At 40.6% G+C, this 121,682-nt stretch overlaps 10 protein-coding genes and 2 pseudogenes across 13 annotated transcripts; 4 read left to right on the top strand and 8 right to left on the bottom strand.

Annotated features, from left to right (window-relative positions):
• Nucleotides 1-3,508: 3,508 nt before the first annotated feature.
• Nucleotides 3,509-29,006, bottom strand: grid2ipa (glutamate receptor, ionotropic, delta 2 (Grid2) interacting protein, a; the record flags this gene model as incomplete). Its single annotated transcript, XM_083930650.1, has 23 exons — nt 3,509-3,589; nt 5,220-5,384; nt 5,461-5,579; nt 5,675-5,804; nt 5,913-5,999; nt 6,278-6,433; nt 6,553-6,749; nt 6,863-6,952; nt 7,420-7,507; nt 7,602-10,022; nt 11,044-11,375; nt 12,263-12,410; nt 12,539-12,645; nt 13,034-13,195; nt 13,398-13,549; nt 14,569-14,865; nt 15,291-15,356; nt 15,577-15,666; nt 16,418-16,693; nt 26,153-26,307; nt 26,398-26,730; nt 27,226-27,479; nt 28,925-29,006. 23 exons carry the CDS (start codon nt 29,004-29,006, stop codon nt 3,509-3,511), a joined length of 5,988 nt encoding a protein of 1,995 aa, XP_083786776.1.
• Nucleotides 29,007-30,500: 1,494 nt separating this feature from the next.
• Nucleotides 30,501-38,062, bottom strand: e4f1 (E4F transcription factor 1). The gene is made up of 14 exons (XM_083930526.1): nt 37,938-38,062; nt 37,535-37,668; nt 37,364-37,445; nt 36,216-36,397; nt 35,909-36,029; nt 35,667-35,819; nt 35,271-35,461; nt 34,816-35,052; nt 34,236-34,347; nt 33,813-34,030; nt 33,509-33,707; nt 33,257-33,420; nt 32,030-32,092; nt 30,501-31,892 (listed from the first exon to the last, which is right to left on the bottom strand). The coding sequence occupies exons 1-14, from the start codon at nt 38,032-38,034 to the stop codon at nt 31,518-31,520; spliced, it is 2,328 nt and encodes a 775-aa protein (XP_083786652.1). The 5' UTR covers nt 38,035-38,062; the 3' UTR covers nt 30,501-31,517.
• A 1,638-nt stretch (nt 38,063-39,700) lies between these two features.
• On the top strand, nt 39,701-44,675 carry narfl (nuclear prelamin A recognition factor-like; the record flags this gene model as incomplete). Of its 2 annotated transcripts, XM_083931081.1 has the most annotated exons (11): nt 39,701-39,766; nt 40,886-40,981; nt 41,085-41,228; nt 41,364-41,493; nt 41,613-41,747; nt 41,983-42,101; nt 42,219-42,348; nt 42,433-42,505; nt 42,588-42,725; nt 43,635-43,792; nt 44,116-44,675. In XM_083931081.1, the coding sequence occupies 11 exons, from the start codon at nt 39,701-39,703 to the stop codon at nt 44,355-44,357; spliced, it is 1,431 nt and encodes a 476-aa protein (XP_083787207.1). In that variant the 3' UTR covers nt 44,358-44,675. The 2 variants fall into 2 exon arrangements, with proteins under 2 accessions (XP_083787207.1, XP_083787206.1); XM_083931080.1 differs by having other exon boundaries at nt 42,219-42,505.
• Nucleotides 44,676-45,029: 354 nt separating this feature from the next.
• LOC310959788 (hydroxyacylglutathione hydrolase-like protein) lies at nt 45,030-48,060 on the bottom strand (annotated as a pseudogene). The gene is made up of 6 exons (XR_014593856.1): nt 47,765-48,060; nt 46,452-46,516; nt 46,243-46,360; nt 46,022-46,131; nt 45,675-45,778; nt 45,030-45,559 (listed from the first exon to the last, which is right to left on the bottom strand). The product of XR_014593856.1 is annotated as a hydroxyacylglutathione hydrolase-like protein (transcript).
• A 919-nt stretch (nt 48,061-48,979) lies between these two features.
• On the bottom strand, nt 48,980-53,589 carry LOC310959538 (hydroxyacylglutathione hydrolase, mitochondrial-like). Its single transcript, XM_083930915.1, has 9 exons — nt 53,455-53,589; nt 52,024-52,208; nt 51,030-51,094; nt 50,720-50,837; nt 50,527-50,635; nt 50,227-50,330; nt 49,813-49,914; nt 49,621-49,700; nt 48,980-49,510 (listed from the first exon to the last, which is right to left on the bottom strand). Exons 1-9 carry the CDS (start codon nt 53,519-53,521, stop codon nt 49,411-49,413), a joined length of 930 nt encoding a protein of 309 aa, XP_083787041.1. The 5' UTR covers nt 53,522-53,589; the 3' UTR covers nt 48,980-49,410.
• Nucleotides 53,590-54,212: 623 nt separating this feature from the next.
• Nucleotides 54,213-55,478, top strand: fahd1 (fumarylacetoacetate hydrolase domain containing 1). The gene has a single exon (XM_083930924.1). The coding sequence runs from the start codon at nt 54,267-54,269 to the stop codon at nt 54,927-54,929; it is 663 nt and encodes a 220-aa protein (XP_083787050.1). The 5' UTR covers nt 54,213-54,266; the 3' UTR covers nt 54,930-55,478.
• A 9,044-nt stretch (nt 55,479-64,522) lies between these two features.
• On the bottom strand, nt 64,523-78,207 carry LOC310959608 (heparan sulfate glucosamine 3-O-sulfotransferase 6-like). The gene is made up of 2 exons (XM_083931032.1): nt 77,401-78,207; nt 64,523-65,926 (listed from the first exon to the last, which is right to left on the bottom strand). Exons 1-2 carry the CDS (start codon nt 77,931-77,933, stop codon nt 65,308-65,310), a joined length of 1,152 nt encoding a protein of 383 aa, XP_083787158.1. The 5' UTR covers nt 77,934-78,207; the 3' UTR covers nt 64,523-65,307.
• Nucleotides 78,208-91,153: 12,946 nt separating this feature from the next.
• LOC310959331 (methionine-R-sulfoxide reductase B1-A-like) lies at nt 91,154-91,954 on the bottom strand (annotated as a pseudogene). Its single transcript, XR_014593855.1, has 4 exons — nt 91,861-91,954; nt 91,625-91,767; nt 91,357-91,471; nt 91,154-91,285 (listed from the first exon to the last, which is right to left on the bottom strand). The product of XR_014593855.1 is annotated as a methionine-R-sulfoxide reductase B1-A-like (transcript).
• Nucleotides 91,955-92,954: 1,000 nt separating this feature from the next.
• Nucleotides 92,955-96,547, bottom strand: LOC310959258 (methionine-R-sulfoxide reductase B1-A-like). The gene is made up of 4 exons (XM_083930549.1): nt 96,453-96,547; nt 95,442-95,584; nt 95,219-95,333; nt 92,955-93,540 (listed from the first exon to the last, which is right to left on the bottom strand). Exons 1-4 carry the CDS (start codon nt 96,505-96,507, stop codon nt 93,521-93,523), a joined length of 333 nt encoding a protein of 110 aa, XP_083786675.1. The 5' UTR covers nt 96,508-96,547; the 3' UTR covers nt 92,955-93,520.
• Nucleotides 96,548-97,875: 1,328 nt separating this feature from the next.
• LOC310960155 (uncharacterized protein) lies at nt 97,876-101,425 on the top strand (the record flags this gene model as incomplete). Its single annotated transcript, XM_083931775.1, has 2 exons — nt 97,876-98,056; nt 99,488-101,425. The coding sequence occupies 2 exons, from the start codon at nt 97,876-97,878 to the stop codon at nt 100,681-100,683; spliced, it is 1,377 nt and encodes a 458-aa protein (XP_083787901.1). The 3' UTR covers nt 100,684-101,425.
• A 3,503-nt stretch (nt 101,426-104,928) lies between these two features.
• On the top strand, nt 104,929-107,237 carry LOC310959271 (uncharacterized protein). Its single transcript, XM_083930562.1, has 2 exons — nt 104,929-105,205; nt 105,494-107,237. The coding sequence occupies exons 1-2, from the start codon at nt 105,025-105,027 to the stop codon at nt 106,684-106,686; spliced, it is 1,374 nt and encodes a 457-aa protein (XP_083786688.1). The 5' UTR covers nt 104,929-105,024; the 3' UTR covers nt 106,687-107,237.
• Nucleotides 107,238-114,934: 7,697 nt separating this feature from the next.
• Nucleotides 114,935-118,984, bottom strand: LOC310960220 (uncharacterized protein). The gene is made up of 2 exons (XM_083931850.1): nt 118,795-118,984; nt 114,935-116,445 (listed from the first exon to the last, which is right to left on the bottom strand). Exons 1-2 carry the CDS (start codon nt 118,973-118,975, stop codon nt 115,430-115,432), a joined length of 1,197 nt encoding a protein of 398 aa, XP_083787976.1. The 5' UTR covers nt 118,976-118,984; the 3' UTR covers nt 114,935-115,429.
• Between the last annotated feature and the right edge of the window lie 2,698 nt (nt 118,985-121,682).

Raw genomic sequence — 121,682 nt, 5'->3', positions numbered from 1 at the left:
CATGTATAGTAGCAAACCTTAGTGGATGCAGTCTACTCCTATTATTCTATGTACAGGTTTGAGGTTCTTTTTAAGTTATATGCTACTTCCCACCTCTTTGCTACATTTATTTAACAGATTCACCAACTTTTCATGTGTGAATTTGAAAAAAGATGAGTTTATTAAATATAATGCCTTGTTATTCATGTATTTATTCAAGAGGAAATGTACTAAAACTATTTTAACTTTGGAAGATACTCACTTGATTTGTCTAACTCAGGCTGCTAAAGTGTCATATTCATTTTAGATAAACTTTGGAAGGTATTTTTGCACAGAAAGAGGACTGTGGATTTATTCTCTTAATAGCTACTAGACAGGAGGAATGATTACACAGACTGTTCAAATGTACATATGGGCACATGACTAGTGTTTTAAAGGCCCCATATTGTAAAAAAATTACGATTTCCAACTCTATTTCTTATCATAAAAGTGGTAAAGGTGCTATATCAATACTGTGGAAGCATTAAAACTCTCAATAAGCAGAGAAATCCACACACCCTTTATTCAAAAACTGTGCCTTTTCGACAAACCGCTGGACTTTTGTGTATAGGTAGAAAGTGCTGCTACGGTGCTGTTAAGTCATTCCCCGGCTGCAATGATGGTGCAGAGAAGCAGAGAACACTGATGCAGAAGACCTGGAAACAATGACCAATAAGAGCTGACCGGGCTTTTTTCGGAAGGGGGGCTTAAAGAGACAGGCGCTAAATCGGAGCGTCTCAGACAGAAGGTGATTGCAGGTATATTTAGATAGGTAGTATGGTTAATTTAATTTAATTAAATAATAATAACATGTTTAAGGAAAACCCCAAAATACAAGTATGAACCTGAAAATGAGCATATATCCCCTTTAAGACACTTGTCGACTTTTGAACTCATGTTTTAAGAACCTCTTCCGATAGAGTTGAGAAATGAGTTGACACCGGTTAAGACACATTGCATCATAATTTAACCTCAAAGCCAGAATATTCTAATTAATTTACATAATATTATGAATTGTCAGTTACTGGAAACATGATTATACCTGCTGCACTGTTGTTACAGGCCATCGACTGTTGACGAGTGTATCTAGATTTATAAGCGGCACTTCTATCGGCATGTGAAGATACAGATTTTGTACTTTGACCCATCTGTGAAACACTTTATGGCACTTAAAATGAACACATAAAAATAAACGTTACTTACTTTCATCTTAAATGGTAGATCTATTGAAATTTGCAGACATCAGTAAAAGCTATAGTAAAACTCAGCCTCATACTATCTTCAGGCTGTGTATTGGACAGCATTATGTGGTAAATGAACTCACCTCTCAGTAAGTTGTCACCCTGTGTATCCTTGAGCTAAGTTGTCTGGCCCAAACAATACAGTATGTAGCAAATGACCCGAGGACAATCCCAGGAGTCTTGTGTTTTTACTTCACTCGCCAACAGATCAAACTTCCCTTTGACCTCGGGTACGACAAAGTTTAGTTAAAATGTAAATGATTTATTGCTCCTAACAGCTCATGGGTGTTTACAACACACATGATCTAAATGACTGCTGAGTGGGTTTTAAATGCATTTTAAATACAGAGATTATGTGAGAAGTTGTAGCATGATATCAAACCAAGGTGAGGGGTGTGTTTGTGTGTGTCCAGAACCGAGGTCTATCGAGGCTTATCTCACAGAAATCTGAGATTTTACTGCAATAGCAGTGTCAGCAGCAGTTGAAACAGACATGATGTTATTTACAGCATAAGAGTTGGAGGAAATGTAGAAACAAGTGTGACTTCCTTTGTCCTGTCAATAATACACTAGTGCATACAGCATTATTTACCTGTAAGACAACCCCCTTTTCATTGTTTTTCAAAGATTTTAAAAACACAGACATGAAGGCAAACGCAGATTCCATTCCACCCTTTATAGTTATCAGCATTGTTAGGATACAATACAAAATACAGACTTAACACTTTATGGGCCTTAAATGGATAGTAACGCTTTAGAGGTTTACATTCTGTAATTTAAGCAGAAAAACAACTTGAACTGTTAGAAAACAAAGCTTTTACTAGCTGCACACTTAACATGATAATTAGAATTTGCCCTGTCTGTTAAAAATATCCCATCAGAAGCTGTATTATTAACTGTTTGTATGTAAAATGCTGCATCTGCTACACAAAACTTAATGACATTGCTGTCCTCAAAGGTTGCTGTTCTCCATCAAAGACATATTTGGTTAACACGTGAAAGTAACAAAGAGCTTCATATACCGTAGCATCCTGTATCTGTTGTCTTTATATTCACTTTCATACTGTACAATACAAACACAAGATATCTCTAGTTTCATATCGAATAATTATATTTAGTATATTATCCAACAGTGGAACACAGCTAAACATTCATATATTGCACCCTGCCCGATGTTAGCTCCACATAATCCCACTTCTACTTCATACTGTATAATAAGTGAGTTAATGACTTTACAAATTATCCTTGGAACATTTAAAACTGACTTTTATAAAAACAAATAGTAAATACCAACTTCTTATTGAATCATATATACATGATAATAACATCAAAAGTTAGAACAAAACAATTTAGAGACAAAAAAATCATATGACCACAACTGAGAATCTGCTGACAGTGAGGCATAGATAAAAAGCAGTAAATGAAACAATCTGTCATCAGGACAGATGATTTCAATGACTATTTACTTCAGAAAATAAGCTAGACTTCAGTAAAGAACTCATGTTACATTCAGTGTGGTGGGCGGCTTACAAAAATACAGAACATTGTAAAGTAATAGGAAAACAGCTTTTGTGGATTTTTTCTCAACCTCCATGAGAATGTGAATGCATTTTAATTAAATCTCTATTTCAGGATAAAATTATCTAAATCTATGTCTTATTCATGGATATACAACAGCTTAAACCGTAGAAATGTAATAGCATGGGTATACTCAGGCTTAGACAAAGAAAACTTCAACTACAGCATGTTACTGAGTAACTGTCTTTCAAATAGCAGAGATAACTTCACGGCCAAAAAAGTTGTTTTCTATGTAGCAGTCTTAGTCAGTAAAGTTTTAGACTTGAACAATAACTCAGTACATACACAGAATACTATACCACTGGTATAAAGCTAAATTGTCCATCTTTGATGCAAAAGACATTTATTTTTGCCTCATGTCAGCCTTCATTTGACCAATAACACATTAAAACCATGTTCTTTGCTCAAAATAGTGCATTGAGTGGTGTGTGTGTGTGTGTGTGTGTGTGTGTGTGTGTGTGTGTGTGTGTGTGTGTGTGTGTGTGTGTGTGTGTGTGTGTGTGTGTGTGTGTGTGTGTGTGTGTGTGTGTGTGTGTGTGTGTGTGTGTGTGTGTGTGTGTGTGTGTGTGTGTGTGTTTGTTTGTGCATGTATATATAGAATACAGATGTGTCTGTGTACATGTGTATGTACTGTATTAACTATGTAGTCATCTCCATGTGTGTGACGTGTGTTACCAGGCCAATGGGGAGGCCAGTCGTGGACTTCTGGGGCTCTTCCGGTTTTCTGCAGCTTGCTGATCATTGAGAGCCCTCTGTGGTAAAAAAACAACAGGGTTTATAAGCTCACATCAATCTTATGACTTTGTTTTTGTGGAATATGTTGTCATGTTGTATAATAAGAATTTGAGCCCTGAAATTACCTTTACAATAAATCTGATCTTGAAAGTGACCAAGTGTAATTCCGGCGCAAAATCATCCCATGGTCTTTTTCGGCACTTACATACATCAAATAAGCTATTGAGACAGTTTTTCTGTGTAAAAACTATTTTAATCGAGAAATCCTGGAGAGTCGCTAATAGCCGGACACTGATTAGCTCGTGGCATTAAGGTGAAGGCATTAAAACGGCTTTTTAACCCCTAATATTGCTCAAAATAACACCAAACCTCTGCAGCATGATAAGAGTCCCTACACATAAAATAAAGCCCCAATGGGCTCTTTCCTTTTGGATTGCATTTGGTAATCAACTTGAATGGACTTAACTACGAGAAGAGCTGGTACCGGGGCCAGTTGGTGAGTCTTTCAAAACCCTCTTTTAATAAACTCCGGGTTTGCGAACTACTTTGTTGGTGCTTTGTTTTATGTGTAGAGAGTCTTATCATGCTACTGCAGAGGTTTGGTGTTATTTTGAGCAGTATTAGTGGTTAAAAAAGACGTTTTATTGCCCTCACCGTACTGCCCCAAGCTAATCAGTGTTAGCCACAACCGGCTGTTAGTGACTTTCACAGATTTCTTTTGTGCCGGAATTACACTTTAAAGGTCCAATATTATGCTAATTTTCAGACTCACACTTGCATTTTGGGCTTCTACAGAACATTTTTGCTTTGTCTGAATATACCAGTATTGAACCTCTGTCTGTCTCTTTAAGCCCCCCTTTCAAAAAAGCCCAGTCAGCTCTGATTGGTCAGTGTTTCCGGGTCTTACGCATCTGTACCCTCAGCATCTCTGCATCGTCACCGCAGCCGGGGAATGACAGTAACTGCACTTTCTACATATATATGGTATAGATGTGAAATCACAACTATACAGAAGTCCTGATGGCCCATTTAAAGTCTGCCTGCTTTATAATCATACAACATGGAAATCTTACTTTTTACAATATGGTATCTTTAAAATTACTTTCAACAATTTCTGCTTGTAAAAAACTCAATGTGAATTGCATAAATCTGAATGTGATGCTTATATTGAGCTGAACTAAAAATAAATATATAATTTCCAAATTTGTTTTTGAAAATTCTTTATCCCGAACAGGGCCGTTAGGCTGCAGCACAGTACTGAATACTCAACGTATTGATCCTGCTACTGTGTGTATCTCATTAATGATGTAGCACCATAGCCTGTCAGACTTTCTCTCTACATCTTTGATGAAATGCAGACTGTGCTCATTACTAAAATCACTGCATGGGCCTTTCCAAAAACAAAATATTGGCAGAGTAGAAAATCTAGGAAGTAATGAGGTATTCATAAGGGATGTTTATCTGCAATCATTTAAGTTGTGCACCAGGAGCTCAAGTGTTTTTCAAACCATTATGTTAAATAGTTTGGAAACAACTACAGAGAGAGAGAGAGTAACATGCATATAGTTTTGACTGTAACACTGTAGAGGTAGGACAGGACAGCAGGAATTATTTTAATAAATGAATGCGTGATTCTTTCTTGCTTACCTCAAATTTGCCCATGAACTCAGCAAAGATACCAAAGAAGGCCTCAGTGATTGTGGATTTGCTGTCTTCTCCAAAGTAAGAGGCAGTTTTGCTGAATTCCTCCAAAGCTCTCTGTTGCAGGGACTCCAGAGACTGGACAGCTGGATGACTGTTTTCCAGGAAGTTCTACAAACACTGGAGTCAAGGGCCACGAAAGTTGTTTCTTTTCATCAACCTACTTTGGCACTTTTGTGAAGGATACACTCATGACAACAGTAAAGCGGTCCTCAGCAGTTGTAGGCATCTTCTGACAGGCTGAGCGAATGTCCTGGATGGTTGTCTGAAGGTCATTCAGATCTGAAGTGATAGTCCTCTGGTTTACTACAGACACATAGATGGAGAAGGAAAGTACGCTTAAAACCAGTGACAAACATTCATGGTGCTATGGTGCAGAGGTCATGGGAAAATATGTCTACCTTTGGATGCAAGGGGAACCATGGTTAAATCTTTGGAAAAATCCAACACATCAGGGAAGTGGTGACATAACGACTTGACCAGAATATGTAGAAATGTCGACTTCCCATCCACTGTTTTAGTTGTGCTCAACTGCAGAGGACACACTGAAGTTACTCACTTTATGAGCATAATATGATGTGCAAGAAACCAAAGACATTTATTCACAGTGATTTAAATACAGATTAGTGTATGATGCACCTCTGTAAGGAAGTTGATCTTGAAGCCTGTGGTCTTGTTGGTTTTAGGCTGACTGTTATTCAAGTAGTTCCCCATCGCCAACACAAACTAAACAAAGACAGAATGTGGCAAGCAGAACTGTAACACTCTAAAACAACTAATTTGTCTACAGATTTGTATTTGTTTCAATTGCAACATATTATTTTATTGCTCATATTTACTCATGGAAAACTGAGCATGCTTTTGTCAACACACTTTACTGTTTATCTGATAACACCATCTCCCACAATGCAGTTTATGTCATCATAATAGGAGCAGGTTGTTATTACATGAACAACAACACATGTTTTTTCCGTTTTAATGTACTTAACTGAAGAGCAGGCTACCTCTAGTATCTTAGCAAGCTTCTTGCTTGTCTTCAGTTCCATCGAAGCCTTGTAGAGACAATCGTACGCTCCCCTCAACTCCTCCGTCTTCTCCTGTAGAGAACACTTGAAGAGGAGGCTCTCCAGGCGGGTCTTGTACTCTGGTACTGATAACATCTGATGAAGAACACACACAACAAGCAAAAGAGGGATTGATGATAAAAACAAATAGCGAAAACAGACGCACGTAATCCACACAACCAACCCTCCCCGTCTACACCCTGCCAGGACTGTACCTGCAACACAAACTGGTCGGGCTCACTGAGTTTGCTGGGGTCCTGTCTGTAAGGTTCATACTTTTTGACCTCCTCTGCATCAGGAGCATACAGCAGCAGCTGTTTGATGTGGTCTGGCTCCAACCTATCGGCAACCATGTTCATCAGCACCCGACGCAGCTCACCAGGAGACAGCTTTAGGTGGGCTATCAGGATGGCTATAGGTTAAAAGGAAGATAAACAGAGATTCCTAATTCTGAGCCATAAATGAGCCCATGATCTGGGCTAGTGGCTAATGAAAATACATTATAATATACCATTTTATACTAACAGGCATTGTAGGCCTTCTTATGGGACAGGATTTCAACAACATCTTTCTTCTTGAGGGTTTCTGGCAGGAGGGATAGCTCTGGAACAGGTACTAAAAATGGGATTGGTGTTAGTAAAACACCCAGATGTTATGGTGGTACATAGTAGAAAACCGAGAGTTAAGTGGTAATCAAGACTGTGTACATTTTTTATTTTTTTTGCAGCAACATTATAGCAAATTACAAGGAGTACAAGTGCAGAATAAACTAAGATCCCCCAATTATGGCTAAAAATGAGAGAAATACAGATTTGATAAAAAAGAGCTGTGGATTCATGCGTTGTTGTTTTGTTTTTTTTGATCATGTGGACATATAATTCAGGGGTGAAATACTGTATTTTTAATCGCTAAATAATCACACTCCAGTGCAGAGAAAGTTACGAGTTAAGAAATAGTGATGCATGGTGTCATTCTTATTAAAATAGATGAGTCCAGAATTATTTACATGATTACATCTTATGATCTTCAGCTGGGCTTCCATTTAAAGCACCGCAGATATGCACACAGCCACTTGTACTCACTGGAGCTCTTCTGTGTCCCAAAGTGCAGCTCCAGATCCAGATACTTCACCATGTCATGCAGTTTGTCATAGTCAGAATTTGCTCCCAACTACAGGAGACAAAAATGGTGCATTACAATTTCATTCTTGTTGGATTAGCTTGCATTTGGAATTCTCCCCATGTCCAAACCCCACAAAGCTCACCTGTCCCCATATAGTTCCCTCTGAGTTTTCCACTTGCTCCCAGCGCAACCTCTTCACACTCATGTGGTTGGAGTCCATCCTGGGGAGCGAAGGTCTGGGTAAGGGTGGAGGGGAGCAGGGTGGAGGTAGGGGTGGTGGTGGAGGAGGCTCCAGGTGCTCTGAAGGGTCAGATAAGGAGTGGGGGAGAGACTGGGGCTGGCCCTGGCCATGGGATTGCTTTTGGTGGGACTGGGTTTGGGACTGATGTTGCGACTGTAGCATGTGATGTGAGGGCTGGGACTGTGGACGGGGGGCTTGAGTGGAGGGCTGGACTTGATGCTTGGATTGGTGGTGTTGGGGCAGAGGCTGGAAAGTGGAGAGGGTGGGTTGGTGTGGCTGCAGCGGCTGAAAGGTGGAGAGAAGGGGCTGAGGCCTGTGAGGCTGCTGGGGAGGGTGGATGACGTGAATCTGGTGTTGGTAGTCCTGTGGAGGGGGCTGTGGGGTCATATGATGGATGTGGTGGATCTGAGGAGAGCTGGAGTGGTGGCGGGTCTGTTGGATAGAGTGGGGTCTTTGGGGAGAGGGTTTGGTGGGCTGGGGGTGATGGGTTTGGTGGATCTGTTGTTCTTGGTGTCTCCCTTGCGGTGAGACCTGGGTCTGATGATAACCTTTAAGACTTCTCCGACTCTGATGGGAGTGGCTGTCCCGGTTCAGCTGAACAGGGAAGCAGGCAGGCTCCTGCTGGGCTTCATGCAGAAGCTCTGTGGAGGAGTGATGGGGCTTAATTTGGTGCAACTGGTGGGCTTGATGGAGCAGCTCTGTGGAGGAGTGGTGGGCCTGGGGTCTATGCATTTCATGGAGCAGCTCAGTGGAGGAGTGGTGTAGCTGTCCCCGATGCATCTGATGGGCTTGATGGAGAAGTTCGGTCGACGAGTGATGGGGCTGCATTTGCTGCATCTGGGGACCTTGGTGCAGAACCTCCGTTGAGGAATGATGGGCCTTTGTTTTGTGCACTTGGTGGAGCATTTCTGAAGACGAGAAGTGGGCATGGGCTTGCTGTATCTCCTGGAGCATCTCAGCAGATGAATGGTGGGCCTGGGATTGTTGCAACTGATGGAGCATCTCGGCAGAGGAATGGTGGGCCTGGGATTGTTGCAACTGATGGAGCATCTCCGCAGAGGAATGATGGGCTGGGGCTTGGTGCATTTGGTGGAGCATCTCCGCAGAGGAATGGTGGGCCTGGGGTCTCATGCCCTTATGGCTTTGGTAGATGCCCTCAGTGTATTGACCTCGTTGGCTGGGGTGGGCTGTTGGTTGGGGCGGTGGCTGGTGCGGAGGTGGGGCTGAACGGGACAGACGGCGGTGGTGATGACTCTGGTGGGCCTGTTGCTGCTGTGCTTGGCGCATCATATACAGAGGATGGTTAACATGGTGATGGGTGGAGTCTGGAGAGGGGAGTGGCGGTAAGGACTGGTGGAGTTGTTGGAGAGGCAGGGGTGAGTGGGCTTTCTGCTGCGTTGGCTGGTTAGGCATCGAGTGGTGGCTCTGGTAGATCTGTTGCTCTTGATATGCTTGTTGCTCCTCGTAGGCCTGCTGCTCTTCATAAGCTTTTTGCTCCTGGTAGGCTTGACGCTGTTCGTATGCTTTTTGTTCTTGGTAGGCTTGGCGCTGTTCATATGCTTGTCTTTCTTTGTAGGTCTGTTGCTCCTGGTACATCTGTTGCTCTTCAAAGGCTTTTTGCTCCTCATACGCTTTCTGCTCTTCATAAGCCTGTCTCTCCTTGAAGATTTTCTCCTGATAGGCCTGTTGTTCCTTATAAGCCTGCTGTTCTTGGAACAGTTGCTGTTCTTCAAAGGCTTTCTGCTCCTCATACGCCTGCCTCTCCTTATAGGCCTGTTGCTCCTCATAGGCTTGTCTTTCCTGGTAGACTTGTTGCTCTTGGTAGGCTTTTAGTTCTTGTATGGTAGCGTGGACCTGAAGGTCCTCTCTTGTGGGCATCACTTTATGTAAGGAGAGCCTTTTAGGTGGTGGATTACTACGGGGTGGAGGTGGGGGCGGGGGGCCAGATTTCCGGCGGATGGGCACATATGTTCTTGGGGACTGTTCAGGGGTGTAGCTCACCTGCTGCTGCTGCTGCTGCTGCTGTTGTTGTTGGTGGTGCTGAGATTGAGTCTGTGCAGCTGCAGGAGGGGTAGGGGGAGGTGGCAGGTCATTGAACTGAACAGGCGGTGGAGGCGGAGGGGTCATCGGGGGCGGAGGGATGTGGTCGGAGGAGGAAGAGTAGGTGAGGGAGGAGGCATTCTCTTCTCCACTGCTGCTTTGAACATCACTCGGGCTACTGAGCTCTGGGGGCACAAATCCTCCATTTTCATCTTCGTCCACCCCCAACTCATCTTCATTATCCTCATCTTCCTCATCTGGGAAGCCCATCTGCACAATATCCTGGTATTAACACCAATTACACTTCATTAGACCTTTAATTTCAAAGTGGTACTTGTAACTACAACTACTACTACAACAGAAGGGATTTTTTTTAGCGTCAACCCTTAAAATACATATGATTGTCTTTTAAAACTGGACAGGTTCTACAGGATCACCTGGCTATATGTCTTTGCAAGTACAAATATGGTTACAATAGGGTTTTTTGACATATCCTTGTCCTACCCTTGAAGTTCCCTCTGTATAGGCTCATCAAAAGTAGTGTAGTTTTCGTTCAGTTGTTATGTGTTTAACTGGCTGATGACAGCAGTTTTTAAAGGGATGTTTTACATGTTGATGGTGGGCCTGCTCTTTTGTTTACATTTGGATGACAGATTGTTTTTTTAATGATATTCTGGAAGTCAAAGTAATGGAGCACAAAACTGAAATACTATACAGGACAACATACTGTGGAAAAAACATGTTGGGTGTGAGGCCATTTGTATTGCAATTTATTCTCAAAGTTGATTTTTATTCTAAATCTTGGGTTTCACTTTGCCACTTATTTTGCAGTTTGGAGAGTATGTCCTGTACCCGTTCTGTCTGTGTATGTGTGTCAAGGGGTCTGTCCTATTTCAAGGCTAACACACCGTAGGGAATCAGTGTACCATGCAGAATTAATCCGCTAACGCCAGAAGAGATCATTATATTTTCACAAGAATATTATAGCTTATATACGACCCTTCCGCCGCCAGGATATTTTATTTTATTTACATCCATTTTCATTTTTAACAGGCTGCCTGAGGCTTCTCTACTGTTTTAGATTTTCTTTTGTGGAGCAGTAATAAAATAATAAGTAAGGTGCAGTATGTGCAAGTAAAAAATTAGTAATTCAGGTTGTTATACTGATAACTGATAACATCTGAATATGTGCACGTTTGTGTTTAATCTTATCTTAACGTCAATAGTAGTCAAATTATCAGGTAATGCTTTTGCAATTTCACCTCATAATGAGTTTTCAGACTTCATGTGACAGTGACTTTACCTCCTCATAGTCATTCTCCGGAGTCAGGAAATCATCGATGAGGGCCACCCTCTGCCCCAGCTGCTCGCTCAGTGCATCCAGAAAGCGATCTGTGTCTTCTGAACGTGGTGGTTTGGAGAAGGTGTAACGTCGCTTGTTGTTGCGGTGAGCTGGGGGGCTAGACGGGTAGTCGGTGGGCTCTGGGGGTGATGGAGGGGGGCTGTCCAGGCTGATGTAGGGGTTGGACTCACCACTGGTCTGACTCGTCAGCCCTGAGGAATAGAACTGGGACTGAGGGGGGCTGGGGAGAGGCTCTGGCCAGGATGTAGGGGGTGGAGGGCCTTTACGGCTACCTGAGATAAGGACGGTAAATACAGTGTACAGTTATAATGATGGAGAAATCATGTAAAGCTTCATGTAAAGTGCAATGTTTCTTTACTCTCTATGTACATTCCCCTCTAGAAAATCTGTAGGAAATTCCTCACCACCCCATTCAATCTAAAACAGTGCCCTGTGTTTCATAAAGTAAATGTAACACATTGTTGCTGTGCATTGCAAGACGCTTTCCCTCTTCAATGGAAAATATGAAAAATTCTGCATTTGGAGAAAGTTCTCGCACAAAAGGTAATTGGAACACGTCTCCCTGAGGAGCTAACCATCGCAGAAAACACAGTTTTGATTGAAGGGGGTCTTCAAATGTGTGTTTTCTAGTTCCACTTCCACCATCACCATATCCTGAAGATTGAGGATATGTGCAGCCTGCAACCTGATCAGTTGTCTTGTAGTAAGACAAGTCATAGGCAAAACCAAGTCAAAGATGGCAACATGTTAAATTCAAAAATACTTTGTATCAAGGTGTATGATGCCAGCTCTGAACCTCCCTACACAGGTCTTCACGGACAAACTAAACAGGAACTTAGTAACAAATCCAGGCTGAGAAAAGCAATGGATTGTTTCAGGAGATCTCTGCTCTATTTTGATGTACATGAAATCACAAAAATCATATCAATCTAAAATTCAAGGATATTCAGTCAGAACTGGGTTGACTACCATGGGATTTATTTAAAAAAAAGAATTCTGCCCTGCAGTGCCTCTTTTTTTTTTTTTTTTAACATTTTGTAATCCTCCCTCTCTGACACTAAAGACACTCATATACACAACATGTGGATGGTAGTCATTTTATATAGCCAGATAAATTCCAGCTGCTATGGCATAAGTGTAATTTAATGTTTTCAGCTACCTGTGTTTGCATGCATTGTAGGGGAGGCTGTGCGCGAGGGAGGCTCCAGATCCAGCAAACTCTCGGGGCCCGGAGGAGGACGACTCTTCAGAGACTTGGACCTCTTGCTTGAATACATGTTCTCCAGTTCAGCGTACACTGCTGACAGCTTGTGTGGTGGGAATGTACAAAGAAACCAGAGTGAGAGTTGTCCTAATCATGAGGTGAATGATGAGTCCTACGTTAATATTTTGTATCTCCCTCTCTTGTATTTCCCGTGAGGATGTTGGTACGTACATTGGTGAGATTGTTCGGCGTCTCAGGAAGGGAAGTACCATCTCCTGACTGTCTCTCTCCTGGAGCCAACCTCATCCCTGTCTCCAGCATTGTCTCTGCACGGAAACCTATGACAATCATGTAGCTGGGTTAGCTCTGGCCCATATATGGTTGCCAGATTTGGGCAGATTTTTAGGATGTTAGTTTGGGCTGATTTGGGACAATTGGCTGCAGTTAGAACAGGCACTCTTGAAGGAGCAACCAAACAAGCGAATTATGCTACATGGAAAGTATATAAAATCAGAAAAGTCAGTATGTACTGAACAAGTATGAGTCACACTGGCCCATGAAACAAAAGCAAACAGATTCTACCAAAAAATAATAAAGACACACTAGGAGGATAGTGTGAATTCTGAAAATACTAACAGTGATAGTTTTAGGAATACAGGGTGTCCTGTGGTGTCCTGAAGTGTTACTGTTGTTATGGGTGATAATGAAGATAATGAAGTTCTATACCCATGCCCAAGTGTGTGCCAATGACCAGGTCATCAGAGCTACGTCCCCTCACACTGCTCCTGTACGTGGTCCCTGTCACCCTCATGGAGCTGCTACGTCGGTGGGGCTCAGGGGCAGCCTCGGGCTCTGGAGGAGGGGGAGGAGGAGGTGGTGGTGGCGGAACTGGAACACACACACATATTGGCAATGCAGAGGAAGAGGCAAAGGTGTATGAAGGGCTGCAGCACCTGAGTTGATTGCACTTTATTGAGCCAGAGAATTAAAGATCCCCATGACAGCGTCTATCTCACACATGCAAACCTCCTACAAACACATAAAGACCTCAAAAGGCACATACATCAAAAGAACAGATGTGTGCACGCACCTGGTGCTTTGTATCCAAGAAAGCGTGAGATTTTGCTCTGGCAGTGCTCCTGTTCCTCATATGTCAGCAGCTGGTAAACAAACTGCCAGATCACCTGTTTGGCTGGAGTATCCAGCACCGGGAACACATCCACGATCAGAGTGTCAACATTCCTGTTGCCATGAAAACACAGGCAAGGTGACAGAGATCGCCTGACTGCCCAATCAGAGGTCAGAAGTTGAGGGTATTATCACCCATGTATGCAGAAAACTAGAATAAAACTAACGAGGCACTTTTTTACACACAAAGGCACGTATACTCATCACTTCATCACAAGGTCTGTTACTAAGTCGGTGAAACCATAGAAATAGAACATTACATTACAATTCATTTAGCTGGCACTTTTAGCGATATCCAATACGGACACTGAACTGTTTCCGTTCTCATTTGACTAGTTCGAAAGAAAAATGGTTCTCAGTACTGCGCATTCACAATAGAAATATAATGAGTTAGCCTGCTCTAATGCTCACAGTTCTTTGCAAAGGCAATGGTACATAAAAAAAAAGCTGCTGCTCTAACCGTCCTACAATATTGACTTGAATGGAACTCTATTCTAATTCTATTTCTATAGTGAAGACAGTTGTGTCATGTTGTCTGTGGCTCAAGGTTAAAAAAAACTATTTACAACAGAAAGCCTTACAATCTTTGAAATGCATTCATTAAGCGCGGAGGGTCTGATGACATGTCTCTCATGGTTGCATTTTGGGAAATGCAGGATATAGATCCAGTGTTTTGGAGCTTGACCCATAATGTTTAATCTCTCTTCAGTCTTTTTTAAATTCCCCAAACTTATCATCTAAATCACTGGATTTAGATGATAAGTTGTGATCATACATTTACAAACATAATTCATTTTCCTGAATTTGTGACTGCCTATAAATATTTGGATTATTCTCATTGGAGCCAATTTGGTTTACTGCGCCCTGTGCTAAATTATATATATACCGTATATATACCCTTTATATATATATATCGTATAATATACCAATTATAGAGTAGTATAAAAACACATAACAGTGACAACAGTACAAAAATATAAACATGTTCACATCCATCATTTGACTTTCTCTTTCTCTCTCTCACCCCACTCCGCCTTCTCTTCTCCAAGTTGTTTTCCCTACCCGTTGCTTACCTGTGCTGGAAGAAGTTCTCCAGAGCCTTGCAGATGGTGTACCTCTCCTGGATGGTCAGCAGGTGCTCAAGTTGCTGTCCGAAGGTGCGGCCATGAACCCGGATACTGGGCGGCAGAATCTCTGCCACCCACTGCAGGGAACTGAACACAGGGGAGCGGGCACGCTCTGTGGGAATGCCGCCCCCTGCAAGGTCCTGCTCTGATAGGGTGAAAGTAGGTGGACCCTCCTCCACCACCAAAGTGGGCATCGCACCACTGCCCTGGAGCATGGACACCACCTTTTCATGGGAGGAGGTCCTACAGGCAGACACATGGTACATATGGAAACACATGCACACTCACACTGTAATAGCATTTTAACTGCATGTGGCAATTTTTTTAAAGAAGCTCAAAATCCCACAATTGAAATGAAACAGTGCATGTACTGGTGTATAAAGACGTTTTATATTCTCCACAGAGCTTCTTTGTCATCGTTTGTCTTTTAACTAAAGCTATTTTCAGGAAACTGTTGTTTTTTTCCACCAAATCCATCTGACATGAGATTTCCATTCCTCCAACAACTAAACAACAAAACATCTTCCACAGGGGAAGAGTATTACCATATTTATGTTTACCTGCAAATATAATCCCTTTCGATTTAATTCTATTTATGAACTGCATGGTTTTGTGTAGAGCTTGGGCACAAATTTGCAAAGAAAAGTTAATGCGAGTGACAATTCAACCTCATGTCCAGTCCATTGAGAAACAGGATGCGGTCTCCTGGTTTTAGACCTGCCTTGTCTGCTGGGCTGCCTGCAGAACAGAAAATGAGTAAGAGACTTACAGTTTGATTTATTCTCATTAGATTTCGAAGATTTAAAAAGAAAACCACTTAAAGTTAAGTTAAATATAATAAGAGTGTTATTACAGTGTAATGACCAAAAGTACTCATCTAAAAGAGATTAATCATTTACAAATACACACAAATTTATAATTATAATTATAATGAACTAACACATTTTTTTTTACTTACCAGGGATAACAGAGTCGATCCACACTGGAGCATGGCCTCGAAGAGTGAAGCCAAAGCTCGTGTTACCCTTACACACTCTCACTGTCCTGAAAAGACAAAGTTGAGCTTCGATTAATGGCACAACTGAGCAATAAACAGAAGGCCTATGAATTAAGGAGAATAAACACTAAATTTGTGTGGTTAATATATATAAAATGTTTCCTAGAATGAAATAATGCATGGGTTACCAACCTTGTTAGACTAAATAAATATGACATAATGCACACAAACTTAAATAAGGGTGGTAGAATTTCGTTAATCACTAAAGGTCATGGTACACAGTGTTGGGCTGTGATCTGTTAAAAAGGTTATTTGCAATGACACAATTATTACAGTTTAATCTAGAGCCAAACTGGCCAACATATTCTACTTTAAATTCCCATCCTGAATGAGCGACCCCACTTAAATATGGACAATAAATGCTGCAAAACGTCCTCATAAACCAGAGTCATAGAAGAGATTAGATTATTCCTGTAATCTAAGGAGATTGTGATAGGATGTTTGTGATCATGTTGTTTAGTTTATGCTAAACATTCTTTAAACCTGATAAATGTGAGTTATTTTTTTCAATCTAGGCAGATAATAAACTGTTTTCGATTTATAAAGACACAACAGGAAACAACATTACGGCAGATGCAAGAGAACAACAGTCGTGTCTGTAGGTTTATAGGTAGGTTTATGTTTCAACAACTAACAGTCTATATGGGACTCCTGATGATAAAAGGCCAAAACAAAGAGAAGACAGAATGAGCAAAGAAAAGACAAATAAAAATCTGTATTATACCACTTAATACAGACCTGCAGTTGGTGGTGGTGCCACTGGAGTGCCCAGCTATGAGTGAGGTGGTCTTGCGCATGCCGCGGGCAGGGGGGACCACGCCTTCCTCTGCGTGGGTGCGTGGCACTGAACTTGCACGGGTGGAGACCAGCAGGCGCTCGGGGTGATCCTCGCTCCGGCTACGGCGAAGGTGGCTACGGCTAGGGTCGCTGAAGCTCCTCCCTTTGAGCCGGCTCATCAGGCTCTGGGAAACCACCTCGTCAAAACGCTCTCGATGCTTCTTGGGAATGAAGATCCTGGCAAACATTGTGGGGTTATCAATCACAAACTCAGAAAAAGGATTTACTGGAGAGCTTCATACCACCAAAATTGCATCAAAAGCAGCATTAAAGTCAAATCCCCCCTTAATTCTTTTTTCTGATCTCTCAGCATCCATCGTCCAAAGTATCCCAAAAGAAGGGATTCTTGTTCCGACTACATATTCTTCCAGCTGCAGGATCCACTTAATTGGTTAAAAAATAGTTCAGTCCATATCGTCTCAGGGGATGGCTGAGACAGGTAGAAGGGATTGGTCCAATATTAGTTTGTGTGTGTGTGTGTGTGTGAGAGAGAGAGAGATTGTGTGTGTGCATAAATGCATGTGTGAGAGAATAAAAGAGATTAGAGACAAGCTTTGTTTGTGTGGTCCTGTCACATTAGCAGCTGCAGGTAAAAGTGTTCGGTATCAGTGACGGCTCCCTGCTAATATGAGAAAAGGAGGAAGCTCAGAGCCAGAGCCACTTCTGAGGGGGAAAAAAATCCTCCTCTCCCCCTACCAGTGTTATTTTCCCCTCCCATAATCAACTCCCAATGCCTTTAGCCTCTTAAAAAGGAAAAAAAAAAACACCCTCGCTTACTTGCGTTGTGTACCCACTTTCCTCCAGTGTGTTTGGTGTGCCACACGCATGTACATGCATGTAGATGAAAAGAAAGTGTCCAGTCAAGAAAATTAAGATTGGAGAGACGACAAGGAACACTGACATCAAAGTTGTAAAGAAGACAGCTTGTATTTAAGCTGTCTTGATGTAAAAATTGCAATCGCTGCCTCTTCTATGACAGATTTCTCAGTGTGTATGAACAGTTCCATGGTCTTATAGAGAAAGAAGAATTTTCTCTCCGTTTCCTAAAAACCGATATTTACCATAGATGTTTTGTTCTGCTTTAAAAGTCTACTCCCATTAAACTCCCTTATAGCTGTGCTGTCTGCTGCGTGAGGTTTATATTAGGCCAATTATCTGTGAGGACAAGAAAGATACAAAGCAACAATAATGACCCAGAAATAGAAGAATCATTGTTGTGAAAAGTGTTGTAGGCTGCGATTTCCCTTTAAATATAGGACGCCTTCTCCCTTTTTCATTCTCTTTTATCTGATCGTTCTGCGTACACATATACAAGCAAACCTCCATCTCACACCCATGCACACACACCTCATTTGTCCCTTTTTCTATTTCGCATATCTTCCCTCCCATTCCGCCTACAAAATGATGCTGCCACACACAGCACAAGCCTCTCTCTATCTTTCTGTCTTCATCATTGATCTCCTGGGTACTTCCACTGTGCAGAGGAAAAAAAGAGTGCTTTGGGTTTTCAGAGTGCACCAGTTCCAGTGTGCATCGAGATACACAGCAAAACTCAAACTAGTGCTGTAGAGAATAAGACTCAGCAGTGCAGTTTGGGTTTCACAGCTGTCACAGTCCTTTTGCAGGTACATTTGGGGAACATTGTCAGGAGGCAAGGATTAGATGATTCGGTCGTTTAATAAAAATGCACAGTAAGTTTCGGGTTTGAATTAAGAGCTACATATCTACACAACTACACATCTTACAATCCAAAGATGATGGGAAGCAACCAGATATTCACCTCTGGAGTTTTCTTACCTAGACAAAAATCTGATTCACTAAAGTTCACAGGCACAGACTCAAAAAATAAAAATAAAAATACACCTGTAATTACAGCCATCTCTTACGCCGTGACATTGATCCAATAAAACCTGGGAAGAAATCCGTCCGTAGGTGTAACAAAGCACTGATTTATAAATTAGGTCATATAGACTAAACAGATGGAAATCCAAGTTGAACCGCTCCCAGCTAATCACAAATACAGCATGGGCTTGTCATACATAAAGATAATGAATTCCCTACAGTCACCATTTCAGTAATGCAAGTTACTAATAAGTCTCTTATTAAACATGTTTGGATTATTGCACCCATTTGTTATTTAACACCAGAAGTGGACAATGAAGTAGAGTATATTAATATATATATGCAGGTTTTCTGCTTTGCAATCCATGCGTCAAAGTCTTGTGTCAAGTTATAGCATGACACACTTGCAACTTATTTATGGCTGTATTTTGCAAGTGAAATTGTCCTTAACAGTATTAGGTCAATGGCACTGCAGCAGCGGTACAGTTTGTCCCTTCTACAATTTCTCCTTGTCCGACACCGCGTAGAGTCATAGTGCACATACATCTCAGTCACATAACGGGAAGTTAACTGCTGATTTACTCATAGCATGTAGATTTCTTGAGAGTCAACCCAAACACTGCGTATACCATAAGCAACTACATCTTTTAAACAACAGGCTATGAATTCAAATCAATCATCACATTAAAAGTCATAATTAAGCCACTCTTTAAGAAGCACAATCCGGATGCTTCTAATGCTAGTAACTGTAGCCTTAACTCAACACCCACTTGCAACATCTCCAACAGTTCAAATGTTTCATGTTCAAAAGTTTGTGATCTCACCGCTGCATTAAAATCTGTAAATCACACTTTTTAATTAGAAAGACTGGAAAATAAACTGGGAATCTGGCAATATGTTAATTTGTTTCAACCCTTTTGTTTCACCTCCAACTTAAACCCATCCTGCTGACTTCATCATTAGCATAATTATGATGATGATGATGATGATGATATACACTCATATCTGTCAGGCCTTGGATGAGCTTAGTTCTGTCAGTAAACTCTTAAAGGATGAATTCACAAATGGTTTGCAGTCGCAGTAATGATTTTACAGCGCAAACACTGATTGCAGTGGTCAAGTATAATGTGTGAAGTAACTGTATTGAATTAAGTATTTCAAACCTCTCTATGCTAATGAAATCAGGCATGATGCCAAAGTACTTTAAGCCCTGTTACTAAGACAACACCAATATAAACTAGAATTATCGCCTTGCTATTGTATGACTCATCCAACCAGTTAAGTTGCAGTTCACATCCGTGTCTGTCCAGACTCAAATGTAATGGATACAATTTGATGAGCTTTGGATATAAAAAGTCATCATATTCTCCTGTAAGACATTTGTGTGAAATGTGTTCATAATTAGTGTAGGAATTCTTGAGTTATGGCCAAAAATGCTTTTTGTGAGTGACCTTGAACTATGACCTCCAAAACTTAAGGTGTTCCTGAGATATCACGCTCATAAGAATGGGACAGACATGAGGTCACAGTGACCTTGACCTTTGACCTCCAAAATCTATTCAGTTCATCCTTGAGTCCAAGCAGACATTTGCGCCAATTTTGAAGAAAATCCCTCCAGGGGTTCCTGAAATATTATGTTCACAAGAATGGGACGGACGGACAACCTGAAAACATAATGCCTTCCGGCCACGGTTGTTGCTGAAGTGGATACATAATAAAGGCCAAGGGAAGTAGTGTATGTAGGTGACAGTGATTAAGTGCTGGGTGTGTTGATGCAGCAAAGTTTCAACACTTCCCTGGTGTGCTGAAATGTGCTCATCGGTGACATCAGGCTGCTCTGAAGTGCTATCTTGAGGGTGAGTTTTGCATAGCAAAGTAGAACTCAAGTTACAGACATAACACAACATTAATTAATACTACACTCAGTAATCTCAGCCCCTAGGTAAGCAGAGTGATTAACGAAGAAAGAGAGAGATGGAAGTTGGTGAAAGGAAGACAGAGAAGACATAGGCACTAAAATATGAGACAAGGAAAGAGAGAAAGTGGAGAACTAGAGCTCTTTCTAGGCCAGGGCATGTATTGAGAATGAAGCTAGTATGTGCTTACAGATGATGTAGGCCACAGAACTTTCCCAAACTCAACTCATACATCACCATGGTTGCTCAGACAAGGGGGGAACTAAACAGAATGGGGCCATTAATTGCATATTTCTAACAACCACATCTGTATTGATTCCCATGAACTTTATCACCATCACCTCCAACACATCTTTGTCATGTTCCGATCTCAGTCAAAGAATATTTCACTTATAAAATCTTGAAAAGCAGCCAAAACAAGTGAGCAGGAACTTCACAGATTTCCTCCATTTAAGTTGGATGTAGGCCTTGGGATGCCCTCAATTATAAGGAGGGCGAGATGAGTCTATTATTAGGCCTGAAGGAGGGGTGGATCAAGGACGCAGCACACGGAGGGATGAATGACAACTGTAATCAGCTGGAAAACTCATTGCAATGACCATAATTATCAGACCAATTTCTGATTAGCTGACAGCTGGCAGAGTAATGAACTTGCAAACACAAAGTATAGCTGTAGACACAGGGATTTTTTTTTTTTAAATCCTCAAAAAGCAAAATGAAAAGTGGTTATTTGGAGATGTAGAACTACCTTTGACTAAAATCTCACAGTTTTCTCATCATGCCATAATCAGATACAGGGGTAGTGTAGGGTTTCATATTTATACATGCTGACAGAAAGTGTAAAAAAAAAAAAAGCATCAATACAAACTTGATAAACACAAAAGTTGGACAACTTCAGATACAAGTCCACACAAACAACACAGAGCACAGTGAACACTGTGGAGATCAAAGGAAAAGTGCCATACCGAAAGCGTCTGGAAAGACTCCTATCCCTTCCCATGGCTCTTCGGGGCTTTGAGGAAGTGCCTGGGCTCAGTTAAGTTAATGCAAATGCTTCTCCTCTATCTCGGTGAGTCCTCATCTAGTTTGAGCAAACAAACTCTCCCAGACAAAGGGGAAGAAGGGAAAGATGAGAAAAAAGGCAGATGTCCTGAATCTCAAAAGCACTTGCTGCAGGCTCGGAAAGCAGCCAGAGAAAGAAAGAGAGAGAATGAAACAGAGGTAGGGAGCAAACTGTAAGTGCTGTGTTTCTCGTCCCGCCACTCCTCCAAAACATCCTCAGGTAGCATCATCAGCTGTTCTCCAACTTCAAGTTTGGGGCAACACTCTTTCTTTGCTCCCATCTTTTGTCCCCTTCTTCCTCCAAAGAAGGCAGGTTCAAGCCGGGTCACTGCAGAGTAGACTTCTTGGTCACGGTTAAGGCATAGTCCTCGTCACTGAGGCATCCATCATTTTGCAGTAAGAGGTAGTAAGTGACAAATCTTCTCTTCCTTCGGTGGAGGAGGAAGGAAATAATGAGATGAACAGAGGAGTGAGGAGGGAGAGAGGAGAGAAGTGGAGAATAGAGGAGAGCCCCAGTGGATTTCATAGGCAGGTCAGCACAATGGCTGTGTGTGTGTGTGTGTGTGTGTGTGTGTGTGTGTGTGTGTGTGTGTGTGTGTGTGTGTGTGTGTGTGTGTGTGTGTGTGTGTGTGTGTGTGTGTGTGTGTGTGTGTGTGTGTGTGTGTGTGTGTGTGTGTGTGTGTGTGTGTGTGTTTGAACCAATAATGTGCATTAGGGAACACACAGAAACTTTGACAGTCATGTTGGAACGACTATGACAACATCTGTCCAAATGTCTCCGAACGCTTAGCGCTACACACGACTTGAATGATTCAAAAAATATTGGTTTAAGACACAAGCATGCTCTATTCAAATAATAATGCTAATTAAAGAACAATCTGCACTGCATTCTGGGTTTAAAATGCACTAGTCTAATTAATTCATATCTTTGAAGTCTATATACAGATAGAATATCAAACAAAAGGCTTTCAGTTCACTATAATTACATTCAATTACCATAACACTACAGAACTGTGTGAACAAAAGAGCAAATAGATGTTCCAAGATTGACTCTAATGACACTCCAAATACATAATCCTTTGCATAACTTTCAAGTGTTCAAGCACTTGCTAACCCCTGTGTTTCAGAGCCAAAGAGTTGACACTGGCAAATGTATCAGAAACCAAAGAGAGAATTTATTAAAAGAAGTAGGCTGCTTAAAAATAGAACACATCCTGTGGGAGGGCGAGGCAAATTGGCGAGGGGACAGAGGCAGACTGAGCGTAGCGTGGCCCAGCCGGTCAAGTTTTACAAGGCAGCACACACTTCGTAAGCTGTTAAGCACACCTCATATCCATGCCCTCTAATTATCAGAATACGGTGACGGTGTGAGGAGAGTTTTCGTGTGTGTGTGTGTGTGTGTGTGTGTGTGTGTTTGTGTGTGTCTTTCAGGATGTGACAGTGATTGAGGGAGAGGGGAAAAGGGGGTATAAGACAGGCAGCATATACAAAAGGGAGATTCGGCTTCAGCGGCAGACACATTGATTCTCCACGTCTCAAACAACCCTGGCACCCAGCTCATGACTAACAATCTCTGTTTTTTTAATCTCTTAGTCAACGACCACAATTGCCGCTGGAAGGTTACACGCACAACTGTTCGAATCACTGTGATAAGGAGCTATAGGGCAGTAAATTAGAGAACAAAGAAAATTGAGGAAGCAGAATCTCAATCTGTATCTTTTAGTGTGTAAGTATGCTAATATTTTCTAATTAGCACTGAACAGCCGAGGCTGATGGGCTTGTCATTAGCTTTGCAGTTACAAAACAAATCATTGGACAAATAAAAAAAAAATATGGACCTGATGATGGTGTTATGGGAAGAGTTAAGTTATTACCAAAGCTATTCTGATTCATCATGTGGAAGGGAATCTGAACGAGTTTACCAATTTTCATTGCAGTCTTAAAGTTTTCAAGACATTTCACTGAAAGCCACAAATGTCAACCTCATAGTGGCGTTAGTGGGAAAACTCAGGGAATCTTCAAATTCATTAGGATCCATCCTTTGGGCACAATGGATATCTGTACCAAACTGCATGGCAACCCATCCAATAGATAATGAGACATTTAAGAACATTTCTTCAAGAACAGATAACTTCCGCATTACATTTCTTCCCCAGATGCCTGGGATGCTCCATTGTCAGCAGCAGCAGCCATTTACACCAACACCGCCCTGAGGCACAGCACATGGACGACACAGAAGCAAAAACTCCCTTGGGCTCCTACCACAGAAACATGTTCATCAGATTCTGCAGTAAACATCAAGAGCTCCTCTAAAACCTGGAATATAAATAATATCTTTTAGCCGTTTTCACAGTGAGAGCTGCACAGCCGAAGTGGCATTAAAAGAACATGATGATGCACAAAATTACAGCGCAGATAATGATGACAGCGCAATGAAACATTGAAAATCAAAGTCTGTCAAGGTTATAGCACACCTGAACTTAATACACCAGGGTGGAATTATGGGTAAGTACAGTGATCTGAAATAGATTTATCTAAAGAGAGATTGAGGCTCTTATTGGGAGAGTTGACTAAACAGTCCTCTATGGATACAGCAGATGCATAATTAATAGGACTCCTGTGCAAAACAAATATTACAAAGCAATGCAGCTTTCTAAGGAAGGAAATGTGCTATCGAAGCTGTGATGCAGACAGCTGTGTCGGAGGAAACTGAGATGGCTGGACAACAGCATTGGTTTATAATGGAAGGAGAACAAATGACTCTCCAAAACCAGTCACTGGAAAAACAGAGTGCTAATTGATTGGTACGAGACTGCAATCACGATCAATCATAAATTATAAACAAACTTCATGACCAGTTACATGTTACAAAATCTGCAAATGTCCAAGGCCAAATTGTTTTTCAGTACTCACCTGAGGCAGCAATTCATAATTTCTCCCCACATAGAACTTCAGAGCAAGGACTGCACGCATGTGCGTGTGAGAAACAGTGCTGTGTGCACGCAGTCTGTTTTCATGTGTGCATATCTCCACCAGCAGCAGCAGACTGGCAGTAGCAGCTTAGAGCTGTATGCAGATGAGGGAATAAAGAGCATCCAGTGATGTGATCCACAAAAAAAAATGTGAGTGTATCAAAGAGTGCATCACAGCTGACAGGGAGAAATGGGAAAGAATGAGACCACCAGAGAGAAAGTCAAAGTGAGAGGAAAAGATACCTCTGCGTGCAGTATTGTGTTTTGGGTTTTGATTTTCCGTTCAATGCTGAGGCGGACGAAATGCAATATTCTGCTGTGAATTTCTAATCATACTCTTGTGTACTGTACCTGAGAGGGAAGAAACAGACAATTCACGCACCCAAGGGCAGCAGTCAAGCACGTGGAGTCAGGTGAGCTAGTCGTATGTGGTCTTTGCTCCCTCTCTGTGCCTCTATTGTTGTATAAAGGTTGTGCTGTGAAGTGAATCCTATAGCTGAACTGTTTAGTGTTAATTTAGATGTTTTTTTCCAGAGGAGACAATGACAGGACGGCACTGACGTCATTAAACACTGGCATCATTAAACACTGACTAACAAAATAAAAACTTTACCAAAATCTCTCTTTATTTTCAGCTCCTACCACCTTCTCTTCCCATCTCTAGTCACTCACTCTGTTTCTGTCACGTACGCACGCATGCACGCACGCACGCACGCACGCACGCACGCACGCACGCAAGCACACACACACACACACACACACACACACACACACACACACACACACACACACACACACACACACACACACACACACACACACACACACACACACACACACACACACACACACACACACACACACACACACACTGATAAAAAAGACAAAAAGGACATTTGTAACAGGACAAAAGCAAATTGAAAACTGTCTGTAGGTCACAGGACTAGAACCCTCCCTGGAGCACTTTTACAAGCACTCTCAAAAATAATCATTATGCTATAACAATGTACAACATACAGTAGCCACAGCATGATCTGCATGGGGATTTCAGTTGGCGTTGTTGAATATTAATAACCCCACTCCGCAAAATGGAATAAATTATGGATGGGATATTGATTTAGTGTTAAGTTTTTCTACATTCCCAAAAAGGTTAATCCATCATTGAGAAGCACAGTTTGGATTAGTTGGAACGTCTTGGGCTGTTTATCAACCATGCTCCTCTGTTTTTGTTAATATCTTACAGTTACGGTGTTCAAGCATTTATACGTGTTTTTATGGTTATCTCTTAAACAACCCAAAACAAAACAAACAAATGTAATTAGAGTTTTGATTATGTAGTCATTGGAGAGTAACTTCCCCTACAAATGAACATCTCAGCTACTTCCGAACAATCCATTCATCATCCATCATCTTCAACCACTTCGGGCAATTTAGAGTCATCAATTAACCTAACACGTCTTTGGACTGTGGGAGGAAGCCGGAGAACCGGGAGCACGGGGAGAACATGCAAACTCCACACAGATTCGAACAAGCACCCTCTTGCTGTGAGGCGACAGTGCTAACCACCACACCACCGTGCCACCCTACTGAAACAAGATGTAAAGCCACCACTGTAGCAGAATTTAATAACACACACTTGCAGACTTACAGAGAAGTCTGTGTTAGCGCGGGCTGGAGAAAGACTGTAAACAGTTTTAAGAAAAACTCTTTAATCTGACAAGGCTTCTTTGATCACAGCACGAGAAGGACTAAAAGACTGGTTAATCGGGCAGACTCTAAACAAGACACACACACACAACATGCACACAGATGTATGAAGTCTATCTGAACTACTGATGAGCTACCTGACGCTGTCAATCAGCTGCTGATGCTCCTCTGTGATCAAGATGTCGGGCAGGGCCTCGGCCAGACTCTCCACATCCCTCTCAGCGGCGTACTGCTTGAGCACCTCAAACAGCTGTTCCTTCACATCTGGCTCCTCTCCAAGCACTTCTTCCACCTCACGTGTAAATAAATGCACAGACATGAATTAATATCAAAAATAAAAATGCAGCAAACACAAAATTCACAAATTCTATTTCACACCCACTTTCTTATTGAACTCCATGGCTTTGTGTGCACGACTGTCCCTGATGCTGTCACCGCTCTGCGACAACACCCTCATGCTGCTGCTTAGTCGCTTGGGCCGCCGGGCCATGCTGAGCACACCCAGACGAAGAGGTCGACCCTGAGCCGCTTTGATCATGGCCGCTGCCGTTTCATGATGCTTCACCGGGATGCCGTTGACCTCCATGACGTAGTCCCCAGCCTTCAAACCATTGCGACCAGCCGGACCATTGGGCATGCAGTCCTCCACCATCAGAGGGCTGTCTCCAACGATGGTGAAGCCGAAACGGCCATCTGGGCCAGGAGTGATGTCAATCTGAGGGAGTGAAAAGTCTAGTTGCCACCTCAGTGCTGTCTTCACCACAATGTAATGTGTGTTTTAAAGGTCCCATATTAAGCTAATTTTCAAGTTATTGTACTTGAATTTTGGGTTTCTACTAAAACATGTTTACATGCTTTAATGTAACAAACAATTTTTCTGTTGAAATATATTATATATTATATTAGCTCTCTGTATGAAACGCTGAAAGTTTTAGCATCCGTCTTTGTAAGGCCCCACCTCCCAAAACAGCCCAGTCTGCTCTGATTGGTCATCTCTGTAACGGCCCAATAGCAGCTTTCTACCTATATAGTTGAATCTGAATACGGGCTGTGTGCATTTCTCTGTGGATTGAGAGTTTTTATATTTTCAGTATTTATATAGCACCTCGACCTGCTTTATATGCTTTATAGATTTTTTACTATATGGGACCTTTAAGTGTTTGTTCCTCAATTTAAAACACAAAATGTGGATTACTGGGTGTCAGCTGACCTGTTCGAGCCGTGACACCACTCCTATGCTGGGTGGCACCGTCTTGAGGGTCTGAGCCAGAGCGACCAGTGCCGGTGTGCTGAGGTTGGTCACGTCCTGGCCCTCGATGTCCACCACCTGGTCCCCGGGCTGCAGGCCAGCCAGGTAGGCACTGCTACCCTCCACCACGGACAGGATGTAGCTTGGCCCAGTGCCACCCAGTCGGAATCCAAACGCCTCGGGCCAGTTCTGATTGGTGGCTGGGAGGCCGAGATCTGGAGGATAGACAGGAGATAAAACTTAGAAAAGGCTAGTACATTAACAAGGCAGGAGCTTAGTGTCAAAGGGCATCCAGAACAGTGTGTTGACTTAGACTTTTATGGGTTTTTAATTGGGAGGTGAAATGTTTTTCTTTTTGTAGGATATGTACAGTATGTCATATTAGCATGTACGGACATTGCTAATCTGGTACAAGCTGCTCATACAGACAAGCAGGTTGTGAGCTGTGAAATGGAGGTCAAACGGTCCATTGGTTTAAATAGGGCATCTCAATAATAGAGCTGCTCGCTGTAGCAGCAGGTACATGGGTCTATGTAATTAAGCCACAGATATAAAGGGACACAAGTCATATGAAAAAGCATTTTTAGATTAAAACATTTGTTTTTCTGTAAATTGAATGACACTAAAAGGAGAGAATAGAGTGAAGGAGGTTATTTCTGATGGAGCTCACATGAATTTCTGGCCTTCCCCTGGTCACTGGCCTCATTCTACTGCAGCAGAACATGTCCCAAATGACTCACTTGACTTCATCCCCACTCATCTAACAGCCATCTAAATATGTCAGAGATACGTAGGACATTGTAGGGATCGGTCAGTCCCCTAAGATTTTTGACCAAAACCACTTCATACTCTAGATCACAAAACGAAAATCCACGACACTTGTGCCCGCCCTCTTGTCCTTTGTACTTTTTACATTTATATTATAAGGCTACTTACAATAAATATGGCAGAATTGGAAACTTCAAAGAATCCCATTACTGTGTAAAAGCAGAAAATACTTGAACATAAGTCATTTGATGAAACATGTTTGCCTCAACAGTCAAAACTCAAAGTCAAAACTGCCAATCCCATCAACGGAAATTTAAATTAGTCTCATCATATGACGAATGATGTAAGATATGTTACAAAACTGCAGATATGCGTGCAGTCATCCATCAAACAACACCAAAATGCTCTGCTTTTTTCTTTTTGGAACTGATCAGAGGAGTCAGGAACAATGAGACGGACGGAGAAAGACCAAATTAGAGACAGGAAGTAAGAAAAGTAACAAAACAAGTCTCTAAAAGACTTTGCAAAGAAATGTTGAATTGTCAGATCTGCTTCAATCAGATCTTACTGGAGCACAGGGCTACATATTCAGGGTGAGATGTGGCTCAGTGAATAAAACACAACAAATCCAAAGACTCACAAAAAGCCACCGAATGTGGTGTCAGCTTGCTGGGCAAACATCAAACTGCAGCTGATTATTGATCTAAAATAGAATGGGACATGGAGCTGGAACATATTTTCGCACCGAAGATGTCAAGACTTCTTCCTGTCATATTCTCCCCAGCCTGCGACCCAGTTACACAATGTCAGCTTTAGCTCTCCTCTTAATCTTACCTCAAGCAGCTGAAGCAGTTCATCGTGTAAACACAACCATTCAGAGAATGAGACTTACAGAAATCTTTGGATGCACTCCGGGTCCCAGACTTGCTCTGGCGCAGGGAGAAGCGGCCCTTTCTGCTTAGGAAACGCCTCATCCTCGCCCGGCTTGCGGCAGGGCACGTTCCAGCCAGCCTCCCTTCGCCCCCGGCCTGGAGGTTGATGCAGCCAAAGAGTGCCCTTGGACACCTTTGTGCTGCTCCTCACCTGAGCTCACTGCCTCCAAAAACCTCTCCACAGCTAGGCAACTCAAGTGTACCTAAAGGTCACATCTGCAGACTATCTGGGCCAATGCCTCCCCCTGTTTTAAGAGAACCAGCGATCTGCAGCTGAGGAGATGCAGGCCGGAAAAGAGGGGAGAGCTTCTGAAAGTCAGGCTCTCCATCCTGGGTGAGGCGGTCCAGCCTCAGCCTCAATTCGAACCCTATGGCTGAGCGATGATTAGAAAACTGGGACACACTCACTTGGTCTTGAAATGGTTCTTTGCAAGAAAAGGTACTGCGAAGCCCCATTTTTCTATAAATACCTTTCCCTCTCTCTCTCTCTCTCTCTCTCCTTCTCTCCCTCTCCCAGCCCCTCTCTCTGCCTTCCTCTTGATAGGGCTCTCTCAGAGGGCTGAGGAGTGACCCAGAAACCAGTGTGTGGCGTACCAGCCAGGGACACTTCTGATTATAGCGGCTGTGTTAACCTCAGCACTGGAGTGCCAGTTACAGAGATAAGTAGCCTGCAGAGATGCTCAAGGTTGGCCGCAATATTTTAGCTAAGTCAATCAGCTATGGTGAATTAAGCATAAGATTGCAAATACTAAAACAAAGTTGACATCATGACAGCCTTGTGGTGTGAACATGTGTCCCAGAGGATGCTGTGTTTTACCTGGCAGGTGTGTGTGTGGTTTCAAAGCAGGTGGTATTCCCATAATGAGATGATAGTTTCAATCTAGAGCCACACACTTCTAAAACAAAGAGAAGAAATTAGATACAATTGCTACACAGGATGATAATAATACGATAAGAGTACTGCATGATAATGTTACTAGATCAAGACAGGCAAGTAATAGACTGATATTGAGGTTTTCACTGAAGTCGGGGGAACTATGAAGGAGTCGATTGGAAACAACTAGATATTAACAAGCCTCAGTAAACTTTCTGTAACAGTGAGACACAGTTGATTATTCCTATTGACCAAATTCCAACTTTTCAGTCTATAAAATCAATTTAGGGTTTGCCAAGACAAATGTTATATGCGATGGTTTCTCTCACTATCCATACAGGTTTTCAAAATCAACAAAAAACGCAAAAATAAACGTACTTAAATATGACCGCAAAAATCTAATTAATACAAAAAACAAACCACACACTGAAAGGCCGGACAGACAATATTCTCAATCAATCAGATAAACAGGATATCAACAATGATAAATGGAAGCCAACTGTATAAAAAAATAGCATTTATTTGATGCAAACTCTGCTTGAGTAAACATGTTAACGTGTGGTGTATCTATCATGCTTAAAGATGCATTATGATTGAACACTACCATGGGCAGTGGTAGTATTTAAAGGACCTCACATTTTCAATTTGGAGATGAAGTTTTAAAACATGTACCGTAGCCGAGCCGGACATCAGAGAACAACTGTGAAAACTGCAAGGGAATGCAGCCGTTTTAGGTAGTAAAGGTAAGAAGAAATTTCACTTTTTGACTGCAACAAAGCTACAAGAGATTTAGGCAAAGACATGTTCAGTTTGTACCTTCAAACACAGATATGCATCTGCTCAGGCCTTCACAATAAAAAGCCTAAGGGAATTAATCTGGTTAGTTGTTCTGTTAAGCAGTATGCACCTAAGGGGCCATGTCAACGAAAGTTTTTTCTTCCTGAGGCCAGCGTATCTTTTAAATTCTTTGCAATGGGAGTGCTGTGTATTTACATGATGCTACAAACACTAGCAGCGTGGCACTGAAGCTGAGCGTCCATTCCGCAGTGAACATTTGGCCTTTAGACTTTAAAAATGTTCAACTTCAGTTAAATGCTGCGCTCATCATTGCCACTTTTTATCCAGCCGTCCAATTACATCGGAAGAGGGGCGGGACAAATAACACAAAGGCCAAACGTCACAACCTACATGTGCGAGTACTGAAAAACAACAACAGAGGAGAACTGAATACTGCTGGTCTCCGAGTATCCATGTATGAACCCACATACTAGACAGAAGGGTCCGTCCTTGTGCCGACACGCTTAATTCAGCAGATATTCCATATGATAACAACCAGACTCAATCAAAGCACTTCAACTGAAAAAACGCTGCGTCTCCGAATCGTTCCTAGTTAGGCGTTTTCAGCTGTGAAAAAAAAAACTTTGTTGGACACAGACCTAAAAGTTAAAAGATGAGCTAGCATACCAAAGTGCTTCATTTCAGTAAATCAATTAATAAAAATTAAACACATGATAGAACTAGTCCACACCCATTCTATTGTTTCACACAGACATTTCACTGTAGGCTGTTCCATTTCTGTAACTATGAACACTTTTCCCACTTTGACCTTTGTTTTGTAATAAAATCTCACACATAAGAATAGTTTTAATTCATCAATCCATAGTTAGTATCCTCTTTGATCATACAACGACAGTCTGGATCTCCACCTCCTCTGGAGAGGTGATGACATATTCCTCTTGCTGCTGCACCATCTCCATTCCTTCCTCCATTGCTTCCTCTGTGGTAACCATAGTAACTGTTCCGTCTGCTGTCTCCAAGGTGCCCGCCGTGGCCAGCAGTGTGCCGTCACTGATGGCGGAGGCCAGCGTCATGGCCACCTGCTCCGTCAGGCTCTCGGGTGTAGCGATGGTGATGGTGTCACCACAGTCAGAGATGGACGCACCCTCCTCGTTCATCGCCACGTTGCGTACGATGATCTGGTGGCTGCCTGTGCCACCGGCGGCATGTGACTGGCTGACAATTCGTTGCACCACTTTCATGATGTGGTTTCCCATCTGGCAGGGAGGAGGAGAAGAGTGATAATGAAAATAAAATTAACAACTCTTCTAAGATCAATTGGATTCTCACACTCTGCAACCGTTACAGCCATACAGATGTTCTCATTTGTGTGTGAGCATATTTGTGCATTGACCTCGTTTTGGCTGTCTTGAATGAGAGTAACCTCTTCTTCCTGCACCTCCTCCTCTGTTTGAGTCTAGAGGACATGAGAGAAGCAGAGCAGATACAATTAATGACATTAATTAAACATATTAGCAGTATGTGACACCATGCAGGGAATGAAGTGCATTTAGTTATCTTCTTAAAGCTGCAGTCGGCAAGTCTGGCATATTGAGTAGTCAGTCAAATTTTTAATGTTTACATCTCTTATGACCCTCCTCCTCTACCACCGAGCTACTCCGCTCCCTCCCATCGAGTGCTCGTGCACCAGATCTCTGTGAACATGCCCGTGTCTTCTCTCATCAATAAACAGCAGTGGGTACACGCTACACGGAGATAGGCTGGCTAACTTAGCAACTGCTAACGTCATTTAGTGTACGCCTAGCTTCAGGCGTGTGCCTTTCACACAATATGTGTTCTGATTCTAGTCATTCCTATCTTCTAGTCGAGATAAGAATCTCAAAATAAATAAAGCACAAACAGTTCTACTTTTGAAGCCATTGTTTAGGCATGCTGCATAACTAAAACACTTTCAATGCAAGTCACCTGCATAAATCACCAATACTTAAGTTTTTCTAGCTTGCACTCAAAAGAGATAATTATAAGATGCCAGTGGCATCAATTCTAGTCTCATCTTCAGTCAGTTAAGCTATGACTGCATACAATTTGTAAAGCTTTGGAGTAACCGATTGAGCCTCTTTCATGATCAATAAAGTTTCAACTTATTGTTTCCCACAGGCATGGATCAGACACTAAGATGTATTTTGGAGCATTTATCTTTACAGTCAGAGTTGTTCTCTTTGTTTTTTAAGAGAGTTTTGTGATATCCATTCTTTTTTTTACTGTGGACTAAACATTTGCAGGAACAAGAAATGCCTGCAAATTCAATTTCTGCTCTACAGTCCTACGGTAGCTTTGAGAGATTTATCTATTTGCGTTAATCCAAGGGTTTAGAAGTAGTTGCCTTTCCAGCCCAAGCGATCCTCTCTTTAATAGTCCTAAAATGTAGTGTTCAAAGCTCAAAGTCTCTGCACTTGGTAAGGGAAATTGCTGAGTGATTGGTTCTAATCAGCAAACCAACAATTTACACTTATGATTTACCCTTGAACTCACTGTGATATACTGTAAGGGGAGAAACTACACTTTCTCTCTCTCTCTCTCTCTCTCTCTCTCTCTCACTTTCTGCTTCCCTGTGTCTCACCTTAATGATGTACTCCTGTGTGTCTGCCACCACTGAGGAGAACTCCACCAGGACAGCATGAGGATCCTCTGAGATAATGGCTGCTGTAGCGAGGTTGTCCACTGACGCCTGCTCCTCTGTTACCACATCCTGCAGCTCACTGGAATCGTCTTTCTGGCAGCCCCCTGGTGGAAAGCACTGGTTTTGTTATGTTTGTTTGTCTCAATTGCTACTTGTTTTCTTTAAGTTTTGCTGTCTGTCAATCACACAGACCTTTCGCACGCATATGCCGATTGAGAGTGCCGTGCTCTGCAAAGCCTCGACCGCACTTTGTGCACTTGAAAGGCTTCTCTCCCGTGTGATGGCGGATATGTCGCACCAGAGAGCCTTTTTCCCGGAAGCCTCTCAAGCAGAACTGACACACATAAGGTTTATCATCCCCATGTGTCCGCTGATGCACCTGTAAGGCATTCTGAGCAAGACAAAGAGATATTTTAGAGATGAAGCTTGTCTTTTATCTGAATGATAACTCGCTGAGAGTTTAATAGAACACAAGGACAGATATCTCCAAAATCACCTTGGTCTTGTACCCCTTGTTGCATCTGGCACAGCGGTAGGGTCTTTCATCAGAGTGGGCTCTCATGTGCTCACGTACATGTCCAATGGTTTTGTACAGTTTTCCACATTCACCACACTTGTACCTCCTCTCACTGACATGGACTTCCATGTGTTTCTTCAGCAGGTAACCAGTCAGAAACTCCTTATGGCAAAGTGTGCACTTAAAGGGCTTGTACCCTGCATAAAGAAAAAGGATAACCATAGAAAAAAGGCATTTATTTTAACTATGGGCCAACAAAAGGTATATAAAGTTCCCCCTTTTTTCTAAAATCATTCAGTGTCCCATCAACTGCTTTCTTTCTGATCAAAGTCGAACAAAAATGATTATAAGAGCAGAGTGTACAGTGATGCTGTGAGTCATCACTAATAGATATGGACTTACCCAAATGGCCCTTGACATGAAAGCGGAAGTAATTCAGCCCCTTGAAGGAGCGATTACAGTGTGGACATGTGTGCAATTTTGAGGATGTTTGATCATCTCCATCACCTACTTCCTGCAAAAGAAATGAAAGCCGCCAATAAGACATTGAAAGAAAATAAAGACAATGCTCTGCTGCGAACCAGTTCACATGTTTTCAGAACTGATCTGTTCAGTGTCTCCCCTAGGAGTTTTTATTTGTGATTAAAAGCTTATCTGTTGCTTACCTTAAAAAATTATTATTACACAAACAGTATACGTTTTTGTTAGCGCCTCAATAATGAAACAGTTTCAATGGTGAGTAATATTATTAGTCACTCTAGTATCAGAGTGATTGCGAGTCAGGTCTCATATCTAGTACTTTTAGAGCAATGGCACGGTAACATTTAAAAAAGGACAAACTGATTTTCGAAAACATTACAGAATATTAAAAATGGTTAAGGAACCAATATTGACTGTGTTGTCAAAGTACTACAAAACATGTCCCTAAACACAATGCAATGCAGTAAATGTACAGGTCAGTGCTGATCAGTCTCAACCTTACCTCTGCCTCCATCTCCACAAACTCTTCTTTAATATGGATCTCAGTGATGTTCTCATCAGCATCAGGACAGTCAGAAACCACTTCACCTATCTCTTCAGGTTCCTGTGAGGTCTCCTCAACCACGGCTTCTTCTGCCTCCAGTGCAATGCCAGAGTTGATGATGGCCTGGCAGATGAGGTTGTTGCCTGCGGCTGCAGCAGCAGCCAGGGCTTCCGCCTGTGACTGCTCTACTACAACCTGGCCATTGGCAAAACAGGACAACAGAAAAGGTTGGATGGAGTTACAGGCAACTACATCTTCTACCAAGTCCCTATGAGGCCACTTTTTTTTTTTATCATGGCAAAAATGTCCCAATAGGCATTTTAAATAATAAAAAGTTGGTGTTTTCTGTAAATCATGATTACTAAAAGCCCATACAGGGCTTTTAGTAAAATGTTCTACCTTTCACAACTTACCTGCTGCTCCTGTGTTGTTCCATTCACCTCCATTGTGAAGTGGACCTGATGGAGGACCTCTTGGGAATCAGCCTCTACCACATTGACGACAGCAGTCTGAGCCTCAACCATCTCCTGCTCCTCTGGCTGTTGCTCCACAACCACTACCTCCTGCTGCTGGCCAGTAACTGCAGCGTGATCCTCTTCGACTCCTGGACAATTCACACAGACCCGTCAGTGACTCAATGGATTTACTTCATGGCATTCTAAATCTATTCTTAAAATGAGTACAAACATTGTCAATATCCCGTAGATAGCTACATTTGCTTTAATAGAACAGATTGTGAAAGCCCATCAACCTTCTTCAGTACAGACACACGTGGCGAAAGATAACAGCTGCTGCTGTATAAATCTGACCTTTTTGTACTCCATCTTTGCTGACCAAGATCTCCTTGTACTGAACAAAGCGGATCTTTTCTGTGCAGGGTGTGAGGGCCTTAAGGTGTCTGGTGAGGGCACCTGACTCTCTGAAGGATTGGCCACATAGGTTACAGCGATACGGCCGCTCATCTGAAAGAGAACAGGAAGAAAGTATAGTTGTAATTAGGAGGTAAAATGCATTAGAGGACATCAATACAGTCCCTGTTTGCGGTCTGTACCAGTGTGGCGACGATTGTGACGAATCAGGGAGCCTTTTGTGCGAAAGGAGGTCCCACATAGGTCACATGAGAAGTTTTTCTGGTCACTGTGAGTTTTCATGTGAGTTCTCAAGATGTTGGTCTGTTGGGTGAAATTAGAAACCATTAGAAAGAAAACACTGGCAACCAAATGTCAAATAAATTACCTGTCTGGAATCATTCAGTAAAAGGATTTCTAACAATCAGGAAATCTCATATCAGGTACTTGATTTATAGCATTTCCTGATAAAACACATACAAACACACACAGAAGAATTGCATGACTCACTGTTTTAAACGTTTTGTCACAAAGTTGGCAAATGTAGCGTCCCTCTTGGTTGACTTTGTAGACAGGCTTGTCAATGTCAGCATTGTCAGATAAAGATCCTTCAGTCCCATCAGAGTGGTCAGTGACTTTGAGTGACACATTTTTCTTCCTGTGACCTCGACCAAACGTACTGCTGCATTCATCTGTGTGAAAAACCGTCAAAATAACAACTCATTCCCTTCTAGATCTAAAACTAAATTTACAGGTTGAAATGATGTTGACTAGAGGATGATTAGTTGATCAACAAAAGATATTCAAAGCATTTTTTAAGCAATTTGCTGATTCAGTCATCTTTCAAGCAAACATACTGAACATTTGCTGATCTTTGAGCTTCTCAAATGTGTGGATCAAATACATTATCTTTGAGTTTTACTGATGGTTGAATACAAGTCACCTTGTCACCTGAAGAATATAATAATAGTAGAGATGGACATATCGGCTCCGATATTGACTAATTAGCTGGATCGGATATTGGATGAATGAGACCGATCCAGCATTCTGATCCAGTCATTTCTTTTTCTAATTAATATCATACACAGCAAGTTAATTAAGCCATTGTTTGTTGGGTTTCAGGCAGTTGCTATATTTTTTATTACATTTAAAATATGGAAGTGTTGTTTTTTTCGCTGCTAATCTACACTTTGTTATTTGTTAATAAATAATATTAAGTACATTTATATCTGTGTTAATCTGTTACCTTTTATTTAACAAGGCTAAATGTTCATGTCAAGCCTGAAGCCTTCACTCACATGGCAAGGTAAACGGTTCATTCATTCAACATTAGTATCAGATCAGTATCAGTCAATACGCTCTGCCCAGGTATCGGTATCGCATTGGATCGTAAAAAAATGGATAGGGGCATCTCTAATTAATGGCAATTTTTCACAATTTATCATATAAATGACCAATCAGAGCAGACTGGGCATTTTCAGTAGGGGACTTAAACGGAGCGTTTCTTACAGAGGGTGAATTCCTGTATATTCAGACAGTGTGACAAAAATAAAGTGTTTTTTGAACATTAAAGCGTGTAAACATGTTCTAGAAGAAACCCAAAATCCAAGTGTGAACCTGAAAATTGGCATAATATGTCCCCTATAATGTTGCCCTACCATTAGTGGTCTTCACTGGTTGATCTGCGGATACACCTTCCACTGTTATCACCTCTGAAGAACTTCCATTGGCTGCAGTAACCTGGCAAAATGCAGATAAAGATTTGTTCTTCTAACTCTTCAGTTTTATAGTGTTAAATGGATTATAAACCCACACATCCCAGTTCAAACCTCTTGAATGGCCTCCTGGCTGCTCGTCTCCCGTGCCTCCACGCGTTTGCAGTTGTGTTGCAGCTTGTGCTGGATGAAAGCCTCCAGTGTGCAAAACTCGGACTGACAGCGCCCGCACTTGTGCACGTCTTCATCTGACAACACAGAGCCACACACATTATTAACGTTACAGAATGAGACAACTTCATTCACGAAGGTGTGCTGTCAGCTACCACCTTAGCTGATGAGAATACTGCTGACTGAATGGACTTGTAATGTGAGTAAAGCTGCAGCGGGGAAGCAACCTAGCTCATGTTATTGCTAATGCCTGCTAGCAACACTTCATGCAGGAGGAAGTTAGCTAGGCCCAAAAACAACATTTGATAAACATTTCAGTCTTGTTTCAGCTGGGAGGGGAACTTACCTTCATCTCCAAGTGTTGTCTGAATGGTGATAGTCTCGTTGCCGTCCGTCGTTTGCTCCCTCTCTGTTTGTGCCGTATGATTATTTTCTACATTCATGTCGTTAGAGTTCTCCGTCTCTGTCGCAACGCCGCTACAAGCAGAGAAAACATGGCGGATTTACGACCTCGTAGTCATAACAACAAAAGGGAGCGTGCGTACGTCTTTTCTCTTCACAACAAGAAAACATGCTTTGATATCTATTTATATTATACTTATTTATATTACATATATACATGTGTGTGTATATATATACATATATATATATACACACACACAAGGTAGGACCTAAAAATGTCAAATGGTGTAACCACAGAAGAATGATAAATATTACCAATAATAACTAACAATGATAAAATAATTGTTCTTGCAGTATCAAGTGATAGATGTCCTGGGAAAAAAAACTATTTTCTGTTTTCTAAATAGTTGTTTAAAATGGCCCCTTGAATGTGGGTTACACCACATGACATTCAGGGAAATTAGCTTGGATAAAAGGTTCCCCAAATTATTCAAATAAATACAAAAAATATTTTAATAATATTTTAAATGTTTATAATAACCTCTAATTTAGGGTTATGCCACAGTAGTTTATAGGATATATTATTTAGAAATGCACCCGGTTTAAGAAAGTTACATTTTTTGGTACAAAGTTTTGACTGTTACAAATATTCCAAATATTCTCACAAAATTGATTAAAACCAAAAACTTTAGAAAACAGTCTCTAAAAAAGAATGTAAACAAGTCATTTGTAAGGTTAAGGTCATCGTTTTTTAAACTGGGAACATTTTAGCATTTAATTAAACCTTATAGATACAAAAAATAGGAATCACATCCATGACCCTTATGTAAGCCAAGGCAAGTTTATTTCTATAGCACCTTTCAACAATAAGGTAATTCAAAATGCTAGGCATTGGAAAGAAACACTCGACATTTAGATATAAAATGACATTGAGATGAAAGAATTAATAAACAATAAAAAACACAAACAAGCAAATAAAATAATTTTAAATTAAAAAACAAGAATATCAAAGGAAGTTACATTGCAGTATAAACAGTTAACAAATTGTTTTGTTAAAGGCAGCAGCAAACAGAGAAGTCTTCATTCTTGGTTATAAATATTTATGTGATAAATATACAATTATTCAGAATGTATTCAATATTTTTGACTCAATATTATCTGCATGGGCAGCTGTATACAGAAGCTGGATGGCACAATATGGAGATGCTTTATTAAAAAACATATACAAAACCAAGTTTTCCATAAATCTATTCAAGCCTTTATTAACAACAGAGGAAGATATGTGGCCCACATTATCAAGGGCCTCAAAAACCACTGTGCATGTGAAGAATAATCTGCTACACCTTTCTTAATTCAAATCTCAATATGCATAAAGCTGTGAATATATATTTTTAAATGTATTATATAAAGACAACGCTATTGACTTCTCTTTCTCCAGGGCGTGACAGTTTCTACCTATTTATTTTAGATGAACATTACTTGTTGCCTGTATATTCCCCTTTTTATAGGCTTACAGTACGTTTGAAACTTACAAGATGAAGATATACAAGATAATTATATCCATACTGTAGAGGATGACAGTTAAGGCCAGCAACATCTGGTTGATAGTGAGGTTTATCTGTTTATCTCACTGCATTTGGCTGCTGGAGTAGAATCAAGGTTATTCACGACACAAAACTAAACAACAAACGCTTTACGGCAGCAAATATGGCGTCTCACTTCAGCGGTGTGTTGCAGTTGACAGACCTTGATGATTTTATCACCCCCTCTCAGGTAGTTTAACTATTATAACATGTTATAAACCAACCATGAACCCTTCTTGACAAAAGCTTGCGGTTAAACCAGTGTTGACTCATGCGTTTAACTGTTACTGGTCGCTAAAAACACCAGCTGCGTGCTAAGCAGTTAGCTTGCTGCTAATGTGATCAATGCTAAGGGTGAACTAGTAGGGTTTGTTAATAGGTAATAGCTTGGTTTTAGTAAATGTATAGATACGCTACTTTATTTAAATGGATAAAAAGCGTTACTGCAGCTTGAGTTATTGCCAAAATAGTCAAATTAAGGGCCCTTTATAGCTGAAGACCTAGTGTTTGGCCAGTTTAGATTATTCAGATGTATCACCTGCCTTAAGCAGAGATCTTCAACAGGGGGTTACTGCAGGGGTCCGCCAAAATGATAATCTTTCCTTTTTTTTTCTTTCAAAAAAATGTTTGTAAATATACATTAACGTATTATTTGTGAAAAGATAAATAAATACTAGTAAACAACTTTGGTGATAGGCTTACTGTCTTAATTGTGCCCTTACAAAATGTATGTTTAACATTAAAATATGATGTGAAAACAATGAATATGACAATAATAATCATTGTTATATCGTAGTATTGTGTGTACCTTAAAAAGCTGTGTGTATATGCTTTAGGTAACCTTAGCTGTTAGGCCCAATTTAATATGCAACTAAATTTAATACAATATTTTTAGTAGAGGGTCCCGGCTTCGTCGTTCTTTTAGCTAAGGGGTCTTTGGCCTAAAAAGACCCCTGCACTAAGTGATGTTGCTGATCAATTTTTGAAGTCTCATTTCTACTTATTGAGATGAATTTAGTAATTTCCTGTGATCTTTATGAAGAAAAAAAGTGAAATTACTCTTGAATCTTGTTTGAAACGTTTGTCTATCTAAACTCCTTAGTGTTGACCTCAAATAATGCTTTTTCTTTGTATTATATTTCTTTACTTAATTATTCCCGATCCTTTTGTTGTTCTTACTCAGTTATGTCAGGTTCATTTGGGTGCTGTTATAAACTGCAGTGTTTATCTTGTTCATAAAGTTCATTAGAAAATAATTGAATACAAGTATTTTGCAGTTTGATTTACATGTGTGGTTTTTATTTTGCAGGAATGTGTCAAGCCTATTAAAGTAGAGAAGAAACAAGGTATATCTGTGGCCAAAATTCAAATTGAAGATGATGGCAGTTATGTCCAAGTCAACCAGGTGGGTATTGAGGCTTAATCAAAACCTGTGCATGAAGTAAACTAGTACAAATAATAGTATTGCACCACAGTTGACCTTGAATTTATTTGGCTTGTGTTTGCAGGATGGTGGGAAGCAGAAGCTAGGGAAAGCAAAGATCACACTGAATGACTGTTTGGCCTGCAGCGGCTGTATCACCTCAGCTGAGAGTGTCCTCATCACGCAGCAGAGCCACGAGGAGCTCTTTAAAGTGCTGCGCAGCAACAAGGTAGAGATGGATGTATTTTTTTCAATGCTTGTGTAGTATGTGTCTGCTTATGATTGCTTTTGCAGCCTTTTGATTTTTATAGGAACACTTTTGGGTTTTTACTGACTGTATGCCTCATTTGGACTTCGTCAACAGGCAGGTGCAACAGAGCAGAAGGTGGTTGTGGTGTCTGTGTCACCGCAGGCCAGAGCCTCCCTCGCAGCACACTTTGACCTCAGCAGTAGTGAGGCAGGCAGGAGGCTTACCACTTTCTTCAAAGGCCTTGGTGAGCGCAAATATTACTCTTTTCTGTTCTATTCAAATCCTACAACTAACAGGAACTGGAAATGAGAGGTTGATTTGGACAAACATAGTCCCTTCTGAAAATGATTACCATTATTGCAGGGGTTCATCATGTGTTTGAAACAAGCTTTAGTCGGACGTTCAGCCTTCTGGAGAGCCAGAGAGAGTTCGTGGAGCGTTTCCAGAGGAAGGAGCAGGACAGCAAGGCACTTCCCATGCTGACATCGGCCTGTCCAGGTATTCCATTTAAAACCCTGTTTGTTTAATGTTGGATACATAATATAAAAGTAGAATTAAACGTCATTATTTTGTATGTAGCTGTGTTAAGGGAGAAACATTCTTCATATTCTTGGTAGACCACATAACTTATGCTTTAGGAAGCATCCGTCACTGTAGTGTAACAATAATTACATTTCTTACAATTTTCGTGTTTGCTCAAAGACATGTTATATTGCGTATGTGTTTTGCTCAGGCTGGATTTGCTATGCAGAGAAGACCCACGGGCAGTTTATTCTTCCATACATTAGTACCACTCGCTCCCCACAGGCGATGATGGGCTCTCTGGTTAAAGGCTATTTTGCTGAACAACAGGTACAGGGACACACATCAGATATTGCAGTCGAACAGTGTGCTTCACCTCATGAATTGAGGTGTATTGTTTAAAGAATAACGGGTTGCGATTGAGCTGTGTATTATGTGTGTTGTCAGGGGCTAAGTCCACAGCAGATCTACCATGTGGCAGTAATGCCCTGCTTTGACAAGAAACTTGAGGCATCAAGGGCAGACTTCTACCTGGACGAAGCTGAGACTCGAGAAGTAGACTGTGTCATCACATCTGGTGCAGTATCTACTCTTATGATGCTCTTTGTCTATATGAATGTAGAACGTGTTCTCATTTATACATTTCTCATGTCTGGTATAGGGGAGGTTCAGAAAATGCTGGAGGAGAAAAATCTGTCTCTAAATGATGTGGAACCTGCAGCCCTAGATACAATGTAAGTTCTGACATTTTGTTTTTGTTAGCCAAAGCAGAAGAATAGATGAACTCACACACTCCATATTATTCTACATACCCAGGTTCAGCAGTGTGAGTGGGGGAGATTTCCTAAACCATTCTGGGAGCGGGTCAGGGGGCTACCTCCATCATGTGTTCACCTATGCTGCCAAGCATCTGTTTGGAGAGGAAGTGAAGGAGCTTACCTATAAGACCCTCAGGTGAGTCTGTCGCAACAGCTTTAAAGGTACCATTTTGTAAAAAGTGAGATGTTGTTTTTTGATTTTAAAGCAGGTCGAGGTGCTATATAAATACTGTGAAAGTATAAAAACGCTCAATCTACAGAGAAATGCACATAGTCCGTATTTAGAAAGGTAGTCTTTAAACGAGCCGCCAGGACTTCCGTGAAGTTGTGATGTCACATTAAAGGAACTACAGTGCCATTACAGTCACTCCCCGGCTGCAATAATGATACAGAGACGCAAAGAGTACAGATGTGGAAGAAACATTGACCAATGAGAGCAGACTGGGCTTTTTCAGGAGGGGGCTAAAAGAGACAGGTGCTAAAACGGAGTGTTTCCGACAGGATTTAAAATACATTTAGCCTTTCCTGTAATACTTTTGTTTCAACATCAGCCTGCTACATTCATGTGGTCATGAACGTAGCTCGCACATATGTCCATGATTAGCTGAACTGTGATGGCAAGATGGTATGTGAGGGTAAAATGAATGGTTTAAAAAACACTGCAATCGTGGAACTATTAGGAAGTGAAGTGTGGATCAGGAGGATAATATTTCCAGGAGCCCTGTTAAAACACAAGGGAACGCCAATCAAACAAGTGCAAGTGCACTGTGAGGAGAGAAATATCGACAACACCTAATTTGGGAATTTTCCCTCGCAGTGGAGTCATGTGGAAGAGTTTGCACTGAGTGCCAGTTCTAGTGTTATTAGTTTGTAGAGTACCTAATACTTTCTGAGGTGGCAGAAGAATTGTTTCCCAGAATAGCTTTTTTGTAGATAATACTTGTAAGCTCATTGATTTTGTTCTAGAGGCTTTACATTTTCAGGCTTAATATAAAACTAGCTTACTAACAAACCCTGTTCCCCCACCTCAAACACTCTGCCACAGGAATAAAGACTTCCAGGAAGTGACTCTAGAGAAAGATGGAGTTGTCTTGTTGTCCTTTGCTTCCACATACGGCTTCCGCAACATCCAGAACCTGGTCCAGAAACTCAAGAGGGGGAAGTCGCCTTACCACTTTGTTGAAGTAATGGCCTGTCCATCAGGTAAAGTGAAGTTAACTTTTCCTTTATGTGTGCCATTGTACTTTTGCTCCATTAATAAAGCATTTATTTTCCAAACCAGAAAGTGTTTCCCACTACCATGTGTTTTCATGTAAACTGGCTTCACAGAGTGTTAAGCTAGTCATGAGCACGGGATGCTTGATACATATATGTGCACATGGAAGCTATAAAATACCGTGTTTCAACACATCAGGGGAAATCAGATGGGTAACTGACAAGCACAACTTGCACAGTAGTCTCACAAGCACTGCTTCACTAATTGGATAAATTCAGCTCTTTTCTCCTCACCTCTTGTTAATATTCAGGCTGTCTAAATGGTGGTGGACAGCTGAAGTCCAAACCTGGTCAGAACCCAAAGGAGCTTCTCGAGAAGGTTGAGGAGCTCTACAAGGCAGAGCGCCCCCTATTGCCAGAAGATGACACCCGTGTGGCTGAGCTGTACCAGTCCTGGCTCCACAGTGTAGGAGAGGAGAGAGCCAAAGAGCTGCTGCACACACACTACCACACTATAGAGAAGATGACAAACGGACTCACCATGAAGTGGTGAAGAAAGCGTTTGCTACAATTCCTGATTGGCAGAGAAAAGAAAGACTTCAGAACCGTCCAACTCTATGTGACTATTTCAATCTCTCTTCAGAGAGACGCGTCATGGGCAAAATTCAAATATTAGCTGGTTTGATGTATGCCAACAACCTTTTAAACCACATTTCTTCTTGTCTAAAAGTAATGTGCCTGAGAAAGTGGAAGACATAGGCGTAGGCAATAGACACAACGCTGAAGCCGAGCTAAAAGATGTGTATGGTCTGATCATTTGCCCTTAAACTGCTGATTTTCCTTTTAAATGTATAGTGAAGAATTTGTTTGTATGGCATCTGTTAAAAATGTGAGATGAAATAACGCCAACACAGTATAATCATTCCTTGTTTATTTAACTTCATGATTATATATATATATATATATTGAAAAATAAAGACTTTATTTAATTGTACCCTTTTGTTAAATATGTGGGAAAAATGCCCAACAAAACAAGGATTCAGACTGATGTCTTACAGAATAATCTTGACTCTGATGTACAATTATAAGCTCTTGCAAAAATGAGGATTTACTCAAACATTCATAGTGATGTACACTGCATGTTTTTTCTACTTTTTTTGTACAAGTTATATCAGACTCCTGTTCCAAAATACTGTATTTAAGGTCTAAATCATACACATATTTACTCAAATTGTATTTTACGGTAAATCAATTGTGTAGAGTGCATCTGCAAAAGTAAGCAAGAGAGCAATTGTACAGTATATTTACAGTATATCCAAACTGAAAATAGTAAAATAGTTAAGTGAAATGCACTAGCAGTTGCAAAGTTACCAGACAGAAAGTACAGTATTACGAGACAGACTCATGTGCTGTTTTGGTTTTTGTCTTTTTTTGACAATAACAAAAACAGAGAATATTGCAGGCTCTATTCTTAAAGCAATTTTTAGTATTGCTCACCCTGGCCCAGCTCAGCATCTCTTTAACCTTTTCATTCTCCGGCTCCACCAGCATGGCAAACTTCAGGTTCTTAATGGTGTACTCATGTCCACAGAACACCTGAAGATGAACAAAGCATGATTTAAACTCAGGATTCCTGATGAACCTGCGCACACGCAGCAGGAGAGTTTGGCCTTCGTTACATTTTAGAAAGGTTTTGTACAATGAAGGCAGAAAAGAGAGCTGGGCTGCGCTCAATGCCCTCATTGTACGTGCGTTTATTCACTGTGACTCAGTCTTACACCAGCTCTTCTCATCTGAGGTCATGTTAGTTGTCGTTTACCCCCTTGAGGGCCGCACACAACCCCAATAAATAACTTTTCATTCCACTTACAGTGTCTTGAGGTAAGGAGCCCAGCACCTGGGTGAGATTGTGGTACATCTGTTCTGCTGTTCCCTCAAAAAAACGCCCGCATCCACCGATAAACAATTTACCCCCTGACAACGAATACAAAGGACAGAGGGCAGTGGTTCACCATTGTCATCCCACACAACAAGAACAATGGACAATGTGCTGGTCAACAAGGATTTATATCTCTCGCCAATCAAAATGAAGTTATTACATATACAACTGATGCCACGTGACGTGACAGTGAGTGTAGCGTACAGGTGTGAGTTGTGTTCAGAAATGTACTTCTTGGTTTCAACTAGTTCCCCAGCTCTTTATGTTTACAGACGGACCTGTGAACACAGCAGGGGCGTCAGTGCACTCAATCCTCCCAAACAAAGTAACACACATGGCCAGAGGTGTGGCAGGGAGTGAAGAGGCACTTCACATTGATGGAGTTAAACTGCAAATGGAGAAAAGAAAAGACAATGGTTGAGACACAACAAGAGCAACTGTACTTTTGTGTCATTAACATGTTGAAAGCATAACTGGAGACATTTTTCCTGTCGAGCACCTTGAGTTCCCGGGCGTGTGTGACTTTATCTGTTAGACCCCCGATCCGATCGTCTCCCCCGTACACCCTCAGCCCAGCCACGTCCTTAAGCAGAGTCTCATTCCCCCGAGCATGGGGACCATGAGTCAGTGACAACAGGTTAGTGAATTATCACTTTAGCAGGTTTTTGTTTGGGTGTTCTGTGACTCTCTTGTACCAAACAGCCTTACCAGTGATGGTGTGTGGTTAGGACGGCGATCAGGAACAAGCCCTCTCTCTTCACGATCTTGAGTAGCTTGAAGAAAAAAACCAAACAGATGTTAACTGTTAGCATAACTTTATATATATATATATATATATATGTAATTATACATGAAAATGATGAATGAATATTTATTTTGATAATTTATTAATCATCCCCTTATTCCAGATTCTATATTGCGAGGACTTGTAGGTTGGACAAAACAAGCAATTTGATGAAATCACTTTGGGCTTTAGGAAATTTAAATTGATTTTTTTTATTATTTTATAAACCAAATTGAGAAAATTGAGTAGAAGTCAATAAATAAAATGATCTAACATTAGTCAGCTTGTTTATGTCTATGTTATGCTTATAGTATGTCAGTCCCAGCCTGGTCAGATGCGTTCATGAACTGATGAAGCCTCTTGGATGAGAGGTGAAACGTCTTCCTAGACAAACAACCAGTCCAGTTGCTTTTGACTGAAATTGCTTTGAGGATAACGATGACCTGGACGAATGAGAACATTCACAGGCTTACAGTATGTGTCTTATATTTCTGTTTGTTTTATTTACGCTTCATTGTAACCTGCGTTACCTGTGCAAATCAAGCAATTGGATGACATCACTTTGGGCTTTAGGAAATCTCATTTTTAAAAATTAACCAAATCGAGAAAACAGAGTAGTAGAGTAGTCAATAATTAAAATAATCTAACATTAGTTAGTTTGTTTTTGTCTCTATATGATGCTTACAGTATGCGTTTCCTGTGTTTTCCAGCTCAAAACATTTTTAGTAGTAAGCTTAAAACTTATCTCTTAACTGTAGCTTTAAACTAACCCTGGTCATTTTTACCCAATTTTAACTGAATTTTAATTCTATTATCTATATTTAATCTTTAGACTTTTTATGGTATTTTTAAGTGGCTCTTATTCATGTGAAGATGTATTTTATTGTTAGCTTGTTTTACTTTTTTCCCCTATGGATTTATCTTTTATCTTATCTTCATAATTTGGCACACATATACGTATATTCCAGTTTTTATGTCCAGTCTGTGTCTTTTTAATGTGAAGCAGTTGGTGCATGTCATTTCTTTGTTGTACAGCACTTTGGGCTGCATTTCATGCATTAAAAGGTGCTATACAAATAAAGTTATTATTTCATATTTTTGTTTGTTTTATGTTTTATTTAAGTTTCATTGTTTTGTTTCCTGTGCAAAACATGCAGTTTGATGACATCACTTTGGGCTTTAGGAAAACGAGACATAAATGACAGTCACTCACATGAACCAGCTATCTGTGTCTCACCCGGTGCGGTACAGCAGGGTCCACGGCTATGGCCTGTTTACTCTGCTCCTCAGTCACCAGGTACATGTAGTTGTCCTCCAGGATGGAAATCACCTTTACCTTCATGGCACCCTCAGACGCATGCGCACCACACTCCAGGAGTTTTATTAGACTGTATTAGAGTACTTTGAAAATGCAGCTGTTATTGTAAGCATTAAATAAGCTAATAAAAGCATTCTACTGTGCACTTTTGTCAGCAGGACCTGCGTTAAAACGACCTCTGGGTCTGCTGGTGTGTCATGAAACTGGACCTTTGTTTACAGCTTTAACAATAATGGGAAATTCAACAAACTACACAAGCCGATAAAACACGGTTAGCTCAGTTTAACCGATGCGAGGAGGTTGTTTTATCCTTGTCCGGCTGTGGTGCTTTTAAATTATTATTCTCCAGACTGAAGTATTCAGACTGAGAGGGAAGCTATCGCGACATCATCGAGTCACGTCAAATCCAAGACATTTTAATCGAGCCGGAAACATTCAACATTGTATTTCAATCTGTGATGTTAAAAATAAGATATAAATGAGATATTGTAAAGTATATATATATATATATATATATTCAATAGAATGTAACACTTACATTACAATTCTGAGATACTTTAATAGTACTAGTTTAGTTTATCTTGTACTTTTTTATTCCACTACATTTTGACATTGAGTGACATTTAATCATAGTTACTTTGCAGACAACATTTTTTTAAATAAAAATAATATATAAAAAAACTATGCCAAGTGTATAAAGTAGTTGAAGGCCCTATGAAACGCACACGATGTATTGTAGTGATTACATGTTAATGCTTGTGTAGTAATCCAATATTATATATATAATCTATCCTAACAATAATAAAAAAGAAGTCGTTTTACTTAAAGTTCAATTTGAATGCAAGATTTTTTTTTTTACTGACTTAAATAATGTTGCTTTTCCCCAAAGAACATCATGCAAAATTATTTGTAAGATTGTACTTTACATGCAAAAGAGCATTCAGTGTATCTAACATTTTATGTTGACATACCAATTAGCAGACAATGCTTTGCTCAAAAAATGTTTTAAACAAAGGAAGAAATAAAAAGCACTTGCACAAAAAGTCACATTAATAAACAATCAAACTAACAGCTTCCAAGCAAATATGAAAATAAATGCCACAAGGCAATATTCCACAATAAAGACCTGAAGCCTTTAAAGACAAAGAAATTATTTTATCAATTACAGAAATTGTACACACATTCCACTGTTCCTTAAACAGCTCCCTGTCTTCATGAATTTGTACACTGATATATTACAACATGATACTAAATAGACATTAAAATTCAGATTTACAAATTAACAAACTTATTTCTCACTTAAAGCATTCAAATAATGGCTATGTATTCCATAAAACGGTCGCACCATTATCATCCGCACAAACCAAACACAACTAAAACTATTTAACAGCCACATTAGTGCTGAATGTAGTGATTTAAAAATATGGGCCTTGACTCAGAGTGAATGTAATAGATCTATTTATAATGGCTTTGAAAATGAAATGCAGATATTTTCTGTAGTATACTATTGAGCTTGCTGTTTTGTAAGCAGTTAAGAAAAAGTCAGCATGAGAGCAGGCTGGCCTTCACTCCTTGGGCACCCGGAAACCATCTTTTTCTTTCCTGAGACTTCTCATGGTTTCAATCGGATTTGTCTGCTTGACGTGGTCTTGCACAGACTTCTCTCTGAATGAAACGTCAAAGAACTGTAATTAGCTTTATACAAACTACACAGGCACATACGTTAGTTGTTAATAAATAAATTCTAAATCATAATTGAATCAGGCTCTACATACTTCACTCTCATAAAGGGGTTGAATGTGAATTCATCTGCCAAAGTGGACGGGATGGTAGGTTCTCCATTGCTGCATTTCTCCTACAGAAAGAAAACACGCAGACACAAAGATGTTTAGTTTTCAGCGGTTTCAAAGATCGTTCATCTGATCGAGACAAATGCTGTGCTTGGCTCTGACACATCAGTCACATACCTTAGCCCATGCTAGCTTCTTCTGAATTACTTCATTGTCTGGTTCCACGTGACGTGCAAATTTCAGATTGCTAACGGTGTATTCGTGACCGCAGTAAACACGCTTAAAACACAAACGCACCATGGTTAGTCAGTCTGTTATACAGCTTATGTATAGTATACTTTATCAGAGCATTTTCAACACCCAGAATGGAACATATATCACATATCTGAAGCAGTTTTTAATGCTTAGAACATGGTTGTAAGTTCTCCTGACTGCTTCTCCAAACTGGGGTTATACACTGACTATTAATAAGTGCCTCATACAACCCCACCTCACAGAAGCAGAACTATCCCTTTAATCTCTGTAGCGTGGCGTTGAGACTTTCAATAATACCCTCTACACTGACATTACACATGGATCACATATATTTACCGTTTCAGGAGGCAGGCGTCCCAGAATTTCTATCAAGGCTTTGTGCATTTGCTCTGCTGTACCCTCAAAGAATTTACCACAACCTGCCATGAACAGTGTGTCTCCTGCATGATAAAAAAAAAAGAGTGTCCTTAAGACATTAAAGCACACATGACAAAGTGTTGACTTGTTACAGAGGTTGCATCAATACTGTTTGGTCAAGCCTGATGGATTTTTTTTTTTGGTCAGAGACCTCATTGTCTCCGGTATCAATTAGTATCTATTTATGCAGTTCATCTGATCTTATGTGATTAGACATACCTGTGAAAACAGCTGGTGGCTCGGTGCTGTTTTCTTTAGTCACATAGTAGCAGATGTGACCAGTTGTGTGACATGGTGTAAACAGGCATTTGACATTGAGTGATCCAACCTGAAAGAACGACACCAGTGAGCACACAGCAGTCATTTGAGGCCTATATTTGCATTGTGTGATAGACAAGTTTGATAATCTTACTTTGAAATTGTTGGAATGCTTCACTTTATTTGTAATAGCATCAACTCTGTCATCGCCTCCATAGACCCTCAGTCCTGGCATTAGCTTTACCATCTTCTCATTTCCACTAGCATGATCCCTGAGCAGAGAAGGGGATCAGTGTTTAGTTACTACTCTTCAGCAGAAGGTGAGTTTCGTGCAGGTCTAATAGTTTCTCAGCGTTCTGGCATTTCTTTTGTCTGGTTAGCTTAAGAGTTGATGCACTCATGGATATAGCAAACAAAGAGTAGACAGCGTTTAAAATAAAACATTAATTTAACCTGTAGCTTACCAGTGGTGATGAGTGGTCAAAATTGTTGTGAGTTTTACGCCATGTTTTCTGACAGCTTCCACAACCTGTTGAAAGCATGAAAAGGTCAGACTGCGGTAGTGCGTCAATGATTAATCCATCAAAATCAACAATAATTTTGATAATTGATTAAAACATTTATCAAGCAAAAGTGCAGGACATGTGTCGGCTTCTTATAGGTGAAGTTTTCTGTTTTAACTCATTACAAATTAAATCTTTTTGAGTTTCAGAGTGAAGAAGTAAAAATGCACATGCAAAATTTGTTATTATTTTTTAACATTTTACAGACCAAAGAATTGTAAAAATTAATATACAGTATACTGAAAATAGCCATTAGTAGAATCCCTAATTTAATATAATTTACTTAAGCCTTTGCTTAAGTATAAGTAGCAATGCAAAAAAATAATAATCAATGCAATACTTAGATTGATTTGCAATCATGCATTCAAAATCTTAATTAAAGGGGACATATTATGGTTAATTTCAAGCTCATACTTCTATTTTGGGTTTCTACGAGAACATGTTTACATGCTTTAATGATTAAAAAAATTATTTTCCTCATACTGTCTGTCTGAATATATACATATATGGAAATCTCACTTTTTACAGACCTTTACGTAAAAAGTAGAGAAATACCATTAGCAGATTGCACTTAACATATAAAAAGTTCTTTATATACAAAACAGCTCCTTTTAGTGTGCTATAACATTATCTAAATATTGGATTATTATGAATGCAGTGACAGCTAGCTGCAATTTAATATGGCTGCTGGTAAAGGTGGAGCTAATTTAAACTACTTTATATCATTTTAGGTTAATCTATAACATCACATCAAAAGATGGGGTGATATATATTGTGAGATAATATGAAGGTATTTGCCATACTACAGTATGTATACTGTGATAACAACCCATGTAGTAGTAGAGTAGTACAGCATATAATTGAAATACCTTTAGAGTACCTTAAAAGTACAGACCTTTATTGGCTCCACAGGGTCAACAATAGCTGCTTCGCGAGAGTCCACGTCTATCAGGAGGTACATGTAATTGTCACTGAGTGCTGGGAGAAGTTCAATCCTCATATTTGCTTGTTCCACCAGAGACGATTTCCTCACTGCGCTGTGAAGGAGGGCAGCTGCCTGGGCCCGGACTTCCACAGGTGCTTCATGAGAACATACAAGTCAATATTTGATAGATAAACACAAGGACACTCTGTTAAAAAAATCCTCTTATTCTTATAAAATACTGTTATGCAGCCACTAACACAAGGAACTTATGGCAAGCTGTTTTAACATTCAATAGCTAGACTGGATATGTATTGTATGATTTGATTAGATTTGATTTGAAATTAATTTGCCACGACCACACACAACAACATACATCAACAGGGCAGTTGATACTGAAGACAAGGCACAGTACAACACACTACAACAACAAATAAATAGGTTAGCACCTGACATAGTTACTGAAAGGACACAATGATCACAGCAATATCACCAACATAAGTCACAACAAAACAACATCATAAATCCCAACAAGAGCATAAGTCACAACATATCAACAGCTATTATAGATATGTGTAATTTAATTATTTCTAGTCAAAAAGAACATTTCAGATATCCACAATGACTCTTCCTATCTAAAATGACCTTTTAGATATCTAGAATGATCATTCTGGATATCTGTAATGTAATTATTACTAGAAAAATTGCAGTTGCACATATCCATGATGACATTTTTACTTGTCAGAATTAATTTTAGATAAAATAATAAATTGCATTGTGGATATCAAGAATGTATTTTTTTTAATTTGGGATATCTGAAATTAAAATTATGACTAGCGACAATTGGATTATAGATATCTGAAATGGGAGTTTTCCCTGGTAAGAATTACATTCAGATATCCAGAAAGTTCATTCTACATATCTAAAATGTAATTGTGGATATCTACAGTTAAAAGCCCAATACACATGAATGGCAAAGGGACTCCATTTAAACTAATAACAAAGTCATTGTGGATATCTGGAATGCTATTTTTTAGTAGGAAGAATTGAACTACACTACAATATTACACTACAATATCTGCAATACTTATCCAGTCTAGCTATTAAATGTTATAACTGCTGGTTATACTACAACGTAAACAACGTTGGCTTCAATGCTAACTTGAAAAAAAAGCCTCATATTTGTGTGTAACTGAGCGAGCTGCCACAGCACTGATCTAATTCAAATGTTAACTGGGTGGTTATGTAATAAGGTGCAGACAGAACCAGCTGTGGTCATGACGCAGCCCTCCTCTTTAGACACAACAAAACAAAAACATGTTAGCAATCCCGTAACTATTTAACATTCATGTAACCACACGTCTGTGTTAGATGTGTGTTGACAGAAAAATCGTCGGGACGTACCAAATTTGAAGGCTGTAGCAGCTCCAAGTAGAGTGCAGGCACTCCCTACTAGTGACCTGAGTAACATAACAACACCAGATATAGCCTTATCACATTCACGTAAACCAGAAAAGTTTAGTTCTGTTTAGTTCCGCGTGCGTCTCCGCGTCACCTTTAACCTCCTCAGGCTCCACCAATCAAGTGTGGGGGAGTAGATTGGGAACACAGTTAAAACACTGATAAACTGGTTATTTGGGCATTCCTTGAAAACACAAAGATACACTATGGTGTGTGAGGGATGTGTTAGTTTGATTGTTTAGCCCTGATAAACGTCTCAATACATAGATTTTAGATTTTTGCGTTTGCTGTTTGTCCTTTAAGGCTTGCCGTAGGTTAAGCATTACGCGTCAGCCTGTCTTTGTGCAAGGCTAATTGAAGGACGCTGGGACACCAAGAAAAAAGCTTGGGGTGTGGCACATGCGCAGTAACATCTGGTTTTGTAGAATTTAGGGTATTTTATGGGGGAGGGTTCATTTTTTTCAGACATTTGGGGGGGACCATGGGTGCAGGTCCCGGGGGGTACGGGGGGACATTTCTTGAAAACATGCGCTGTTGGCTGTTCAGGACAAATAGGATAGCCTCTACGAAGTTGTACTACTGTAACTGTACTATACTGGTACTACAGTACCAGTTCCGTTGCACATGCGTCAAGCCCCAAGCTTCTTTTTTTGGTGTCCCAGCCTCCTTCCATTAGCCTTGTGTGTGTCGGTCAAAGTTTGGTTAAACTGGTCCCGACAGCTTCGGAGCGGCTAAGACCTTCACCTTTCTCCACAATGACAGCACGAAATATATCTCGGTTCTGGGAATGGGGGAGGAAGATCATTTGTGTCGGGAGAAACTATGCAGATCACGCCAAAGAGCTGAAAAATGCGATTCCCACAGAGCCCGTCCTCTTCCTGAAACCACCTTCTGCATATGTAACCGAGGGCTCCTCCATCCTGGTGCCCCAGTACTCCAGCAACCTGCACCACGAAGTGGAGTTAGGGGTGGTCATCGGGAAAGGGGGCACGGCCATCCCTCAGTCCGCCGCCATGGAGCACGTCGCAGGCTACGCTCTGTGCTTGGACATGACAGCCCGGGACGTCCAGGATGTGTGCAAGTCCAAGGGACTGCCCTGGACCCTGGCCAAAGCTTTCAATACCTCCTGCCCCATCAGCGAGTTCATCCCCAAAGAGCGCATCCCTGACCCGGGGAACGTGAAGCTGTGGCTAAAGGTGAACGACCAGCTGCGGCAGAACGGCTGCACCTCCCAGATGATTTTCTCCATCCCCTATCTCATCAGCTACATCAGCGAGTTCATCACCCTGGAGGAGGGGGATCTCATCCTGACCGGGACCCCCAAAGGAGTCTCCGCCGTGCAGGAGCACGATGAGCTGCAGGCTGGGATCGAGGACGTTATCACCATGAGTTTTAGAGTGGACCGACAGGACCAGTAGTGAAAACAAAAGACACTGATGGGGCCAAAGAAATACCCAGACTAATGAAGAGAGAATGTTTTTACTGGATGGTTGAAGTTAATCATTTTTATTTTTATTTAATATAAAGTATGTGTGGATCAGCAGATGGCAGTGCAGAGCCATCAAACACAGATTTCTGATGCTGCCTTGAACAATATTTGAGCACAAGATCGAAACATAGTTAGATTACATTGATTGAGCTCATGATTTATCATCTGTATAATCTTTTTGGACCAGGGGTATTGAAATCATTCATCAGCTATTGTATTCATTAGTTTGATTCAAATAAAAGATGCAATAAGATGTTGTTAACATATTAAGTAAAAGTCCAGTATTCAACAGGTAAAAGTCTATGCTATATACTATTATTATTATTATTATTATTATTATTATTTTTAATGCATCAAAGTGTAAGTAGTATTTTCATATTTTAGCAACTAGCTGGTCAAGATGAAGCTAATTTTAACTACTCTATATGCTGTTATCAATACTGAGTGGAAGAATACTGAGATGTTTTACTAAACCAAAAGTACCAATACAACAGTGTACTAGTGCTGTGTTTTAATTTACTTGAGTAGTAGTATAAAAATATAAGCAGCAAAAATGTCTTAAGTTAAAAAGTCATTTTTCAGAATGGCCAATTTCTGAATAATATTTGTAAATAATTGTTTTTGGGGTTTTTTTTAATTGTAATTTTTGGTACATTAATGTGCCGGTCACTTTAATGTTGCAGTTGGTAAATTTGGGGCTAAAGACCAACTTTATAAACTGCTGGGTAATAATTATCAGGGCTCATACGGCTGCTGCAAATCCTTGAAAACACTTGAACTTTAGTGTGGTGTTTTCGAGGCGTTTTATGGGATCATAGCATTTACGATATGACAGAGAAAAGAAGATCTCAATATTTGAGAGACTGAAAACAGCATTTTCTGACATTTGCATGAAAAATAACTTTTGATGATAATCAGATTATCAAAATATTTGGTAGTTGCTGAGGTAGGTTTTTTCTTTCATTTCTCGTTCTCTGTAGAAAGCTGCCTCAAATATTTTGCTGTATACAAATATGTAGTTTACCAAAGCTGTAAGGTGCTGGAAAAGCATGAAAATGCACCTTGAAATGCTTGAAAAGTGCTTGAATTACACAATTTATTTGTTGATTATGTCTTTTATCAATAATCTGTATCTGCAAAATTACTAGTAACTACAGCTGCCAGTCGAGAAAAAGAGCAGAAGTATAAAGTAAAAATAAAAATGGAAATATAAAAATAAAGGACAAGTACACAGAAAGAACAACAATTTCCTCTGAAATGCAGTGGAGTAGATGTTTAAACTACAATAAGATACAATTTTGAACTATTCATACCATAAATCAATATGTTTGCTAGTGTTATGATAAGGATACTGTATATATATATATATATATATATATATATAGGATATTTGCTACAGTCTGGTCCCTTCAGAAGCTTGAATGTGAAGCAAAGTGAGTTCAAGATGAGAATAGTCTTGTTAGTGAGGGAGTTTAGTGAATTGAGGGTTTGGCGCTGGCTGCGTGCGGTTATTTGTTCATTTGGAACACATTTTGTTGCTCGATGGATTAGCTGAGAAGTGTTTTCTTCAGAAAGTTCAATTGACCACGTTTTGATACATTTTTGTAACGTGTGTGTGCAGTGAACCCTGTTTCCCCTTCATGTTGTCAGGTTAGCCTTCAACAAATAAGATAAGACTCCCCTTTGCCAATACCATTTAATAAAACAATGGTATTTTTGTTCCTCAAATGCAATTTTGACTTTGAGGCAATGTATCTTCATCATAACCACATTCTTCCTGGAGTGTTTAACATCTGTTCCAGGTTCAATTACAATTCTCCCACAGGCTTCTCTGTTTTCAGGATCAATCAGAGCCTCCGTCAACCTGTCCCAGGCCAGTCTGCTGTAACCTGAGTCTCTGTGCATCATCTTCCCACACCTGTCGGGCATGTTATCTCCAAGACGCGGAGGGCCCAAGCCCCGGCCCTCGGGGGTTATATGCGTCCATCATTAGAGCAGTTATGACAGATTCAATTAGATTTGGGATCTGGGGGGAAAAAAATTTGGTGCAGGGTTAGAGCAGTGCACAGTGTGTCATGCACGCACAGGTGTCGTTTTTTTTAATGAAATATGAATCATACTGTTCATTTTCCCCGTGTGACTGAAGGTATAACACCCTCACAAGTTTTAACAATGGCTTCAAAGCTCACCCTCAGCTCTGGTTTAGCGTTCACCACATCAAGTGGTGTATTGTCATCGAGCGGGAGTCCGATGAGGTATATTTGATGCTTTCAAGGGACAGGGGATTACGTGGAGACCATAGTCCTCCGATCTAACAGACACCAACAATATGAACCTGTTGATGAGAATACGTTGCACAATGAAGTCACCTGTGACATGAAATCATGCCAGCTGTTGACTGTGCAGCAAAGAGATTTGAGGGAATTATCTCTTAAACAAAGTATATTTCCCCATCCCATCTGAGCAAAAAGTGCTTTAAAGGTACATCTTTACACTGAGTTATTTAATTCAATTGTATTTACAGTGCAAAATCACAACAGAAGTTATCTCAAGACACTTTACATATAGAGTAGGAAAAGACCACACTATGACTTATTCATGATTTACAGAGACCCAACAATTCCCCCCTGAGCAGCAAGTCACGCTATCTTATAAGTCAAGTCACGCTATTATAATAAAAATAGTAATAAATAGTTATTATATACAGTATTAATCCAGCAATCTTGTGCACACAGTGGCGACAAAAACCTTCCCTTTAACAGGCAAGAATGTCGAACAGACCCGGCTCTATGGAGGACATCTGTCTTGACCGGTTTGGGAGGAAAAAAAGGAGAGAGAAAGAGAGAAGAGACAGACAGACAGAGACAAAGACAGATAGACAGACAGTCCCAGAGATGCAAGCAACCACAAAAGTAACAGTAACTATAATAATATCTATAGTAATATGAATATGTTATATATATATATGTTGTAAATATATTAGAATAGTAGAAAAAAGTACAGCTAAGGTGATAAATAGTGGTAAATATGATAAGTGGTAATAACAGCTGTGATACAATGATACATATTATTTACACTACATGATTTACACTAAAAAATATTAACATGACACGCACTTTGGTGCCCACGTTCGCAGATGCGAAGACCTAGTGACTCTGATGATCCACTGACTTTTCTCCTGGGTACACAAGGTTGACAGTTGCTGCTTTAAAGGTCTCTTATTTACTCAAACACAGTATTTTTCAGGAGGGGGGCTTAAAGAGACAGGAGCTAAAAAGGAGGGTTTCAGACAGAGGTTGATCACGGGTATATTCAGACATGTGTTGGGGTGGACGGTGGCAGAGTGGTTAGAGCAGTCGCCCCACCTGCAGCCCTTTGCTGCATGTCTCCCCCTCTCTCCCTCACCCCATTTCCTGTCTGTCCTATAAAATAAAAGGCTTGAAAACGGAAAAAAATAATCTTAAAAAACATGTGAACATTTAAGCATGTAAGTTACTGTTGTACGGATTGCCATGCAATTTGGTAAATCTCTTCGGTGATCCTGTGACTTTTTATCTAGTGCCACCATCTTGTAAAAAAGTTCAGTTTGTCGCATCCGTTGGTTTATGGATACTTTCAAAACCAATGACAGCCCTTATTGCAATATTGAGCATGCTAGCATACGGATTACACATATAGGTGAACATACAGATGTTTACATGAACATCTGTACCGACCAACATGGACTATTCAACAATATACAGGAGAGCAGTTTAATATGAGGCTCGTTTCACACGTACTGTAACATGCCTACAGACATGTTCAAACATACAGTATGTTAGTAGCCATCAGTTCATCAGTAGTTTTAGTGCAGAGGTCTCCATCCTACTGGAGGTTACCAGGTCAAATCTCTCAGGTTCACAGAAACAACTTGAACATGAATACAGGCTTGAACATGTATGGTTCATGTGGCTCCAAAGGGAAGCTCAGTTTTGTAGCTTTTAAAAAAAAAAAGTCTAGTTAAGTTAGTCTTTATATGTAGAGACATTCTTATAACTTAAAGGCAATTTGAAAAATACTTCTGCGCTGACCTTTTCTTGGCGGTTTAAGCCACCAGCTCTTGACATGAAATGTATTGTAAGGTCCAACATGTGAAAATGATTCACAGCTTGGCAATCCCTGTACATGTGTGTGTGTGTGTGTGTGTGTGTGTGTGTGTGTGTGTGTGTGTGTGTGTGTGTGCGTGTGTGTGTGTGTGTGTGTGTACGTGGGTTCAGAAAATTGAAAATTACCATTTATAATGCCTCACTTCGCGTGCTACGCTGTATGTCATCAGACAGTACTGTGGTGTGGCCATTCTTAGAAAGAAACCACCAACACACACACACACACACACACACACACACACACACACACACACACACACACACACACACACACACACACACACACACACACACACACACTACCATCGGAAGGACTGAGTCAGGCAGGGTGAATATGACATATCACATCAAAGACACACACACACACACACACACACACACACACGGTCAGGAAATTGATTTTATTTTGTTTTTTGGAAAGGCAGAAGGGTGTGTGTCTTTGCTGTATGTCTGTTAAAGTTTACAAGATACCCGTGCTTACAGTGAATAGACATTGTCATTGCCCTTCATCCAAATCATTGAAACGCTGTAAACATTTACTGTGCGTTTCATTAATCACTCTCATACTGAATGAATAAGCGGCTGGTTAGGGATGAATAACGCCATGGGGCAAAGAACCAATTTATGATTTTTTATAAGCCAAACATAAGAGCGGTAATTCATTTTCGTGGAATAATGAATGGGGTCTTTGGCAAATGAAAAGAAACCATGCATGAAGACCAGGTGCGAGCCTTTTTCATCCAGGGTGATTGACTGCACATATAGTGTGTTAACATTGTGTTTGAAGCTGCAGGTGGAAGGCAAAGTGGGTCGAGTATTATGGAACATACTGTAGGTTTCTTCCATACAGATGTGCGTAAAGCTCCAAAATAGTAAGGGTTTTCCCAGAACGGTTGTGTTTTTATTTTAAGAATGCAGTTTTAATTAGTAGTGTAAAATGTTTCCATCCACTTGGCTACAGTGCAAGCATCTCTATAAACTGTGATTGTTCAAGTCTTTCAATCAAAGCACCAACGAGCAAAATGGAGTTTGTATTCTGTTGGCTAAAATGGCAGTAGAAGTATGCGCTGAAACATGTCCAGAAAAACATTTTTAAATCCTATTGTAAAAGTTCTTAATATCCCTAAAAGAAGTTCCCCAATTTAAGCTGAACTGCCGTGAACATTTGAAAAATCCCAAATTACTTTCTCATCAATTAAATCTGGAGTCGCAATTTAACAAGATGCTGTGAGGCCTAAACCACAAAGAGGAGAGAAAATCCCCGAGCATTTCTTCCCTGAATCAAAGGAGACTGTGGTATGGGTGGAAAATGTGTGGAGTCCTCAGTATGAACCGTCTTCATTTGTGGCTCCTCAAAGGGAAACCACTTTTACACTCTAATCCTACTTTTTTTATCTATAGAGATCAGCCCCCCTTTCCTTCAGTGCAGCCTTCAGAGTGGCCCATCCCTCCCTCGGGATGTTTCTGATTAGTCTGCCATGTGCCCATTATTCCCAAATGAGAGTCACCGCACAAAATATACATCCCTCATCACGCCTAATCTCAAATAGTCACAGTGGCCTGTAACTCAATACACATTGGGCGATTTTCACTCATGCACACACATCCACCATCATAGGAATTGATGGCATGCATTAAATTGTGGGCTCAAATCCTTGGAAGCTGCATGCCATCCAGAGCTAAACAAATTACCGTTCCCATGAGAAGAGAAGATTTGAAGATTTATGGACTTGACTTTTTAGTTGTGTTGAGCCAATGTCTTCCAGAATATCCTGTATTCAAACAAATTTTGAGTAAAATTATATTCTATCATCTGGATTTGGTGTTAGTGTTGGGTCTGACATGTCTTTCTTCACTTTAAATGGTTGCATTCAGGCTTTGGCTCAATGTTAAAAAGACTAAAACCTTAAGGGATAAGTCATTCTGCATTTCTTCTTCCTCTTTCTTATCCTTTAATTGCTATAGTTAAATAGATTTACATGTCTTTTATATTTAGGTCGAGGTGCTATTAAAATGCTGTGAATGTATCAAAATGCTTAATCCACAGAGATATGTACACAGCCTGTATTCAGAAACTGTGCCTGTAAAACCAGCTGTCAGGACTTCCATATGGTTGTGATGTCACATCTGTATTATGTAGGTAGAAAGTGCTGCTACAGTGCTGTTACAGTCATTCTATGGCTGCAATGGTGTACAAAGACGCGGAGAGTGCAGATGGTCAGGGAAGACTGAGCTCTTTCAGGAGGGGGGCTTAAAGAGTAAAAGTGTTTCAGACAGAGGGTGAATACCGACATATTCTGACCGACAGTATGAGAAAAATAATGTTTTTTTCTGTTTTTTTACTTTAAAGCATGTAAACATGTTCTAGTAAAACCCCAAATACAAGTATGAACCTACAAATTAGCATGTCCCCTTTAAGGCTTATGTATTTTCTTTAAAAGCTGATGAACAATGCATTGTTGTGGTTATTTAGCTATAATGATACAGCATATCCTATGTGATATTGTAAAAACCTTTTGATCATCATTCATGAGCCCCATAAGAAACCACTCAGATCGTTAAGAATTATTACTATAAAGTTGAATCATCAAATACATTTGTAATGGAAATGTATACGACTGCTGCTATGAGAATGTCTGGAACTGTGACACCACCGTACTCTATTGAATTCAATCAAATCATGAATTCTGTGAATAGCCGTACACCTACAATATTGATGACAGAGTCATAAAACATGACTAAGTGCTGGTGGTGTCTACAGATTCTTGTGGGAGCCACAAGTTGAGGTTGGCTGTTCATAAGCTCATAGAGCAATATGTGCAAAGACAGACCAGAGGGAATATAATGCTTGTTTGCTCAGATCACAGAGTGGGATGAAGTTATGGTTTATTACATGAGCAGTAGTTCATTTTCATGAACAGCAACGTTGGCTACATCTTCACGTCTCGCTTTATAGGGAACTTATTCTTAATCTTTCCTCCAATTTTTCTTGCTTTCCTCCTTCACCTCAATTGGATTTCTCACATCATTACCAGTGTTTAGTGACAACCGTAGATTATGCCGAATGTCCTGCTGATTTAATGAAACTTAACGACTGGGCTAGTCCCTCGAATGCTGATACTTAAATGTCTTTCGCAGATGGCAGAATGGGAAATAAGTTATCTTTAATGCTTGATGCTGGGCTAGCACAGCGAAAAAAGGCAGCTATCACTGGTAATGCAGAGTAATAAAAGTTGGCACAAATGAAGTGAGGCAAGCACATTTAAATTTTAGTGAGGCCCCACTAAAAACTAATGCCAGACATATAAAACAGAGGGGGAATGTGACAGAAATACTGACTGGAATTAGAGGAGGCAAGATGTATGGAAAGAGCCAGAGCAATGGGTGTGTGTGCATGCAAACTTGCACGAATACATGCAGCATGCTAAGGCAAGCCACTGACATTTCCACAAACAAAGTTCAATGTTAATAGTTTTGATTGAATATTTTTGGTTTAATCATTGAATTCAAGCACTGGTCAGGCATATTTCCATGAATTGTTTAAAAAAAAACAAAAAAAACATCTGCAGCTCAGTATATTTTTCAGTTCTTAAGTGGGTTCCTTTTTTGGTTGTTCCACCAGAACAGATGTTTTCTCTTCTTCTTCTTCTTCTTCTTCTTCTTCTTCTTCTTCTTCTTCTTCTTCTTCTTCTTCTTCTTCTTCTTCTTCTTCTTCTTCTTCTTCTTCTTCTTCTTCTTCTTCACAGAATTGTGTACGATGAAAGAGAAGAACTCTGCTGCTAATTCTGAGCCCAGAGAGGAGGGAGGGGGGCTTTCTGAGTGAGCGGACATCTTTCATAATTAAAGGCCACAGCAGCACGCAGGCCTCAGACTGTAGGCTACATGTGGTCTCGCTGTGTGGAAGTGGCGAGAAGGAAAATGAGTATGACAGAGGAAGAGAGAGCTAAAGTTTGAGATCATGAATAAAGTGTGTTAGCTGTAGTTGTAGCTTCATTTGCTAGCATTGTGCTAGGAAATGATGCTAACGTCAGCTCCATTAGTTGGGTTGAATCTCGGGTGACAAGGCATCACTGTTTTCTGGGGAAAGGCCCTCGTTTTTTGAGGCCTGTTCCTGGCTGAAGCTGTTCCCCGGAAAGGTTCCACTTTTTAACTGTGTTAAAAACAGACCGCAATGTGAAATAATATTTTATGTGGCAAGAAAAGCTGGGCAGCAGAGCCTACTGGTTGACGTCTCAATCACTTTGTGCCTGTTTTTTTTTTACTACAGTTAGGCTACCATGATCAAAATACATGAATCTGGAATTGTCCCCATTTATTATTTTATAGATAATAAAATTTGATATTTTTATTATATACTGACTGGTTTCCATTTCAGAAATCTGGTCACTTTAGTTGAAACACCTTTTTAATGTTTGCATCTGATTCATATTAAAACTCTATAAGAGGTCTTAAGTATCCATGATGCCTAAATGTTTTGCTAAAAGACTAAAGAAAGACATGGAAATAAAGAAACTTTGAGACATTGTTTGTGTATTGCAGTGTAGAGTTTGTTAGTCAGAGTATTTAAAGAATTAAGAAAGTAAGATCAGAGTGTTATTTGTTCAAATATAACCCATTCAAGGTCTTACATATTTTTAAAAGTGCCTTCCTTTAGCTACTTTTGACAATGTTTTTGACAAGGTAGGCTACATTTAGACTGCTAGCAGTGCAATGTTGCTGTGTGTGTGTGTGTGTGTGTGTGTGTGTTATTTTCTTTCTTTTATGTAACCCATAATCACAGAAACCAATGTAACTAGTTATTCCATGATGTGCTCCTGGCCTTGAAAGTAGGTTACTTCAGGTAGCTAGTGAAGGGACATGCTGTTTTGCCTTTTCACCTTTGCTTTCTTGGTTTTGAAATGCCTAAAAAAGAGTCACCACCCTTCTAACTCTTTAGATACACAGTATCTCCCTTATTACAGCCCCATGCGCAGCGCTTCAACATGTAAAGAAATCCAAAGCTTGGCAGGCCTGCCATGCTTGTTACGGTTGCTAAGCTATAAGGGAGGGGTTTATTGGCAGCTGATCCTTCCACAAATAGGGATTAGAATAGGCATATCTTTCAGCTACATTTATTGGATTAGGATTACTTTTTGACTGCCAAATATATACCATTCAGTCTTTATGAAAACATCCTCAGCTTGCTTGATGACTTTATAGTAACACATGAAATAAAAACAGATGAAACTTGTACTCTGGGTATCAGATAAAACTTTACTTCACATCACAAGGCATCAGATTCAGAAATAAGGTTTTCTAAACACCACTGTGCTTTGTGTACGGTTCAAAGTAATCAGAGATCAAAACAGTACTTATGTTAAGTGAGTAACAGCGAGTACAGTGGGTACTGTCCAAGGCAATTAAAACATATGGCTTTGACGGGAGAAATATCTACAAATACCTGCAAATGGAATGTGTGTATGTGTGGTTTCTGATCACTGTCACTAATTTAATATTTACAGATGAGGTATCATTGGTATATAAACTGCAATGTACAGAGAAATACCCTGCAACATCAAACCAAGATAGCATTGCAAAGGACATTTGGAAACATAAAATGGTAATGAAAATATAAATGCAGTCAAAGTATCACTGCTAATAATTATAAAGACATAGTGGTTTATCATGGAGTATGACATTTTTTCAAATGTCCTGTCAATGAAAACATATTCAGTTTTTTATGTCTTGCCTTGTCGTGTAATAAATACATTTCTTTCATAAAAGAAATCTGTAAACCGTTGAATTTCAAATCAACAGAAACTATAAATATCAGCTTATTTTATAAACAAAAGTCAAAAATGATATTCAAAGGCAATGTTTTTCCTTTTCCTTTGGTACGTAAGTTTGCTTCTAACTTCTGCAGGACAATATTAACATACAAACAAGAAAATGGTTTAATGGCTTGATAAATAAGCCATTGACTATGTGTGTAACCTGCATATTGGCATCATTGTAATCAGGTTGGCTTCTACTCTACAACAAAACTGTGACAGTTCATGTCATGTTAAATCCAGGCAGAATTCAGTTTGCGGACTTTGTTTTCCTCTACCCTGTCCCTGAGAGCACTGGTCCTATGGAGCATTAAACAGTCAAACTGGCGGGTTATGACAGGAATCTCCTCTATTAGTCCCAGCCAAAGTCTTGTCCACTCATCTGGTAGAAGCGATGGTTGAAGGGCCTATAGAAGTCTCTGAGCCTCTGCAGGACCTTGGACGGTATTTGGGGATGAGGTCTGCCCTTAGACTTTCCAAGGCAGCGTGGTCGGCTGCTCCCCTCAGGCTTCTTCAAGCAGGGAAAACCTTTGGTCTGGTTGAAGTAGAAGTGTTTGTCTGAAACAACCCTTTTCAGACCCAGGAAGTCCTGAACCCGGCCCATCTCCCCAGCCGGATCAGACACCAGCCGCTCACCGCTAACAAACAAAAAATGAGACAAGGGGAAGTGCTGAAGCCAGTTCTCCAGATGTTTGGCGTAGAGTCCGATGCGCACAGCGCTCCACGTGGTGTCAATCAGACCTGTGGTGGAGTTTTTTAAAGCCAGGCTCTGGAAAGATGGAAGGCCTGGGTTCTTGGACAGTGTCTGGGTGTAGTCAGATACAGCCCGAGTCACAGGATCCCTGACCACCACAATGAGCTTGATTTGACAGTTCATAGTGCGGAGACGGCTAGGAGCCTCTTTTGTGACAAAGTAGCTGGGGGTCTTCTCCATGGTGATCTGGCCCTCCAGTGTCCGAGGCATCAGATTCCTAAATGAAAAGAAGAAACTGGTCAGACACAGAATTCTAATTCATCTCTCCAAGCCGTAAGTGGAAAGAGTTTCATACTGTAATATATCTAAACAACATAGTCAAAGTTTGAAAGCTTGATTAGCTATGCTTCCACATATTATGTTGTGCTTTTCCAAAGCCACTTGGGGCACCCAAACAAGCTGTAAACACAACACTGAATATTACCGTGACTGTAATATAACAAGTTCATGTGGCTAGCGTTGATGTGGCCAACAAGCTAAAAAATTAGCATTGGTACAGTCCTAAGTGATACATGTAAATCCAATTTCCACCATCTAACTCCTGAAGGAAATATCTCACACATTAGCTGCTTAATGCTCCACTATGTTCACCATCTCGTGGAAACTGGAAACAACAATGACAGAGTGAACCAAAAGAAACCATGCGGAGCGGAGGGGAACCGAGTTGGGTGATAATTCTCTGCAGGTCCATCACTTTCACAATACACATAGACATTTCATCAACTGTTAATATAAAAATATTGATTCATGCAGCTTTAAAGACAAAAAAATAGTACAAAAAAAGCACAAACTGACTTCAGAGAAAAGAACATCAAGAGATAACCTAAAGACATTATATACACAAAACATTAAAGCACCCCAAAATCTGTGTGATTAAAGGGCCATACACTGTGATGTGATTATGTACCAGGGCCTCAGTCAGCCCCTCACTGTAAGGCCTGCACAACAGGGCCATCTACTTACGATGGGACTGATGAGTCAAAACCACAAAGCCTCAAGAACCACTTAACAGCAATTTCCTACAGACCCCCCCCCTTTCTTCCTGCAAGAGCAAAGTGCCCAAAACCCACCCACCCCCGCCGCCCTCACCTCCCCTACGGGTTCCTACAAGGACTCCAACAGACCAAAGTCAGGAAGTGCAACCAGGACGGCAAGCTGCTGAGCTCAGCGTGTGTGTTAAACATATGGCTGCAGTGAGGAGAGATGTTGTGAAAAATACAGCAATAAAAAAGCATGTGTTGAAGTATGTGCTAATATATTGCAGAGATACTTTTTGCATAGTAATTCAATGTACATGAATCTGTACTGATATAGCTTCTTCCACTGTATGTTTAAACTTTTATTTGTCTTGGTTTCTTCTCTACTTTACAAACAATGTGCATCTGCTGTCCTATAAACTTTCAGTGCTATCTGGCAAACAGGCATTGTGGGTAACATTGGTATTCTTCAGATCTGGCGTTTGTTCACGTCCACATTTGACGTTGACGAACTACGTGAGGCAAAATTGCGGTGGATTTAAATTTCAGAGACAAGTTGTTTTGCATGACAAACGGATGATGAGCAATGTTTAAAACAGCAATTGAATTTTCTGTAGTTCATAAATTCAACACATCTTATTTGTTACTGGAAACCGAGAGCTTTCATGTGGCTTCCTATAAAATAAACTAGTAATGGAGCCTGTGTGCTTTATTTGTTTCAGATTGGAAGTCTGCATAGAGTCTACATATTCAGAAATGGAGATCTCTGATGGGTGTCCAAGGGGAATTTATTTCATTCCTGGCAGTGTTTATGGTGGTCAAACACTGAATTGACGATGTTATCATTATATTAAAAAAGAATCAGCATTGTTCATAAAGCCATGTCCCATTAGACCCATTGCTTGCTTGCAGATGTTGAACAATTGCCAGCCTTTAAAATCAATGGCAAAAGTAATAAATTTCAATCAATCTGATCAAGTTCAAAAACACAAATACACTTTTGCCATGTAGGAAGATTGACTTTACTTGAGTCGTTGTATGCCATCATTATTTATATCGTTTTTATGTTCCAGTTGAGAGAATGAGAGTTAGGCAAAGCCTCAATGTGTGAGCAAAACAGAGCTCTCGAAACCTATCCTCCAATGGTTTTAAAGAACACAAGGCAGTGATTGACTGTGGTTAGGAGCAGCAGTCAGTCAGTAATCAAAGTACAGGTTGCACTGGCTTCACTCTCGCTATGTGGTCAATGCAGCTCAAGAACTCCTGCACACGCAGCAGCTTGCTGGTGCATCAATCATTACTAGATCTTCCTGTGCAGCCAAACATCGTTGAAAACCCACAAAATTTTATTTCAAGTTATAGTGGAGCTCTTATTGAAATAGTTTGCCGAGAGATGAGAAGATGAATGCTACTCTCAGGCTAACAACCCACCTCCAGCACCTCTAAGGCTTATTTATTAACACAAGCAACACACTGTGGTTTTACATGCCGGTGCCGGACTATGTCTTGGTCCGGTGCAGTTACTTCCTGCGCACTGTAAAAAAGAAAAAAACAAAACAACTGTTTTTTCTACACTTTTTGTAAAGATTAAACCCAATAATACCTACAGTAAGCCCCTTTCACACATGCACTGCAAACAGGATATTATCTAGACATTACCCCGCAGAGCTGTACTATATGCGAGAAGGCAAATATCAAAATCAGTTGAATCGCACATTAAACGTGTACTACTATCATGTTGCTTGCGCGAAACCAGAGGAAAACAAACATCCAAGGTTCTGACACGGAGAGCCTCCTGTTGTGTGCTATGTCTGAGAAAGGGCAACCTAGGAAAATGTCTGAAGCTGATTCTCTGGACATTGTCCAGAGTTCATATGAGAAAGTGCTGCACCAGACAAAAACAAGGAGTCTTAATAGGGATATATCAATTAGTGTAATCACCAAATAGGCCCACAGTATCAATATGATACTGTCAGACAGAGGGGCATATGAGCTACCTAAGGGGAAACAAAGGTCAAACTGCATGTTAAAGGGTTTATATCTATATGCTGCATCTATGAAGAAACCTTCTGTAGTTCTGTTATTATAAAAAAGTATTCACATGAAGAGTCCATGATTGTGTGAGTGTGAAGGACAAAAAATGACTTGTTCCTGTGTAAGTTTCAAGTTTCCCTGTTTACTTAAAGTTACGCCATTTCAATCCACCCCCATTAACTGATCCCTATAATAAAAGACCATTAATTGATTATTATCCACTACAAGAGCTGCAAATGGCCTATCACTGCCTGTCTGTCCTCTGTTTATCTGTGCCTAATCAATATGTCTGTCTCTATATGACAGATTGTTCACTCTGTGTGTGTGTGAATGTGCATATATATACATATGTGAGCGCACAGGTGACAGTGTTTATTGATAAGAAACTGAGCGCTCGTCTCCCTCTCTGTCCTCTCCTCTCTCATCCATACGCCTCTCGATTTGTCCTTCACTCCTTCACATAAGTGTCACTTCAGTAATTGACCATAAGTTGTCTTTCCATACTCATGAATAGATAATGAATTGCGGCTTTACCCCCTCTCTCTTCGGGTCCCTATTTCCCTCATCACAATCTGTCTCATTATTAGAGAATCAATAAAAGCCGTTTTCTATCATATATCTTCTCCTATATGTGGTGTCAGGAGTAACTGTAAACAGATCGGTGATGATTAATTTACGGTCAATTTTCTTATGTATGTAAATATATCAACATGTTATACAGCTCCTTCATTTAACTTAAGGAAAATGCCTTTCAGTCTATTGTTGTGCAAAGAGAGTAACTGAGAAAGATGTTTTCTATTTGGCCCAGTATTGGAAAACCTTGCTGAATAGCCACATTAATGTGGAACTCCCTGCTGCTTAAAGGATGTAGCACTTTTCCTCCCTGACGTGCTACACCGCTGATTACACTACTGATATGTTCTAGGGAGTCTGGATCAGAAGATTAAATACTAACCCTGGCAACAAGGATGTGGCCAAGAGACTTCCTGCCCCCGAGATTATGGGTTCTCCTGCTGAAGTGCTGCAGCAACATCCCCTGTAGCGCCCCAACAAAAGGCAAAAGTAGAGCTGACTGTAGACAAAAAAAATCCCAGATATCCAATTGTCATGTAATTAAAAAAAATAATTAAAACAAATCTAAATTTCCATGGTTTATTGTATGCGTTTACTGGACTATCTACGCTAAACACTGACTTGCTGAAAGACACTTCTGCTCTGGCAGATGTCTCTACGTCCAAACGCTTTAAGAGCTAAAACCCAATTAACGAGGCAGTGGAAAATCAAGGTCGTATAAATGAGAAGGGGAGCAAACAACTAACTGAAGAAAACATTTCCCAGCAGTGCTGCTGTGCTCAGAGGGTGACAGAAGGAGCCTCGGGGCCATAGACGCCCCTCGATTTACGCCTTCATGCCTGGATGAAACATATGCAGCTAATCTTCTCTGACCGAAAAAAAAAAATCACCAAACGGCAATTAGAGCAGTTTAAAAGAATAGTTTTGCATTTTGGGAAATAGGCTTATGTCTATATCTTGCTTGGAGTGATGAGAAGATTGATGCCGAATATATCCACTACGTATGTGGCTTCAGCTAGCAGACAGTGAGCTTAGCTTAGCATAAAGACTGGAAACGGGGAAACAGCTTGGCTCTGTTCAGAGTAACAAAATCCACCTAGCAGAGCCTAAAGGGCTCACAAATTAACATGTTATATCTTGTTGATCTATCCGACTATTTCTTATCCAGAAGCTTTAACTTCTTATAGTCTCCAGTGGCAACCTCAGAGTGACCACAAGACTTGACCCTCAGCAAATCTGCAACTTGCAATTCTTAAACATTGTTTTTTATGTTTTACACAAAGAAGGTATAATGTGTTAATTAGTGAACCTTTGTTACCATTTGACAAAGCTAGGCTAGCTGTTTCCCCCTGTTTCCAGTCTTTATGCTAAGCTAAAGCTAATGCCCTGCTGATGATAGCTTCATATTTAACTGACGTATAGAGTATCGATCTTCTCATGTGTACCATTGTCTGTGACACTAAGGGTGAATGCCGCCATTCTGTCTACATGTTCTTTGTCTAAACAAAAACCAGAGCAAGTGACGAGGCCTCAACGTGTCATGGACACCAAAGTTGGAAAGAAACACAAATTAACGTGTTTAAAAACCCAAACGTAGCATAGCCTGAGGATGGGCTTCACACTGAGAAACTTTATAAACAAGATTTCAAAACAGCTAATGACACAGTGTGTATGAAAAGCTAAAGTAAAACTTAAATGAGAACATTCACAGGCTAAAAACTTAATGCATCAGCCTGGATGTGGATTTTCTCTCCATAGGCAGAGAGGGGAAGTGGAGGGTTATCCCTCTGAGAAACCACATGACTGACAAAAAGACTATTGCCACCCACATATTTTAAATACATTGTGGGGGGGGGGGGGGGGGGGGGGGGGGGGCTCAACAGGAGGTTAGCTGAAGTGCTATACTCCCACAGAGACTACAGTGTTTTACATTTTCATCTTTGGTGGTTGACGGCAGGGTACCATTGCTATAAGTTTGAATATGTGTGTGTTCATAAGAGGGTGGGTGGGATGATGGGTAGGAGGAAGGAGGAAGTCATGCACATGTGTGTGTGGGCTATTCTATAAAGAAATGTTGGTCAATGGCTAATTAGTGACTGCACGGCATATGAGTGTCCAATCATAAATAGGAGACTTAACAGGATGTCCGTGATGCTTTCCAGGGGAAATACGTTATGGCTTCAGCATTTGGCACATGAAAGTAGCAGTGACACATACCAGGGTAGTAATGCTGATTAGAGATGGTTTAAACATTTTCTATGTCCAAGCCAATAGCAAAACCATAACCGAAATCTAAAACCCTGTTTTTTTAAATATTGTTTTGAATTTAAAAAAATCATAATCATCATAATGAATTGTGATAACATTGGTGATGCCTTAGTATTGCATTGCCAGTATGTATTGGTTTTAAAACCAATCACAATCGTCTTGGGCTGCATTAAGCCCCAGATCCAGCGACAGTGCCCATTCGTTTCAACTCTCACGTGCAGGATATCAGGCTTTATCCTGGAACTGTGCATCCGGTAAAACAGTCAGTTAATCCCTTTACTTTTCATCTAGCACCAGTGTAAATCTGAGGACAAACTTTCAGGACCTGACAGTTTTTGATGCTTGATGTCATGGACTCAGTCAGACTCAGTTTATACTGACATTAGCCTGATGCTTGTTATGAGAGTCAGAGTCAGACTTGTTCTTTAGATGTGGATCCATTCAAATCATGTAATGGTTAAGTATGTGTGATAAAAAAATGTTATTATATTTCCCAGGGGTAATATTGTATTTCCATTGGTTACACTCATCTGTTTTCTACCTCATGTTATTCTTTTCTGAAAATAGCAGTGCAACTGAGCATGACTCCCAAGTATCTGAAACATTTCATTTTGGCCAACTGACACAAAATATTCTCTTCACTGGCTAACTGCAGTCCGGAGCTAAAACGGCACGACCCAAAGATTTTTACAGGCGCCCCAAAATGCACCACAATGCGCCTCAAATTATTATAATTCCCACCATATGGGGGTGTAAGTATGGACCTTTTCAAACCTTATAATACCACCTAGACCCGACTCCAGCCAAAATCCACCACCATTAAAGCATAATACAACTCAACACTACAGAGACCACTTCCTGGTCTGTTACACCAATCATTCTGGCTGAGCCTCTATCACTAATGGCCTCGGGGCTGGACACAGAATGAGGTGTCGAGAAAATCCCCCTCGCTCTGGAAAACGTTGCCCAGCATGTGCATTAGAGTCCACTTTCACCATTTCGACTGTCACACATCTAGACTGACATGGTAAGTGTTTGAATTTGACCTCCCAGAAAATACTGACATAAAACATGCATGAAGGCAGTTTGATTATAATGTAAAATGAAGCACAGCATTGTTTCACCTACCAAGTATATGCAAATGAAGTCTAAAGCCTAAAGTGCTTTGTGCTTCTTCCTAACTACTTTCAAGGTGCTTGTAATGCTTGCTCTCAGCGATGTGCACACAGCCAGGCTAAAATTGACCAAGCAACAGCCCATTCATTGGCTGAGCTGCCCTCCTGGAGGAAAAAGGCAAGTTTTATTTTTGCTCTTGTGGTTGCGAGCAGTCCATAATCCGTAAAGTTAGACCAAATCAAACCGCCATGTCATATCATTTGATTGCTTTTTGCCTCCATTGGACACAGAGATGGGGCAACCAGAGCCTTCATCAAGCGACACTGTAGCATCCAAACATTTGCATCACGTCGTGCAATTTTGCCTTATATTATGCTATCACATTAACCAGTCTTAGCTAATATACAGTAGACCTATTAAAGGCAGCATGCTACCTTTTTTTCAAATCAGAGCAACAGCCCCTCAAAATGTCTGTGCACACCCCTGCTAGCTCTACTACAAGTGCATTGCCATCAGAGTTCAAGTATTGAACAGACTCGAATACATGCTATTTATAAGGCGAGATGTCCTACACCTAAAACTCTGCATGAGAAATCTGCTTCTGGAGGAGAGGGTTTGAAGAGGGAGCTTGCAGGGTCAGTATTAGTACAGTAAACAATTAATTTGCATCCATGAACACAGCACACTGTTGAAATCATCGGCCAACTAATTACATACGTGACTGCAGTTATCTCACTGCCCAAACTACTACTACTTTACTCTGCTGTATAAACTGTAAAGAAAAGCAGATATGTTTAGTACAGTAATCATCATTAGTTACTCAGAAATATACAAAAGCTATTTTTTAATGTTTAAGTAGAAGAAGAAGAAGAATTCCTTTTATAATCCTGCAAGAGGAAATTCAATTGTAATTAGATTTGTAAATCCTGATGTGTTTTGTTTTAAATAATAATAATAATAATAAAATGTCTCATTATTAATAGTATCATATTTGTAACAGATTTATAAAGTAATTGCAAAAATCAGTTGGATCTGTATTTATAGAATAAAATAATATAGGAGGTGGACATGAAGATTTCAGGGGTATATTTCGGGAGATCATCACATTTCTTTTGATCTTACCATCTTGATGTATATTGCAAAGAAGCGAAAAATAAATAAATAATTACCCCACAGACTCTCCTCTCTTCATATCCTTTACAAAAAGTGATCTTTTTAAGGGCCAGTGTAATTTTTAGCAGCACTGTCATTTCTCCTTGCCCTTGTGTTGCTGCCCTTAAAGGATTTCGACTCCATTCTAATAGCAATCCGATCAGCCATGGCCTTTGGTGTCAAGACTGTAGGTCAGCCAATTGACAAGCTTTCAAAATATTGATAGAATTTGTGGACTATAATTTTTCCTCAAACAGAAAAGCAAAAAACGGATCATTTCATAAATTAAAGATTACTGTTTTGGATGTTATTTTGGACCCAAAACTCTGTGTTCGTCTCTTTCAAAATAACAACTGCTTGTTCTGCTGCAAGAAAACAACAAACATTCTCATTTTAACGTCATCAATGAACTGAAGATACAAAAAAAAAGACTTAATCCCTGAGTTACTCATCCAGCCCACGTCATGGTGACAAAGCCATGACAATCACAACCATTGTGCCATGGAAAGCTGAGTTGTTGTTTTTTTTGTTTTCTGCGGTTGCTCTCAAGTCACATATGAAACCCATCACTCCAAGTCCCCTTAAAGCCATAAAACAACATAGAAATTCATTAAATCTTTGTTTCATTCTGATTCCACTATTTGTGGCTTTTCCATTCCCATAATGGGCTTGTATGCACACATGCAAAGGAGAGAAGGGGATAGAGGGACAGGCTGGGTGGAGTGAACCGAGAGAGAGAGAGAGAGGAGACTGACTGGATCGCTCAAGATAAAAGCAATTGAAAACACACATGAATGAGTGAAGTGTGTCTCACAGAAGACAATGCTGTTGGAACAACATGCACGGGAGGGCACCGCTTCTCCTGTAAAGTGCCTCCAGCGTGGACAGCAATATATGGCCGTGCATCACTCTCATCCATCTGCGAAAATCACTTACAGTTTGTGCTTATTTCTACGTACAAGACATGTGCTCACCATGAATAAAAAAAGCATGTGTCTTTAACAAAGGCTGTTTCTATTACTTATCATGACTCGTCATTAAAATGTTTAACAACTGTCTGATTTGGATGCATTTCAATGTTATTTTTGATATTGATTATGCCTGAAATACAAGCATGCAAAGGTCATACGCTTCTGAAAGGGAGAGTCGATAAAGTAGTAAGACAATGTAGGTTAATTAGTGCTACACTAAAATTAAATTAATGATCCATGAAGTATTTTTATCCACGCGTATCGTAGAAATATGATCCTGTTGACCTGAGAACTGCAGATGAAGCGGGGAACTTCAACAAGATGAAATGTCAAAGCTTGGGGTTGCTTTTCAGTGCCTGTCATAAGTGTGTGTGTGTGTGTGTGTGTGTGTGTGTGTGTGTGTGTGTGTGTGTGTGTGTGTGTGTGTGTGTGCGTGCGTGCGTGTTTGTGTGCGTGTGTGTGTGCGGTGTTAGCCTCCAGATGTGACAGTGAATTGACCCGCTGTTCACTGACAGTCGCGCAAGGAGGACTTGTTTGTTCCACATGGATGAGCTCTTGCTGTTACTGACACACACACACACACACACACCACCAAGCTTCATGACTGCCAGCGGCTTCTCTGAGGGTCACTGCGGATGACAGCAAACAGATTTTCCCCAATTTCTGAGATTCAGTGACAACAAGGGCATCATCTTTCAATGATTTCACCCAGGATCACGTTTCTGCTGTCTCTTTGTTGTGTTAATCCTGCCAACTCTTCTCCACCTTTTCCAGCTAAGTTTACTTCCATCCAACATAGAAAGCAGCCAGTATTGAAAATGCCAGTATTTTTTTTAGTAGAGCACACATCAGAGCCAAATTAAGTGAACCATCTGCCCTGCAGCCAATTGTCATTTGTAAAATAATAATAATTCCATATGAATCCATATAAATGCTACAGATTTATATCGTACATGGAGTCTTTCTCCTTCTGTTCTGCTTTTAGAGATTAGAACTGAAACCATTACTTGATTCATATTTGCATTTGACAGAAAAATAAACCAGAAAATCAAAGGATTATTTGGGTTTTTCTGGTCATATATGATAGTGAACTGAATATCTTCGGAGGTCATGCTGTCAATTGAACAAACATAAATTTGAATATGTCACCTAGGCTAAAGTTATAAGTTGTAGCCCTGTTTACTGCCATTTTACAGCAACAACCAAACTGCAGCATTAAAGCACTAAAGATTTACAGCACCGGTCAGGCTAATTAAAACTCACAGAAACTCACATAAAAAACATATCCTGAAAACACCAGATCTGCCACAGGTATTTCCACATAAAGACATCCTCTACACTTAAAGAAGAGAAAGGCGGGAGGGAGAGAAAGTGGTGCGATGGTTGAAAAGAAAGGGGGGGGGGGGGGGTTACAGCAGAGGATAAAAGTGTAAAAGACGAGTAGAGGGTGATGCATGTGTTTATGTGTACTGGGAAAACAGAGAGGAAGCTTAGCAGCATGCTAAAATTATCAGTGGTGAAAGTGTTTCCATGTGTCCTTATGTTCTCAGTTAAAACACAGCTAAGGGGGGGGTTGGAGTGGGAAAAAAAGCTGGGAAGATTAAATTACACCTGAGAGTTTCAAGAACCATCATGCTATTAAAGTTGTTATTATCAGTCCTCTTCATCCTGTCAAGCTTCGCTCTCTCCTTGTGACACCTTTGAAGCTACGCTCGCAAAAAAAGTATTTTGACTGGTGAGAAGTTTGAGCTAAACTGAGACGTTTTCTGGGAGCTCGTGGAACATCTGGAGATGATCAGAATCAGATTCATCCAGACCTAAAACCTTCTTTAGGGCCTTAACTACACCCAAATGATAGCTCTGGTCAGTCTGGTCACCCCCCCCCCCCCCCCCCCCCCCCCCCCAAACCAGCTGCTGTCACTGCAACAGTAGCATTATGAACATTTTATGTGCAACACCTTGTGACGTGAGGGCAAAGACCTACGATATACATCTGACATGAATGAATTGTAAGGTTTAAATCTATTATATGTGGAAAACACATTAGAGTAATCACTACGATGTTTGCATGACTCCCACTCAGAACAAGGTAGAAGTAGTAATAGAGGAGGTTGAAGGGTATAAATGGTGCTTAGATGATAAATGGTCAAGATGATAAACTGCTCCTCAGAGACACCATCTATAGTCTTTTTATCTACAGTGCAGCATGCATGCAAGAAGGATATTGGCTTATGGTGATCTGAATATACAGCCGGCTGATATATTGACAGGAAACATCAGCATTTATTTACAGGTGACACCACTGCTACTCATCTGACCCCGCATGCTTCACCTCGCCATACATCATCCTGCACTGTCTGAGATGGCATCCAAAGTGTCATATATTGGGACTCAAGGCACGTTTGTGTCCTCCAATAGTGAATTCATAGTCAATCTAGTGTTGTTATTTGGAGAGTGCTTTATTATAAGTATCTATTCATCTATTACAGTTGGTTACATATTCATGGAAAGTGTAAAATAGTCCTTTTGCAACTGCCCTTCAATTTTTATTTCGCTGCCAAAATTAAGCAAAAAGTATGTATTTCTTATGTGTTTCTTACCTGTACCACTCCAGTCCTTTATCATAAAACCGGTCGAAGAAGTGAGGCTCCGAGCCGACCGCTCTCACGTCCGGGTGGATGCGGAGAAACTCCAGCAGAGCGCGGGTCCCTCCTTTCTTCACGCCGATTATAATCGCTTGTGGAAACCGTTTGGTCCCGAAAGTGTTGGACACGGGGATGCCGTTGCTCTGGGCGCTCTCCTTAGCGCCGTCCGACGTGTGTTGTTGAGGCAGTCGCGGCGGCGAGGCAGCGTCCACCTGCTCTGAGCCCGCGGAGGCTGTGCGGTTCCGGTGAGACGGCGCGTCCGGGAGGAGACGCGACGAGGGTCGCAGCTCGTCCAAAACGCGGCGATGATCGTCCAGAATGTCATAGTCTGAAGCTTGTTGGCTGTATAAAGTTCTCGGAGCCGAATCGCAGAGGCCAGAGAGGCAGTAGAATAAGTAAGTGAAGATCAGGACCATGGTAAAAAACACCGAGACTTTGGAGAGCACCTTGCCAAAGTTGAACCTGACTCTGCATCCACTACATCCCATGAGTTGATCTCCTGCTCGGTGCCAAAGGTCCAAAACAGGGACAGCATGCTTCTTCTTCCTGCATTGATCGGAGCTGACACATTAAATGTATCTCTCAGAACCTGTTGCGCAAAAGTGAGGCATCACAGGGAGAGCTTCAGTAGGGCATTTGTCAAAAAGTGATCCTCATAGTCTTTCTCTTTTTGTCAGAAAAGATGGAAATTAATCCTCATCAGTGACGGAAGTTTATTCGTTGAACATGACTCGTTTATTTGCAGTCAGATGAGACTCCTGGGCTGCTGTGTCTGTGCGCTCTGAGGTCTACTAATCTCTCATTCAAGGTTTCTCCTCTGCCTTTTCCTACGCCCTTTTTTAAACGTCTCCACCCCTCCCTACTCAAGCTATAGATAAATATACATCATGGGGACATAAACTAGGATATAGGAGAGGCTCGGTTAGCAGCCTATATGTATTTTTATATAGTAAACCTATTTTTATTCATTCATAACATAGTCTACATTAAAGTACATTATCAATATAATAATCCTCCATAATAAACCACTTGATGCACTAAAAAGCCATTAGTAAAACCAACATTTTATATGTGTTCTATCTGGGAGTTAAATATGTCTAAAGTTATTTGTGATATATTGGACCTTTGTAACATGAAAACATATCTTAAGTAGGCTACTTTATTATGAGGTACAGGCACATAAGTGTTTTACAAATGTAAGCTGAACCCACAGAGGAAAATCCTCTTTGCCCCTTTGAACCCATATGATAGATGTCTCCATGAATAAGAGCAGCCCCCAGGATGTCTATCCAAAACCTCTTGTACTCTCCCTGCACCCTGAGACTCAACACTGAACCAACACACATATACAGCTGACATGGTGACAAGTCTCACAACAAAAACCTCCAAAACAATAGACCTGAAGCGAGGAGGAGGGGGCTTCTGCAACTGCTCCGTCACATAAATACAGTATATCTGAGGCTGAGTGTGGCACCTTAGGGGGCTGTACAGGAAGGATCAGCACCAGGATGTTCCCCTGACTCTGTAAAGCTGGAGCAGGTATAGAGTTTCTTCTGGCAAAGAGATGGAAGTTGAACCTGAGATGGAGTTCAGACTTTGAACCTGACTAACACATCAAGCGGCTGTTTGAATGGAAAGGGAGGGAGGAGAGGTAAAGAGAAACTGAGAGGTAGATAATCCGTCTGAGAAAGATGTGTGTGCGCGCAACACACACGCGCACAAAACACACGCAGACACATTCAGCCCTGGGGCACAGTGTGTTTCAGACAGAGATAGTAAATTAATTTAGAAAACTCCTTATTTGACTTTTTATTAAGCTTTCTTCCTCTCTATCCTCAGAGAAAAGGGAAAAGTAAAGGTAAAGTTCATCAATGATACCAATTTCATGTCTGTATGGTGAGCACGAAGCTAACGCCAGCAGCCTGGCTCTCACCAAAGGTAAACAAAAAATCCGCCTACCAGCACTTGAGGTTTACTTATTATCACATTATACCTCCTTTGTATAGTCAGTACAAAACACAAAGTGTAAAATTATCACATTGACATTTACCGTTCTCTTGGAAGCCAGCGGGGACGCCAGGAAGTTACTGGTTTTGTTAGAGAAGTAGGTAGTTTTTGTTCTTGACATACTGCGCACTTATTTGCTTTCCTGTCTAAAGTTAGATACTAACACATTATGACACTACTGTCATATCTGTCTGTTCAACATAGCCTAAGGTGAAGTCAGCAGCCAGTTAGCTTAGCTTAGCACAAAGACTGAAAAAAGGGGAAAACAGCTAGCCTGGCTCTGTCCAAAGCAGACAAAAACCACAAGCACCTGCACACTTAAAAATGGCATTTTGTCATTTGTACACATTGGTTTTTGTACTAATAAAACAAATAAGATATAATGAGTTAATTAGTGAGCTTTAGAGGTGGTATAAGCAGGTTTTAGTAGACAAAACCACGCTAGCTTACCCCTGTTTTATCTTAGTTTTTGCACTAAGCTAGTTACCTTGCACAGCCAATTCAACCGTAGTCAATCAATTGAATGAGCGTTGTCAGTTGCCTATCACTACCATAGATATGAGGCGATATGGCCTTATTAGGCTTTACCTCCTAGTTGGTTCAGTTGGCCATTTATCATATGAATTGGTAAGCTGATCACTCATCCACGCTCTCTACTGCTTGACCACAGCACTGTAATGTGATGAGGTAGAAGGAGGGTTGAGTTGGTGGATGAATCAGACACACAGGACTTTCTCCTGGGAGAGCAGAGTTTGTGTCCCATGTGAAACCAAAATAAAAATGGTGGATTTTTAAGTTTTTAAGCAAACCACAATCTTTTCCTAAAACTAAACACAAAGTCTTGTTGCCTAAATCTAACCAATTAACGTTAGTTTTCATATTTAGTGTACATGAGAGTGGGTATCTATCTTCTCATTTAACTCTGGACGAGTAAGTTAATAATGTACATCCCAAAATGTTGAACTTTTCCTTTATTGCAGTTTTGTGCTTTGGAGATGTAAAACCCGTTTGGGGAAAAAAACTGCCTAAACAAAGGTCCCTGCGGATTTTGACATGACCCAGGCAAATATAGAATAATGATATGTTTTGAAGCACAAACAGCCATTGTAAATCCATCCAATGCGAGGCCAGCCTGGCACTGAGGAATTCACAGCTTTGGAAACGACTGTCTCCTGGCTAGTGGCAGATTCAGTCAGAATGAGGTCAGGATCCAGGCTTTGCTTTCATCAGACATTTTATTTGCTTTTCCCTCACGCTAATTGCTCTACTTGGAGTTATACTGACAGGTTTGGACCCAGAAATATAAACAGCGAGATTAAAGAAACAAACAGGCATCAGCATACTGAGGAAACAAATACGACATGAAAGTTGTGAACTGTGCCTGTATGTTCAGGATTATGATTGGATAATATGTCTCTCTATTAATGTGTTTGTATGTGTACGCCGCTACATCATTGTGTACATTACTATGCGCTCGCATTCATGTGTAGGCATTTATGAATGCGTCATGTGTGCAGTCAAGACTGCATTTCCAACTGTGGCGCCTTCAGGTGTGTGCTGCTGCTGCATCCCTGTGAACCACTGTTGGAGATTTCCATAGCCAGAGGCCTGCTGATGGTGTGTACATGTGTCAGCCATTACAGCAAATTACAAATCCTCTTCAGCAAAAGCAGAATGTTCCACTCTCATTTAGTAATTTCCAGTACGAGGAAGAAGCTGTTGGCCATTTGCGATAGCCGCAAGATACCCAATGGAATCTCCTTAAAGCCATCATGACAGATCTTTGAAACCACTGCCCAGGAGATGCTCATTTAGTGGTGCAGAGGTATGGATGTACTTTCCTCCAAATGGAACCTTTTTATTGTGTCTGGAATGAGATCCGTACTTATAATGAACTCCGGATTGAAGATGTACGGATATAAGAGGATTTTTCTGCTGTTTGGATCTGCTTTTCTATGCAGTGATGTGGTTATTATCCCAAAACAATCCAGTTTAATGCTCACATTGTGGTGTCTGAAGTGCAGCTCCTTTGAAGAAATAAAATATGTCAGACACACACACTCTCTGCTGTATGGTAGATGCTCAGCGGCCAAGCCCTCAGGTAGGGAGGCTCACCGAATACAAAAGCCAACAACAAAGAAACGATGAAGCCCCACCCTTTTCCTGGAGCAGTCCCAAACTTTCATCTGCAAACGTAAGCAAAGCCGGTAAGAATGATGGATGGGCGACGTGACTGAGGACTGAACACAATCACTCTGATCTCTCCATCCAGACACACACAATGTTCCCCCCCACATGTTCCTTTTCTCCTCCCTCGTGTCCCACCTCCTTCCCACAGGTGCATCAATATTTTTCGCCTCCAGGAGAACTTCCAGACTCCCAGCCTTGCCCTTTAGCTTTTTAGAGACATCACTGAAAGGATGAATGTACTGAAAATCTGAGAGGAGGTGATGCTTGGAGCTTTCGCAACAGCCTCTACGGCCTTGAAAGTATTAAACAGTGTTAGATCCACATAATGCCTCAAGTTCAACATGGGAGTAATTCATTCAGACTTCATGTGGGTTCGATCTGGGCAGCAAAGGCCAGAAGGTTCAGTTATGTAACTGATATACATGTATAAAGATATGAGCCCACAGATATTTTTCAAACAAACAAAAATGTATGAAAGCACTCCTCAACCACTAGAAACCAGCTGCACAGAACAATTTTCAATGTGTCTTTCATCTCGGCAATAAAAACTAAAATGCCTTTCCGGGGAGCAAGTCTGCACAGGAGGCTCGTGTTATTTACCTTCTCAGAGTGCTTAATTGTAGCAGAAGAATCAGGGGAGCGAGGATCTAAAGAGTAAAGAGTGAATTAAAGTGAATGACAATCATGTCATCGCACAAGCCGCAGACCATTTGGGAAATGCCTTCTTTTCTAATCCGCAGCTCTGCGGTGAAAAGTGGGATCTGGTGGTTGGCTCCCTAAGTGATATTTGGTGTGTTGGGAAGGGTGGAGGCACAAGGAGAGGACGGAGGTGGGGGATGTGAGGGGGAACTGCGTGTGCCTATGAGCGTTTGTGTCCTCTTGACAGAAGACGAGTGTGAGCAAGAGGGAGACGAAGTGAGAAAGAGGTTAAAATAGAGACAACTGTGATTAGCTCAGTATACAGTTTCATGCCTTCCAGCTCACTTTGGGGATTCACTAAGACATGTGGCTGCAAATCTGACAGAGCTGTGAAGGTTAAACATTTTGAGCCGCGTCTTGCGCCGTACTGCATATGTGAAGTCTGTCGATATGCGTGAAGAGACTTTTCCTTTAGGGTGTTATGCATGCATCCATGTGCCTGTGGAAGCCTATTGTTCCAGTCTGCGTGCACATGTACCACTTGTGGTACCCGAGCACAGACTGTAACTTACTGAAATGCTTGTGGGCTGCTCCATGTGGCTTTCCTCCATTGAAAGGCCTCGTCGTCTTAAACGTTGATTGCCATGACGTCAGTTCCAAACCGCAGCCATGCCTTTTATGTGTCACTGTCACCATCTATTTCCGCCCAGTGTGTGAAAAACAACTTTCTTTCCATCTTTGCAATTCACTGACACGGACGGTTGGACTGAACACTGTGCTACTGTTACTGGGCCAGAACCGCCACCCAAATGGAAGTGCTCGTTAATTTTCACACTCACTCAGCTTATTCAATATGAATTGGACGGGCTAAAGAAGCGTGTGAACGAGCAACTGGGTGAATGTCTCATTAGAAAACCGGGGGCTATATGTGTAAACAAGTCAAACCTGGACCATCTCTGAAAATAAAAACAGTCATCAGATGGGTGTTAACTGACTGTAATTACTGGTGTAAAACCACAGCAGTTTGTCTCTCCGCTCTCTGGAGTTTCCCATGTTTTTTAAATTCCAACCTGTCACAGCGACTGTGAGAAAAGAGAGCTGTCATCCTGGAAGTAAGAGAGAAAACTGCTCTGTCCATTGCCTCAAAAATAGTATCACCTGTCCTGTGAGATCCTGCAGGCCAGTGTGTGTGTGTGTGTGTGTGTATGAGTGTGTGTGTGTGTGTGTGTGTGTGTGTGTGTGTGTGTGTGTGTGTGTGTGTGTGTGTGTGTGTGTGTGTGTGTGTGTGTGTGTGTGTGTGTGTGTGTGTGTGTGTGTGTGTGTGTGCGTGTGTGCGTGTGTGCGTGTGTGTGTGTGTGTATGTGCGCGCACTGCAGAAACAGGAGATGGGCTTCTACCCTGTGGGTCCAGTCTGCATTTCACAGGAATGCGAAATCATGTGCGACTCAAACAAGCAAACCATCAGCAAAGGTGCTGACGGTTGTTTTGGCCAAAGGGGACAGGAGTCTAGGAATTATGTGACCCACCAGGTAAGAAACTGGCCTGGTGGGAGATAAGTGAACTTTCAAAATTGGCTATTTCACTTTAGGGGTTGATGGCTGGCTTTTTTTTAGTTTGAATCATTTAACCTAAAAGTTTTGTTCAATATGCAGCGTAAAATGTTCACATTGCTCCGACACTACTACTACATTATGTGCTTTTTGTCGTCATCCAGAGTCAAACAAATTAAACAAAAATCTGTGGATAATTTTCATGTTTATTCCATCTATAATTTCGTGTCACACCAACACACAATCATCGCATCACAATCATCGATTCATCCATCATTGTTGTTTTTACTATAATAGACTTACACTCAACTCTACACACTGGAGACTGGCTCATTCCAAGTGTGAAATACTGTGTGGAAAACTTACAATGCGCTCACATTTCCCACGGCACCAAAGAAGCATGCTATTGTAACCAGGTTAAATGTTGAACTTAATTGCAGTGGTTTTCATCATTCAGGACCGGATTGAACAGAGTCTAATGTGTTTATGATGTGTTTTCAATCTATGTGATACATGACCTTTAAAGCTGAAGTACCTTACTATTAAAATGTTTTTCTCATATTTGCTGTCACTATATCCTAACGGTAAAATATGAGATAGATAACCAGTGAATAAATCATGTACCTCTACCTCCCCTAGTGCTGCAAAAAAAGCATTTTGTATTCTATCCGTTTATGAATGCATCATGTGTGCAGTCATGACTACACAAATTTCACTGTGCCTTAAGGAAAACAACCAATCAGAGCAGAGACTGACGCGGTGTTAAAGTGTGAAACTAGACAGCGCTGATCAAATCAAGATTGTTTTCAGAAACGTTTTTTACCGTACCGTTTAGCTGTAAATTGAAAAAGCTTTTCCAGTTGGTCGCCCAGTAGGCGTTGCATTGTTTTGGCTTGACTTGATCAAAAACATTCTCGCTTTAAATCTTCAGGCAAATTCAATTTATGACCGGATTCCGAGCTACCTACATGACCACAGTGCAAACCGCATCATGTCGTGCCTCCTGCAAGTTCTACAAAGAATCCAATTCTCGCCTAAACCAAACGAAAGAGTATTTCCAGCAAGTGATAATAAGACTAACACAGAGAACCTCCTGTTGTTTGCCACGCGTGTGAAAGGGCAAGTTTGGACAATGTCCAGCCCCGTCGTCTGAGTCTTTTCAGTGTTGATATGATAAAACAACCTAAATCTCAGAAATAAGGTGTACTTCCCAAAATGTCAAACAATTTCTTTAACCTATGGCGCAAAGAGATCATTTAGATCAAGACGTCCTTTTACAAATTGGTACTGGCTAATACTTTTGAGTCGCGGCCATGGTAAAGCTGGATATCTATCCTCTTTCTTTAAAACACCACCATGACCACACCCTCACTGTGTCATGAAGCTGATAATCCCAATGGGTTGTCTTTGAGCCTCATTCCTGTGGGAATTTATTCTGAGTCTTTGACCTCTTCTTTTTTAACCCCTCCACCAACACACACACACACACACACACACACACACATATAGTCATGCACACACACACACACACAGATCTTCCTCGCCTTCCTGTAGCTCTCATCTGGTCTCACTTTGTGTTTTGAGGTCTCTGTTTTTAGGGGACACAACAGAGCTGCTGGTCTAAATGACAGCAGGAAGGCTTTTCAGCGGACTTTGCCAAAACAAGAATTGTTACAGATACTTACAGTACTTATGGAGGAGAAGACAAAGTACACTTTCTGTCTTCACTTTCTTTAGTATTTGGCGTAACATGGTGTTCTCCGCACAAATCGGGGACACTGACAAGCCAATAGGGAGAGGCTGAGGGACTGAAAAAAGCAACTACTGCAGAGTGACTGACAGGCAAGATTAGAGAGAATTTGCTTTTTTGGCACAAAAGTAAAGGAATAGGAAAGTGCAAATGTGAAACATTACACTTTGTTTGTGCCAAATGCTGAAGATATATTAATCATACATTCAAACAGATTAATTTTATAGTTGCTGCTAAACTTGACTACTTTAAGGAGTTGCTGTTAAAAGGTAAGATCAGTTTGTGTGTGTGTGTGTGTGTGTGTGTGTGTGTGTGTGTGTGTGTGTGTGTGTGTGTGTGTGTGTGTGTGTGTGTGTGTGTGTGTGTGTGTGTGTGTGTGTGTGTTGCACAATAGCTGCTGAAGGGCATAAAGCTGTATAGGTATGTGGAAGTTCCCTCATTCATAACCAGATGTGACCGCACAAACAAACACACACATGTTAAATGCTTTATTTAAATCCGGTAATTATTATTCTTCAGGGTAAAATGCAGGGTTACAGAATGTGCTTTAAAGGAATAGTTCTGCATTTTTGGGAAATAAGCTGAAGCCGGTTATCAGAAAGATTTTTGTCCGAGCCTAGCTGTTTCCCCCTGTTTTTAGTCTTTATGCTAAGCTAACCCGCTGCTGGCGGCGGCTTCATATTTAACTGAAAGACATGACATGATGGAATGAATCTTCTTATTTAACCAGAAAGTTAATTAGTGTGTTTGCCAAACACAAACTGTCAACTTGTTTTAACGGCATGCTGGGATACAAAGCATGCACAGAAACACACACACACACACACACATAAACTCTGGACAACGTCCGACAAATCAGGTCCAGAAGTTGTCCAAAGTTTCCCTTTCAGAGAGCGGAGAGCGTGCAGGAGGCAGGACATAGCGGGTAACGGAAATGTTTCATAATTTCGCCATAACAACCGAGTCTTTTGTCATTTCTTGAATTTGTTTGCCGAAGTTCCCGAATCGTGTCCACTGGTTAGACATATTTGTTGACGTCTGCTTAAATCACATTTCTACTTCACCCTCAGATGTTTGTTTTTGTTTTTTTGTGTGCACTGTATGATAGAAAGATCATCAGCACACTAGTACGGCTTACTGGATAGATAGTGCGGGGATAAAGCCAGATGTGTCTCACATGCCAGATTTCAGAGCCTTGCCTTTGGTTTTTTTTCCTTTGGGTCCGTTGCTGCATCCGGTGCTTAGCCTAGACTATCAACACGCCCACTCACTCACTGTGAATGGTCACACATGGGCTCAATAGGACATAACATTGACTTTGTACGAGGGAGCTGGTGGGGTAAAGTCTGCTCAATGTCTCATCCAACTGATCCAGATTTCTCAGATATCTGCAGTTGCGTGTGGGAATATCTATAATTTCAGGTTAGCAGTGTATGTGTGATACATACTGTACAAATACAGGCCTGCTCTGGCAGATCATTTCTCCCTATAGCTGTTTCTTCTTACCCCACTTGATTCTCTGTAAAAAGAAAAAAAAAGATGCAAATGTGACGTTCTGTCAATCTTTCACAATATCTGCTGAGAAAAACTAAAAGCCGGAACACTTCCTTAACCGTCTGTAATAGCTACTGGGAATGATTATAGGTTCCTGATTGCGTTACAATCACTGAGGAGAATAAAGAGCTCAGGCACCTCTGAACATTTTCTGCACAGAAGTTAACAATCAGCATGACCAAAGGAGCAATTTTGACTAATAAGACCACCCATCTGGGGCCTGTGGGGGGTTCATAAATGTATATGTTTATATGCGTTGCGAACACACATGAGGAAAAGAGCATGCACAAATATGCTTGCAGTTGTCTTCTATGAAGCACACTGGGATTACTAACCAAGATGACAGAGGATGAGCAGCCACAAATTGCAGGAGCTGGGGTTTGCTGAGTGGGTGGGTGGAGGCTGGGTGGGCGGGGGGGAAGACGGTCTGTGGCGCTGTACCCAGGGAAAGACTGAGGTAATTACTTTCTTTTCCTCAGTAGTGTTCTGTCTGCGTAGAGATGTTTTTAGCATGCTATAAAGTTCTCCAGGCCTCTGACATCTCTGGACACACAAATACAGCATTTTCCACAGTCCATCACAGTACAACTCTCCGTTAGTCGAGCCTCCTTTTAAATAAATCATTTAGAATCCAAAACCGTCCGGATATTTCCAAACTCCGAAGACAGTGCAAATGATAAATGTTTCCATGCCTCTGTCACACTTTTATCTAAGGCTCCATTTGATACATTTTCTTTTACCATCCTCCGACTCTAAACACACCCAGCAAACACAGAGTAGATAGTTGTTTGACAGTATGCACTCAACATGTCCACGGTTTCTTTCTGGATTACTGCGCCCTCCTTTGAGGCCTTTCAAACTCAAAGTCTCTGATGAAGGAGGGATAAAAGTAGACATGTGGGCACGTAATCAGCCAGTCTTCTTCTCCTGCTTTAAACCCTCTCTCTTATCCCCGCGGTCGATCCAGGATCCCTGAAAATCAGGACCCCTCTCCCTGATCTGCGTGAACAATACCAGTGCCACACACCTGAAGTATTCCTTTGAAGCTTACAGAGCGACCCTTGCTGCTGTCTCTGGGTCCTGTCTCCATGAAGTAGATCAGAGTGCAGATAGCGAGTGATGTTTGCAAACACATATATGTTCATATCCTCCTCTGTGTTTTTGAAGCTGGTAGTGTTCAGAAACAGGAATGTGATCCTGTGATAAAGGTGACAATAAAGCGGCAGACGCCATTGAAGATAATCGTTGAAATGTCTCATTGTTTATTTCTTTACTGGGAGGCTTCATACATGGGATTTTACGGGCTGCTTTTTTTGGCTGTGCTTTGCAGTCCCTCCGCTGTTTAAACTGTTGACATTTTTTGTTGGAAAAAACACAGAATTGAGGTTTTTCATTGTTTCTTCCTTAATGTAATTGTGTTTTTATTACTCCTCGTTCCACATTTAACAGTCTTTACAACCAATACGGACTGTCAAGATTTGCCTTTCATTCACCCACACTGCATAAAATCTCTTTATACGCTCAGTAAACTTCACGTTTCGCAATGTGGTTCGATGGTGGGCCTCTCGGAGAGGATGAGCAAAAAAAATTCTCATTTTGAGTTTTAAAAGTCTCTTTCAAACACATGACAGAATTACAACAATGCCCCAACCTGGAGTGCCTGGAGTTTCCAGCACTTTCCTTTGATCCGGGACGGAAATCACATTCCAGTGTCATGTATAAAAGCTCTGTTTATCCTTTCAATCATTACAGGGGGAGGCAGATGTTTGGCCTGTGGTCTATAGCATGTGGAGGGCAGCCCCGCCATGTATGGATGGAGACATCATATAAAGCAGGGTAACTCACATTACTCCCTGATGAAAGAAGCTTTCTCTATTTCTGTTACAGTCACGCATTCAGGAGCTTTATTCCTCCCACAAAGTGATCACAGCTTCTGTAGTTTGTGAGGCAGAGCCACTGGATGACAGATGTTTTTGAAAGGAATACTACCTTGATGAAAATGGATATAATGTTGTGGCGTGTGGATGTAGAATGAGACACTTTTCTCTGCAGCTCAAAACAGAAGCAGGTGCAGTGCCCGTAAACATCCACATCTAAGCGACAAGCCTCATATACGTTACAATTAAGACAAGATGTCCCTGCGAATGAGTCAGTGGCATACAGTACACTGTGTTTAAGTTGCACCCCGAGGCTCGGCCCTTGAGACCGGAGAAGGCTTTGGAGTAGTTGTGGTTTAATGTAATTAAGGATTCGTTTACGAGCAGGATGAGCCCTAGAGATCAGTGGAAGGAAAAGTGTGGTTAGGATTTGAGTCTGTCTCGTGATTCTATCAGAGGATTACCACTTCCTCCTTCCTGTTTGCTTCCTCTTGGCCATACAGCTGTGCTCCGATGTCAGCCAGAAAGAGTGTTGTCGCAGATAACAAAAATTCTAATTACAGTCCAGTGTTTTGGCCAATTTCCCTTTCCTTCTCCATCTCCCATTCTCACATCTGGTTTATCTTTGTATTCTTGGTCTCTGTCTGTTGTTGAGTTTGTATACCCCCCCCCCCCCTCTCTTACTCTCCTTCCCTCTTCCAGACATCAGCCCTGAAGACAGTTCAGCATGTGTACCAGCTGAGAGTGTGTGGCAATGCAACAGAGAATCCATGACATAGACGTCTGATCAGTCACATGGAAGCTATTATTCCAATTTAATTTTATTTATAGTGCCAAATCATATCAAACGCTATCTCAAGACACTTCCCATATAGAGTAGGTCTAGACCACACAGATGATTGATATGATTCACGGAGACCCAACAGTTTCTCCATGAGCAGCAACATGTTGCATTGCAGCAATCTTACACACACACGTCAGAACAGACCCGGCTCAGTCATGTGCCTTGACTTTAGGCAAAATGCTGAAACTTAAAACAATACTTTTGCAACAGCTGCTCCCTATGAAGTAATTTCAAGAGTTTTGATCTTACGGACAAAATTATCATCATCAAATGCACAAAACAGTCTTTGCTTTAAATGCCGTACTACTACACATCATTACAATCAACGAATGTTTGCACTTCCTTTCTTAATCCTCCGCCTGACACTGCAGCTTTCATCTCCCCCCTCTGATCTTCCAGCCTTTGAAACGAGCAGCTCCACACCTGCTCTGTCCCAAACAGCACCAGAGCTGTTGAACGCACCCCCACATCCTCACTTTGTTTATAATTCCACCACTCCATGAGGCAAGAAGCAGGTCTACTGAGTAATCTGGAAAGCTTTTTTCCGAGTAGGAAAACACAGAACACTCTCAGGTCTGGAACATGGAATGAGGTCGGAGTTTTACTATGCGATTTATCCAGATGAATCTGGGATCTACTACCTAATACAGAACCCTGCTGCGACGGGGGTGATGGCAAGTGGGCCCAACAGCAGCTGCAGTGGAGACATGCTGCTCAGTCTCTTCTTCAGTGGATTTAACAAGAATGTCAACACAATTATGTGAACTTTTTTTTTTTGGTGATACAGTAAAAACTTTTTTACTTGTCAAAGATTGCAGGCAGCATTAAGAAATCCTCTACAATTACTTGGGTACATTTCATTTAAAAGGAAAAACATTCAAGTGTATCGATAAAAAGTAGTTAGTGCTTTGTTGTTGCCATAAGGAATCAATAAGGACACTTTTTGCTCTGAATACATGGAGCTCTCATAGTGGAGTGTTATTCCCTATTAATTGTACAGCAAACAAATTATGTCCACAGTTTTACTTTGCTGAGTTATAAATGCAGTTTATTATGATTCAGTTTTTAGAGCACATAGCACCACCGACTGATGGCAGAATGCAATTACACTTTTGAAGAAGGATACGAAGTCTAGAGTGTGTTCAATATACTTTTATGGACCCATAGGGGTGCAAACAATGTGACTTACCATAGATACTGTATCTTAAGTTAAATAATAATAATTTTGATGTGTATCTGTGCTCCTCGTTTAAAAAAAAAAAGTGTCTGAGACCGCTTTGTTCTTGCTGCTCAGTGAGGCCAAAGTCCATCAGAGCCCCGGGGATCCATTTTAGGCTTTATCCCAGAACGCTTCATCAACTGTCCACACCTTCAGCAGCTGAAAACGTTCCCCTCTTTCACAGCTCACCTTTCTGTCCATCAACCTTTCCTGTAGAGGCCAAAACTAACAGTCGGTTATACTGGATCAACCACACCGTTCTGTGTGAAAGACAGACTCACCTTTAGGTATGAAGGTCAGTGAGCTGCTGAATATTCAGAAGCGTGATAGCCCTTCTTTCGGCCCGTCGTACAAGAACTCGTGGCCCAATCCATTGCCACACTTCCCACAACAAACCTGCGATATTTAAACCCAGAAGGTCAGATCAAAACTCAATACCTATAGATCACGATTAATAACTGAATAACAGAAATAAATCCCGTTTATGCCATCTTGATATGTTCTACATTATGACACACTTTATGACATACTTTTGCAAGGGTACTCTACCTTAAGGGGACCCCATGCTTCAGGGTGTTTGGAGACACTGTCCTCATGGATCGTCTCCGAGAAGGCTGGCCAAGGAGAAGAGTGCTCGAACTTTGACATGCTGGAAAATAACTGGTGCCCACATTCAGAGCACACATATATACCTTAGAGGAAAAAGAGAGGACTTTTTATTTTCCCTGCAGCAAGTGGGACTTGTTTCACCTTCACCTGCATCTTCATGCTTCTTTGCTACTCACCAGGTTGGAAGTGATTTCTGTATTCTTCCCCACCAGAAAAAGAGCAATATGACATTTCATCCATTTCAAATGTCAAATGCCCAACGTGATTTCTCTGCAGTTTGAAACGTGTGTTTACAAAGAACCACCCGGCTGAAGCTGGAACAAACCTGCACGTGCAGATCAAGTGTCAGCAGCATCAAGTGTCCTCAATGTGTAAGGGCTGAGCTTATTCTCATAACTTCCACTTGATGGCAGAATTTACATCACTTTCGAGTAGCCTCAATGTAGACTGTTTAGTCAGCACTAACGTGTTGAACTGATTAGGACCTGCTCATTTTCAGGTTCCTGTTTGTATTTTGGGTTTCTACTAGAACATGTTTACATGCTAGTACAAAAAACACATTTTTCTCACACTGTCTGTCTGAAAGAACGAGGTCGCGGGTACAAGCGGCCGAAACGGGTTTTCTCAGGAGGGTGGCTGGAGTCTCCCTTAGAGATAGGGTGAGAAGTACAGCCATCCGTGAGGAACTCGGAGTAGAGCTGCTGCTCCTTAGCGTTGAAAGGAGCCAGTTGAGGTGGTTCGGGCATCTAGTAAGGATGCCCCCTGGGCGCCTCCCTAGGGAGGTGTTCCAGGCCCGTCCAGCTGGGAGGAGGCCTCGGGGAAGACCCAGGACTAGGTGGAGAGATTATATCTCCACACTGGCCTGGGAACGCTCGGGATCCCTCAGTTAGAGCTGGTTAATGTGGCCCGGGAAAGGGAAGTTTGGGGTCCCCTGCTCAAGCTGCTGCCCCCGCGACCCGACCCCGGATAAGCGGATGAAGATGAAATGAGATGAGATGTCTGTCTGAAACACTGTTTTAACACCTGTCTCTTTAAGCCCCCCTACCAAAAAAAAACAGCATGCTCTGATTATTGAGCATTTCCAGGTGTTCTACATCTGCACTGCCTCACTTTGTAGTATTTCATTTATCGATATTTTAAGTACTGAACCCTTTCAGTCAGTAGAAAAAGAGACTTTACTATTTGAAAACAAATACAGACACCAGCTTATAATCAAACATGCTTTTTTTATTGTAAAATAGATGTTATTTCAGTTTGCATATCAGTCGTTGTGAACCATTTACATAAAGTATCTCAAGAGTGAAAATAGTATGCATTGTTAGTCATTTTCTGCTTCTAGCACAGCAAACGCAGCACTCAGAGGTTGTTGTTGATGAATAAATAAAAAAAACATATCATGAGGACTCTTCCTTTTAGATTCACAGTTTTGGAAGCTATTTCTTTCTGACAGACTACCTTGTTCGTTTACTTTGACAGTTTACAGACAAAACTGTGATAAAAAAGAAATGTTTTTTCAGTCTGTAAGATATAGCTTATAAAATCATAAGAGGTCTATACTATTCTATCCCCATGAGACAATCCTAATATTACAAATAATTGTAAATCTGATGAGACGTGGATTGTGTATTCAGTGAGGCTATCCTGAGAGGGTGATGATTGCATTATAAAAAAAAAAAAAGGTCCTTCGTTCTTGCTGTCCAGTGGGGCCATCGTTCATCAGAGCCCTGGCGCTCCCAGGTTGGGCTTTATCCAAGGACCCTTCATCCACTGTCCACACCTTCAGCAGTACGGAGAAACTTCTACAAGTCCTGCAGCACTTTACTCTAACAGCTCACCTTACTGTCCATCAACCTTGTCTGTAGAGAGGGGAGAGAAACATTTCACAGGTTGTACATTACAGTGCGTGCATCTAAGCTCTGTCACTCCTTACTAAACTGCTAAATAATTCAATAATATGAACAGATTTTTAGCAACAGTAATCATATGTCCCCTACAGTGGTGAATCTATATGGGGATGGTTTAAAAGTCAGTGTCCGTATTTGTAACTGTTCTATGTGAGGACTGTGGTGGACACTTACTTTAAAGCTACTCTTACCATTCTTGCATGTCGCACAGTACTTAGAGTAAAAATTTGAACACGAACAACTCTGCATCGCTTCAAAGTCATACCCTCTTCCCCCTTCCTGACCTCTGACGCCCCCTTCTCCCCTGACACGGCCAGTGAGACAGTGAGCGGCGCAAGTGAAATGGCTAGTTTGATTACACTACCGGTGACGTTAGAAGTGCCACTGCAATGACGCTAATCTTCCTTGCATAAATAACATAGTATTGCAGGACTATAGTAAGTGATAGCATCTTGATGCTGCGTTATCACATTATAATGATGCGTTCTAGGATTAGGCAAACTAAAAGTACCCGTCCAGCAGAAACTCCGTGACCATCTCTTTTTAGCTTAAAAAAAAGCTGCATTAACCTCCGCCATCGCTGGAAAGCAGAGCCGATGTTGACTTGCGTCTTGCCTCTTGATGCATCAGTTCTTCGCCGTACCTTGCTGTCTCTTACAGACCACTATACCGCTCTACTCTGTCGTGAGGTGTGCAACTCGCAAGCAGGGCCAGTGGTAGGCAACTGGAAGGGACGTTGCGACAGGCAGGAAGCTCGGCAAATAATTTTATTCGGTCCGAATAAAATGATTTGCCAAGCTTCCTGCCTGTCGCAGGATCCCTTATTAGTCAGATGTTAATCAGAAATATGAGAATTGAATATTGATGAGTTTCAACACTTGGTGAATTTTTTTTTTTTTACATTTTAGTGTGCCATACGTTTATAAGGAGTATTTTAAGATTAGAAAAAAAAATGTAACAATGCCAAAAAGGTGAGAATTGCTTTGGGTCCACCTTGCCTGAAAAAGAAACACACTGGATCCATACAAATGTCTCTTGTTAGCTACTGATTTGTATTGTTAGGGGGTCATGTGAAAGTGTAAGAGTTTAGAGTGGTTATTATTATTATTACTTAAATAAATAAACAGTTTGTTAAACAAACAAAAAAAATCAGTATGCGAAATGGAAATAAGAAATGTTATCCTGGTTGATACTGGCTTCTTGAGGCTAATACCAATAGTGAAACCATTTTTAAAAGTTTAAAAAAAGACAAGACACCTGTATGTGTAATAGTTGATATTTTTGTCCAGTATCACTTCAATGAAAGTGACCAAGATATGTACTACTGACTGTTAAAAATACGCTTGTCTGTGTTGGCTGGCGGATAAATAATGTGTTGTCATATTTTTGCCATTTTCTATATTGCAATTTCTTATTACACATCAGCAGATAATGCTTTGTATATCTGCAATAGGCTAGTATCGGCTGATATATCGGCCGACCTGATCCATTAGTCTAGCTCTACATGACATCTGCTGTAAAACTGCTATATTTTTGCATTTGTAGGACTATCATGACACTGTTTCAATGTACCAAAGATTTTGCAAAAACAGTAGCTGCAGCCCAGTGTGACATAATCTGACGATCGTACCTTTAGGGACGAACTTCAGTGAGCTGCTGAATATTCAGAAGCGAGACAGGCCTTTGGCCGGCCCGTCATTCAAAAACTCATGGCCAAGTCCATTTCCACATTTCCCACATCGCACCTAGAACAACGCATCAGACATTTAAATCAGGATTTTGCACATTTCTATACAGTCAGCAGCTGATGCAACAATCACTAACAAAATAAATCGATTTTATATTGATTGCACCTTATATGCCCCAGGTCTCTCCTCATGTTTAGACACACTGTCCTCATTGACGGTCTCTGTGAAGGCTGGCCAGGGAGAAGAGTGTTCATACTTGGAGCGGCTGGTGAACAACTGGTGATCACACTTGGAGCATACATAAATCCCTGAGGAGTACAGGAGGATATTATTTTAACACATTAATTAGGATAACCTAGGTAAGACTTACTACCTGTTTTTAAATCTTGTCTGAGAACACACTTTTAATCTTTGGCTTTACTCGACTCAGAACATTTGTTATCATCATTGTGTCAAGCAAAAGTAATATCGGCTCCAAATATTGGTTCGATAAAAAATCGGCAGTCAGTATCGATCATTGGCTACGGCTGATGAAAAAAATAAGCGGTATCGGCCCGAAAAGAATCCATATTGGTCGATCCCTTGTTTTTACTATATGTAATTGTACAGCACTCTGTTCAGCTGCTCTTGTTTTTACATGTGCTTTATAAATGAATTTGATTTGATCAAGTTAGCAACAACAAATGGTGATGTATTGTTATCCTTAATGTTGATATTTTGTTCCCTTTATTACTTAAAGCAATATTCAAATTGAACATGTTGTATGTTTCTGTAGTAATGACTTTTCAGATAATGTTGCTTTTGCATTTGATTGAGGGCGTATGTTTCAAAAGGAAGTCGAACTTCGCAGTTGTGGTAAACACACAGGTTTTGTAACATTTAGAGGGTTGTGTAACATGAACACGGGTTACACAAGTTAACAGGCCAATACGTTTTTGTTCGCTTTTTCAATTTAATGTTCTGTCACCATGCAGACTGTGTCCATGCGTCCTACGTGTTTTTATTGGTAGCTCGAGTTTACGTGGATAGGAGTGAATAATGTACTGCTATGTGATGTAACTTTACTAGTGAGCTATCAGTGGCTATCTTACACAATTATCGTTTACTTTCGCTAAACAGTACAAGTTAAGCCGACCTTTTGAATTTAGTATAACAAGTTCAAGTAAAACATAGTACCTGTTTTAAAATGGTCTTTATAGACCTCCCCACCGAAGAAACTGCAGAACGACATTCCTCCGGTCTGGATCTGGATGCAGGGCAGCGTGTTTGTTTCCGACCGGCTTCTTCTTCTCTTCTTGATAGAAGTTAGCTGGACCAGCATAAACATTGAGCTGACATCCGGTTTGAGAGACCGGCCTTCAAATTAAAACCAGAGAACTTAAAAGTAGAAAGTGTGCCCAATCGATCATGGATTTAACATAGTTTAATCACAATTGATTGATATATAAATACATTATGAAACTATAATGTAAAAAACTTTCACCCTAGATTGACCCTTTAGATCAGAGACCACCTACTGCAAATAGTGTACAAAATTAAGTTGTATACTATATATTATTATTATTATTTCATAATTTTCTTAAGATAAGATATTCCTTTTTTAGTCCAACAGAGGGAAATAATAAATTGTAGAAAAATATAGAAAAATAAGAAAAATGTAAAAAGAGAAATATACAAAATAAGAATAACAGGAACAATATATTGTTTACAATTTTTTTGCGTTTATTGACGCTTTATTTTGAAAGAAACAAACCGTCATATTGCGGAGGCTCTCGAATCCAAGTCGATAGAGCTGGTAAGTCCCGCCCTTTCCGGCGGAGCCCATGAGACCTCAACACCGAAAAAAATGACATTGGTGTCTATGTAAATAAAACAAATACTTTCTGGTCCCAGTCATTATATGTCCTCGATTACACATATGATGTTTGTGGAATTAAATTACACTTTTTCAGGTAAATAGTTCGACATTTTATGGCTTATTGTTCAGTGAAAGGCTCTGGAAAACGCATAATCAGACTACATTTCATGTCGCATATGTGACGTCACGCCATGACGCGTTCCCTCCTCTTCTCAACTTGAGTGCTGCTGCTGCGTCTTCTGCCAGGGCGGTGAAATGTGACAGAGACACAGCCATGCTCCACACAGGGACATAGAAAGCACTCAGAGATGAAAACATAGGTGAGAACATAGACATATAAATGTCTATGGGTGAGAAGAGGAGGGAAAGCGTGATGGCGTGACGTCAAATATGCGACATGAAATGTAGTCTTTCTCATTACACTTTTTCAAGAGCATTTCACTGAACAATAATCAATAAAATGTCAAACTCTTTACATGAAAAATTATCATTTAATTCCACAAACATCATATGTGTACTCAAGCACATACAATGACTGGGACCAGAAAATAGTTGTGCCATTTACATAAACAACAATGCAATTTTTTTCGGAGTTGAGGTCCCATGGGCTCAGCCGGAAGAGGCGGGACTTACCAGTCCTGTACACAAAGAACCTATTAGCTGTACATTTAAGCTAGGTTAGCTGGATGCCTCTTCTTCCTAGCCACTTCAGCGAGCACCCTGTAAATATCTCCGGGGATAATGGACACCACGATGTATAATCTGAGGTCGTTTGTTCATCAGCGGCTGTACACAGCGGCAGAAGAGATCTTCGGAGAGGTGGAGAAAACAATAACGTTAGCTTACGAAGCCGAAGTGAGTCGAGCTAAAGAGGAGGCTGGAAGTCTGAGACAACAGCTCGACCTCCTGCGAAAGAAACAAGGTTTGGGACCCAGGTTAAATGTGCTGTTTAGTAGAGTTTTGGTTTTATGGAGGACTAAACATGACTAAAGTCTCAATAAATAAATGCTTAAATATAGATAGATAAATAAATACAGGAATAATTAAATAAATGCATAAATAAACACAGAGATAAATTAATAAGTACATGAATAAATTGGACCTACTACCTCATTAACATATGAACACACAAATAAATATATAGTAAATATATAGGTGAACAAAAATGTAGAAATACATGTAAAGCATGTATTATTTATTTGTTATTTTAATTTATTTATACATTTATTAATGTATTCATCATGTATTTATTTTATTAGTTCTTTTATTTCAGCGTTTATAGAAAGAAAGCATCTCAGATTGCTGCTCCCTCAGCCTGGAGCGGTTTACAGAACTGTTAAAAACAAAATGAGTTGGTCTCGTCGAACACATATAAGGGGGAATTGAATGACCTGGAGGCAGAAACTTCTGGCTGTAGATGTTTTGCTTTTATTATTGTAACTGAACTTGAAATGTTAAATGATCTGGATGAGATGCCTTTTACTGTTTGTGTCCACCTTGTGTTTGTGTGTATGTAAGACTATACTGCGGCCTGTCTTGGCCAGGAAACTCTTTTAATTCTTAATCTCAGTGAGTCTTCTTCCTGGTTAAATAAAGGTTAAATATTTATTTATGCATTTATTTATTTACTGAGACTTCATTTATGTTGAGTCCTCCATATGGTCTTGCATTGCCAGTCCAGTCTCTATATTTAGTGAGTGAGTAATTTAATGTAGTGGTAGAAGAAGAAGCTAGCTAAGGATGTTGTTGGCTGCCTTTCTACGTATGTGCACATTCCAAATCCACTCACCAAGTAATATACAAGCGCTGCTGCAGCAGCACTAGAATTATTTAAATACTTTACAGCAGCAGCAGCAGTGATATTCAACTTACAGACTGTTGCAGCTGACCATTTTCTAATTCACATTAAGAAAAAAAAGTCTACTATTGGATGTACAGTATTTTGTACGTTTAATGTTAAGGTGTCAGAGTGCATTAATAAAGCATTTCAATACAGCTTATAGTGCCAGAGTAGGATCCCAGGACACTCCGACAGATGCCCAGGTTAAGATCCTGACATCAGTCAATTTGAAAATAATGAATATTATTGTTTATTCATTTTATCTTATACATATTTGTAATGTTTGTTTATCAACTGGCCCCTGGCCTCCTGTCATTTTACAAAATTGACAGGTGAGTGTCCCTGCTGTACAGCTTCAGTGTGGTGTGAGCATCACTTTTTTTCCCCCCAGAAACTGGCCATCCAAATTTGAGTTTTTCATATCGTGTGTATCTTTTATAAAACTGACTTCCTTGAAATGGAAACATTACAGGCTGTTGGGTGACTTTTGCTTCTGTTCTGTCTCTTTTGCAGCTGCAGAGCCTTCACTGACCAGCAGCACAGAGGAATATGGAGATGAATGTGATGCCACACTGCTGCAGGAGAACCCAGGAGCCTCAACAACTGAAGAGTCTAACTTCAGTCTGGATGCTGAGGTCCCAGGACCCTCCCAAACCAGCACAGATCTAGACAATAAAAACTGGAACTATTGCACAGTTCAGACAGACTTTAATATACTGGAGATAAAAGAAGAGCAAGAGGAACTTGGGGTTGACAGTCAAACACAGGGGATGTTTTATCTTTTTCCTGAAATTGTGAAAACTGAGGAAGATCAGCCAGAGACGGAAGTGTCTTATGACATGCAGCCAGTTTCTTCAGACTGCTCTGCAGCTCAGAGTGAGAACAATGACAGCGATGAGGAGTTGGTGAATAGCAAAGAAGAACAGAACAAAACAATGAAAAGGAAAGGAAAGAATCTGCAAGGACAGAGTGGCAGCGTTAATGAGGACAAAGCAGAATTACCTCATGAGAAAAGCTCTGCTAAAAATGGAAAGGACCGCAGCTTTTGCCACTTGTGTGGCAAGGGATTCCAGTTAATCGGCTCTTTGAGGAAGCACATAAAAACACACAAGAACAATTTTGATTGCACTGTTTGTGGGATGATGTGCCAGTCCTTACATGAGCTGATAACGCATGTGAAAAGTTGTCACAATGAAGTGCATATTTGTGACGTTTGTGGCAAGACTTTTGCTAACATTGGCTGTCTCCGGCGGCATAAAAGAATACACACAGGCATAAGAGAGTTTGTGTGTCAAGAATGCGGCAAGACATTTTACCGAAAAGAGCATCTGCTTTTGCATGTGAGGACCCATTCTGGTGAGAAACCATATTACTGTGATATTTGTGGAAAAGCATTCAGTCAGAGCGCATACCTTATAATTCATAAAAGAAGTCATACAGGGGAGAAACCTTATAGTTGTGACCTGTGTGGCAAACTTTTTATCACTAGCAGTCACCTCAAAGCACACATGAGATACCATACAGGAGAAAAACCATATCCATGTGATATTTGCGGGAAACGTTTTACCCAAAGCAGACAGGTGACTCTACATAGGACCACACATACGGGAGAGAAGCCATATGGCTGCCATGTTTGCGGTTTAAGATACAGGTATCCGTCTGTTCTGAAGGCGCACATGAAAAGTCATGAAAAGGAAGCTGCTGAGTGAGAACAGCTGCATCAACCAGGCAAACCATATCATAGCACAATTACAAATCCTACGTTTAGTTCAATTCCATTTTGGTTAAGGTAGCATAGTCTGACATAAGTTCTGTTTACTTGACCTCTTTAATGACCCTGTCCATATTTTTGGTTTAATAAATCCACCTCTGAGTCCTCATGTGTGCCAGCTTACAGTGGTCCAGTGATTATAGCCGTGGTAATGCAGGGATCGAGGACAGTGTCTCGCAACATTCCCGCTTCATGAGATCAATGCTGTGTTGAGCTAGAAGGCTTAAGCATAACATCACTAGTTTCCAAGCTTTATAGAACTGCACAGGTTATATTTATATATTTAATGTGTATACTGTATATATTTACTATAGCAATGTCACCAAGTGTGAGTGCAGAGACAGCTGATGAACTCCTGGATAATTTCAACTGCAAAATCTCAAATGTCATTGATACCATTGCACCGATTAAAACCAAGATGACCTTGACCAGACAGAGAACAGCATCTTAAATCCTGGACATGTTGTCTTGACAGAGTGCCATCTGACTTTTTTAAAACTATTGTACGCTCTGTCTGAACAGATCTGCCGTAGATAATAAATTGCTCACTGTAATCAGGCACGTTTCCTTTACCCCTAAAAGTAGCTGCCATCAAGCCACTCTTAAAAAAAGAGAACACTGGATACCGCCATTATAACCAACTACAGACCCGTCTCAAATCTTCCCTTTATAGCCAAGAGTGTTGAGAAAGTGTTTTTTAATCAACTCAGCAACTTCTTGAGCTCCAGTGGACTTTTTGACGAATTTCAATCAGGCTTCTGACCTCACCGTAGTACAAAAACAGCTCTTATTAGAGTGTTAAATGACATAAGGTTGAGCACTGACTCAGGCAAGGTGTCAGTTCTGGTCCTGTTGGATCTCAGTGCTGCCTTTGACACTGTGGATCACAGTATACTGCTGAACAGGATGGAAATATGGGCAGGACTCAGCGGGACAGTCCTAAAATGGTTCAGGTCCTTCTTGGAAGAGCGGAGTTATTTTGTGGCCGTTGGTAGTTATCAATCCGATCGAGTGGCTATGACATATGGAGTTCCTCAGGGGTCAGTCCTTGGACCCCTGCTGTTCAACTTATATATGCTGCCTTTGGGTCAAATTCTGCAGAATTCTAATGTCAACTATCATTGTTATGCAGATGACACACAAATATATCTCGCACTGTCTCCAGATGACTGCAGTCCAATAAAGTCATTGTCACTGTTTAGAGCAAGTCAAAAATTGGATGAACCAAAATTTCCTTCAATTAAATCAAGAAAAAACTGGAATAATTGTTTTTGGCAATTGAGAGAAGAGGGTTGCTGTCAGTAAACACCTTGAGTCACTGTCTTTAGAAACTAAAGACCAAGTCGGAAACCTTGGCGTGCTGATCTGACCTTCAACAGCCATATCAAACCAGTCACCAAATCAGCCTATCATCAACTTAAGAACCTATCTAGAATGAATAGTTTTATGTCCCAAACTGATCTGGAGACGCTGATTCATGCTTTCATCTCCGTTAGACTCGACTACTGTAACGGTCTTCTGACAGGACTCTCCAAAAAAAGGATCAAACAGCTGCAGCTCGAGTTTTAACCAGAACAAAGAGATCAGATCACATCAGCCCAGTTCTTAAGACCTTAAACTGGCTCCCAGTCAACAACAGAATAGATTTTAAAGTTCTGCTACTGGTTTACAAATCACTGAATGGTTTTGGTCCAGAATACGTGAATGACATGTTAGTAGAGTATAAACCCAGCAGAGCTCTGAGATCTAATGACTCAGGTCAGATAGTGGAGCACAGAGTTCAAACTAGACATGGTGAAGCAGCATTTAGCTGTGATGCTGCACACAACTGGAACAAACTACTAGCAGATCTGAAACCAGCCCCAACTGTGAGCACTTTTAAATCCAGGTTAAAAACATTTAGCTTATAGCATTATCTATTTTATTTTCTCTTACTCTTTTTATTCTTCTTTGCTCCTGCTTTTAACTGTGTTTTTAGTTTTTATGCTGTTTAAAAAAAATGTTTTGTCTTTATGTAAAGCACATTGAGTTGCCTTGGTATTAAATGCGCTATATAAATAAAGATGCCTTGCCTTACTGTAGATATTTTTGTGTGCTTTCCTCTGTTTGTTTGTTTTTTAAATATGGCATCTCAGGTTTTCTCCAAACAAAGTTTTGTTGTACTTTATACAATTATATAAAGTGACAAATAAAGTATCTATAGTAGTATTTGTTATCATGCTGTAACTATTTGTACATTACATTAATTTGGCAGACCATTTAGTCTTAAGGACTTTTAATACACACACACACACACACACACACACACACATTGGGGGCAGTTTGGTTTCAGTGGTTAGCTCAAAGAGGCTTTAACAACCAACCCGCTCTACCAAGTTACAAACCGTAAGCTAAATGACAGACAATACATGACCACCAGAAATGCAGAAATGTTACTTTCCAACAATGGATTTACACAAATAGTCAGTACAGTTAGCTTTTTATTATATATCTTTGTTGCAGGGATCATTTATTGACAGAATCGGGCAGACATTTGTGTACACTAATCCTGAACCAAATAAGCATCTAAGTAGCTGATGATGTTGTTGTGTGCCCAGGAAGTGCTCTTTGTTTCTCCGCTGTAACACAACAGCATACCTGTGGGCGTGTGACTATCTTGTAGTGATAAAAAAGTGTCATCTTTTTCTTCTGTACTCGACACATTGATGTTAGTTTAATTTCGCATCAGGACAGTCACTTAACTTTAGGATTACTGGAATGGTGATGTTTCAAATTAAACGTGTTTGTAGCAATAACATATAAATATAAAATAACTTTGCACCTGTGAAACTTTATTCCCTGTTGTTTGGTTACTGCATTTCTTTCACTGAAACATGCGAAAGCAAAACAAAATCCTGGCATTTTTTTTCAACTATTTAAACTGGCTAGGATGCTGGATGCAGCATCTATATGAGTAGCTTATGCATAGCCCCTGGAAACAATAACTTCCGCTTTAAAAGTAATACAAGAACTTTAAACCATGAAGTGTGCGCCACATCATGAACTCAAACAGTGTTTCATAATAATTGATTGATACATTTACACATTTTAAAAAATATATTATGAATTAAAAATGACTTAAAATCAGTTTATTCCATTTAATTTTGTGTCCACATGTCAAACTCCATCCCACAATTGATGTTTGCCATTCTTATGAAACATTTATAGTATCCATTTAAATTATTCAGTTAAAGGAAGGATAAAGTACAGGCTAGTGGAAGTATTTTAGCTGCATCTGGAATTCCATACTAAAATGGTATTTAGTACGGTGAAACACTATGTGATAGATTTTAGTATGTCCGAAACCGTAGTATGAAACAAGTAGTAACAAAAAGTTGTTACGCCTGCACTACAAATGTCCATTATATTACCAGTTTCTAAACAATACTGCTAGTTTTGATTAAGATCTGTTTCTAAATATTTAGTGTAATGCAGCCTCATTTTAATGTTTGCTATTATATTTCTACTTTCCCAGTGTCATTATATTATTGTGATTGATATGACTCATTTATCGCAAAGTACTTTGTCTTATCTATATTGGCGAAGAATTATTAGATTATTTGGGGATTTTAAATCTGCTGCCCTAGTTTATCAGATCCCATACGTTTTGTTTCTGTTAATCTTTATTTATCTTTCTATGTTTTGCTGGAAAATGTAAGAAAATACATTTTTATATTGAATGTGTTTCAATTAAAAACAAACAAAAAATGTGATGTCTATTTGGAAGTGATGCTTTGGGCGGTAGTAGCTCAGTCCATAGGTGACTTGGCTGGGAACCGTAGGATCGCTGGTTCAAGTCCCTGTGTGGAGCATGTATGGAGCGTGGACTGGTGGCTGGAGAGGTGCCAGTTCATCTCCTGGGCACTGCCGAGGTGCTGTTGAGCAAGGCACCGAACCCCAAACTGCTCGGGGCGCTGGTCACTGGCAGCCCCTCGCTCTAACATCTCTCCTTAATTGCATGTATAGGTCCTGTGTGTGCATGTGTGTATTTCGGGCCTGTGTGTGTAACATGTATAATAATAAGAGTGAAAAAATTCAATTTCCCCGTGCGGGATAAATAAAGTAATTCTTCTTCTTCTTCTTCTTCTTTATTCTGAACGAAACAAACCGGAAGTTATACTGTGGCTGCTAGCGGAGCGGATAAACACAGGCTACAAGTTTGAGCTAGGTTAGCTGAGTTTAGATTCTTGATGTACAGCTACTATTGTTGATCTTTCTGAGCTGTGTCTCTCCGGGGATAATGGACACCACAATGATTCGCCTGAGGTCGTTTGTTTATCAGCGGCTGTACACAGCGGCAGAAGAGATCTTCGGAGAGGTGGAGAAAACAATAACGTTAGCTTACGAAGCCGAAGTGAGTCGAGCTAAAGAGGAGGCTGGAAGTCTGAGACAACAGCTCGACCTCCTGCGAAAGACACAAGGTTCTGGATTTAGGTTAAATTCGTTATTTAGTAGTGTTTTGTTGCTGCAAACTTTATATTTAGCTTGAATTGTAGTGGTAACGGAAGTAGCTAGCTAAGAATGTTGCTCTGCTCTTTTTCACGCATGCGCGCATTCATAACCCCTGTTGCAACAATAAATATTTGAGTAGTCATTGTAACTTTTCCAGAAACTAATGTTCTTGGTACCCTTTTATACAATGATTTCCTTGAAATGGAAACATTACAGGCTGTTGGGTGACTTTTGCTTCTGTTCTGTCTCTTTTGCAGCTGCAGAGCCTTCACTGACCAGCAGCACACAGGAATATGGAGATGAATGTGATGCCACACTGCTGCAGGAGAACCCAGGAGCCTCAACACCTGAAGAGTCTAACTTCAGTCTGGATGCTGAGGTCCCAGGACCCTCTCAAACCAGCACAGATCTAGACAATAATAACTGTAATAAATGCTTGGGTCAGACAGACTTCAAGGTATTGGAGATTAAAGAAGAGGAGGAGGAACTTGAGGTCGACAGTCAAACACATGAAATTGTTTTTCCATTTCCTGAAATTGTGAAAACTGAGGAAGATCAGACAGAGTCACAAGTGTCATATGAAATGCAGCCAGTCTCTTCAGACTGCTCTACAGCTCAGAGTGAGAACAATGACAGTGATGAGGAGTTGGTGAACAGCAATGAAGAGCAGAACAAAACAATGAAGAGGAGAGGAAATAATTTGCAAGGACAAAGTGGCAGCGTTAATGAGGACAAAGCAGAATTACCTCATGAGCAAAGCTCTGCTAAAAGCCGCCGCCGTTTTTGCCATTTGTGTGGCAAGGGATTCCAGTACATCGGTTCTTTGATGAAGCACATAAAATCACATGAAAATATTGATTGTACTGTTTGTGGGATCACATGCGAATCCACAAAGGAGCTGATCACTCATTTGAAAAGATGTCACAACCAAGCATGTTTTTGTGATGTCTGTGGCAGGACTTTTGCTAACATCCGTTGTCTCCGGCGGCATGAAATAATACACAAAGAGTTTGTGTGTAAAGAATGTGGTAAGACATTTACTCAGAAAGTGCATCTGGTTGTGCATGTGAGGACCCATTCTGGTGAGAAACCGTTCCACTGTGATATTTGTGGAAAAGCATTCAGTCAGAGCCAGAACCTTACAATTCATAAAAGAAGTCATACAGGGGAGAAACCGTATCATTGTGACCTGTGTGGCAAACTTTTTAACACTACCAGTCACCTCAAAGCACACATGAGATACCATACAGGAGAAAAACCCTATCCATGTGATATTTGCGGGAAACGTTTTAGCCAAAGCGGACAGATGACTCTACATAGGACCACACATACCGGAGAGAGGCCGTACGGCTGTCATGTTTGTGGTTTAAGATACAGGTTTGCACCTGGGCTAAAGGTACACCTGAAAAGTCATGAAAAGGCAGCAGCTGAGTTAGAACAGTTACATTAAACAGGCCAAACCAGACCGACTACTGTATCACAGAGCTCAATTACAAAACATATGTTCTATTCAGTTTTTTAAAGAGATACGTTATCAATTTTAGGCAAATCTGAGATGCTCCATTCTACTGGGGACTTCCGCCATGGAGACAGCCAAATACCATTCATCTAAATACAGTGCCTACATTGCCATGACACAGACCGAGGGTTTAAAATGGGTAACAGTAGAATTACGCTCTCATTGCCTGACCTATCTAAAGTTCTGGTATAGGGGAAAACGCTCTTCGATCTTGGGCAGTGCTAATGCCAATAGCAGAGATAAGAGCTAGGGGAGGAGTGTATGTGCACACCTGCACTGTATGAGGTGCACGGAAAGGCGACGAAATCCGAGAGCTTTCTAAAAGTAATGACTGAGGCTCAGTCATTTGTGACCAAATTATGAACAGGCCCCGTCACACGCATTACAGTGCAATGCTTTCTTCAATACAAAAACATGAAATACACATGCACCCATTACTATGCATTACTTTTCCTTGTTATATGTACGAACATTGCATGAGAACCGCCTGAACTTTGTTGATCACTTTGTAAATTGTATTTCATTTTTGTTTCAATACACATTTTACCCACCTTTGACTCCTCGTGTGCCATCTTGGTCCCTCACATGGAGATTTTTGTACTAACTGTACATGTTATCTCTATAAAGTTGTGTACTATTATGTGCAAGTTTGGAATCCGGCGGCTATGAGTTTTAAGTCAATTTAGCTTCTGGGGGCAACAGTTAATATTTTGGGCTTTCCCTTGTAGCCAGTGGGTATCTGGGCCATGATTAGTTGACCTAGACAAGTTGGAGTTGAGAGATGACTTCTCTATAAACAGATATATGCATATGAAGTCAGATAAACTACAAGCTTAATTGTCGTAAGATGATAGTCAATGGGTTCCGACCCTGGGTTTTGGTCAGTGCGTTCCGTTTACAATATTCAGATGTGCAACCCTTTAACAAACTAGCATCTTATTTACCACAGCAGTCCAATAGTGCGTCATCCTTTGAACACCACAGGATGGCGTCTGTAACACACAAGCTGCAAGAACTAAGTTGCATTGCCCCTCTTAACCAAAGGATCATCTCCCGTCTGCTATTCAGCTCGATAACGTGGCTTTATTTTCTGTGATAATTGGTATATACATTTGTTGACAATGACAGGGCTAGATAGCTAGCTTGTCTGACATTTGCATAGTTAAAGGACCTCATGGGATGACATTGATTCTTTCAGGTGTTAGTCAAACCCAAAGTTGCTACTAGAGAGTTTTTGTTTGAAATAAACTTATTTTGATTGCAAAACGCATGAAAACATAAATATATGGTCTTAATTTTGCTTTTCTTTGGCAATTGAGATAATGCCTTTTAGGTGTCCATAATCATAGATTAAGAAGTAGATTATTTTATTGTAATTTCTCACATGTATTGAAACAAAATGTGTCCTCTGCATTTAACCCGTCCTGGGCAGCAGCAGTGCAGACCCTGAGGACCAACCGGGACCAGCTCAAGTCCTTATGCCAGTGCCTTGGTCAGGGGCCCTGACAGGAGCAATCACCTAGTATACATGTTTTTGGTGGTGAGAGTGGACCCACCTTGAGAACATACTCTACCCAGACCAGGGATTGAACCCGGTATCCAGCAGTAACTTCTTGCTGCTGGCCACTAACCCACTGTTCCATCCACCAATGGACTCCATGAACGCTGTGGGTCTTAAGGTTCTGGCCTGCCTATCTTCCATTCCATTCTGCTAATGGACAATGTCCCTTATATAGCAGACCGTTGCTATGGGCACTGTTCTCATCTTAATTCTGGAGGACCACTTTCATTTCAAGTCAATAAAATCAATTCAAAATTGATATTTAGCATCACACTGTAGATTTTTTTAGTGAGTATCTGTGTTAAAAGCGGGATTACGTAGACCTAGCAAATGAAACGCTGATTCAAGATTGGAATAACCAGAATATGTTTCAAATTCAAATCATTGTTTTGAAATAAGTCTGTTGATAATGGCATCCTACGTGACTGTCAATTGTTTGACAAAAGAAGTACATATGTTCAAGCAATAGCTCATGACAGGCACTGGTATGTTGTGATTTTATCCCCTGGCTGCCGGCACATACCGAGGCGGTTGCCATGGGACATATCTTCAACACGCAGCTAGTTACCCACCAAAGTTACAATATAACGAAAAAGAAACTAACCGATCATGGCAGCGGTAGACCAGCAGCTCTTGTGTTCCTGATTTTGTGAACGATGCTCCGTTCCATGGGGACTTCCACCATCGAGGGAAGCACACACAAAACTGAATTAAAATGGGTGAAGTATCCCTTTGAAGCTCCATGTGAGGGAAACATGAAGAGTAACGGACGTTTTAAAAAATAATTTACAAAATTTGCAACATAGTTCTGGGTCTATAAAAGAGGTTGCTAGACAGAATGTGTATATGTACCGTGTATATATATATATATATATATATATATACACGGTATATAAACACTACAATTTGAAACATATACAGGAATTATAGAGATGACGCCATAATGTAGTTACAAAACTTGAACAGGGCAAACAGGAGTTTCATATTAAAATATGTCTAAATGTATTTATTATTACCCTGTGCTTTAAATAAAGGCTGAAGCAAGTGAAAAAAAACGACCTTTATTTACACAGGTAATCTAATTGAGAAACGGGGTCTCATTCTCATGAGAGACCTGATCAACATACAGCAACTAAAACAACACACAAAAGATAAAGTCACTGGCTACCGTTTACAAATTTACTATACAAGGTGTCCCAAAAATGTATACACACTTTAGCAGCTGATAACTCCATTTTTATATATGTATATATATATATATTTATGGGGATACCTAAAGGACAAAGTCTACGCTATGAGACCTGCAACAGTTGCTGAATTGAGAGCAGCCAATGAACGTGAATGCACACAAATACCAAGGGAATTGTTTCGTGATGTGTGTGTGATTCTATTGCGTCACGTTGTCAGCAGTGTCTGGATCAGAACGGATGTACTGTAAGTTTGAGAACAGAAGGTGACAAAACAATAAAATTATGTTTGTAAAGTGTATCACATTTATATAATTAAATTAATTTAATGAACACCTACTTAACTATTTAAAGTGTGAATACATTTTTCTGGACATCCTGTATATACAATTTGATATTGAGCTCGGAGATGGTCTGCCTGGTTACTGTGACTGTTTACTCTTAGCAGCTGCCTGTACATGACATTTCAGGTGCCCTTTCAGACCAAGTTCAAACATGTATGTCTTACCACAAACATTGCAGCCATACGGCCTCTCTCCTGTATGCATGGTCCTCTCTGCTTTGGGTAAAAATGTTTTCCACAAAAATCCCAGTTAAACAGTTTCTCGTCCGAATGGGTCCTCACATGCACAACCAGATCGCATCTTTCCAAAAATGTCTTTCACATTTTTGACACCGAAACTCTTTTTTGCCTGTGTGTTTTCTTTTATGCTGCCGGAGATAACCAATGTGGGGAAAATATCGCCACAAAATTTTAACTTAGTTTATGGTATCTATTAGCTAGCACTATTACAACTTGTGCAAAGATTAACAAGAATAATAAATTCGTATTATTATTGACTTAAATATATTAAAATACTAAATAATAATAAAGACGACGCAACCCATTTTGCCAGACAAGCTTTTAGAATGTGAGTGTAGGTACTCTAGGTTAATTGGATCAATAGGGTGACTATCAAATGTACATATATTATGTGAGTTGATGAAGTGAGGACAAAACAGCAAATGCATTCACCTCAAAATTTTCTCTAAATAGATAAACTGTGTTAGTAATTCACCTTGTGGGGTTTTTAATGATTTTTTTTCTTTCTTTTTCCAAATTCAGTAAATGGTAGTTAATGTAATTTTAACAAACATATTAAACTACTAATTAAGAGCTGAACACCGATAAATGTATTAGTTTAATTAGTTGAAGGATTTTAAAGTTCTTTTCTTAGTAGAGGCTGGCACATTCATTTTTGTGTAATATTAAATAAACAGACATATTGTAAACACAAACATTTATCAACCAATTAATAAATGCACAAACAAAACTAAAATAAACTAAAGCTAAACAACAAGCCAGGCTGATGGCAGGGGCCTCTCGCTGTCCTTCCGCACTGCTGTGAAAGTCTTTCCTGTGTTGCCTTCAAACACAGGAGAGGTTGTTTGTGCAAAGGTGGTCTCTGTGACCAGCTACCAGCAGGTAAAACGGCAGGCACTCGCATCTCTGCCGGTCTGTTGTTTCGTCAGGCAGCTCTGCAGGAGGGTGTCCTCCAGTTTTATAGACATGATGAGGTCAGGTCAGCCAATGGACTACAGTTTGGGGTCCCTTGGAGAGTTCACACCTGGGTGTGGCCTGTTGGGGGAGGGTTGCATGGCGGTTCTTTGTCTGTGACCATGTGCTCAGGAACATAGGCTACCAGGCATTCGGGCCTAGTCTTTTCCTTTGTTTGATCTGGCCTAGGCCTTCTCATAATCAAACTGAAAATTCACATTAATCCAGAAATGAACAATCATCTTTGGGATGCCGGTTGCACCTACATGACTTTTTTAAAAATGTATTATTTAACCAAAAATTCAACACAATTTACAAAGTTGTGGGTCCATAAAAGAGGTTGCCAAACAGAATGTATCTCTGCTTATAGCCTCATTTACACCGAAACCAAAAGTTGTGGATGTTACCAATAGAACCATTTTTTCATTACCGCTCTGTTGAGGTACTGACACTAATCTGATACTAAAAGGTTGAGCAACAGTGCAGTCCACAATTGGCTGTAAAGAAACTGACAAGACCAACGATGACAAGTCTTTCTGAAGAAACTCAAGACAAAGGGGAACATATATAATAGGCGATCAGACTAGACTAATAAAATGTGTAGTCTAGTCTAATGTGAATATTTCAGTAGTTAACCAAAACAAAAAGCACCAACAAACTACTGAAGAAATACACAATCTCTTAACTATAGTTTAAAACATCTACAGGAATTATAGAGACAACGGCATAATGAGGTTACAAGACTTGAACAGAGGAAACAGGAACTTCATATTAATTATTAACAAATGTACTTATTATTACCCATGCTTCAAATAAAGGCCTTATTCCCTCTGCAGCTGAGGTAAATAAAGGGGCTGGCTACTTTTTACAAATGTGCGATATACACAATTTGTAAGTTCTGAGATGGTCTGTCTGGTTAATGTATCTATGTTTTCTCAGCAGCTGCCATTTCATGAGATCTCAGGTGCTTTTTCAGATCACTTGCACGCCTGCTTCTCTTCCCACAAAAATCACATGCGTAAGGTTTTTCTCCTGTATGGTACCTCATGTGTACTCCGAGATCACTCTTAGTAACAAAAGCTTTGCCACATAGGCCACATTGATACGGTTTCTCCCCTGTGTGACTTCTTTTATGAGTTACAAGGGTTCCACTCTGACTGAATGATTTTCCACAAATATCACAGTGAAACGGTTTCTCACCAGAGTGGGTCGTCACATGCACAGCCAGGTCTCTTCTTTTCAAAAATGTCTTTCCACATTCTTGACACCCAAACTCCTTTTTGCCTGTGTGTTTTTTTTTATGCCGCCGGAGATAACCAATGTGGGAAAAAACATTGCCACAAATGTCACAAAAATGCACATTATTGTGACAACTTTCCAAATGAGTGATCAGCTCATGTGTGGACTGGCACATCATCCCACAAAGAGTGCAAAAAAACATTTTCTTGTGTGTTTTTAGGTGATTTATCAAAGAGCTGTTTGACTGGACTCCCTTGCCACACAAACGGCAAAAACGGCGGTCCTTTTTGCTTTTAGCAGAGCTTTCGTCATGAGGTAGTGCTGCTTTGTCCTCATTAACGCTGCCACTTGGTCCCTGCAAATTCTCTCCTTTCCTTTTCATTGTTTTGTTCTGTTCTTCTTTGTTGTTCACCAACTCTAAATCACTGTCATCGTTCTCACTCTGAGCTGCAGAGCAGTCTGAAGAAATTGGCTGCATTTCATAAGACACTTGCGTCTCTGGTTTATCTTCGTCACTTTCCACAATCTCAGGAGAAAGAAAAACCATCTCCTGTGTTTGACCGTCATCGCCAAGTTGGACCTGTGTGCTGCTGGTCAGTGAAGGCTCTGCGGCTGCAAAAGAGACAGAACAGAAGCAAAACTTACCCAAGAGCCTGTAATGTTTCCATTTAAAGGAAGGACATTTGTTAAAAAATAAAATAAAAAATACACACAATATTAGATCTCCAATTTGCATGGACAGTTTTAATGAAAGTGTTGCCTACACTACTCTTAAGCTGTACAGTATAAATTACACTACTTATACAGAGCTTGTGCAGTTCTTGGAGAGTGGATTGTGTAAAGTGCATGTTTGGTGGATCACTCAATCATTAGTCCATTCAATCCAACGGTCCGCAGCAACCGTAATAAACAACAAATAAACAGCAAACGAACCTCTGCCATAACGTTATCTTTTCACCACTAACTTTAAATTTTCAAGCAATTATACAGAAAACTCTACTAAACAGCACATTTAACCTGGGTCCCAAACCTTGTGTCTTTCGCAGGAGGTCGAGCTGTTGTCTCAGACTTCCAGCCTCCTCTTTAGCTCGACTCACTTCGGCTTCGTAAGCTAACGTTATTGTTTTCTCCACCTCTCCGAGGATCTCTTCTGCCGCTGTGTACAGCCGCCGATGAACAAACAGCCGCAGCTGAATCATCGTTGTGTCCATGATCTCCGGAGAGAGTTACGGGACAACCACCTCAGCTGTTGTAGCAGGATAGCGAGAAGCTAAACTCAGCCTACCTAGCTCAGACGGATAGCCTCTGAACCGCTAGCTAGCAGTCACAAAATCTATCCGGTTTGTAATTCTTCAGAATAAAAGCGTCAATTGAAGGACACTGAGGAGTGTATATGAGAAATAAAATAGCCAAAATGTAAAATACATTAACCTTAAATGATAAGAAATCAGTGGGTTGAGCCAGGTGGGGCCCCCGAGAGAGAGAATTTAAAGTTTGTCAGCGCTCAGAAACTGAGGTCCCAAGCTGGAAGTGCCTCTGCATACAAGAGAGCAATAAACATATTGCATGAACAGGAGATACTGTGGATGAGCATGTGTATAAGTGAGTATAAGTAATCTGCACTTCATCCTACTATGACAAGTAGGCACATAAGTAATATGCTACTTTATATTGTATCAATTGGCAAATTCAGTAACTGTAAAGCTCAAAGTTGACTAAATTATTATCTCAAGGATAGTGAAATTATTTAATTCACAACAGCATTTCGACATTTATAAATGTATAAATGAATTATGATTAAGCTCTGTAAAAGGACATGATTGTGGGGCACACTATGGACACACATCATAATCATTTTATGGTTTTGTTTTGAAGGCCAAGCGCCAAAACCGGATCTTATGATTGCCAGGATTCTTTTTTTTTTTTTTTAAATATCTTTATTGACAAACAGGATGACATTCAAACACACGCTGTATCCATGGAAACAGAAGGGTCTGTAAGCTGCGTTTTAGTCGTTCTATTTCAAATGACCATACACTTTCCACCTGATAAAACAATCACAAATGATGACCCAGCAGCAGGATTTACAACACATTTGCACAGAAAAATCAAATCAAGCAATGTTTACATTATGAATTCACTTCCTGGTTCTTAACACTTTTCCAAAACCAAATTATGAAAGGAATTGTCTGTACGAAAACTTCGCTGATGGTGTTTCAATATATTCTTTGCAATGTGTCTGAGTTTTTCTGATGGGGACATCCATAAAGCACTGTTGGTGGTTTTCTTTTACTGATTATGACCCCTATTGTTAAACATGCACTACCAATATCCAGCACATTACCATATTATTAATAAATACAGTGTTTACAATACGGCTGTGATCCTAATTTTTTATTTAGCTCAGTTTCCGCTAATGTTGGATTAATCTAGTTTATGGTATCTAAGCTAGCACATACAGTAAGCACTATTACATGCACAATACTCACTAATATTAAAATATTATTGAATTGAATATACTAAAATAATCCTTTGTAGGTAGAAGACGCAACCCATTTTGACAAACACACTGTTATAACAGGAGTTCTTTTTAAAAAAGAATGGTTTATTTAACCAACAATTCAACACAATTTACAAAGTAGTGGATCCATAAAAGCGGTTGCTGAACAGAACGTATCTCTGGCCTTAGCCTCATTTACACCGTTGTGGATGTTACCAATAGAACCGTTTTTAATTACCGCTGTAAAGAAACTGACAAGACCAACGATGACAAAGTCTTTCCGAAGAAACTCAAGAGAAATGGGAACATACGATATATAATAGGTGATCAGACGATTTTGGTAGCAAAGACGACCACTATCAGCCAACATGCAAATAAAACAAAAAAAAGGTTGACTAGTCTAATATAAATATTTCAGTAGTTAACCAAAACAAAAAGCACCAACCAACTACTGAAGAAATACACAATCTCTTAACTGTAATTAAAAACATCTACAGTAATTATAGAGACAACAGCATAATGAAGTTACAAGACTTGAACAGAGGAAACAGGAACTTCATATTAAAATATCAACAAATATACTTATTATTACCCGTGCGGCTACGATATACAGTACAGTTTGTAAATGAGTTCTGAGATGGTCTGCCGAATTATTGTAACTGTTTTTTCTCAGCAGCTGCCATTTCGTGACATCTCAGGTGCGTTTTTAGATCACTTGCACGCCTGCTTCTCTTCCCACAAATATGGCAGCCATGTGGCTTCTCTCCCGTATGTATGGTCCTATGACGTTTCATCTCTGCGCTTTTGATAAAACGTTTGCCACAAAAATCACATGCGTAAGGTTTTTCTCCTGTATGGTACCTCATGTGTACTCCGAGATCACTCTTAGTAGCAAAAGCTTTGCCACATAGGCCACATTGATACGGTTTCTCCCCTGTATGGGTTCTTTTATGAGTTACAAGGGTTCCACTCTGACTGAATGATTTTCCACAAATATCACAGTGAAACGGTTTCTCACCAGAGTGGGTCCTCACATGCACAGCCAGATGGCTTTTATCAAAAAATTTCTTTCCACATTCCTGACACCCAAACTCTTTTTTGTTTGTATGTATTCTTTTATGCTTCTGGAGGGAAGCAACGTTGGAAAAAATATCGCCGCAAATCTCACAAAAAAGCACATTATTGTGACCACTTTTCAAATGGGCGATCAGCTCCTGTGTGGACTGGCACATCATCCCACAAACAGTGCAAAAAAAATTGTTCTGATGTGCTTTTATGTGCCTTAACAAAGAGCCGATGTAATGGAACCTCTTGCCACACAAATGGCAAAAACGGCCGTCCTTCTCACTTTTAGCAGAGCTTTCATCACATGATTCTGCTTTGTCCTCATCAACGCTGCCACTTGGTCCCTGCAAATTCTCTCCTTTCCTTTTCATTGTTTTGTTCTGTTCTTCTTTGCTGTTCACCAACTCTAAATCACTGTCATTGTTCTCACTCTGAGCTGCAGAGCAGTCTGAAGAAATTGGCTGCATTTCATAAGACACTTGCGTCTCTGGTTTATCTTCGTCACTTTCCACAATCTCAGGAGAAAGAAAAACCATCTCCTGTGTTTGACCGTCATCGCCAAGTTGGACCTGTGTGCTGCTGGTCAGTGAAGGCTCTGAAACTGCAAAAGAGACAGAACAGAAGCAAAACTTACCCAAGAGCCTGTAATGTTTCCATTTAAAAGGAAGGACATTTGTGAAAATAAAAATTAAAAATACACACAATATTAAAACTCCAATTTGCATGGACAGTTTCTAGGAAAGTGTTGCTTTTTTCACTACTATGTAGCTCTACAGTATTTAAAAAAATTACACTACTTATACAGAGCTTGTGCAGTTCTTGAGTGGATTGTGTTAAGTGCATGTTTGGTGGATCACTCAATCATTACTCCAATCAATCCAACGGTCCGCAGCAACCGTAATAAACAAGGAAAGAACTAGTCTTATTTTTCATACTGTTCTTCTGCTGTACGCATGCACAGCCTGCTCTGCAGCATGCACTTTCCTAGGGATGCAGATTCAAAGAAATGATTTGGGAGACAATGGAGAGGGCGAACAAGCTGAATGACTTCTTATTTAGACAGTTTTAACCAGTCTGTGGTCACCAGTGTCCTCTTCTACACTGTGGTGTGCTGGGGGGCAACATATCCAAGAAGGACACCTCCAGACTGGACAAACTGATCAGGCGGGCCGACTCTGTGGTCGGCATGAAACTGGACCCGCTGGTGACGGTGGGGGAGAGGACAACACTGGACAGAAGGGAAGAAGTGGGAGCCACTCACTGTGTAATTAATAATCTACTTCTACATAACTGGACACTTATCTTCTTCTTTTTTGTGCAATAACTTTATCCACCACATAGATGCAATAATTTAATCTTACTGCTCATTTCTGTCATTTACAGTCGTACATATTTTATCTTATACATTTCCTCTACATTTAACTTAACCAGGGTAACGGGATGCAATGTATGTCCCAACTTGAGATGCACCTATCCAATCCAATACTGATACCTGGGCTGAGCATATCGACCGATACTGATCCGAAACTATTGATGAATGACTGAAGCGTAGACCTTGCCATGTGAGTGAAGACATCAGGCTCTATATAAATATTTAGACTTGTTACAAAAAGGTAACAAATTAACACAGATATTTATATTTATTAACAAATAAAGTGCACATTAGCAGCAAAAATAAATAAATAACAATTACATGTAAAGTGCACTGCAAACAGATATTAAGAAAAAAGAAAAATCGGAGCAGATATCCGATCCAGGTACCGGATCGGTGCATCTCTAGTATAACCTCAGTGTTACTTCTCTCCGCACCGCAGCTTCATGTGTGCCCTGTGAAAGGGTGTTTTCTAAAGCAGGTGAAATCGTTTTTTTCTTTTAAAAGAAACCACCAGAAGCCCAGCACTGTGGAAAAGTTACTATCAAATAAAATGAATAAAATGTCTTTTGTAACACAGGCACATTCACATCACAACCCTCTCCCCAATTTGTTTCAACGTTCCCCTCTGTCCCTGCCATCATTCTATCATCTCATCTTCATCCGCTTATCCGGGGTGGGGTCGCAGGGGCAGCAGCTTTAGCAGGGGACCCCAAACTCCCCTTTCCCGGGCCACATTAACCAGCTCTAACTGGGGGATCCCGAGGCGTTCCCAGGCCAGTGTGGAGATATAATCTCTCCACCTAGTCCTGGGTCTTCCCCGAGACCTCCTCCCAGCTGGACGATGCCCCCTGGAACACCTCCCTAGGGAGGCGCCCAGGGGGCATCCTTAGTAGATGCCCGAACCACCTCAACTGGCTCCTTTCAACGGAAAGGAGCAGCGGCTCTACACCGAGTTCCTTACGGATGGCTGAACTTCTCACCCTCTCTCTAAGGGAGACTCCAGCCACCCTCCTGAGAAAACCCATTTCGGCCGCTTGTACCCGCGACTTCGTTCTTTCGGTCATGATCATTCTATCATGCACCATATAAATGAGTATATTATTTGTTTATTGTGGGGGTGCCAAATTGCGGTCCTGGAAGGCCACTGACCTGCATGTTATTGGTTTCTCTCTGCTCTAAAACACCTGAGTCTAATGATTTCTTAACCTGTGAGGAGCTTCAGCTGCTTGAATCAGGTGTGTCAGAGCAGAGAGAAAGCTAAAACATGCAGGACAGTGGCCCCCCAGGACCGGAATTGGACACCTCTGGTTTATTGGCATTATCAGAGGGTCACGCACCAAAGTCACGGTGTCAATCACGCCTGAGCCTGTTTTACATTTATTGTCCACTTGGTGGCGCAGTGGAGCCAATGAAGCAGCGTGGAGCTCCGGCCCATGAGTAAATTGAAAGGCTAATAAAGCAAAATACCAGAGTAGCAAATAAACTATGACTGTTTTGGAATGTTTATGTTTACAGCTGTGAAAAGGTTAAAACGGAAAACTCTACTAAACAGCACATTTAACCGGCGTCCCAAACCTTGTGTCTTTCGCAGGAGGTCGAGCTGTTGTCTCAGACTTCCAGCCTCCTCTTTAGCTCGACTCACTTCGGCTTCGTAAGCTAACGTTATTGTTTTCTCCACCTCTCCGAAGATCTCTTCTGCCGCTGTGTACAGCCGCTGATGAACAAACGCCCTCAGGTGAATCATCGTTGTGTCCATGATCTCCGGAGAAAGTTACGGGACAACCACCTCAGCTGTTGTAGCAGGATAGCAAGAAGCTAAACTCAGCCTACCTAGCTCAGGCGGATAGCCTCTGAACCGTTAGCTGGCAGCCACGAATTCTATCCGGTTTGTAATCCTTCAGAATAAAAGCGTCAATTTTAAATTAAGATACAAAAATGACTAACAGACAACAAAAGGGCAGACCATGAACTTAATTAACCTAACATTATCAGAAAGTGAGCTGCATTATGTTGGATCAATTGGCCAATTAAATAATTGTAAAGCTCGGAGTTAATTCATTATTTAAATTATAGTGTGATTACTTAATTCATGGTAGCATTTCGTAATGGATAAATGTATCAATACATTATGATTAGTGTGGGGCACTGGCTTTGTGGTTTTATTTTGAAGGCACAGCGCCAAAACCGGATCTCGTTAGGATACTTTTTGTTTTTTATCTTTCTTGACAAAAATGATTATATTCAAAGAAAGATAGAAAGATAATACGTCTTTTAGCTGTGTTTAGTCACTGTATTGCACTACCAATGTTCATCATATTACCATATTATAAATATATGTATATATAATATATATTTACAATTGTATTATGGCCATAGTTTTTTTTTATTGAGCTAAATTTTCTCATAATGGTAGGATAATTTAGTTTATGGTTTTGCAATTTTACTTTTCATATACTAAACTCACTGTGCTTCTGTTGTCTCTTAATCATTTTTGCATTTATTTTTTTGAATTTACGCTTTTATCCTGAACGATTGAAACCGGAATTCATGTGATCTGCTCGCGGATAAACACAGGCTACAAGTTTGGGCTAGGTTACCTGAGTTTATTTTCCTGATTTCCGGCTACTATTGTTGATGTTTTTGAGCTGTGTCTCATGGACACTACGATGATTCAGCTGAGGGCGTTTGTTCATCGGCGGCTGTACACAGCGGCAGAAGAGATCCTCGGAGAGGTGGAGAAAACAATAACGTTAGCTTACGAAGCCGAAGTGAGTCGAGCCAAAGAGGAGGCTGGAAGTCTGAGACAACAGCTCGACCTCCTGCGAAAGACACAAGGTTTGGGACCCAGGTTAAATGTGCTGTTTAGTAGCGTCTTGTTACTGTAAACCCTATATTTAGCTTAAAGTTGTGGTAGAAGTTGTGGTAAAGTAGTGTAAAGTAGCTAGCAAAGGATGCCCCCGTCCTCTTTTCAACGCAAGCGCGCAGCAGCACTAAATATTTGAATATGTCTTCAGAGTAGTGTGAGCAACACTTCTCCAGGCACTGCCCATGCAAATTGGAGTTTAACATATTTTGTGTACCTTAGTTAAAATGACTTCCTTGAAATGGAAACATTACAGGCTGTTGGGTGACTTCTGCTTCTGTTCTGTCCCTTTTGCAGCTGCAGAGCCTTCACTGACCAGCAGCACACAGGAATATGGAGATGAATGTGATGCCACACTGCTGCAGGAGAACCCAGGAGCCTCAACACCTGAAGAGTCTAACTTCAGTCTGGATGCTGAGGTCCCAGGACCCTCCCAAACCAGCACAGATCTAGACAATAAAAACTGTAATAAATGCTTGGGTCAGACAGACTTTAATATACTCGAGATAAAAGAAGAGCAAGAGGAACTTGGGGTTGACAGTCAAACACAGGGGATGTTTTTTCTTTTTCCTGAAATTGTGAAAACTGAGGAAGATCAGACAGAGATGCAAGTGTCTTATGACATGCAGCCAGTTTCTTCAGACTGCTCTACAGCTCTGAGTGAGAACAATGACAGCGATGAGGAGTTGGTGAACAGCAATGAAGAGCAGAACAAAACAATGTAAAATAAAGAAAATAATCTGCAAGGACAGAGTGGCAGCGTTAATGAGGACAAAGCAGAATTACCTCATGAGCAAAGCTCTGCTAAAAGTGAAAAGGGCCGCAGCTTTTGCCATTTTTGTGGCAATGGATTCAAGTTAATCGGCTCTTTGAGGAAGCACATAAAAACACACAAGAACAATTTTGATTGCACTGTTTGTGGGATGATGTGCCAGTCCTTACATGAGCTGATAACACATGTGAAAAGTTGTCACAATGAAGTGCATATTTGTCACATTTGTGGCAAAGCTTTTCTCAATATCCGTTGTCTCCGGCTGCATGAAAGAATACACAAAGGCATAAGAGAGTTTGTGTGTCAAGAATGCGGCAAGACATTTTACCGTAGGGAACATCTGGTTGTGCATGTGAGGACCCATTCTGGTGAGAAACTCTAACACTGTGATATTTGTGGAAAAGCATTCAGTCAGAGCCAGAACCTTACAATTCATTAAAAAAGTCATTCAGGGGAGAAACCGTATCAATGTGGCCTGTGTGGCAAACTTTTTAACACGAGCAGTCACCTCAAAACACACAGGAGATACCGTTCAGGAGAAAAACCATATCCATGTGATATTTGCGGTAAACGTTTTCACCAAAGCGGACAGATGACGAGACATAGGACCACACATACGGGAGAGAGGCCGTACGGCTGCCATGTTTGTGGTATGAGATACAGGTCTGCACCTAATTTGAAGGTGCACCTGCAAACTCATGAAAAGCCAGCCGCTGATTGAAAACGCTTTCATTAAATAGGACAACCATCTCAGAGCTCCATTAAAATAGTGGCAGCCTGGCATCACCAGACGAATCGCAAATGCGCATTCGTATGGGCACTGTTCAT

Source organism: Echiichthys vipera (assembly GCF_963691815.1).
Source record: "Echiichthys vipera genome assembly, chromosome: 17".
Classification (NCBI taxonomy): Eukaryota; Metazoa; Chordata; class Actinopteri; order Perciformes; family Trachinidae; genus Echiichthys; species Echiichthys vipera.
This window is presented reverse-complemented; position numbering and strand designations above follow the sequence as displayed.

Coding starts and splice junctions, on each gene's coding strand:
- LOC310960220 (XM_083931850.1), bottom strand. CDS start 118,975: ATGGACACAACGATGATTCACCTGAGGGCGTTTGTTCATCAGCGGCTG. Junction 116,446..118,794: donor CCTCCTGCGAAAGACACAAG/GTTTGGGACGCC, acceptor TCTCTTTTGCAG/TTTCAGAGCCTTCACTGACC.
- LOC310959271 (XM_083930562.1), top strand. CDS start 105,025: ATGGACACCACAATGATTCGCCTGAGGTCGTTTGTTTATCAGCGGCTG. Junction 105,206..105,493: donor CCTCCTGCGAAAGACACAAG/GTTCTGGATTTA, acceptor TCTCTTTTGCAG/CTGCAGAGCCTTCACTGACC.
- fahd1 (XM_083930924.1), top strand. CDS start 54,267: ATGACAGCACGAAATATATCTCGGTTCTGGGAATGGGGGAGGAAGATC.
- LOC310959538 (XM_083930915.1), bottom strand. CDS start 53,521: ATGTTACTCAGGTCACTAGTAGGGAGTGCCTGCACTCTACTTGGAGCT. Junction 50,636..50,719: donor AGCATTCCAACAATTTCAAA/GTAAGATTATCA, acceptor TCGTTCTTTCAG/GTTGGATCACTCAATGTCAA. Junction 49,511..49,620: donor AACCCCTTTATGAGAGTGAA/GTATGTAGAGCC, acceptor CGTTTCATTCAG/AGAGAAGTCTGTGCAAGACC.
- e4f1 (XM_083930526.1), bottom strand. CDS start 38,034: ATGAATGTAGAAAATAATCATACGGCACAAACAGAGAGGGAGCAAACG. Junction 34,348..34,815: donor TTGTGGAGATGGAGGCAGAG/GTAAGGTTGAGA, acceptor TTTCTTTTGCAG/GAAGTAGGTGATGGAGATGA. Junction 31,893..32,029: donor TTCAAGACAGCCAAAACGAG/GTCAATGCACAA, acceptor CCTCCCTGCCAG/ATGGGAAACCACATCATGAA.
- LOC310959608 (XM_083931032.1), bottom strand. CDS start 77,933: ATGGGATGTAGTGGATGCAGAGTCAGGTTCAACTTTGGCAAGGTGCTC. Junction 65,927..77,400: donor AAAGGACTGGAGTGGTACAG/GTAAGAAACACA, acceptor CTTTTCATTTAG/GAATCTGATGCCTCGGACAC.